The sequence below is a fragment of the Oncorhynchus mykiss genome, chromosome 4 (assembly GCF_057628025.1).
Source record: "Oncorhynchus mykiss isolate SJ-2025 chromosome 4, ASM5762802v1, whole genome shotgun sequence".
In the NCBI taxonomy this organism is placed as follows: Eukaryota; Metazoa; Chordata; class Actinopteri; order Salmoniformes; family Salmonidae; genus Oncorhynchus; species Oncorhynchus mykiss.
In genome coordinates, this window is record NC_143025.1 from 53,881,371 (window position 1) to 54,025,549 (window position 144,179).

Sequence of the window (144,179 nt, forward strand, 5' to 3'; positions counted from 1 at the left end):
CAATTTTTCAGTTTTTGATTTGTTAAAAAAGTTTGAAATATCCAATAAATGTCGTTCCACTTCATGATTGTGTCCCACTTGTTGTTGATTCTTCACAAAAAAATAGTTTTATATCTTTATGTTTGAAGCCTGAAATGTGGCAAAAGGTCGCAAAGTTCAAGGGGGCCGAATACTTTCGCAAGGCACTGTATCTCTACCTGAAAATACATGATCTAAGTGATTGATAGTTGGTATTCAGCAGTCATGAAGCCTAATTTACTGTAATGAACTACTAAAATAGTGATTTTGTTAGACAGCAGCTCTACACTTTATTGACTGACTGATCCAGTCATCCTTCCATCCCTCCTCAGCCTTCCTCTCCCCTGAAGACCCAGTGAGGGTGGAGCTGTCAGAGAACTGTTGAGGAACTGGTTAGGAAGAACACTTCTACAGCCAGAGAGGTGAGAGGTCACACATGGTTTAGATGGTGAATATTTATGTTGCCTTAGTGGTTCATCACAAAAGCAAAAGCTAGTATGTTCCATCTATGTTTATTTACATTAGTGCAAATTGACCACTGATATTGGTGTAATTTCTCATCCGTTTTAGCTGAATGAAAGTTAATTTCCCCTCAGGCACACACATTTGTTCTTTGTTATTATGAAGGTAATTTGTGTCAAAGGTACTTTTCCCCACTCATTCACACCGCTTATGCATATTCAGTGGCCTGACCGTGTCCAGACAATGTCAAAGGCCCATCCTGGTAGATCTGAACCTAATGCAGCTCTGCGTGATCAGATGACAGAAGTCACATTTAGGTGCTAGGTGTAACTGAGGCCAAAGATGCTCCATATCCATTACTTTGAGTGTTTAATATAATATGACTAAATGTGTTTCTTTCTGTGTTACAGGGGCAGTCAAGAAATGGAACGGCAAGGCCACAGAACATAAGCAGAGCTGTGGGAGACTACCTCAAGCCCCTGGTAGAGCCAGGGGTGGTGTTTACCACTCCACCACACCTTCAGCAGGCTGGAAAAGTGGGATTGGTACTGTTTTTCATACTAAGATGGACCAAGATACGTGTTGTTGTTACACATATTTGTTCATTGGTTTGACGTAAGTCTTGATTGGTCGGTCATTGGGTTCATTTGTCTTACAATATGTTCAAATCAAGCTTTATTTATACAGCACATTTCAGATATGGATGCAACACAAAGGCTTCATTGGAAAAAAATATGAAAATAAACAAATATTTAGTACACAAACATAAGATAAAAAAAACAGACTAATGAGCATTGATTAAAATGTAGGCTTCTTTTTTAGGAGGGGCTCTGAATGTTGACGAGTAACAAAAACTGGGACCTAAAAGACACCCACCATGAGACCCACTAAATCTGCCGAAGAAGAGTCAAACAAAAGAAAAACCCACACCAAACTTAAAGACAGGAAGCAAACCAAAAACGTAGCGCAACTAAAGGTGTTGCCGCTCCACATCTATCAAGACAACTAGAGCACCAGGCCAGACACTCTTAAATAGAACTTGGACCAGCTCAGGTGAAACACCTTCCCACTAACAAGATGGACAAGCCAGCAAGGAGTAACACATACTGACTAACGAGGTGACAATCAGTGCGCCCTACGAGCTATAAGCATTAAAAGTCCAACCTCAAAACATAAATGGAAAAACCAAAGCCTGTAACACCTCGCTGACAACAAAAAATATATATATTTAAAAAAAAACATGTAATTCAAAATATTTTTCGACAATGTAATGGTTTGCTTCTAGAACTCTGGTCTCCTTGAAACGAGCCCAAACAAAACTAATCTCCAATACAGAAAAACGTGCAGTCAAAATCAATTGGGATCCATGGTAACGCACTGGCTAAACGCAAAACACAGCAACCAAGTTGTCCTTACCACGGACATGTCTGATATCAAGAGGAAACTCCTGCAATATCCGAAGTAACTTTCCACCTCACTGCGGGGCTTCTCTCTCTTTTAAGGGTTCACTCGGAATTAACCCTGAGATTATAAAAGCAGGGCAACAATGTCAATATAATTATACCCGAAAATTGTCAGTTGGTTGCATAAATATTTATGATTACTAAATGTTACATGAATTGTAAATATGAAATATCAAAACCAAATGTACACCTCTTTGGCAACAATTCACTTAATGGTGATGCATGGAATCATAAAACAAGACAGTCAGCTACATTTTGGAGTGATGCATTTAAATTTAGGGGTCGCGAAACAAAGGAACACAAGACTTATTTGTCATCACTCATCGATATCATGTTGAAATCAATTGTGCGAGAGGAGGGAGATGTAAAAACTAATAGCTCAAAAACCCCACATAATCTGGGAATAATGTGTACATCACTGGTTAGAGGACAATTTGTAGAAAACAGCTAGCTACATTTTGAAGTGTGCATTTTGATTCCAGTGGGTCACCAACGTGGTAAACAGCTAGTTACATTTTGAAGTGTTGCATTTTGATTCAAGTGGGTCACCAACATGGTAATTGAAACACAGCTCTTTTTGTGTTAGTCACTTTTTGTTAAATCACATAAATAGTACTCATTCAATTCAGACCCTGGATTTTTCCAGAGGCTAATATCCAAATCATGCTGAAATCAATTGAATGGGGTTTAACATTTAGGGTTCTACATTGTGAGATTCCTTAAAATACTCCTACTACAATGTTAAAAACATTCTGCATTGTGACATTATTTAATTGATATCATGAAACAACTCCATGTATTTTCTGATGTTTGATCAGAGATATTTTATCAGAGTATCTCTTGTCACACTGATCACAGTTATAAGATTTCTCTCCTGTGTGTGTTCTCTGGTGTATAGTCAGATCGCTAGACTGAACAAAACTCTTCCCACATTGAATACAACTAAAGGATCTCTCTCCTGTATGTGTTCTCTGGCATATAGTCAGATTGCTAGATGTAGTAAAACTCTTCCCACATTGAATACAGCTATGGGATTTCTCTCCTGTGTGTGTTCTCTGGTGTAGTTTCAAAGACTGTGATGTTGAAAAGCTTTTCCCACAATTTGAGCAGTGGTGAAGCTTCTCTCCTGTGTGTACTTGCTGGTGTGTAGTCAGATGGCTAGATGTATTAAAACTCTTCCCACATTGATTACAGCTATAAGGTTTCTCTCCTGTGTGTGTTCGCTGGTGTATAGTCAGATTGCTAGATGTAATAAAACTCTTCCCACATTGATCACAGCTATAAGATTTCTCTCCTGTGAGTGTCCGCTGGTGTATATTCAGATAGCTAGATGTAATAAAACTCTTACCGCATTGATCACAGCTAAAAGGTTCCTCTCCTGTGTGTGTTCTCTGGTGTACTGTCTGATCGCTAGACTGAACAAAACTCTTCCCACATTGATTACAACTAAATGATCTAGCTCCTGTGTGTGTTCGCTGGTGTATAGTCAGATTGCTAGATGTAATAAAACTCTTACCGCATTGATCACAGCTAAAAGGTTCCTCTCCTGTGTGTGTTCTCTGGTGTACTGTCAGATCGCTAGACTGAACAAAACTCTTCCCACATTGATTACAACTAAATGATCTAGCTCCTGTGTGTGTTCTCTGGTGTATAGTCAGATTGCTAGATGTAGTAAAACTCTTCCCACATTGAATACAGCTATAAGGTTTCTCTCCTGTGTGTAGTTTCCGGTGTGATTTCAGGGAGCCTGACTGAGTAAAACTCTTCCCACATTGATCACAGCTATGAGATTTCTCTCCTGTGTGTGTGTTCTCTGGTGCAGCTTCAAAATCTGTGATGTTGAAAAGCTTTTCCCACAATCTGAAGAGTGGTGAGATTTCTCTCCTGTGTGTACTCGCTGGTGTATTTTAAGGTCTGATGAATATTTGCAACATTTCCCACAGTCAGAGCAGCAGTGAGAGTTCTTTCCTGTGGGTCTCTGCTGGTGTTTCTTGAGGTGTTCTGATCTGGAGAGACTCTTCTCTGCCTCGTCAGCATCATGAGGTTGTTGAGGCTCCCCAGATGATCCACGATAGTCCCGTCTCTCTCCTGAGTGAACAACAAAGTCAGACAGATGGTTAAAGGTCCACAACAGCAGAAATCCATTGTTTATTTGAGGTGAAAGGTGATGCCCAGAGCGTACCCATGAAGTTGTACAACAATTGACGTCTGTTCAATTATTTGACAATTAAGACAGTCAAGTTAGCAACAAGTCATATTTTGTCTTGTTTTCACATTAATAGTAACATCGATGACTGTTCAGTTATAATACATTTGTGAAATCCTAAGCAGTGTGCCAGACAACTATTGGTTTAAAATATGGGCCCCTTTCTGTGTTTGTAAAAATTGTCAGGAGGACAATGCGCAGGCAATTTGGTTGTAGAAACTCCTCCCTGCTAATGTGGAAACCGCTAGTTTTGTACGAAGGTTTTAGTTTTTCCACAATGTGTTCTGAATATTACAACGTTGGATTATAATTGTAAGGCTTGTTTGAATCTCCTGTTTAATATAATGTTTGTGTTATTGCCGCAAATCAACTGCTTTATACTTCAACAAGTAAAATGCTTTTTGGATAGCTTTTCCATTAGCCTGACAATGAGTGTTTGTACACGTTGTGTATGCCAAATTGGCCCATTACTTCACCTAACAACATAGACCTAGGACTATAAATCATGTAATATTTTTGGTGAAACATGGAAACTAAAATGTCTTTGTCATGACATTTCATAACCTGATCACCAGGTAATTTTGTGAATAATCCCACTAGGCTACTCTGTAATGTGTTGTCATTCTAAATGTCCTGAATAAAGGAAATTAGCTCTGTGTGTTGTACAATAGCTTATACATCAAGGAACAGATCTCTACACATTATGAGCTAAGTATCTGTGTCCAAACAAACTAACGAGACCTTACTGGAAATCAAGTAGACAACAAACATTATAAACATCAATTTGTTTAGGGAGGTTGGATCCAATGTGGAGCATGGTATAACTATCTTTAAGACGGAGAGCAAGGCTGACGTTTTACGTATTCCCAACCAATTGTGTTTTTTTGATAGTTTCTTTGCGTTGTTTGGAACTTATTTTTTAAACTTATTTTGTACATAATGTTGTCGCTACCGTCTCTTATGACCGAAGATAACTTCAGGACATTAAAACTGCGATTACTCACCACGGACTGGCAAAATCATTTTTTTCCTTTAATAAGTCCGACGAGCCCGACGTGAACGATATACTGCTTTCCCGGGAACAGGCCCAGATCCCCGTTAATTGTGTGAAGAGAAGGCGGAGAAACAGGGGCCAAAGGGCAGGCTGCGTTCTGAGAATTTGTAGGCGATCGAAAAAAAACCCCACTTCCTTCCATTCTGCTAGCAAACGTGCAATCTTTGGAAAGTAAAATTGATGACCTACGCGGAAGACTAAACTACCAAAGGAACATTCAAAACTGTAATATCTTATGATTCACGGAGTCGTGGCTAAACAACATTATCAACATACAGCTGACTGGTTATTTTTTATTTTTTTATTTCACCTTTATTTAACCAGGTAGGCAAGTTGAGAACAAGTTCTCATTTACAATTGCGACCTGGCCAAGATAAAGCAAAGCAGTTTGACACATACAGCGACACAGAGTTACACATGGAGTAATAATACAGTAGAAACAAGTCTACATACGATGTGAGCAAATGAGGTGAGATAAGGGAGGTAAAGGCAGAAAAAGGCTATGGTGGAAAAGTAAATACAATATAGCAAGTAAAAAACACTGGAATGGTAGATTTGCAGTGGAAGAATGTGCAAGGTAGAAATAAAAATAATGGGGTGCAAAGGAGCAAAATAAATAAAATAAATACAGTAGGGAAAGAGGTAGTTGCTTGGGCTAAATTATAGATGGGCTATGTACAGGTGCAGCAATATGTGAGCTGCTCTGACAGCTGGTGCTTAAAGCTAGTGAGGGAGATAAGTGTTTCCAGTTTCAGAGATTTTTGTAGTTCGTTCCAGTCATTGGCAGCAGAGAACTGGAAGGAGAGGCGGCCAAAGAAAGAATTGGTTTTTGGGGTGACCAGAGAGATATACCTGCTGGAGCGCGTGCTACAGGTGGGTGATGCTATGGTGACCAGCGAGCTGAGATAAGGGGGGACTTTACCTAGCAGGGTCTTGTTGGTGACATGGAGCCAGTGGGTTTGGCGACAAGTATGAAGCGAGGGCCAGCCAACGAGAGCGTACAGGTCGCAATGGTGGGTAGTATATGGGGCTTTGGTGACAAAACGGATGGAACTGTGATAGACTGCATCCAATTTGTTGAGTAGGTATTGGAGGCTATTTTGTAAATGACATCGCCAAAGTTTTATAAGGGTATGAGTGAAGGATGCTTTGTTGCGAAATAGGAAGCCAATTCTAGATTTAACTTTGGATTGGAGATGTTTGATGTGGGTCTGGAAGGAGAGTTTACAGTCTAACCAGACACCTATGTATTTGTAGCTGTCCACGTATTCTAAGTCAGAGCCGTCCAGAGTAGTGATGTTGGACAGGCGGGCAGGTGCAGGCAGCGATCGGTTGAAGAGCATGCATTTAGTTTTACTTGTACTTAAGAGCAATTGGAGGCCACGGAAGGAGAGTTGTATGGCATTGAAGCGTGCCTGGAGGGTTGTTAACACGGTGTCCAAAGAAGGGCCAGAAGTATACAGAATGGTGTGGTCTGCGTAGAGGTGGATCAGAGACTCACCAACAGCAAGAGCGACATCACTGATGTTTACAGAGAAGAGAGTCAGTCCAAGAATTGAACCCTGTGGAACCCCCATAGAGACTGCCAGAGGTCCAGACAACAGACCCTCCAATTTGACACACTGAACTCTATCAGAGAAGGAGTTGGTGAACCAGGCGAGGCAATCATTTGAGAAACCAAGGCTGTCGAGTCTGCCGATGAGGATGTGGTGATTGACAGAGTCGAAAGCGTTGGCCAGATCAATAAATACGGCTGCACAGTAATGTTTCTTATCGATGGCGGTTAAGATATCGTTCAGGACCTTGAGCGTGGCTGAGGTGCACCCATGACCAGCTTTGAAACCAGATTGCATAGCAGAGAGGGTATGGTGATATTCGAAATGGTGGGTAATCTGGTTGTTGACTTGGCTTTCGAAGACCTTAGAAAGGCAGGGTAGGATAGATGTAGCTCTGTAGCAGTTTGGGTCAAGAGTGTCCCCCCCTTTGAAGAGAGGGGATGACCGCAGCTGCTTTCCAATCTTTGGGAATCTCAGACGACACGAAAGAGAGGTTGAACAGGCTAGTAATAGGGGTGGCAACAATTTCAGCAGATAATTTTAGAAAGAAAGGGTCCAGATTGTCTAGCCCGGCTGATTTGTCGGGGTCCAGATTTTTCAGCTCTTTCAGAACATCAGCTGACTGGATTTGGGAGAAGGAGAAATGGGGAAGGCTTGGGCGAGTTGCTGTGGGGGTTGCAGTACTGTTGACCGGGGTAGGGGTAGCCAGGTGGAAAGCATGGCCAGCCATAGAAAAATGCTTATTGAAGTTCTCAATTATATAGTGGATTTATCAGTGGTGACAGTGTTTCCTATCTTCAGTGCAATGGGCAGCTGGGAGGAGGTGTTCTTATTCTCCATGGACTTTACAGTGACCCAGAACTTTTTTGAGTTAGTTTTGAGTAAATTTCTGCTTGAAAAAGCTAGCCTTGGCTTTTCTAACTGCCTGTGTATATTGGTTTCTAGCTTCCCTGAATAGCTGCATATCACGGGGGCTGTTCGATGCTAATGCAGAACGCCATAGGATGTTTTTTTGTTGGTTAAGGGCAGTCAGGTCTGGGGTGAACCAAGGGCTATATCTGTTCCTGGTTCTAAATTTCTTGAATGGGGCATGCTTATTTAAGATGGTTAGGAAGGCATTTAAAAAATAACCAGGCATCCTCTACTGACGGGATGAGATCAATATCCTTCCAGGATACCCCGGCCAGGTCGATTAGAAAGAACTGCTCGCTGAAGTGTTTCAGGGAGCTTTTGACAGTGATGAGTGGAGGTCGATTGACCGCTGACCCATTACGGATGCAGCCAATGAGGCAGTGATCGCTAAGATCTTGGTTGAAGACAAAAGTGTATTTAGAGGGCAAATTGGTTAGGATGATATCTATGAGGGTGCCCGTGTTTACGGCTTTAGGGAGGTACCTGGTAGGTTCATTGATAATTTGTGTGAGATTGAGGGCATCAAGCTTAGATTGTAGGATGGCTGGAGTGTTAAGCATGTTCCAGTTTAGGTCGCCTAGCAGCACAAGCTCTGAAGATAGATGGGGGGCAATCAGTTCACATATGGTGTCCAGAGCACAGCTGGGGGCAGAGGGTGGTCTATAGCAGGCAGCAACGGTGAGAGACTTGTTTTTAGAAAGGTGGATTTTTAAAAGTAGAAGTTCAAATTGTTTGGGTACAGACCTGGATAGTAGGACAGAACTCTGCAGGCTATATTTGCAGTAGATTGCAACACCTCCCCCTTTGGCAGTTCTATCTTGTCTGAAAATGTTGTAGTTAGGGATGAACATTTCAGAATTTTTGGTGGTCTTCCTAAGCCAGGATTCAGACACAGCTATAACATCCGGGTTGGCAGAGTGTGCTAAAGTAGTGAATAAAACAAACTTAGGGAGGAGGCTTCTAATGTTAACATGCATTAAACCAAGGCTACCAGAGGCTCTACAGTGAAATAAGCCAATAAACACTAACCAGAACAGCAATGGACAATGCATATTGACATTAAGGAGAGGCATGCTTAGTCGAGTGATCAAAAGGGTCCAGTGAGTAGTGAGGTTGGTTGCGGTCACGGCGATTCAGACAGCTAGCCGGGTCATCGGTAGCAAGCTAGCACAGGATGGAGGTCTGTTTTTAGCCACCTCGTGCGTTTCCGGCGGTAGGATTAGTGGGGTTCCGTGTGGTAGAGGAGATCAATCCAATTCGCAAAAAAATAGATATAGTTATAGAGGCCCATGAATAATTTTTTGTTTTTATTGTCCGATAGATCTTTTCAGATAGCAACCAATAAGACAGCTAATGATTAGCGGGCCGCAGATGGGCTTTCAGGTAACACCGCGACGGAGGAGCCAGCTGGATAACTCCCTCGGGCAGATAACGTTGGTAGTACAGTTGTGAAGGCCCGGTGGGGCTCCGTGTTAGCAGTAAAACGGGTCCGGATAGGTGATTGTAGCCCAGGAGTGGCTGATGGAACTCTTCAGCTGGCTAGCTCCGGAATAATTGATGTTTGCTCCGGGATCGACGTAAGCCGATAGTCACACAGATAGCATCTAGCTAGCTGCGAGATCCAGGTATAAATGTCCAGAGCTTACGGTTGAAATCCAGGGACATGGAGAGAATAATAGGTCCAGTATGTTCCGGTCCGAGCCGGACGTCTGACTGCTATGCCATCTTGGTGACGAATGTCACGCTGTATATTATACGCTGTACCAGCAGGAGGGAGGGGAGGTGGACTATATATTTTTGTAAATAACAGCTAGTGCACGATATCTAAGGACGTCTCGAGGTATTGCTCGCCTGAGGTAGAGTATCTCATGATAAGCTGTAGACCACACTATCTACCTAGAGAGTTTATTTGTATTTTTCGTAGCTGTTTTACACATACAAAGCTCTCCCCCGCACCCCATTTGGCAAATCGAACCATCCTCCTGATTCCTGCTTACAAGCTCAAATTAAAGCAAGAAGCACCAGTGACTCGATCAATAAGAAAGTGGTCAGATGAAGCAGATGCTAAGCTACAGAACTGTTTTGCTAGCACAGCCTGGAATATGTTCCAGGATTCCTCCGATGGCATTCAGGAGTACACCACAAAGGTCATTAGCTTCATCAATCAGTGCATCGATGACGTTGTCCCCACAGTGACCGTACGTACATACCCCAACCAGAAGCCATGGATTACAGGCTACATCCGCACTGAGCTAAAGGCTAGAGCTGCTGCTTTAAAGGAGCGGGACTCTAACCCGGAAGCTTATAAGAAATCCCGCTATGCCCTCCGACGAACCATCAAACAGGCAAAGTGTCAATAAGATCGAATCGTACTACAAAGGCTCTGACACTCGTCGGATGTGGCAGGGCTTGCAAACCATTACAGACTACAAAGGGAAGCACAGCCGATAGATGTCCAGTGACACAAGCCTAGCAGATGAGCTAAACTACGGCAAATAACACTGACACGTGCATGAGAGCACCAGCTGTTCCGGAAGACTGTGTGATCACGCTCTACGGAGCCGGTGTGAGTAAGACCTTTAAACAGGTCAACATTCACAGGGCCGCAGGGCCAGACGGATTACCAGGATGTTTACTGTGAGCATGTGCTGACCAACCGGCAAGTGTCTTCACTGATATTTTCAACCTCTCCCTGTCCGAGTCTGTAATACCAACATGTTTTAAGCAGACCACCATAGTCCCTGTGCCCAAGAACACTAAGGTAACCTGTCTAAATGACTACCGACTTGTAGCACTCACGTTTGTAGCCATGAAGTGCTTTGAAAGGCTGGTCACGGCTCACATCAACAACATTATCCCAGAAACCCTAGACCCACTTCAATTTGCATACCGCCTTAACAGATCCACAGATGATGCAATCTCTATTGCACTCCACACTGCCCTTTCCCACCTGGACAAAAGGAACACCTATGTCAGAATGCTATTCATTGACTATAAACTAAGGAACCTGGGACTAAACAGGTTGAGCAGGTCAGCACATCACCAACAAACTAACATGGTCTAAGCACACCAAAACAGTTGTGAAAAAGGCACGATAAAACGTATTTCCCCTCAGGAGACTGAAAAGATGTGGCATGGGTCCTCAGATCCTCAAAAGGTTCTACAGCTGCACCATCGATAGCATCACTGCCTTGTATGGCAACTGCTCGGCCTCTGACCGCAAGGCACTACAGAGGGTAGTGCGAATGGCCCAGTACATCACTGGGGCCAAGCTTCCTGCCATCCATGACCTCTATACCAGGCTGTGTCAGAGGAAGGCCCTAAAAATTGTCAAAGACTCCAGCCACCCTAGTCATAGACTGTTCTCCCTGCTACAGCAAGGCAAGCGGCTTCTAAACAGCTTCTTTCCCCAAGCCATAAGACTCCTGAACATCTAATCAAATGGCTACCCAGACTATTTGCACTGCCCCTCCCCACCTTTTTACACCGCTGCTACGCTCTGTTGTTATTATCTATACAGTCACTTTATCTCTACCTATATGTGCATATTACCTCAACTAACTGGTACCCCCACACATTGACTCTGTACAGTTGTTGAGAATGAGTGGACGATGGTGAAGAACAGTGGAGTGAAAATGGTTGGTGATGAACAGCAGTTTATGGTTGAAGTGGGAATCATCAGCAAGGATGTTTTTTGGGTGACCCGTTCGCGGTCTCAAAGATGGTGAAGAATGAATTGGGTAAAGTGGAATCGTTTCGAGTGACCAGGAGCGGTATGATGCTGATTGTGTGTCAATAGTGCAAAAGGGGAAAGCTTTGTGTGGTTTAGGGGTAACATTTCAGGTAGACGCACGTTGATTAAAACAAATGATAGACAGAAGGTTTTACTGTGGTTTGGTGAAGTGGTTCTCCCATCTTATGTAAAACATTGGTAAGTAAGATATACAGAAGCCACTGCAGTGTTACAATTGTAAAAATGTTAGGACATGTGGCAAGTGTTTGTCGAAGGAATAAATGTCAGATGAAGCATGTTGTAATTGTGGGAATCCCATTCCCAAGTTCCCGGAGTGCCCTGTACGGATGAAGGAGGTCACAGTAGCTAGGATCAGGCCCATACAGCAGGTGTCCTATGTGGAGGCAGTGAAAATAGCTGAAGGGGTGAGGAGAGGAGAAGGTAGTGGATGTCCCACAGTCTGCAGTGAAGCCATGCAGGAGAAGGATCCCAACACACTAATAGTGAAGGTGGACTTTGTTGTGTTTATAGCGCAAGTGAGAAATTGTACTAGTCAAACTGTTAATTTTTATTTTTTGTAATTAGTATGATTGTTTTGGGGGTATTTTTTACAACCCCGTACAGTAGGTGTTTTGGTGGTATATTTTACAACCCCGTACAGTAGGTGTTTTGGGGGTACAACCCCGTATAGTAGGTGTTTTGGGGGCAGCAATACACCTGATGAGTGTAGTCTGACAATAAACCTCAGAGAAGAAGACATGGTAGGAACCAAAGTGTTGGTCAGTGTTTCCAGGTGACCCTAATTAGATGTTACTTTACTTCATGTAGCCGGCTAGCTAGCCAACATATGTATGAATATGCTCTCTTATAAGATACCGCTGCACAAACATGCTTATCTAGGCCTACAAAAGCACTGGCACCAGGCAGTATTAGGTAGCTACGTTTGACTCTTAATATATTTAGCAAGCTAGCTAGCGATTAGCGGCTAACATTATTTCAGCAACACATTGCTAAGAAAAGACAAACTTTCGCCTTCAATGTAATGGCATGAAAGTAATTTCCAGAATATTATATCATGACTTATCAACAGCGCTCACAATTTGAACCCCACAGGGAATCTTCACTGGCAGTTAAAGACCCATTTACAATATAACCATTGATTCTTGAAAAGTATAACTTATAAATGCCTCAAATGTTTCAACTGTATTACCCCATCAGAAACCAAAAACATGAGCTCGTATAACGCCACTGTTTGTAAACTAATACTATATGGCTGAGAAGTAGGGTCGATCCAAGCATTCTGACCTCACAACGACAGTAAAGCACCCAAGCTAACTGGCTAACGTTGGATAGCTTGCTAGACACAAATGAGAGAAAACCTTACTCTGACCATTTTGCTTTCCCTAGCAGAGCTGGTCAGGCGGTTTTCATGTTATCCAGAATGTTGGTGACTAACTGTGCTGCTGGCAACAATTTAATTTGACGAATGTAGTACGACATCCGGGAACTTTTGGCATACTAACTACATCATACTATGACCATTAAGCATACTATATACTCAATTCACGTCACAAATAGTACAGTTAGTATGAGTATTCTAACACAGCTCAGGTCTCTGGGCTGCCATTTTGTTTGTTTAAAAACTAAGTTGCCCCTTTAAAAAAGCCACACAACAATCAATCAACCAATATGCAGTACAAACAATAACAAAGCTGTAATTCCACCACTGTTTTGCTAATAAGATGGATGGGGCTGGAGAAATGTATCCATGTCTATGAATGTGAGACTAGTTACAAGGACTGACCATCCATGATACCAACATTATAGTTTTAACCATGTTGAGGCTATACAGTGTTGGTTTACATTGTTTCTAAACATTGGAGTAAAAAAGGTTATTTGGGGTTCTGATGAGGTACAACAGTTGAACTAAGCTCATGAGGCATGTGTTATATTCTTCAAGAATCAATGGCTAGAAATAAATAATAAAACATTTAAATATTGATGTAGCAATTGCATATTTCCCCTTTAACACCACACATCAGTTCAACAACTGCAGAGCTTGTGCTTCTGTATTTAAGACAGTACTTACGAGTGTAAACCAGGGCACGTTCATCGTTAGAACCATTGGATGCCTTAAGATGAGTTTGGGAAACCGGGCCCAGATATCCAGTTTCCTCCTCTTCCTTTTTCGATGTGACAGTAATCTCCCCCTCCTCCTCTTTCACTCCAAAAACTGCAACTTCCTCTTTCTCTGCCTCTTCTTTTACTGTAACATCCTCCTCCTCTTTCACTCTGAACGCCTCTTCCTCTTCTTTTACTGTAACGTCTTTCTCTTCTTCTTTCACTGTAACAGCCTCAGCATCTACTTTTTGTATTGTAACAGCCTCTTCTCCCTCCTCTTTGACGAGAGCTTCATTCTCCGTCCAGCAGACCTCCTCTTCTTTACCAGCTTAGTGAACTCATGGTCGGAGATGTTAGCTAGCTAGGCTAATGCTAATTTAACCAGCCCGCTAACTGACTAAAAACAACAACACTGTAAATAGGATAACTAACTAGACGACAGAAGTTGGTTTAAAACAGTGACTAATATAAACTAAATCATCTAAAGAGGTTTATTGGTTTAGCTATTTTGGATAGCAAGCTACCGAGGTGGCTGACTAACTGTTGCTGCTGTTGAAAGAAGCGTTCCGTCCACTAGATTATACGTCACACCAACAGCATTACCTTAAAGCCACATACTGGAGTGGGTAACGCAGTTGAGTAAAATGTATATTTTATTTTCAGACAACAAGTTAAAGTGTAGGAAGCATGATTGATTTTTTTACTCACCAGTGTAACAATACAGAGTGGTTAAAGACTTAGTAACCTAGTTGTATTCACCATCTGGTTACTTATAAGTATAAACAGTTATGTTTTTGCGTTATTTCATATGTATTAATTTATTTTGGAATATCTTCTAAACTACCCACAATGCACTATTTCTCAACGTCATATGGAGGATCTACTCTGTGCTACCGAGTTTGTATGTTAAGTGTAACGGTGTAATTAAGTTGTTAAATTCCTGCATAAAATGGGTATTATGTCACCTCCTGGTCGAGTAGTGTGTTTACATTGTCTTATACACTCAAATCAAATCAAATGTTATTGGTCACATGCACATGGTTAGCAGATGTTAATGTGAGTGTAGCGAAATGCTTGTGCTTCTAGTTCCGACATTGTAGTAATATCGAACAAGTAATCTAACAATTCCTCAACAACTACCTAATACACACAAATCTAAAGGGGTGAATAAGAATATGTACATATAAATATATGGATGAGCGATGGCAAGGCATAGGCAAGGTGCCGTAGATGGTATATAATACAGTATATACATGTGATATGAGTAATGTAAGATATCTTAACATGATTAAAGTGTCATTGTTTAAAGTGACTAGTGATCCATTTATTAAAGTGGCCAGTGATTTGAGTCTCAATGTAGCCAGCAGCCTCTCTGAGCTAGTGAGATAGATAGAAGCTGTTTTTCAGTCTCTCAGTCCCAGCGTTGAACAGGCAGTGGCTCGGGTGGTTGTCCTTGATGATCTTTTCGGCCTTTCTGTGACATCAGGTGCTGTAGGTGTCTTGGAGGGCAGGCAGTTTGCCCCCGGTGATGCGAGCCTTGCAGTTGAGGGCGGGTCAGTTTCCGTACCAGGCGGTGATACAGCGCGACAGGATGCTCTCGACTGTGCATCTGTAAAAGTTTGTCAGGGTTTTACTTGACAAGACAAATTTCTTCAGCCTCCTGAGGTTGAAGAGGTGCGCTTGCGTCTTTTTCACCACGCTGTCTGTGTGGGTGGACCATTTAAGTTTGTCTGTGATGTGTCCGCCGAGGAATTTAAACGTTCCACCTCAGTGATAAAGGTATTGGTTTCTGGGTAATCCACAGCAGGTTTATGGAGAATTGCTGTGGGTAAATTGAAAAATGAATGGTCCAGGGATAGAAATGTAAAAAGTTGACATTACATCCTAAAATCCACCTTTTACATCATACATTAACAATTTATGTTTTAGTTACTACTGTTGTTGGTTTGGCATCAAATAAGCCTCTCTTTATATGTTATTTGCCAAATCATCGTTTTCCATGTGGGTTTTATGCTAAAGTTACCTCTTTCAAGTTGGTAGCTAACTGGAAAATGCATCTTCTTTAGGAGTGCTATTTTTACCCTGTCGACTGCTGATCATTCATCCACACAGTGTGTCCCGTCAATACAGGTAATTTATGACAAATGTATAAAGTCTATGTTTTATAAACTCATGAACACCAGCCAGTTTATTATCCCGGTTTTGTTAGTTGAGGTGTATTATACTTCTTCGCCACAAGGTTATTTCAGGTTATTTTGATATATTTTAATACTAAAATGGATGATAGTTTATTCTGATGCAGTGAGTATTAGACACATGGAAACAATGTATTCATTTTTATTATAGTAAATTAAAAATTATTAGGAATTGTTAAATCCACTATACGATCACAATGACTTTGATAGACATTTCAATTGTTTTTTTGTTAGTATATTATAGGGCAGATTTATGGAGAATTGTTGTGGGAGTGCTATTTATATCCCGTCACTACTGATCATTCATCCATACTGTGTGTGTCCCATCATTGCAGCTTTGGAAATAAATGAACTATTCATCCGTTGCTCCTTCCTGTGTTGACTCACTGACTTGAGGGACGGGACAAGGAAGGTCACACTAGGTCCATATCTAGCTCAAGTTTGCAAACATCAACCACACCTCATGCTTTTCATGAACTGTGTGGTTGTGTTATCTAGTGGGAACCCGTTAACAGGGTGCCTTCTTGCCGTGGGCTCAAAATGCCAAAGGAAATCAACCCGATTCATTTCGTCAAACAACCACCTGATTGGTTTGGTATTGGGCTTGTTCAACATTGCAGGCGACAGTGCAGGTGACTGCTGACTGACTGATCTACAAATAACCTTGCATCATAAATAACTACTCATTATTATTTATAAAACAGTCAGCCAGTAACGGTTTACCCACAATGCAGCATGGATTTGATGCTCTCGGACACGGTCAGTGGTTTAGTAGATGACATAAAGGCTACGCTGCGCACGCGCTATGGTGTGGGACATCATCTATAAAAATGTGGCTGTTATAAATTCTGTGTTGCTCAAAGCCTTGAGTAATGAACCTATTTTTGACACAACAGGCTGAAAGCGCCAATGCTTCAGGAAGCTTTGTTTCCCCATAACTACTCTTCAGCATGTTCTCTGTGAAGTAGACTACAGAAGTTTTGTAACTTTTTCACCTTGGCTTACTGCTGCTAACTGACATCTGGAATCTATCTATTTTGGGTGTTAGGGATTTTCCCTGCCATCATTCTGTATGTCTCTGCTCTTTTGATCTGCAGTCATGTTTTAGTTGGATTTTGTTAGTTGGGTTCAGACTGGTCTAAGGTACTTCCAGCTCACTGACCATAGCTCATTGGCTAAATCGCTAATGTTAGCTGGCTGGCTAAGATAACTGCATATTGCTAACAATCTTTGATATTTGGTTAGATGGCGTTATGTTTTTCCAAAACTTTGATTTACTTGAATCACTCGAGTCATGAGTGCAAACGATTGGTTTAATTTTAAGTTCTACATTTTAAGTTATTTCTGTTGTGGTTTACATCATAGGGAATAGGCTGGTCCTCCATATTACATCACACCTGACTTTGGCATTATTCTGAATTCTGATTGGTTTAATGTAATAACTCCAACATCCAATGCCAAGAGGGTGCACAGCTGTAATCAAGGCACATGGTGAATACTTTGAAGAATCTCAAATATAACATATGTTTTGATTTGTTTAACACTTTTTTGGTTACTACATGATTCCATGTGTGTTATTTAATAGTTGTGTTGTCTTCACTATTATTCTACAATGTAGACAATAGTTAAAATAAAGAAAAAACATTGAATTTGGAGGTGTGTCCAAACAATTGACCAGTACTGTGTATGCATTGTGGAGGAGAACTGATCCTAGATCTGTACAAAGGCATAACATCTACAGTAGGAACAAATGTGTGTGTTAAAAATGCCCAGCTGGATTGAATTTAGCTATTTAAAATGACATATTTGAATGTCAAATTGTTTGTTCTGTTTGCCAATACAAGACTGGGTCTGTGGAAGCTTGGCCTATTAGTGGTAGATTTGGGGGAGAATTTGACATGTCAGTTGGAATAGTGATAGATTTTTGGAGGGACCCTTTTCTCTACAGCCAATCAGTGAGCAGCTTCCCTTCCCCCACACCTCAGGCAGTTCTGTTACTCACAACACTTCCCCTGCTTCCTCAGCAATGGCCTTGTCATTTTTTACAATGAGGAAATAATGTCATTTTTACTCGTACCTCAGCCAGCATTGTGAATGGTGTCTGATGCAGTGACATACTAGACCATGGCAGTAAATCTAATACTTAGGAGTTTTTAGTCATGCATGAAACGTCTGGGGTGATTCTGTGGTTATAAGTTACTTACCATGGAATACATTTCTGCCCATGCTGGAAGGGTCTGAATCAAACCTAATGTCCACCTGGCACACTGGCAGGGTCTTAATCAAACCCAATGTCCACCTGGCAGGGTCTGAATAAATGTCCACCTGGCACACTGGCAGGGTCTTAATCAAACATAATGTCCACCTGGCACACTGGCAGGGTGTGAATCAAACCCAATGTCCACCTGGCAGGGTCTGAATAAATGTCCACCTGGCACACTGGCAGGGTCTGAATCAAACCCAATGTCCACCTGGTACACTGGCAGGCTCTGAATCAAACCCAATGTCCACTTGGTACACTGGCAGGCTCTGAATCAAACCCAAAATCCACCTGGTACACTGTCAGTGTCTGAATCAAACCCTAGGTCCACCTGGCACACTGACAGGGTCAGAATCAAACCAAATGTTAAGGGGAGGGAAGATTGGTCATTGTTGTTCTACTGCCTGATTGTTATGCAACAAAACTGTTTACAAAAGCTTTGTTAAATCAGCACAACAGTTTTCAGTGGCGCTACCATAATTGCAACAGGGTTTTCTAATGATCAATTAGCCTTTTAAAATGATAAACTTGGATAAGATAACACAATGTGCCATTGGAACACAGGAGTGATGGTTTCTGATAATGGGCCTCTGTATGGCTATGTAGATATTCCATAAAAAAATCAGTCGTTTTCAGCTACAATATTCATTTACACCATTAACAATGTCTACACTGTATTTCTGATCAATTTGATGTTATTTTAATGGACAACATTTTTGATTTTCTTTCAAAAGCAAGGACATTTCCAAGTGACCCCAAACTTTTGAACGGTAGTGTACATCTACATGATGTATTGTTACACCATGTAGGAGCAGTATCAACCTTGTCTGTCCATTATATACATCTACATGATGTATTGTTACACCATGTAGGAGCAGTATAGACCTACAAGTAGCTAGCTACTTATTTAGATTTAGTTTAACTTAATGAAACTGTCTTAAATGTGCTGTAGTAAAACAAAAAATATTTGCACTAATCAATCGACACATTCCTGTCTTTGATGTCTCAATATAATGGTATTCTTTAATTAAATCCCTTTCAAAACATCTTTGTCTGACAATAAAACATGATCCTCAACTGCGTTTCCCACTCCAGTCAGCAGACGGCGATGTGCGTCTTTCAGGCGATGCTGCTAGCGTGACGTATAATCTAGTGGACGGTTCTTCATAAACAGCTCGTCAACCACCTCGGTAGCTGGCTAGCCAACATAGCCGAAAGATTCAAGCTATTTAGACGCTTTCAGTGTATATTAGCTTCTGTGTTTTAGACACGCTTCTGTCTTATTTACTTGTTAACCTATTTAATATTACGTTATTTTTTATTAGTCAGCTATAGTAGCTGGCTGGTTAAGTTAGCACTAGCCTAGTCGCTAATGATAGCTAGCTATCTAGCTAACGTCCCCGAACATGAGCTCCCTAAACTACTCCCCTCCTGTTAAAGAAGAGGAGGTCTGCTGGACGGAGAAAGAAGCTCTGGGGCTGAACATTGTCGTGAAAGAGGAGAAGGAAGAGGAGGATGTCACAGTAAAACAAGAAGTAGAGGGTGAGGCTGTTACCGTGAAAGAAGAAGAGGAAGACTCGTTCAGAGTGAAAGAGGAGGAGGATGTTACAGTAAAAGAAGAGGATGCAGTTTTTGGAGTGAAGAAGGAAGGAGAGATTACTGTCACATTGAAAGATGAAGAGGTGGAAATCAGAGATCTGAGTAACACCAGTAAGTATCGCCTTAAATTCGTTTTTAACTTTGGATATTCGGAGTTGGCTCGTCATTACCTCTTCAACGGAGGGCCCTAGAATTATGACTGTTATGTCTAGAATCAGACTATGTAGAGAGCAAGCTACCCCTTGTTTGACTTAACATATATATTTGAGAAGAGTCTATCTGCTGACCGCAGACTGGGGGGCATGGCTTGTAGTGGTTTTCATGTAGTGATTTTTTACAACACACGTTGCTGCCCAATAGTGCCATGCGAGAGTTGAGTTGGCTAGACCAAAGATTATGGATATACTGACAAGATGTCTCTTCGCCCTAACAAGGGGAGTCGTTGTCCACAAAGCGGCACTGCTGGTTCTCTAGCTCACACCTTTCTTTGGATTGGTGGATACTAATAATTATTGTAATCATTTAAAAAATATATATTCTATGAGAGTTGTTGAAGTCAACCGCCTGTATTCAATGGAGAGAGATGTTAAGCTACTAGCCTCATGTCATGAATATGCATAACCATCTGGAGACAAATCCTATAGTGTTTTATTTGAACACACCATTCTATACAGTCCACCTGATAGAGGTTCATATCTGACAGAGATGAACACACCGTTTTATACAGTCCACCTTCAACTATGACAGACAAAATGAGAAAAATAATTCCAGAAAATCACATTGTAGGATTTTTTATGAATTTATTTGCAAATTATGGTGGAAAATAAGTATTTGGTCAATAACAAAAGTTTATCTCAATACTTTGTTATATACCCTTTGTATAATTTTTTTTTTCTCATTTTGTCTGTCATAGTTGAAGTGTACCTATGATGAAAATTACAGGCCTCATCTTTTTAAGTGGGAGAACTTGCACAATTGGTGGCTGACTAAATACTTTTTTTTGCCCCACTGTAATTACTCCTGTCTATACAGAAATAAATAAAATGCTATATATATACTTTTTGGATGTCTTTAATCCCTTATTTATGTCACTAAAGTCTTTACACATTTTGTTACGTTACAGCCTTATTCTACAATAAATAAAAATCCTCATCAATCAAGCAATGCCCCATAATGAAAAAGTGAAAAAAAGGGTTTTAGAAAAAATGACACATTTATTTAAAGAAAACGTTATTTTTATTCTTATTTATTATTATTATAAGTATTCAGACCATTTACTATGAGACTCGAAATTGAGCTCAGGTGCATGTTTCCATTGATCATCGTTGAGATGTTTCTACAACTTGATTGGAGTCCACCTGTGGTAAATTCAATTTATTGGACATGATTTGGAAAGGCACACACCTGTCTGGCCACCACAGCATTCTGCAGCGATACGCCATCCCATCTGGTTTGCGCTTAGTGGGACTATCATTTGTTTTTCAGCAGGACAATGACCCAACACACCTCCAGGCTGTGTAAGGGCTATTTGACCAAAAAGGATAGTGATGTAGTGTTGCATCAGATGACCTGGCCTCCACAATCACCCGACCTCAACCCAATTGAGATGGTTTGGGATGAATTGGACTGCAGCGTGAAGGAAAAGCAGCCAACGAGTGCTCAGCATATGTGGGAACTCCTTCAACACTTTTGGAAAAGCAGTCCAGTTTAAGCTGGTTAAGAGAATGCCAAGAGTGTGCAAATCTGTCATCAAGGCAAAGGGTGGCTACTTTGAAGAATCTAAAACATATTTTGATTTACCAATTTTTTGGTTACTACATGATTCCATATGTGTATTTCATAGTTTTCATGTCTTCACTATTATTTTACTATGTAGAAAATGGTTAAAAAAAATTAAGACAAACCCTGGAATGAGTAGGTGTGTCCAAACTTTTGACTAGTACTGTATATCTCATTGATGTTTCCTTGCTCAGAACATGAGAACATATGAAAGCTGGTGGTTCCTTTTAACATGAGTCTTCAATATTCCCAGGTAAGAAGTTTTAGGTTGTAGTTATTATAGGACTATTTCCCTCTATACCATTTGTATTTCATTAACCTTTGACTATTGGATGTTCTTAGAGGCACTTTAGTATTGCCAGTGTAACAGTATAGCTTCCGTCTCTCTCCTCGCTCATCCCTGGGCTCGAACCAGCAACACAACGACAACAGCCACCACATCGAAGCAGCGTTACCCATGCAGAGCAAGGGAAACAACCACCCCAAGGCTCAGAGCGAGTGAAGTTTGAAACGCTATTAGCGCGCGCTAACTAGCCAGCCATTTCACTTCGGTCACACCAGCCTCATCTCGGGAGTTGATAGGTTTGAAGTCATAAACAGCGCAATGCTTGATGCACAACGAATAACTGCTGGCAAAACGCACGAAAGTGCTGTTTGAATTAATGCTTACGAGCCTGCTGCTGCCTACCACTGCTCAGTCATACTTAGATACTTGTATGCTCAGTCAGATTATATGCAACGCAGGACACGCTAAATAATATCTAGTAATATCATCAACCATGTGTAGTTAACTAGTGATTATGATTGATTGTTTATTATAAGATACGTTTAATGCTAGCTAGCAACTTACCTTGGCTTACTGCATTTGCGTAACAGACAGTCTCCTTGTGGAGTGCAACGAGAGAGAGGCAGGTCGTTATTGCGTTGGACTAGTTAACTGTAGGGTTGCAAGAGTGGATCCCCCGAGCTGACAAGGTGAAAATCTCTTTCTGCCCCATCATTGAAAATAAGAATGTGTTCTTAACTGACTTGCCTAGTTAAATAAAGGTGTAAAAAAAAAAAAAAAATCAGCAAATCGGCGCCCAAAAATACCGATTTCCGATTGTTATGAAAACTTGAAATCGGCCCTAATTAATCTGCCATTCCAATTAATCGGTCGACCTCTACCCCCTTCACTGGTAGGCTAGGCCACATTCCAACGACAACGGAATGAGAAATAAAATCCGATTCCAGTTCCACATTATATAAAGGAACTTCCATGCAACCCGTCTCCATGCCTTGTACTAACACAGTTGCTGAAGTGTCAAAGATAAAACACCCTCCAACATGAAGGGCTTCCCCAGTATAGTACTGTAGAAACAGCCTCCAACATGAAGGGCTTCCCCAGTATAGTACTGTTTTTAGAAGGTTATACCAAGGATAATTTGACGTTCTGATTTTGAATTGTAAGACCCCTTCAAGTATCAACAAAAATATAAAAAAGTTAATTTATGTCAAAACATGATTTGGCCATACTGCTGTAACCCATAGTAACACATTGGATAACATTCACAACATGGAACAACAGTAACCATAGTAACATTGTTTCCCCAAAAAATCTAAAGTAAGTTTGTTCGGAAGTGTCAGTCCTTTATGAGATATATAAAAAAAGTCTTCAACCCCTTATTTATGTCACTAAAGTCTTTCCACATTTTGTTACGTTACAGCCTACAATAAATACAAATCCTAATCATTCTACACACAATACCCCATAATGAAAAAGCAAAGATGGGTTTTTAGAAAAAAATTCACATTTATTAAAAAGGAAAAAACAAATGCCTTATTTACCTAAGTATTCAGACCTTTGCTATGAGACTCTAAATTGAGCTCAGGTGCATCTTGTTTCCATTAATCATCCTTGAGATGTTTCTTCAACTTGATTGGAGTCCACCTGTTGTAAATTCAATTGAATGGACATGATTTGGAAAGGCACACACCTGTCTGGCTACCACAGCATTCTGCAACAATATGCCATCCCATCTGCTTTGCGCTTAGTGGGACTATTATGTGTTTTTCTACAGGACAATGACCCAACACTCCTCCAGGCTGTGTAAGGGCTATTTGACCAAAAAGGAGATTGATAGAGTGCTGTGTCAGATGACCTTGCCGCCACAATCACCCGACCTCAACCCAATTGAGATGGTTTGGGATGAATTGGACCGCAGAGTGAAGGAAAAGCAGCCAACGAGTGCTCAACATATGTGGGAACTCCTTTAAGACTGTTGGAAAAGCATTCCATATACACTGTTCAAAAAAATAAAGGGAACACTTAAACAACACAATGTAACTCCAAATCAATCACCCTTCTGTGAAATCAAACTGTCCACTTTGGAAGCGACAATGATTGACAATACATTTCACATGCTGTTGTGCAAATGGAATAGACAACAGGTGGAAATTATTAGCAAGACACCCCCAATAAAGGAGTGGTTCTGCAGGTGGCGACCACAGACCACTTCTCAGTTCCTATGCTTCCTGGCTGGTGTTTTGGTCACTTTTGAATGCTGGCGGTGCTTTCAGTCTAGTGGTAGCATGAGACGTTGTCTACAACCCACACAAGTGGCTGAGGTAGTGCAGCTCATCCAGGATGGCACATCAATGCGAGCTGTGGCAAGAAGGTTTGCTGTGTCTGTCAGCGTAGTATCCAGAGCATGGAGGCGCTACCAGGAGACAGGCCAGTACATCAGGAGACGTGGAGGAGGCCGTAGGAGGGCAATAACCCAGCAGGAAGACCGCTACCTCCACCTTTGTGCAAGGAGGAGCAGGAGGAGCACTGCCAGAGCCCTGCAAAATGACCTCCAGCAGGCCACAAATGTGCATGTGTCTTCTCAAACGGTCAGAAACAGACTCCATGAGGGTGGTATGAGGGCCCGACGTCCACAGGTGGGGGTTGTGCTTACAGCCCAACACCGTACAGGACGTTTGGCATTTGCCAGAGAACACCAAGATTGGCAAATTCGCCACTGGCGCCCTGTGCTCTTCACAGATGAAAGCAGGTTCACACTGAGCACATGTGACAGTCTGGAGACGCCGTGGAGAACGTTCTGCTGCCTGCAACATCCTCCAGCATGACCGGTTTGGCAGTGGGTCAGTCATGGTGTGGGGTGGCATTTCTTTGGGGGGCCGCACAGCCCTCCATGTGCTCGCCAGAGGTAGCCTGACTGCCATTAGGTACCGAGATGAGATCCTCAGACCCCTTGTGAGACCATATGCTGGTGCGGTTGGCCCTGGGTTCCTCCTAATGCAAGACAATGCTAAACCTCATGTGGCTGGAGTGTGTCAGCAGTTCCTGCAAGAGGAAGGCATTGATGCTATGGACTGGCCCGCCCGTTCCCCAGACCTGAATCCAATTGGGCACATCTGGGACATCATGTCTCGCTCCATCCACCAACGCCACATTGCACCACAGACTGTCGGATGCTTTAGTCCAGGTCTGGGAGGAGATCCCTCGAGACCATCCACCACCTCATCAGGAGCATGCCCAGGCGTTGTAGGGAGGTCATACAGGCACGTGGAGGCCACACACTATTGAGCCTCATTTTGACTTGTTTTAAGGACATTACATCAAAGTTGGATCAGCCTGTAGTGTGGTTTTCCACTTTAATTTTGAGTGTGACTCCAAATCCAGACCTCCATGGGTTGATAAATTTGATTTCCATTGATCATTTTTGTGTGATTTTGTTGTCAGCACATTCAACTATGTAAAGAAAAAAGTATTTAATAAGAATATTTAATTCATTCAGATCTAGGATGTTATTTTAGTGTTCCCTTTATTTTTTTGAGCAGTGTATTTTGAGTAGTTTACCACTTTTTTGGTTACTACATGATTCCATATGTGTTTTCATATTTTTCACTATTTTCTACAATGTAGAAATAAAAAATAAGAATAACCCTTGAATGAGTAGGTGTGTCCAAACCTTTGTCTGGTACTGTATATCTCATGAATGTTTTTACATTCAGTTAAGAAAACCACTTCTTCCATAGTCAAACAATGTAAGGAAAGCTTCTTTTTTTTTATCAAAAGGGACGCTGTCAAAATGTTTTGAATTCAAATTGATTTACCCAGCCTACAAAGCACTACAGCCACTCTGTGATGACCAGTTCTGCTCTTTTATTGAGGTATCTATTCTAGGTTAAACCTCATAGGAAGACAGCTTTATCATGTGTAGGTTTCATTCAGGTCTCTGTTTAACTAGATACTGTTTGTCTTTGGCAGGAGAGAGACCAGACTCTCACTATGACAGCAGGAAGAGTCCTTCAGAGGAACCAGACCCAGAGACGCCCAAACCAGCGAGACAACACAACTGCTCCCACTGTGAAAAGAGTTTTCGCTGTTTAGGGAACCTAAAACGCCATGAGAGGACACACACAGGAGAAAAGCCATACCACTGCTTACAATGTGAAAAGAGATTTTCCAGATTAGGGGACTTAAAAGCTCATGAGAGGACACACACAGGAGAAAAGCCTTTCCACCCTGGGAACATTGGAAAGAGTTTTATTCAGTTAGGAAGCCTGAAGGAGCATGAGGGGATGCACACAGGAGAAAAGCGTCATCACTGTTCCCAGTGTGGAAAGAGTTTTACTGTGTTAAATAACCTGAAAAGGCATGAGAGAATACACAAAGGAGAAAAGCCATTTCAATGTTCCCATTGTGGAAAGCGTTTTACTCAGAGAGGGCACCTACAAGAGCATGAGAGAATACACACAGGAGAAAAGCCTTACCAATGCTCCCAGTGTAAAAATAGATTTTCACGAGTAGGGGACCTAAAAGCTCATGAAAGTACACACACAGGATTAAAGCCTTACCACTGCTTCTTATGTGAAAAGAGATTTTCCCGATCAGGGGACCTAAAAGCTCACGAGAGGACACACACAGGAGAAAAGCCTTTTCAATGTTCCCAGTGTGGAAAGAGTTTTACCCTGTTAGCTAATCTGAAAAGGCATGAGAGAATACACACAGGAGAAAATCCTTATCACTGTTCCCACTGTGGAATGAGTTTTATTCAGTTAGCGAGCCTGAAGGCACATGAGTGGACACACTCAGAAGAAAAGCCTTTCCAGTGTTCCCAGTGTCGAAAGATTTTTACCCTGTTAGCTAACCTGAAAAGGCATGAGAGAATACACACAGGAGAAAAGCCTTACCACTGCTTCCAATGTGAAAAGAGATTTTCCCGATCAGGGGACCTAAAAGCTCATGAATGGACACACACAGGACAAGAACCGTTCCATTGTTTCCAGTGTAGAAAGCGTTTTACCGTGTTAGCTAACCTGAAAAGGCATGAGAGAATACACACAGGAGAAAAGCCTCATCACTGTTCCCACTGTGGAATGAGATTTATTCAGTCAAGGAGCCTGAAAGAGCATGAGTGGACACACACAGGAGAAAAGCCTTTCCAATGTTCCCAGTGTGGAAAGAGTTTTATCGTGTTAAGTAACTTAAAAAGACATGAGAGAATACACACAGGAGAAAAGCCATTCCAATGTTCACATTGTGGAAACAGTTTTACTCAGAGAGGGCACCTAAAAGAGCATGAGAGAATACACACAGGAGAAAAGCCTTACTGCTGCTCCCAGTGTAAAAATACATTTTCCCGAGTAGGGGACCTAAAAGCTCACGAGAGGACACACACAGGAGAAAAGCCTTTCCAATGTTCCCAGTGTAGAAAGAGTTTTACCGTGTTAGCTACCCTGAAAAGGCATGAGAGAATACACACAGAAGAAAAGCGAGGCGCCGAAGATGTGGATGTTGAATAAGGCAGCCCCCCGCACCTCTCTGATTTAGAGTGGTTGGGTTAAATGCGGAAGACACGTTTCAGTTGAATGCATTCATTTGTACAACTGACTAGGTGTCACCCATTCCCTATTATAGAGCTCTGCTCAGCCTATAAACATGAAAGCAAGGTTATATTTAATGTTCTACATTATTATTATTAGGGGCAGCCGCCAAGTTATGAAAATTATGGTATGTTCTGAAAACTGACTTCAGGTTTTTGAGGAATCTAGCCTCGCAGGAAGACAGTTTTATTTTATGGAGGTTTAATTCCGTTCTCTTTTTAGTATTTAACTAAATACTCTGTCTTTGGTAGGAGAGGGACCAGACTTCTCACTGTTCCCACTGTGGAATGAGTTTTATTCAGTTAGGGAGCCTGAAGGAGCATGAGTGGACACACACAGGAGAAAAGCCTTACCACTGCTCCCAGCGTAAAAACATTTCACGAGTAGGGGACATGTGCGAATACACACAGGAGAAAAGCCTTTCCAATGTTCCCAGTGTGGAAAGAATTTTACCTGGTTAAGGAGCCTGAAGGAGCATAAGAGGGCACACACAATAAAAGTCCAACCACTGCTCTCTCTCTGTGTGGAAGGACATTTTCCCAGTCAGCGATCCTGAAATCACATGAGAAAGGCTGTATTCCTACTTATATTTTTGACTGAGAATTTGTGTTTTTGTTTTGTGCCACATGAAATCATATTGTTTATGATTATACCAGTCTATATAAGGTCCGACAGTTGGCATTGCACGTCAGAGCAAACTCCAAGCCATGAGGTCGAAGAAATAGAGGTCGAAGAAATTGTCCGTAGAGCTCAGAGACAGGATCGTGTCGAGGCACAGATCTGGGGAAGGGTACCAAAAAAGGTCTGCAGCATTGAAGGTGGCCGCCATCTTTCTTAAATGGAAGAAGTTTGGAACCACCAAGACTCTTCCTAGAGCTGGCCGCCCGGCCAAACTGAGCAATCGGGGGAGAAGGACCTTGGTCAGGGAGGTGACCAAGAACCCGATGTTCACTCTGACAGAGTTCCTCTGTGGAGATGGAAGAACCTTCCAGAAGGACAACCATCTCTGCAGCACTCCACCAATCAGGCCTTTATGGTAGAGTGGCCAGACAGAAGCCACTCCTCACTAAAAAGCACATGACAGCCCACTTGGAGTTTGCCAAAGGGCACCTGATGACTCTCAGACCATGAGAAACAAGATTCTCTGGCCTGATGAACTCTTTGGCCTGAATGCCAAGCGTCTCTCCTGACGTAAAGCATGGTGGTGGCATCATCATGCTGTGGGGATGTTTTTCAGCGGCAGGGACTGGGAGACTAGTCAGGATCGAGGGAAAGAAGAACACACACAGAACACACACAGGGGAGCAATCTTTTAGCTGTGATATACGTGGGAAGAGTTTTGGTACATCTGACTATCTGAAGACACACCAGAGAACATACACAGGAGACAAACCTTCTAGCTGAGATAGTCTGATAAAAGATCTCTGAAAATACATACATGAAGGAGTTGTTTCATGGAATCAATGTAATCAATGAAATAATGTCACAATGTAGAATGTTTTTAACATTGTGGTAGAATTATTTGAATTAATTTCACAATGTAGAACCCTAAACGTTTGATTTAACAAAACGTCCCTTTAAAAAGTTGTTACTTTTACCACGTTGGTGACCCACTTGAATCAAATGCAACACTCAAATGTAGCTAGCTGTTTTCTACAAATGTTCCTCTAACTGTTACGGTGCGTGAATGAGGACCCAAAAGCGAATTAACGTAAACAGAGCTTCTTTAATGACGAAACACACGTAGGCTCAGATGGACCGGCAGGTTCCGACAGGACAGGACAAGGTTGCAGCAAACATGACGATAGTCTGGTTCAGGCATGAACAACACAAACAAGAATCCGACAAAGACAGGAGCAGAAACAGAGAGAGATATAGAGGACTAATCAGAGGGAAAAAGGGAACAGGTGGGAAAAGGGGTGACGAGGTAGTTAGGAGGAGACAAGGCACAGCTGGGGGAAAGAGGGGGAGAAAAGGTAACCTAACACGACCAGCAGAGGGAGACAGGGTGAAGAGAAAGGACAGAAACAAGACACAACATGACAGTACATGACACTAACCAGTGATGTACACATTATTCCCAGACTCCATGTGGTTTTTGAGCTGTTTTTGCAACCAGGACTTGCAACCATATCTCCCTCCTCTCGACGATTTATTTCAGCATGATATCGATGAGTGATGACAAATAACTGTTGCATTCCTTTGTTTAGCGACCCCTACATTTAAATGCATCACTCCAAAATGTAGCTGACTGTCTTCTGCAGGTTGTCCTCTAACCAGTGAGGTAAAAGATATCTCCCATTTCCATGTGTTTTTTTTAGTTGTGTTAGTTTCAACAGCACATACAACCTGATTTCCCCCCTAATCGATATCAGTGATTTTTGGTGTTGTGCAGTTTATTGTGCAGTTAATAAGGTGCTTGTTTAAAAAAAATACAAGTAATATGATTATTGTGGCAGATGTTTGTGTAGATAGTACATTTTATTTCAATTAATCACAAACTGTTTCTGCATTTGGACTATTGATTTGGACACGTTTAAACTGTGACATTAATTTCAACGTATTTGAAGCCTATACACATGGACGCAGTATAATAAATTGGTCTATAATCAGCCTGACAAAAGATAGATGTTTTATTATTCCATGCCTCACCATTAAGTGAATTATTGCCAATACATATTAACAAAGGTCTGTACATTTGTTTTTGATATTTCCAATTCATGTAACATTTAGTAATCATAATTATTTATGTAACCAACTGACAATTTTGGGGTACAATTATATTGACATGGTTGCCCTGCTTTTAGAGTATCAGGGTTCATTCTCAGATGTGCCAACCCAAATTTACTAGAGCATGACATTAGGGACTGGGCCCTGATCCAACAACATGCCTATCGAGTGAACCCTGAAAAGAGAGAGAAGCTCCTCTGTGAGGTGGAAAGTTACTACGGATATTGCAGGAGTTGGTCGCTGGTTGTCTTAAGGGTGGGCAGTCAACAAGTTTTGCGTTTAGCCAGTGCTTTGCCATGGATCACAATTTATTGCATGTTTTTCTGTATTGGAGTTGTGTTTGGGCTCGTTTCAAGGGGACAAGAGTTCTAGAACGTAGGGTGTTTTAGGAAGATGAGAGTTCTAGAAGCTAGTGGCGAAAATATAGGATATATTTGTTGTCTTAAGGGGGAAGGTGTTTGGTTTTTCCATTTATGTTTTGAGGTTGGACTTTAGCACGTATAGCTTGTTAGCACGTATAGCTCGTTAGGACGTATAGCTCGTTAGTCAGTATGTGTTACACCTGTGCTGGCTTGTCCATCTCGTTAGTGGGAAGGTGTTTCAGCTGAGCTGGTCCAGGTGCTATTTAAGAGTGTCTGGCCCAGTGCTCCAGTTGTCTTGATAGATGTGGAGAGTCAACACCTTTTAGGTTTGCTTCTTTAAGTTTGGTGTGGGTTTTTCTTTTGTTTGACTCTTCTTCGGCAGATTTAGTGGGTCTCATGGTGGGTGTCTTTTAGGTCCCAGTTATTTTTACCAGTCAACTTTCAGTCGACACCCCCATAGTGTCTTTCAGAACCCCTCCTAAACCCCTACCAGTTTCATTTTGGTTTTTGTCACTGACTCTTTGTTAGTTCCCTTTTCTATTTAAGTGACATTTCTGGTTTTCTTGTTGGTGAATGTAATAACAAACAATGTAGTAAAACAAGCTCATATTTTAGGTTGGATATTGCATCCAATTGTTAATATTTTAATCAATGGCATTTTCCTTAGATTGTTCAGTAGTCTTTCAGTTGTTAATCTTCTGTTTTTTATCCTCTTATATATGTTGGGGTAAATATATATATATATATATATATATATATATATATTTTTTCTTCTTCTGTGAAGCCATTGTTGCATCCATGCCTGAAATGTGCTTTTAAGTTCCATAGTTTCTGTGTTGTGGTATGTGTGTGTTTCAACATGGCTTCCTGAAATTCCCCTCATTGCTAATTGGAGCTGACCCCGCCCCCTCGTCAGGATACAGCTGTATCTCATTATACTCCTTCCAGCTATATAAGCCAGTGTTCTGTTGCTCAGTAGAGAGCTGAAGGTTTGTACTGTGTTAGTTGTTGCTGAGAGAGAGAGCCTCTTTAATGTTCTGAGTTTGTTTTTTTTCTCAGTTTTTGTTGTGAAGTAGTTTGTATTATTCTTTCATTTGTTCCCAGCCTTTTTTGCCATTCCAAATAAAAACCCCACTTGGGTTTTCGATCAGCAGACCAAGCTTACCTCAATTACGAGATGGCTAAAAGTTGCAGACCATGTTTTTCTCCATTAGGAGGACAAAGGTTGTCGACCATTGCTGAATCTTTTTAACCATACCACGTGGTTAAACTCTTAGACTATCGATACCGACAGAATAAGAACAAGTCTTTGATATTGATTACTAGTCTGCAGCTAGGATTTCGGTATCATTGAACGCGAAGAACGACAACCACCGAAACATCCATTCTATAACAAATGAATGTCACTTTGAACTATCCCCTTTAACCACATCCGCGAGAGGGAGAGAGATGGACAATTCTACAAAAGACACAAACTTTTCACCAGCGATCAAGACTACACACTGAGCGTAAATATATATATTGATTGCAATCGTTCCCGAATGAGTGAGCATTCATGTGTAAAGGATTAGCATTTCAATTGTTATAATCATTAACTGTAGTGACTTCTTAAGTCGACCCCCACTTCCCCTTTTGTCTAACAAGCCGCCATGCCGGTTTAGCCACTAGGGCACATTCTTTCATTACATTTGCCTTGTTTGTTTGTGCATTTCTGTGAATTACTTAGTAATAAATAAATGATTTAAGACAATTGATGTATGGATGACTCATAGTGAAGACTGGGTTCGTGCAGATAACCAACAATTTATGACGTTTGGAATGAGACTAACGTGAGGTAAAGTAAATAATTCATTAATTCGAAGACTTTGATCAGAAAATATCTGAAAAGTTATTTTAGGAAATAACTTTGTGATCTGAATATTATATTCCTTGGTGCCCCGACTTCCTAGTTAATTAGTTACGTGATTAATCAGTTGATCGCATAATAACTACAGAGAATCTTTGATAAAAACTATATTTCTTCAGTTAATGATAAAGACACGACACTAGGTAAGACTTGGTCGGATCACCCTGTATTTTGGTTAGTGCTAAGTTGGGTAGGCAGGTAAGGTAGGAGAGGGGGCTTTGATATTTACTTGCTTTGCTTTGATTCCGTCCAGCCCCTTTCCCCAAAAATTACAATGTGAGGGAATAAATTCCCTGTAAACGATACCTTTGTCATCCTTACTCGCACCTACAGTCCCATACCTCTTTCACTCCAAGGGGAAAGTTGTAGCAGGGTGTTGCGTTCCCTCCTAGAGTCGTACATAACATGTGCTATATAAATAAAGCATGATTTGAACATATTGCAAAAGAAATTAACAACCAATCAACAGACTCTTGCTAAACCAATGAACAAATGTGTTGGTATGAAAAACATATATCCCACTATGTCAAAATAGTGCATGCTATGTACCTTTAGTATCACTTTTCAACCAACCCAGTTCATTTGTTGAAAATGAAAAATTTTGAAATCAACCATACATCAAAGGATTCAACTACTGGAAACTGAAACAAACAAATGGATCAACCAGATCAATCCCACTTTTCCAGCCTGCTGAAGGCGTGGTGGAGTGGTAAACACCACCCCCGGCTCGACCAGGGGCTTGAGGTGGTCTCCCACAGCACTGATTATGTCATGTTCTGTGGCCTTGCTGTTCCATTTCTTGACTGCCCCTGCAACACAGAAATAAACACATTTAGTCATATTATATAAAACACTCAACATTATGGATATGGAGCATCCATGGCCTCAGTTACACCTGGCACCTAAATGTGACTTCTGTCATCTGTTCACTCCAAGCTGCATTAGGTTCAGGTCTATCAGGATGGGCCTTTGACATAGTCAGGACACCGAATATGCATCAGCAATGTAAAGAGATGGGGTGAATGAGTGGGGAAAAATACATTTTACACAAATGTTATAGGTCACATACAGGTGTTCAGCAGATGTTATTGCAGGTGTAGCGAAATGCGTGTGTTTCTAGCTCCAACAGTGCAGCAATATCTAACAATTTCACAACAAATACCTAATACACACAAATCTAAGTAAAGGAATAAGAATATATAAATATATGCATAAACAATGTCAGAGCAGCATAGACTGAGACAGTTTACACATATGAGATGTGAAATGATATGTAAACATTATTAAAGGGACATTATTAAAGTGACTAGTGTTCCATTTATTAAATGGCCAATGATTTCAAGTCTATTTGTAGGCTGCAGCCTCTCTGTGCTAGTGATGGCTATTTAACAGTCTGATGGTCTTGAGATAGTTTTTCAGTCTTTCGGTCCCACCTGTACTGACCTCACCTTCTGAATGATAGCGGGTGAAGAGGCAGTGGCTCAGGTAATAACAAAGAATAAATGTGTGTGCCTGAGGTGAAATTAACTTTCATACAGCCAGGAGGGTTGAGAAATTAAATATCAGTGGACAATTCCCTTTTGCTTACATGATGACGTGATGAACCGCTAAGAGGACATAAATATTTACGATCTAAACCATGTGTGACCTCACCTCTGGCTGAAGAAGTGTTCTTCCTAACCAGTCCCTCAACAGCTCTCTGACTGAGCTCCACCCTCACTGGGTCTTCAGAGGAGAGGAAGGCTGAAGAGGGATGGAAGGTTGAATGGATCAGTCAGTCCATAAAGTGTAGAGCTGTTGTCTGACCAAATCACTATTTTAGTAGTTCATTAAAGTAAATTAGGCTTTATGACTGCTGGATACCAACTATCAATCACTTAGGTCATATATTTTCAAGTAGATACATCCTTGGGACGTCCCTAACCCATTAAAGTTGACATTTAAAATGGTTAAGGTAGGGTTTAGGGTAGGGATGTCCCAAGGATCCCAGATAGCATTGACCATTGTGCATTCCTCCGTCTCTTTTACGTAGCAGGTGTAAAAGAAACACAGACAAGACAAGTAGGCGCTCAGGTCATTATGGTCATTGTAGTTTAAAAAATAGCATCTAATCATGTCAATCTGTGTGTGGGGTTGTTTGAGAAGAATGAGATTGTCAGCCCTAACAAACCATTCTAGCAGCTCATCAGGCTCTGAAAAAGTCTTCATTGATGATGCTTTCCTTCTATTCTAGGGCACAGCAGAGGAACTTCATTGATTCCACTCCTTCATCAATACAAGCAGTGAACATCTGAAATTCACCCTCACCTTTGATGCGCATGAAACAAGTTACCTGGACATTTTGATTAAGAGGGAGGGGAGTGGCTTTAGCACAGACCTATACAGGAAGCCGACGGGCAGGAATTCCATTATGTGGAGACAGCTTCCACCCTACACCCCTAGCCTCTCCATCAGCCAATACAGTCATATACACAGAGTGACTATGACGAACAATCTGATTGTCTGGATGAGCGTTTCAGACAGCGGGGTTACCCTGAGGAATGGCTGCATGACGCAAGTGATCATTATAAAAATATGACCCAGGATAACAGCTTGAACCCCCCCTCCCTCCAGACCAACACGTTCAATGCTTCCTTCAGTACTCCCCAAACCTCCCCACCTTCCAGACCAACACGTTCAATGCTTCCTTCAGTACTCCCCAAACCTCCCCACCCTCCAGACCAACACGTTCAATGCTTCCTTCAGTACTCCCCAAACCTCCCCTCCCTCCAGACCAACACGTTTAATGCTTCCTTTAGTACTCCCCAAACCTCCCCACCTTCCAGACCAACACGTTCAATGCTTCCTTCAGTACTCCCCAAACCTCCCCACCCTCCAGACCAACACGTTCAATGCTTCCTTCAGTACTCCCCAAACCTCCCCTCCCTCCAGACCAACATGTTCAATGCTTCCTTCAGTACTCCCCAAACCTCCCTCCCCCCAGACCAATACGTTCAATGCTTCCTTCAGTACTCCCCAAACCTCCCCTCCCTCCAGACCAACATGTTCAATGCTTCCTTCAGTACTCCCCAAACCTCCCCTCCCTCCAGAACAACACGTTCAATGCTTCCTTCAGTGCTCCCCACTTGGTAAACAGTTAGACCACATCATTAAACTTCTTATGGCTGCAGGGGCAGTATTGAGTAGCTTGGATGAAAGGTGCCCATTGTAAACGGCCAGCTCCTCAGTCTCAGTTGCTAATATATGCATATTTTTATTAGTATTGGATAGAAAACACTCTAAAACTGTTTGAATGATGTATGTGAATATAACAGAACTCATATGGCAGGCACAAACCTGAGAAGAAATCCAAACAGGAAGTGGGAAATCTGAGGTTGATCGATTTTCAACCCAGCCCCTATTGAATACACAGTGGGATATGGATCAAGTTGCACTTCCTAGGACTTCCACTAGATGTCAACCGTCTTTAGAAACTTGAATGAGGCTTCAACTGTGATGTGGGGCTGAATGAGAGCTGAATGAGTCAGGTGTCTGGCAGAGAGCCAGGTCCTGGTCATGCGCATTTCACATGGTAGCGACCTGCGTTCCATTGCTTCTCTACAGGCAATGGAATTCTCCGGTTGAAACGTTATTGAAGATTTATGATAAAAACATCCTAAAGATTGATTCTACGACCTGTAATATAACTTTTTTAAGTTTTTGTCCGACGTTATGCTGGACCTGCACGAGCGTTTGGATTTGTGTACCTAACGCCCTAACAAAAGTACCTACTTGGACATAAATAATGGACATTATCAAACAAATCAAACATTTATTGTGGAACTAGGATTCCTGGGAGTGGATTCTGATGAAGATCATCAATGGTAAGGGAATATTTATAATGTTATTTCTGATTTCTGTTGACTCCAACATGGTGGATCATTTTATTTGTTTTCTGAGCGCTGTTCTCAGATTATTGAAAGGTTTGCTTTTTCCGTAAAGTTTTTTTGTAATCTGACACAGCGGTTGCATTAAGGAGAATTACAGTGGGGCAAAAAACGATTTAGTCAGCCACCAATTGTGCAAGTTCTCCCACTTAAAAATATGAGAGAGGCCTGTAATTTTCATCATAGGTACACTTCAACTATGACAGACAAAATTATATTTTTTTTCTCCAGAAAATCACATTGTAGGATTTTTTATGAATTTATTTGCAAATTATGGTGGAAAATAAGTATTTGGTCAATAACAAAAGTTTATCTCAATACTTTGTTATATAACCTTTGTTGGCAATGACAGATGTCAAATGTTTTCTGTAAGTCTTCACAAGGTTTTCACACACTGTTGCTGGTATTTTGGCCCATTTCTCCATGCAGATCTCCTCTAGAGCAGTGATGTTTTGGGGCTGTTGCTGGGGAAAAACGGACTTTGAACTCCCTCCAAAGATTTTCTATGGGGTTGAGATCTGGAGACTGGCTAGGCCACTCCAGGACCTTGAAATGCTTCTTACGAAGCCACTCCTTCGTTGCCCGGGCGGTGTGTTTGGGATCATACTGAAAGACCCAGCCACGTTTCATCTTCAATGCCCTTGCTGATGGAAAGAGGTTTTCACTCAAAATCTCACGATACATGGCCCCATTCATTCTTTCCTTTACACGGATCAGTCATCCTGGTCCCTTTGCAGAAAAACAGCCCCACAGCATGATGTGTCCACCCCCAGGCATTGTTACTTTGGTCCCAGCTCTCTGCAGGTCATTCACTAGGTCCCCCCGTGTGGTTCTGGGATTTTTGCTCACCGTTCTTGTGATCATTTTGACCCCACGGGGTGAGATCTTGCGTGGAGCCCCAGATCGAGGGAGATTATCAGTGGTCTTGTATGTCTTCCATTTCCTAATAATTGCTCCCACAGTTGATTTCTTCAAACCGAGCTGCTTACTTATTGCAGATTCAGTCTTCCCAGCCTGGTGTAGGTCTACAATTTTGTTTCGTGTCTGTTTGAGGTTGTGGACAGGTGTATTTTATACTGATAATAAGTTCAAACAGGTGCCATTAATACAGGTAACGAGTGGAGGACAGAGGAGCCTCTTAAAGAAGAAGTTACATGTCTGTGAGAGCCAGAAATCTTGCTTGTTTGTAGGTGACCAAATACTTATTTTCCACCACAATTTGCAAATAAATTCATAAAAAATCCTACAATGTGATTTTCTGGATTTTTTTTGCAAATTTTGTCTGTCATAGTTGAAGTGTACCTATGATGAAAATTACAGGCCTCTCTCATCTTTCTAAGTGGGATAACTTGCACAATTGGTGGCTGACTAAATACTTTTTTGCCCCACTGTATATCTATATTTCTATGTCTAACAATTGTATTTTCATCTACATTTATAATGACTATTTCTGTAAAATGATGTGTCTCTGCAATATCACCGGATGTTTTTGGAACTAGTGATATATGATATATGCGCCAATGTATACTGAGATGTTTTTATGTGAATATGAACTTTATCAAACAAAACATATATGTATTGTGTAACATTAAGTCCTAAGAGTGTCATCTGATGAAAATCATCAAAGGTTAGTGAATCATTTCATCTCTATTCATGGTTTTTGTGACTCCTCTCTTTGGCTGGAAAAAGGGCTGTGTTTCTCTGTGAGTTGGTGGTGACCTAACATAATCGTTTGTGGTGCTTTCGCTGTAAAGCCTATTTGAAATCGGACACTGTGGTGGGAACAACAAGATTATCTTTAAAACGGTATAAGATACATGTATGTTTGAGGAATTTTAATAATGAGATTACTGTTGTTTTGAATTTGGCGCCCTGCACTTTCACTGGCTGTTGTCATATCGATCCCATTAACAGGATTGCAGCCATAAGAAGTTTTTTAAAACACTGGTACATCTTGATCACTGATCCACAACTGGAGAATACGTTTAAAGAACCCCAGAGGGTAGTCTTCAGACACTCCCCCAACATCAGTCAAATGGTGGTGAGGTCTGATCTTCCACCGGCGCCACGTAGTACCTTCCTAGATAATGTGCCGGACGGTAATTATAGATGTGGCCAATGTACCCAGTGTAACTTTACAAACAAATGTACAGAGTTAAATCATCCTATTACAAGCCAGACCATTAAGATTAAGGGCATCGTTACATGTTCCACAGTAAATGTGATCCACCTGATCAAGTGTATTTGTGGTCTTTGCTGTGTAGGAAAAACAAAACGAGCTCTGTAAACAAGGATAGCAGCACACAGGAGTAATATCAGGACCCTTGACCAGAGAAACAAGGATAGCAGCACACAGGAGTAATATCAGGACCCTTGACCAGAGAAACAAGGATAGCAGATCACAAGAGTAATATCAGGACCCTTGACCAGAGAAACAAGGATAGCAGAACACAGGAGTAATATCAGGACCCTTGACCAGAGAAACAAGGATAGCAGAACACAGGAGTAAGATCAGGACCCTTGACCGGAGAAACAAGGATAGCAGAACACAGGAGTAATATCAGGACCCTTGACCGGAGAAACAAGGATAGCAGATCACAGGAGTAATATCAGGACCCTTGACTGGAGAAACAAGGATATCAGAACACAGGAGTAATATCAGGACCCTTGACCAGAGAAACATTTCATGGAGGCTCGTTACAACATCAGCTCTCTGAGTTACTTTGGTATCGAACATGTTAAATCTCCTAGGAGAGAATAAACTGATAATATATTATTGAGAAGAGAATTAGATTGTGGACCATGTCTCCTAGGGGTCTGAACCAAGAGTTTGATATCAGACCATTTCTAACATGAATATATCACGTTGATGTGTCTTTCCTTGCAGGTTCCCACTTTGTCATTATATACATATACAGTATATTATTGTCTGAACTACTACATGTGGTCATTATATACATATACAGTATATTATTGTCTGAACTACTACATATGGTCATTATATACAGTATATTTTTGTCTGAACTACTACATGTGGTCATTATATACAGTATTGTCTGAATTACTACATGTGGTCATTATATACAGTATATTATTGTCTGAACTACTACATGTGGTCATTATATACATATACAGTATATTATTGTCTGAACTACTACATATGGTCATTATATACAGTATATTATTGTCTGAACTACTACATGTGGTCATTATATACAGTATATTATTGTCTGAACTACTACATGTGGTCATTATATACAGTATATTATTGTCTGAACTACTACATGTGGTCATTATATACAGTATATTATTGTCTGTACTACTACATGTGGTCATTATATACAGTATATTATTGTCTGTACTACTACATGTGGTCATTATATACAGTATATTATTGTCTGTACTACTACATGTGGTCATTATATACAGTGTATTATTGTCTGAACTAGTACATGTGGACATTATATACATACACATGAAGCTTTTGTAAACAGTGTGCGGGCCTTCTTGTTCTTTTACAAAGCTTTTGTAAACTGTGTGGGGCCTTGTTCTTTATCAAAGCTTTTGTAAATAGCGTGTGGGCCTTCTTGTTCTTTATCAAAGCTTTTGTAAACAGTGTGGGGGCCTTCGTGTTATTTAACAAAGCTTTTGTAAACAGTGTGGGGGCCTTCTTGTTCTTTATCAAAGCTTTTGTAAATAGTGTGCGGGCCTTCTTGTTCTTTAACAAAGCTTTTGTAAACAATGTGTGGTCCTTGTTCTTTATCAAAGCTTTTGTAAACAATGTGTGGTCCTTGTTCTTTATCAAAGCTTTTGTAAACAGTGTGTGGGCCTTGTTCTTTATCAAAGCTTTTGTAAACAGCGTGTGGGCCTTCTTGTTCTTTATCAAAGCTTTTGTAAACAGTGTGGGGGCCTTCTTGTTCTTTATCAAAGCTTTTGTAAACAGCGTGGGGACCTTCTTGTTCTTTATCAAAGCTTTTGTAAAAAGTGTGTGGGCCTTCTTGTCCTTTATCAAAGCTTTTGTAAACAGTGTCGGAGCCTTCTTGTTCTTTATCAAAGCTTTTGTAAACAGTGTGTGGGCCTTGCTCTTTATCAAAGCTTTTGTAAACAGTGTGTGGGCCTTCTTGTTCTTTAATCGATTTGATAAAACAATCGTCAACACATTAATGATAAATGTCCAAAGACACTATGTTTACATGGGTATTGGGATCTACCCTCATTGATCTGTCAGTAAGCTATGTTTACATGGGTATCGGGATCTGACCTCATTGATTTGTCAGTAAGCTTAGTTTACATGGGTATTGGGATCTGACCTCATTTATCTGTCAGTAAGCTATGTTTACATGGGTATTGGGATCTGACCTCATTGATCTGTCAGTAAGCTATGTTTACATGGGTATTGGGATCTGACCTCATTGATTTGTCAGTAAGCTTAGTTTACATGGGTATTGGGATCTGACCTCATTTATCTGTCAGTAAGCTATGTTTACATGGGTATTGGGATCTGACCTCAATGATCTGTCAGTAAGCTATGTTTACATGGGTATTGGGATCTGACCTCATTAATCTGTCAGTAAGCTATGTTTACATGGGTATTGGGATCTAACCTCATTGATCTGTCAGTAAGCTATGTCTACATGGGTATGGGATCTACCCTCGTTGATCTGTCAGTAAGCTATGTTTACATGGGTATTGGGATCTGACCTCATTGATCTGTCATTAAGCTATGTTTACATGGGATCTAACCTCATTGATCTGTCAGTAAGCTATGTTTACATGGGTATTGGGATCTAACCTCATTGATCTGTCACTAAGCTATGTCTACATGGGTATTGGGAACTTACCTCATTGATCTGTCAGTAAGCTATATTTACATTGGTATTGGGATCTGACCTCATTGATCTGTCAGTAAGCTATGTCTACAAGCCAAATGTGCTGAGATGGAGCAGCTGAACTCAGCCAACTGTGCTGCGATGGAGCAGCTTAACTCAGCCAATTGTGCTGAGATGGAGCAGCTGAACTCAGCCAACTGTGCTGAGATGGAGCACCTGAACTCAGCCAACTGTGCTGAGATGGAGCAGCTGAACTCAGCCAACTGTGCTGAGATGGAGCAGCTGTGACTCAGCCAACTGTGCTGAGATGGAGCAGCTGAACTCAGCCGTTTTCAAGTTAAATTGTGTTGTGAGGGAGTAATTTCCTTCTTTGATCACTTTGAGGATGTGAGCTAGCCTAGCTTCTTCCTGAGATGTCATGTTGCCATCTTGCGTTTCCAAGGAGGCCATGGTCAGAGGTTCTTTCTTCGTCGTTTCTTGACCTGCTTCTTGGCCTCCCTTGCCTTGTTTTTGTCTCGTAGGCATATCACCACACTTGGCTACAGTGTAGTAATCAGTATGTTGTTTTTGTCTCATAGACATATCCCCACACTTGGCTACAGTGTAGTAATCAGTATGTTGTTTTTGTCACGTAGACATATCCCCTCACTTGGTTACAGTGTAGTAATCAGTATGTTGTTTTTGTCTGGTAGGCATATCACCACACTTGGCTACAGTGTAGTAATCAGTATGTTGTTGTTGTCTCGTAGACATATCCCCACACTTGGTAGTGTACTACAGTGTAGTAATCTGTATGGGTGAAGTTAAAGTTTTAGGATAAGTTTGTTAAAGATTTATCGGGAGCTCTCGGTCACGCTTCTTCCTTCGCTGCATGACAGCCAGAGAGGTGAGAGGTCACATGGTTTAGATGGTAAATATTTGTGTTCCCTTAGCGGTTCATCACGTAAGCAAAAGGGAATATGTTTGATCATCTATGTTTATTTATTTAATATCCACTGATAATGGTGTAATTTCTCACCCCTTTTGACTGTATGAGTTATTTTCCCCTCAGACACACACATTTGATATTATGGTCATTTGTGTCAAATGTACTTTTCCCCACTCATTCACCTGATCTCTTTACATTGCTTATGCATATTTGGAGGCCTGACTGCGTCCAGACTGTCAAAGACCCATCCTGGTAGATCTGAACCTAATATAGCTTGGAATGATCGGATGACAGAAGTCACATTTAGGTGCCAGGTGTAACTGAGGCCATAGATGCTCCATATCCATTACTTTGAGTGTTTTATATAATATAACTAAATGTGTTTCTGGGTTGCAGGGGCAGTCAAAAAAGGACATCAGCAGAGCTGTGGGAGACCACCGCAAGCCCCTGGTAGAGCCAGGGGTGTTTACCACTCCTTCAGCAGGCTTGAAAAGTGGGATTGATACTGTTTTTCATACTAAGAGGGACCAAGAGTCTGTTGATTGGTCAGTCATTGGGTTCATTTGTTTTACAATATGATCAAATCAAGCTTTATTTATACAGCATATTTCAGACATGGATGAAACAATGGTTTCACAGGAAAAATGAAAAAAAATGAAAATAAACAAATATTTAGTACACAAACATGAGGATAAAAAACAATAACTGAAAGACTAATGAGCATTCTAAAGAAATGCCATTGATTAAAATATTAAGAATTGGATGAAATATCCAACCCAAAATATAAGCTTGTTTTACTACATTGTTTGTTGTTACGTTCCCCATCAAGAAAACCAGAAATGTCACTTAAATAGAAGAGGGAATTAACAAAGAGTCACTGACAACAGCCACAACTAAACAGGAGGGGTTTGAGGAGGGGTTCTGAAAGACACTATGGGGGTGTCCACTGAAAGTTGACTAGTAACAACAACTGGGACATAAAAGACACCCACCATGATCGACACTATATCTGCCCAAGAAGAGGCAAACAAAATAAACACCCACACCAAACTTAAAGACAGGAGGGAAAACAAAAAGGTGGAGCAACTAAAGCTGTTGACTCGCAACATCCATCAAGACAACTGGAGCACTGGGCCAGACACTCTTAAATAGAACCTGGACCAGCTCAGGTGAAACACCTTCCCACTAACGAGATGGACAAGCCAGCACAGGTGTAACACATACCTACTAACGAGGTGACACCAATCAGTGTACCGAAGACACATTTCAGTTGAATGCATTCAGTTGTACAACTGACTAGGTTTCCCCCCCCCCCCAAAAAAAATCAGAACTCTAGAACCTAAACAAAACTCATCTCCAATACGGAAAAATGTGCAATCAAAATAAATTGTGATCCATGGTAACGCACTGGCAAACACAAAACACAAATATTTTTGACTGCCCACCCTTGAGACAATCAGCAACCAAGTTGTCCTTACCACGGACATGTCTGATTTCAAGAGGGAAATCCTGCAATATCCTTAGTAACTTTACACCTCACTGCGGAGCTTCTCTCTCTTTTCAGGGTTCACTTGATAGGCAAGTTGTTGGATCAGGGCCCAGTCCATAATGTCATTCTCTAGTACATTTGGGCTGGCACATCTGAGAATAAACCCCAATATTCTAAAAGCAGGGCAACAAAGTCAATATAATTGCAACCAAAAATTGTCAGTTGGTTGCATAAATAATCACAATGACTAAATATTACATGAATTGTAAATATAAAATATCAACACCAAATGTACATCCCTTTTTTATATGTATTGGCAATAATTCACTTACACGTCCTGTTAAAATTAACAGCTCAAAAAACACACGGAATCTGGGAATAATGTGTACATCACTGGTTAGAAGACAATTTGTAGAAAACAGCTAGCTACATATCGATTCAAGTGGGTCACCAACACTGTAAGTGCAACACAACTACTTTTTTGTTAGTCACTTTTTGTTAGACCACATAAATAGTACTCTTTTCAATTCAGAGCCTGGATTTCCCCCTGAGGCTAATATCCTTATGCTGAAATCAATAGAACAGGGGACAAATATTTAGGGTTCTACATTATGACAACATTAAAATACTCCTACTACAACGTTAAAACATTCTAAATAGTGAGATTCTATTTCATTGATATCGTGAAACAACTCCTTCCTGTATGTATTTTCTGATGTTTGATCAGAGATCTTTTACTAGAGTATCTCTTGTCACATTGATCACAGCTATAAGGTTTCTCTCCTGTGTGTGTTCTCTGGTGTATAGTCAGACTGCTAGAAGTAACAAAACTCTTCCCACATTGATCACAGCTATAAGGTTTCTCTCCTGTGTGTGTTCTCTGGTGTGATATCAGGCTGAATGACTGACTAAAAGTCTTCCCACATTGTTTACAGTTATACGGTTTCTCTCCTGTGTGTGTTCTCTGATGTTTAGTCAGACTGCTAGATGTAACATATCTATTCCCACATTGATCACATCGATAAGGTTTCTCTCCTGTGTGTGTTCTCTGGTGTGATTCTAAACATCCTGAAGAAACAAAACTCTTTCCACAGTCAGAGCAGCTAAACAGTTTCTCTCCTGTGTGTGTTCTCTGGTGTTTAGTTAGACTGCTACATGTAAGATATCTCTTCCCACATTGATCACAGCTATAAGGTTTCTCTCCTGTGTGGATTCTCTGATGAATTGTAATGCCTGCTGAGGAGGTGAATCTCTTCCCACAGTCAGAGCAGCAATGAGATTTTTTCCCTGTGGGTCTCTGCTGGTGTTTCTTGAGGAATTCTGATCTGGAGAGACTCTTCTCTGCCTCGTCAGCATCATGATGTTGTTGTTGAGGCTCCCCAGAGGATCCATGATAGCCATGTCTCTCTCCTGTGTGAACAGCAAAGTCAGACAGATGGTTAAAGGCCCACAACAGCAGAAATCCACTCTAAAAAGGTGATGCCAACAGCGTAGCCATGATGTTGTACAACAATTGACTGTAATTGTCTGTAATGAATGTCAAAATTATTTGACAATGGTCTTAAGACAGTCAAGTGAGAAAGTCCTATTTTGTCTTGTTTTCACATCAGTAGAAACATCAATGATTTTAGGCTAGAAGAAAGTTAAAGTCGTCGAAATCCTAAGTACTGTGTCAGACGACTTTTGGTCTCCAATATAGACCCCTGACCGTGTTTGCTAAAACTGCAGCACAACGGCACACAATTTGATTGCATTAACTCCTCCCTGCTAATGAGGAAACCAATAGTTATGGATGTAATATATCTACCTGGAGCAAAAATGGTGAGCAAAGATTTTAGTTTTTCACAAAGTATTCTGAATATTACAGTGCAAGATCAGGAGTGCTACCCAAGGAAACTCGCTTAAGCTCTGTGTCTATTCACTAATTCACCACCATGGGGGAAAACTCAGGGGAGTTCTCATAGGCTGACAGCAAAAATAGCCTCCATTTACAGGTTGCTTATGAGTGCATTTCACATTACTTTTGGATTATAATTGTACGTCTTGTTTGAATGTCCTGTGTGTTATTGTTGCAAATCAACTGCTTTATACTTAAACATTTCAACCAGTACGGAGGGGTTGTACACTAATTGGCCCATAACTTCACCTAACAATAACATAGACCTACTGTAGCACCCATAACTTCACCTAACAATAAAATAGACCTACTTTAGGACCCATAACTTCACCTAATATAAACCTACTGTAGGATCTATAACTTCAGCTAACAACAACACAGACCTACTGTAACAATACATCATGCAGATGTATATAATGAACAGACTAGGTCTATACTGCTCCCTACATGGTGTAACAATACATCACGTAGATGTATATAATGAACAGACTGGGTCTATACTGCTCCTACATGGTGTAACAATACAGTGCATTCGGAAAGTATTCAGACCCCTTCACTTTTTCCACATTTTTGTACATTACCGCCTTATTCTAAAATGGATTTTCAAAAACTCTATCTACAATACCCATAATGACAAACCAAAAAAACATTCTTAGATTTTTTTTGCTAATTTATTAAAATAAACAGAAAAATCATATTTACGTAAGTATTCAGACTCTTTACTACGTACTTTGTTGAAACACCTTTGGCAGAGATTACAGCCTCCAGCCTTCTTGGGTATGACACTACAAGCTTGGCACACCAGTATTTGGGGAGTTTCTCCAATTATTCTCTGCAGATCCTCTCAAGCACTGTTAGGCTGGATGGGGAGCTTTGCTACACAGCTATTTTCAGGTCTCTCCAGAGACGTTTGATCGAGTTCAAGTCCGGGCTCTGGCTGGACCACTCAAGGATATTCAGAGACTTGTCCCGAAGTCACTCCTGAGCTGTCTTGGCTGTGGGCTTTGGGTCATTGTCCTTTTGGTAGGTGAACCTTCGCCCCAGTCTGAGGTCCTGAGCTCTCTGTAGCAGGTTTTCATAAAGTATCTCTCTGCACTCTGTTCATCTTTCCCTCGATCCTGACTAGTCTCACAGTCCCTGCAGCTGAAAAACTTCTCCACAGCATGATGCTGCCGCCACCACCACACTTTACGCCAGGCTAGCCGCTTGGCAGTCAGGGCAGCCGATTGGCAGTCAGGCCAAAAAGTTCAATCTTGGTTTAATCAGACCACAGAATCTTGTTTCTCATGGTCTGAGAGTCCTTTAGGTGCCTTTTGTCAAACTCCAAGCAGGCTGTCATGTGCCTTTTACTGAGGAGTGGCCTCCGTCTGGCCACTCAACCATAAAGGCCTGATTGGTTGAGTGCTGCATGAGATGATTGTCCTTCTGGAAGGTTCTCCCATCTCCACAGAGAAACTCTGGAACTCTGTCAGTGAACATCGGGTCCTTCTCCCCTTACTGCTCAGTTTGGCCGGGCGGCCAGCTCTAGGAAGAGTCTTGGTGGTTCCAAACTTCTTCCATTTAAGAATGTGCTCTTGGGGACCTTCAATGCTGCAGATATTTTTTGGTACCCTTCCCCTATCTGTGCCTCAACACAATCCTGTCTCGGAGCTCTATGGACAATTTCTTCGACCTCATGTCTTGGAATTTGCTCTGACATGCATTGTCAACTGTGGCACCATATATGGACAGGTATAATCATAAACAATATGTTTTCATGTGGCATAAACAAAACCACAAATTCTCAGTCAAAAATATTAGTCAGAATACAGCCTTTCTATTTTCTCATGTAATTTCAGGTTCTCTGACTGGGAAAATGTCCTTCCACACAGAGAGAGAGCAGTGGTTGGACTTTTATCGTGTGTTTCCTCTTATGCTCCTTCCGGTTCCCTAGCTGAATAGAACTCATTCCACAGTGGGAACAGTGAGAAGTCTGGTCCCTCTCCTACCAAAGACAGAGTATTTAGTTAAATACTAAAAAGAGAACGGAATTAAACCTCCATAAAATAAAACTGTCTTCCTGTGAGGCTAGATTCCTCAAAAACCTGAAGTCAGTTTTCAGAACATACCATAATTTTCACAACTTGGTGGCCGCCCCTAATAATAATAATGTAGAACATTAAATCTAACCTTACTTTCATGTTTATAGGCTGAGCAGAGCTCTATAAAAGGGAACGGGGGATACCTAGTCAGTTGTACAACTGAATGCATTCAACTGAAATGTGTCTTCTGCATTTAACCCAACCACTCTGAATCAGAGAGGTGCGGGGGGCTGCCTTATTCGACATCCACATCTTCAGTGCCCGGATTTTCTTCTGTGTGTATTCTCTCATGCCTTTTCAGGGTAGCTAACACGGTAAAACTCTTTCTACACTGGAAGCAGTGGTAAGGCTCTTCTCCTGTTTGTATTCTCTCATGCCTTTTCAGGTTAGCTAACAGGGTAAAACTCTTTCCACACTGGGAACATTGTAAAGGCTTTTCTCCTGTGTGTCCTCTCATGCAGTTTTAGGTTCCCTAACCAGCGAAAACTCTTTTCACAGTGGGAGCAGTGGTGTTATCTCGCTGGTTTGGGCGTCTCTGGGTCTGGTTCCCCTGAAGGACTCTTCCTGCTGTCATAGTGAGAGTCTGGTCTCTCTCCTGCCAAAGACAAACAGTATCTAGTTAAACAGAGACCTGAATGAAACCTCCACATGATAAAGCTGTCTTCCTATGAGGTTTAACCTAGAATAGATACCTCAATAAAAGAGCAGAACTAGTCATCACAGAGTGGCTGTAGTGCTTTGTAGGCTGGGTAAATCAATTTGAATTCAAAACATTTTGACAGCGTCCCTTTTGATTAAGAAAAAAAGCAAAGTTTTTGTTTTTTAAATAAAAGTGATTTTTTTCTAAAAACTCATTTTCGCTTTTTCATTATGGGGTATTATGTGTAGAATGAGTCTGATTTTTATTTATTGTAGAATAAGGCTGTAACGTAACAAAATGTGGAAAGACTTTAGTGACATAAATAAGGGGTTAAAGACATTTTGTTTTATATATCTCATAAAGGACAGACACTTCCGAACAAACTTCCTTTAGATTTTTGGGGGAAACAATGTTACTATGGTTACTGTTGTGAATGTTATCCAATGTGTTACTATGGTTACTGTTGTTCCATGTTGTGAATGTTATCCAATGTGTTACTATGGGTTACAGCAGTACGGCCAAATCATGTTTTGACATGAATTAACTGTTTAATATTTTTTGTTGATACTTCAAGGGGTCTTACAATTCAAAATCAGAACGCAAAATCATCCTTGGTATAACCTTCTTAAAACAGTCCTACACTGGGGAAGCCCTTCATGTTGGAGGGTGTTTCTACAGTACTACACTGGGGAAGCCCTTCATGTTGGAGGGTGTTTCTACAGTACTACACTGGGGAAGCCCTTCATGTTGGAGGGTGTTTCTAGAGTACTATACTGGGGAAGCCCTTCATGTTGGAGGGTGTTTCTAGAGTACTATACTGGGGAAGCCCTTCATGTTGGAGGGTGTTTCTACAGTACTATACTGGGGAAGCCCTTCATGTTGGAGGGTGTTTTATCTTTTGACACTTCAGCAACTGGTTACAGTGTGTTAGTACAAGGCGGGGAGATGGGTTGCATGGAAGTTCCTTTATATAATGTGGAACTGGAATCTGATCTTATGTCTCATTCCGTTGTCGTTGGAGTGAGTCCTAGCCTACCGATGAAGGGGGTCTCATTCATATTGGGAAATGATTTGGCTGGAGGGAAGGTTGTGCCAAATCCTGTCGTTTGTAAGGAACCCAGAATTGAGGAACCTGATGGGTTATCAGAAAAGTATCCTACAGTGTTCTCAGCATGTGCCATTACACGTGCTCGGTCTAGGAAATTCACCGGGAGCAAGTCTAGTGTTGAGGATGTCAGCGATCCCACCATGGTCGATCTGTCAAACATTTATGGGTGATCCTGATTTCGGTAAACCTCCAGAGTTGACCTCTCCTTTGAAAACCCCAAAGGTGAGAGTTTGTAGAACCTCAATGAAGAGAGGATCCCTATAGTTGACACTTGGATGTCTAGGAAGCAGCTGATTGCTGAACAGAGAAGAGATGTTTCTAGGAAGCAGCTGATTGATGAACAAAGTAAAGATGTTTCACCCTCTCCTCTTTTTGCTGAGATACATCCAGAAGAGGAGTTTAATGAAGTTTCCATTGGTAATTTTGCCAGAAATTATGTTCTAATGAGGAAACGGCGTTCTAACGAGGAAACGGCGGTCTAACGACTAAATGGTGTTCTCGCTCCACTTCTGGACAAGACGATTGGCCCAATTTATCTAAAATTGTTGTTCCAGTTGCGCTTCAGCAAGAGATACTGAGGTTGGTTCACGATGGTAGTATGGCAGGCCATCTTGGGGTCAACAAGAAGGCTGAAACAGGATGTTGTGGCTCACTGTAAATCCTGTGGCGTTTGCCGAACCAAGCCGAACCAGTTGCACCTTTGCAGCCTATTCCTGCTTCTGACAAACCTTTCAGCAGGTTTCTGGTGGACTGTGTTGGTCCTTTGCCTAAAGCCAAGATTGGTAAGTATTTCAGTTAACTAGTGATAGACTATTTATATTTATTTGTAATGGGGAATTGATATAATAAACTCAATCTAAGGGAAATCAATACAAAGCCAGCGGAGGAAATTATGAAGAGAGACTCACCAATATCTTCACCACACAACCCTCCCCTTCTTCTTGACTCAACATTTTAAATTATACTCAAGAGACATTATCTTCACACATATTTGAGCTGCTTTTCACTGACAGCCACAACTCAATAATCAGTGAGGCATATTGCCACACGCATTGCCCAAATAGGCATAAGCCTACAAGCTTGTGATTTGAAACCAAACACAGGCATTTTTTTAAAGAAGCTAATGATCACTGATTCCTCTGTGGCAACATCATGCTTTCTGGTCAATAATTGTATTGATTTCTGTGTAGACAGGAGTAATTTGGGACAATTTATTTACCTGTTGGAACCACCGCTATGCCAATTCTCTCCTGTTCTATTAGACCCACCACTATGTAATTTCTCTCCTGTTCTATTGGACACACCACTATGTCATTTCTCTCCTGTTCTATTGGACACACCACTATGTCATTTCTCTCCTATTCTATTGGACACACCGCTATGTCATTTCTCTCCTGTTCTATTGGACACACCACTATGTCATTTCTCTCCTGTTCTATTGGACACACCACTATGTCATTTTCTCTCCTGTTTTATTGGTTTTCATATCAACTTTATTCAATTGTCCAGAAGCCAAAATTCTTGTTGTTGTAGCTTTAGACTACCCCTCTTTCTAAGTTCCTAAAAGAGATTTTCATCTGTCAGATATGAACCTCTACCAGGTGGACTGTATAGAACGGTGTGTTCATCTCTGTCAGATATGAACCTCTATCAGGTGGACTGTATAGAACGGTGTGTTCTAATAAAACACTGTAGGAGCTAGTAGCTTAGCATCTCTCTCCATTGAATACAGGCGGTTGACTTCAACAACTCTCATAGAATATATATTTTTTAAATGATTACAATAATTATTAGTATCCACCAATCCAAAGAAAGGTGTGAGCTAGAGAACCAGCAGTGCCGCTTTGTGGACAACGACTCCCCTTGTTAGGGCGAAGAGACATCTTGTCAGTATATCCATAATCTTTGGTGTAGACAACTCAACTCTCGCATGGCACTATTGGGCAGCAACGTGTGTAGTAAAAAATCACTACATGAAAACCACTACAAGCCATGCCCCCCAGTCTGCGGTCAGCAGATAACATATATATTTGAGAATAGTCTAAGTCAAACAAAGGGTAGCTTGCTCTCTACATAGTCTGATTCTAGACATAACAGTCATAATTCTAGGGCCCTCCGTTGAAGAGGTATTGACGAGCCAACTCCGAATATCCAAAGTTAAAAACTCATTTAAGGCGATACTTACTGGTGTTACTCAGATCTCTGATTTCCACCTCTTCATCTTTCAATGTGACAGTAATCTCTCCTTCCTTCTTCACTCCAAAAACTGCATCCTCCTCTTCTTTTACTGTGACATCCTCCTCCTCTTTCACTCTGAACGAGTCTTCCTCTTCTTCTTTCACGGTAACAGCCTCACCCTCTACTTCTTGTTTTACTGTGACATCCTCCTCTTCCTTCTCTTCTTTCACGATAATGTTCAGCCCCAGAGCTTCTTTCTCCGTCCAGCAGACCTCATCTTCTTTAACAGGAGGGGAGTAGTTTAGGGAGCTCATGTTCGGGGATGTTAGCTAGCTAGCTATCATGAGCGACTAGGCTAGTGCTAACTTAACCAGCCAGCTACTATAGCTGACTAATAAAAACGTAATATTAAATAGGTTAACAAGTAAATAAGACAGACGCGTGTCTAAAACACAGAAGCTAATATACACCGAAAGCGTCTAAATAGCTTGAATCTTCCGGCTATGTTGGCTAGCAAGCTATCGAGGTGGTTGACTAGCTGAAGAACCGTCCACTAGATTATACGTCACGCTAGCAGCATCGCCTGAAAGACTCATATCGCCGTCTGCTGACTGGAGTGGGAAACGCAGTCAACTGGATCGTATTTTATTTTCAGACAAAGATTATTTTAAATTGATGTAATTAAATAATACTATTATATTTAGACATACAAAATGTGTTGATTGATTAGTGCGAATATTTTTTTTTTACTACAGCACATTTAAGACAGTTTCATTAAGTCATACTAAATCTAAATAAGTAGCTAGCTACTGGTGTAACAATACATCATGTGGAGGTACACTACCGTACAAATGTTTGGGGTGACATAGAAAATCTCCTTGTTTTTGAAAGAAAATCACTTTTATTTGTCCATTAAAATAACATCATATTGATCGGAAATACAGTGTTGGCATTGTTATTGTTGTAAATGACTATTGTAGCTGGAAACGGCAGATCTTTTTCATGGAATATCTACATAGGTGCACAGGGGCCCATTATCAGCAACCATCACTGCTGTGTTCCAATGGCACGTTGTGTTAGCTAATCCAAGTGTATCATTTAAAAGGCTAATTGATCATTAAAAAACTATTTTGCAATTATGTTAGCACAGCTGAAAACTGTAGTGCTGATTGTAACAAAGTTTTTGTTAACAGTGTTTTTGCATAACAATCAGGCAGTAGAACAACAATAATCATCACCCTCTTATCCAATCTTCCCTCCCCTTAACATTGGGTTTGATTCAGACCCTGAGTGTGCCTGGTGGTCATTGGTTTTGATTCAGACCCTGCCAGTGTGCCAAGTGGACATTGGGTTTGATTCAGACCCTGCCAGTGTACCAGGTGGACATTGGGTTTGATTCAGACCCTGCCAGTGTGTCAGGTGGACATTAGGTTTGATTCAGACCCTGCCAGCATGGCCAGAAATGGTCAGTAACTTATAACTACAGAACCACCACAGACCTTTCATGCATGTCTAAAAACACCTAGGTATTAGATTTACTGCCATGGTCTAGTTTGTCATTGCATCAGACACCATTCACAATGCTGGTTGAGGTACGAGTAAAACATGACATATTATTTCCTAACCATTCACAATGCTGGCTGAGGTACGAGTAAAACATGACATATTATTTCCTAACCATTCACAATTCTGGCTGAGGTACGAGTAAAACATGACATATTATTTTCTAACCATTCACAATGCTGGCTGAGGTACGCGTAAAACATGAAATATTATTTCCTAATTGTAAAAAATGGCAAGGCTCTATCTCAGTGGAATTTTCCATTTTTGAGGAAAGCAGGTAGTGTTGTGAGTAACAGAACTGCCTGAGATGTGGGGGAAGGGAAGCAGCTCATTGATTGGCTGTAGTGACAAGGGTCCCTCCAAAAATGTATCACTATTCCAACTGACATGTCAGTGCAGTGATGCAGAGATGCAGTGTCTGCTGCGCCACTCGGGAGCCCCAAAATCATGTTCTAGTGCTGTCCCCAACTAAAATACATATTGGTCAACCAAAAGTAATCTGTTCTTTCTACCAATCGCCCCATGTGTTTTTTAAAATCTTTATGTTCTGAACTTGTCTGATGCTTTTAGCACTCTGTTTGATTAAATAAATAAGACACACAAATGACTAGAGGGAGCCAGTCATCAACATAACCTTTTTGAATTAAAAATATATATTTTACTAGGCAAGTCAGTTAAGAACAAATTCATATTTTCAATGATGGCCTAGGAACAGTGGGTTAACTGCCTTGTTCAGGGGCAGAACAACAGATTTGTACCTTGTCAGCTCAGGGATTTGATCTTGCAACCTTTTGGTTACTAGTCCAACCCTCTAACCACTAGGCCACGCTGCCGCCCCAACCTAACCTGAAGATCCCTTCCCCCTTTTCCATTTGGAGTGCCAATTTATCTGACAATTTCTACCAACCTGCGTGCCAGTTATGATTTTAATATGAACATTTTACTGGAACAGTTTAATTTAATTTATAATAGTATCTCAAAATTATTGTCTGTGATTAATCTACATTCTATCGAAATCAAAATGAAAATTGTACAACTCTAAAAGTAACTTTTATTGCCTTCGCCAATTATGTTAAAAAAAATAGCCTACATAAAGCCAACAAATAAAAACATTGCATTCTGCAGGTAGAGAATATCCTGATAAAAATAAATATTCTATAAATCACATTGGCTGCACATGGCCTGTCTACAACAAACTTGAAACGTATCAACTATCAACTGGGTCCTCTGAAACTTGCAACATTGTATAAAATATTCTAGGCCGTCAGTTTCCCATGCCAGTAAGTTCTGAACAGACACAGCTGTCGGCGATTTGTGCAAAGGATAAGAAGTCATCAGGTATTTTATGACATTTCCACTGGATCAGAGCATTACATTTTTTGCATTAATGCTGAGTGGTTATTGAAAGGGTGAGAGCTGGAAATGTTTTGCGAAAATACTTTGAGGAACTATTTTAATTTGCAATAGATTTTAATAAGACTTTGTTTACTTGTTGTTTGAGGTGAAGAACATTGTATTTGCAAAGCTCCACAACTCATTAGTGGTGGTGCGTTAAGACAAGCAGAAGTACTATCAGACATCCCCAAATTGGCACATTTATAGGCCTACATTTGCGCGCAGGCCAGGTAGACTAGTGTCGTGGTAATTTCCTGTATTACTAAGTGAAAGGAGAGTTTACAAACCACACACAAGTCAGAGTTATACTTTAAACTTCATATTTTAATAATATGAGGAGTGAGCCTCTAGGTCATATACTATGAAAGACAAGTTTCGACATCAGAGGGGACATACACTGGTTCCACACACTGCCATACTCCTCCCCCCAATGGGAAAAGTAGGGAGTGACTGGTGTACAGACATTGTGGAGCCCTTCACATGGTTTAACAGATACCCTCACATATGAAGACAATCCTGACCTCTCCCCTCTCTGGGCCCCCAGTGACTTTTCCCACATAAGCATATTTATGAAAGTAGATAAAACATCTTATTTATCAATGTTACCTAACTAATTCTGATTCTGCTACGACACTAGTCCTACTTTTATATACTTAATTAGGTAGACTCGTCCTACTTCTATATGCGTAATTAGGTGTGCGTCCTTACTCAACATTGACAGGAGTGTTTCAAACAAAAGACAATAAATTGACATCTGACGCATCTTGCGGGGTCAGGTCTGGATGGTCTGCCAGGGGCCGTTTCATTTAGTATCCGTTTGGGTCGGCATGGGGAATGATTGTATTTTCCCATAGTACCGAAGTTGACCCGACTGAAAGGGAGTGTAACTTTATGACTATTGTTGGATTCGGGCAAAACTTTGAACATTGAGATATTAAAGACATGATAGTTAAGACGCAGAGTATATAAAGGAGTGAGATCTGTAGAAAGACAGAGTCGCTGTGGAATGTGCTGGGTGGACGGGAGGAGATCACAGGATTGCTTTAGGGTAAGCGATGGACATATGTGGATTAGGCGAAAGAGGGGTTGAGGTCAGGTAAGATCCTCTGAAGGGAGTAATAAGGGTAAGGTATCCTGTTACCCTCTTCCTGTTGAACCAGAAGATGTATGGATTGGAGAGAAGGAGGAGTGTCCAAAGTGGGGTATATATACTTGTGATGGTGAGAATGTTTTTGTCTGAATTACAGCTGTAATGACCCTTTGGGAATTATTAAACTTGGTTGAGCTTCTCTAGTGTCCGTTAGTTATTTACTCTGAAAAATTTGAACCTAACACTATAATTAGTGTTCCCTGAAGGAGGGAAATGAGGTTCAACACCTGTTTGTCCCCACCCCTTCCTGGGTCGGTGAAGAGCGGCATTAAATTTAAGGAATAAATCCGAGCCTCACACTCATAACCTGTGGAAGGCAGGGCTTCCAGCGAGGCGTGAATTTAATAGTATGTTGTACCTAGTTTCTCTCCTTCAGGGAACAGTAGTTATAGTCATAATGTTACGCTTGTCATATGATGAATTTCAACTTAAATACGGGATCTTGCTATCGGACTGTTTTTTTATATTCTGAAATGCACTCAAACTACGTATCATTTTTTGGCTCCTTATGTTACGCTGGGAAAACAGTTTTCGTGGGCACAGAAATACTAAATAATTTCAGAGTTTGCTAAATCCAATGGTTTTTAACTGAGAGTCATCATGTAATCCAAGATGGCGTAGCAGTAAGACGTGTTTGTTGTTGTAAATGTTATGTTTTTTCGTCTTTTTTTGTATATATTGCAATATATTTAAATCTCTTTTTCCATTTTTAAATTACATATACCTTCCGGCAACCTGCCTCACCCAATGTGATATGGATCTGCTATTTTTTAGACCTTATAGCTAGAACTTCCATCAGAAGCTAGCCATCGGAAGCTAACCAGCTAATTACATACTAGCTATTTCGTCATTGTTAGCCACTGCTAGCGGCCTTTTCCTTTTTAGCTCAGACACCAGCCGCTTTTAGCCTGTATAATACCTGCCAGTCTGCACAGCGAGAGATCAACCCTGAGCATATCGGACTGTTTTTCTCCACTACATCACAGTATTCCTGCCGTAAGCTCTGGACCAATACACCGGATAATCGCAGCTAGCTAGCTGCTACCGGGTGGCCCAGCCTCGAAGCTAGCCTTGAGCCAGGCCCATCTCCCGGCCTGCTCAGTGGACCATATGATCACTAGGCTACACAGCTGATGCCTCCCAGACTCTTCACTAAGACGACTAGAAGCCACTACATCACCAGATTCCTGCCGTAAGTTCTGGACCTTTGCACCGGAGTGGCTATACTGGCTAATGCCCTTGTCCCGAAGCTAGCACTAGCTAGCACTAGTTAGCCTCGAGCCAGGTGCATCTACCGGCAAGCAAACAAAATTACTCCAGCTACAATACCTCTTTTGCCAATTGGCCTTTCTCAACACGGAGCCCCGCCGATCCATCCGACTGGTCTTCCGACGTAATTCCGTCCGATGTGCCCTCATCCGGCTTTTGAAAGACGTCGGTGACGCCCTTGTCTCGAAGCTAGCACCAGTTAGCCTCGAGCCAGGCGCATATCCCTGCTAGCATAGTAACGACTACCTAACGGCTTCCCTGTTTCATATATTCCTGTTCACTGGACCCTATGATCACTTGGCTACATAGCTGATGCCTGCTGGATTGTTCATTAATCACGGGTCTCCATTTTGTTTATTTTGTTTATCTGTCGGCCACAGCCTCGAACTCAGGCCCTGTGTGTAGTTAACTGACCCTCTCTGCCCATTCATCGCCATTTTACCTGTTGTTGTCTTAGCTGATTAACTGTTGTCTTACCCGTTGTTGTCTTATCTAGCTCTCCCAATCAACACCTGTGATTGCTTTATGCCTCGCTTTATGTCTCTCTCTAAAGTCAATATGCCTTGTAAACTGTTGTTTAGGGTAGTTATCATTGTTTTATTTTACTGAGGAGCCCCTAGTCCCACTCAACATGGCTCAGAGAGCTCTTTTGTCCCACCTCCCACACATGCGGTGACCTCACCTAGCATAACTAGTGCCTCCAGAGATGCAACCTCTCTTATCGTCACTCAATGCCTAGGTTTACCTCCACTGCACCCATACCCCTGTCTGTACATTATGCCTTGAATCTATCCTACCACGCCCAGAAATCTGCTCCTTTTATTCTCTGTTCCCAGCGCACTATTCGACCAGTTCTGATAGCCTTTAGCTGTAGCCTCATCCTACTCCTCTGTTCCTCGGGTGATGTAGAGGTTAACCCAGGCCCTGCGTGTCCCCAGGCACTCTCATTTGCTTACTTCTGTCATCGAAAAAGCCTTGGTTTAATGCATGTTAACATCAGAAGCTTCCTCCCTAAGTTTGCTTTACTCACTGATTTAGCACACTCTGACAACCTTAATGTCCTTGCTGTGTCTGAATCCTGGCTTAGGAAGGCAACCAAAAATTCTGAAATTTCCATCCCCAACTACAACAGTTTCCGTCAAGATGGAACTGTCAAAAAGAGAGGAGTTGCAATCTACTGCAGAGATGGCCTGCAGAGTTCTGTCATACTTTCCAGGTCCATGCCCAAACAGTTCGAGCTTCTAATTTTAAAAATGAATCTCTTCAGAAATAAGTCTCTCACTGTTGCTGACCCCTTCAGGTCCCAGCTGTGCCCTGGACACCATATGGACACCATATGTGAATTGAATTGATAGTTCGTTCTATTAGGTGACCTAAACTGGGATATGCTTAACACCCCAGCCGTCCTACAATGCAAGCTAAATGCTCCCAATCTCACACAAATTATCAAGGAACCCACCAGGTCCAACCCTAAATCCGTAAACATGGGCACCCTCATAGATATTATCCTGACCAACTTGCCCTCCAAATACACCTCTGCTGTTTTCAATCAGGGTCTCAGCGATCATTGCCTGCATCCGTTATGGGTCCGAGGTCAAACGATCACCCCTCATCACTGCCCTCGACCAGCACAAAAACATCCTGTGGCGTACTGCACTAGCATCGAATAGTTCCTGCGATATGAAACTTTTCAGAAAAGTCAGGAACCTATACACACAGTCAGTTAGGAAAGAAAAGGCTAGCTTATTCAAACAGAAATTTGCATCCTGTAACTCCAAAAAGTTTAGGGACACTGTAAAGTCCATGGAGAATAAGAACAGCTTGTCCCAGGAAACACTGTCACCACTGATAACTCCACGATAATCGAGAATTTCAACAAGCATTTCTCTATGGCTGGCCATGCTATACTCCTGGCTACCCAAACCCCGGCCAACAGCTCCGCACCCACTGCAGCTACTTGCCCAAGCCTCCTCAGCTTCTCCTTCACCCAAATCCAGATAGCTGATGTTCTGAAAGCGCTGCAAAACCTGGACCCGTACAAATCAGCTGGGCTAGACAATCTGGACCCTCTCTTTCTAAAAATGATCTGCCTCCATTGTGGCAACCCCTATTACTAGTCTGTTCAACCTCTCTCTCGTATCGTCCGAGATTCCTCAACAGGTAATAAGAACAACCGATCAATCAACAACCGATCGCTGTCCGCACCTGCCCGACTAGCATCACTATTCTGGACGGTTCTGACTTAGAATATGTGGGCAACTACTATACCTAGGTGTCTGTTTAGACTGTAAACTCTCCTTCCAGACTAATATTTAGCATCTCCAATCCAAAATTAAATCTAGAACCAGCATCCTATTTCACAACAAAGCCTCCTTCATTCACGCTGCCAACATACTCTCGTAAAACTGACTTTCCTACCGATCCTTGACTTCGGCGATGTCATTTACAAAATAGCCTCCAACACTCTACTCAGCAAATTGGATGCAGTCTATCACACCATCTGTTTTGTCACTAAAGCCCCATATACCACCCACCACTGCGACCTGTATGCTCTAGTCGGCTGACTCTCGCTACATATTTGTCGCCAAACCCATTGGCTCCAGCTCATCTATAAGTCTGCTAGGTAAAGCTCCGCCCTTTACTCAGCTCACTGGTCACCATAACAACACCCACCCATAGCACGAGCTCCAGCAGGTATCACCCCCTAAGCCAACACCCCCTTTGGCCGCCTTTCCTTCCAGTTCTCTGCTGCCAATGACTGGAACGAATCGCTGAAGTTGGAGACTTATATCTCCCTCACTAACTTTAAGCATCAGCTATCTGAGCAGCTTACCGATCGTTGCAGCTGTACACAGCTCATCTATAAATAGCCCATCCAACTGCCTACCTCATCCCCATGTTTTTTACTTTTTTTGCTCTTTTGAACACCAGTATTTCTACTTGCATATCATCATCTGCACATCTATCTCTCCAGTGTTAATTTGCTAAATTGTAATTACTTTGCTACTATGGCCTATTTATTGCCTTACCTCCGTACTCCATTTGCACACACTATATAGATTTTTATATTGTGTTAATGACTGTTTGTTTGTTTATCCCACGTGTAACTGCTTTGCTTTATCTTGGCCAGGTCACAGTTGTAAATGAGAACTTGTTCTCAACTGGCCTACCTGGTTAAATAAGGTTGAAATAAAATTAAAAATAAATAAAAATATTGTAACTTTATTGACAACACCCAAATGGATTCTGTCATTAACGCGGTTCTTCAATAATTACACATCATTCTTAATACTGTAGCTGTTTTGTTAGTCACATGTTCAACTATCATCAGCTGATCCAGGAAATCAGTTTCTGAATGCCAGTCAAATGACAAACATCACGACATGCAACAACAACCAAAGTGCTTCTTCATTCATTACGCTGGTAAAGACAGTTATGCCGTGCTCCACGTTGGATCCAACATCCCTACTTTGGTCATAATGTTTAGAGAACTGTTTCTTGATGGATAGGCTATTGTACAACACACAGAGCTATTTTCCTATATTTGTTGTTAGGTGAAGTTATGGGCCAATTTGGCAAACCGTGTAGAAACCCTCATTGTCAGGCTGATGGAAAAGCTAGCCAAAGAGTATTTTACTGGTTGAAGTGTTTTTTAAGTACAAAGCGGTTGATTTGCGATGATGACACAAACATTATATTAAACAGGACGTTCAAATGAGCCTTACAATTATAATCCAAAGTAGTGTGAAATGTACTCATAAGCAACCTGGAAATAGAGGTTATTCCCCTGAGTTTCCCCCCGTTCACATTCAGAATACATTGTGAAAAACCTAAATCTTTGCTCAACATTTTTGCTCCAGGCAGATACAGTATATTACATCCATAACTATCGGTTTCCTCATTTGCGGGGAGGAGTTTCTACAACCAAATTGCATGTGCATCGCCCTCATGCCTCAATTTTAGCAAACACAGAATTGGGACTATATTGGAGACCAAAAGTCGTCTGGCACACTTCTTAGAGATAACACACACAGGAGAGAAATCATGTAGCTGTGATCCATGTGGAAGAGTTTTTATACATCTAGTTAACTTATTGTACACTAAAGAACACACACAGGAGAGAAAACTTATAGCTGTAATCAATATTTGAAGAGTTTTGTTTCATCTGGCGGCCTGACAGCACACCAGAGAACACACACAGGAGAGAAATCTTATAGCTGTAATCAATGTAGGAAGAGATACTATATCTGATTAAACATCAGAAAATACATGGAGTTGTTTCATGATATCAATGAATTAATGTCACAATGTAGAATATTAACACATTGAGGTAGGAGTATTTTAATAATGTCACAATGTAGAAGCCTAAACATTTGCCCCCTTATTAATTGATTTCAGCAAAATATGGATATTAGCCTCACGGGAAAAATCCAGGCTCTGAATTGAAAGAGTACTATTTATGTGATTTAACAAAAAGTGACTAACAAGAAAATAGTTGTGTTACACTTACCACGTTGGTGACCCACTTGAATCAAAATGCAACACTTCAAAATGTAGCGATCTGTTTTCTACAAATTGTCCTCTAACCAGGGATGTACACATTATTCCCAGATTCCGTGTGGTTTTTGAGCTGTTAGTTTTAACAGGACGTGCAACCTCATCTCCCTCCACTCGCACAAATGTGTTGCTTTCCTTTGTTTAGCGACCCCTTAATTTAAATGCATCACTCCAAAATGTAGCTGACTGTCTTCTGCAGGTTGTCCTCTAAACAGTGAGGTGAAAGATATCTCCCATTTCCGTTTATTTTTTTAGTTGTGTTCGTTTCAACATCACATACAACCTGATTTCCTCCCTAATCGATATCAGTGATTTTTTGCTACTTGTCAAAACAACAGTGTTTCTGGTGCTTGTGCAGTTTATACGGTGCTTGTTTAATAAATACAAGTAATATGATTATTGTGGCAGATGTTTGTGAACATAGCAAATTTTATGTTTAGGTTTTCAATATTTCCCAAACTGTTTCTGCATATTGGTTATTGATTTGGACACGTTAAAACTGTGTTTTTACATTGGGGCTATTCCACCGAGCAAAATGTAATTGAAAAGAAGACTATGCCAACATCCAATATTTGTTCGGTTGTAGTGGAAAATATGTATTTCGGGTAATTTTTTTAATTACTTTAAAACAATGTAATTTCAATGCACTTTCAGTAGCCGAGTGGTTAGAGTGTTGGACTAGTAACCGAAAGGTTCCTGGATCGAGTCCCTGAGCTGACAAGGTAAAAATATGTTCTGCCCCTGAACAGGGCACTTAACCCACTGATTCCAGGCAGTCATTGTCAATAAGAATTTGTTCTTACTAGTTAAATAAAAAGTGATTGAGTAAGCTAGTGAGTTTTCGCACTCTAAAGAAAAATTTGAAAGAAATACGTCTTCTTAATTGTTGACAGCCAGTAGACGCCATGTTTATATTCGTGAAGGTGAAGCATTGTAGTTGTTTATAATGTGAAATGGAAGTTGTTTTCTGTTGGTGGTGAGCAAACTCGTCCATCAAAAATATAGGATATATTTGTTGTCTTAAAGGGGAAGGTTTTACAGGCTTTGGTTTTTCCATTTATGTTTTCAGGTTGGACTTTAGCACGTATAGCTCGTTAGCACGTATAGCTCGTTAGCACGTATAGCTCGTTAGCACGTATAGCTCGTTAGCACGTATAGCTCGTTAGCACGTAGGATGCACTTATTGGTGTCACCTCGTTAGTCAGTATGTGTTACACCTGTGCTGGCTTGTCAATCTCATTAGTGGGAAGGTGTTTCACCTGACCTGGTCCAGGTTCTATTTAAGAGTGTCTGGTCCAGTGCTCCAGTTGTCTTGATAGATGTGGAGAGTCAACACCTTTAGTTGCTCCACCTTTTTGGTTTAAGATGTTTTCATTTCAGGTTGAAGCTTCTTTCTGAAGAGAGCTTTTTTTTTTGAAGAAAAATGAATATAAACAAGCAAACCTGGTCGGTTCCGGGGATTGGTATAGCAAATACCGTAAGATTTTCATGGACTGAAAAGGAGATGGAACCTTGGGGCAGGGAAACTTTTGGAAGGACCATATTGATGGGATGCCTCAGGATAGAGGTGAAGGAAGTACTCTGCCTTCAAGGCAACCCAAATGAAAAGGGTTTTGATGTGACGTTTCACAAGCAAGAGAAACATGATGATGTATTGAAGATGGCAAAGGAAGCGGAAAGAAAAGGACCCCTGTGCCATTATGCGGTGATCAGCCTGGCAAAGAACAACTTCAGGGTGGTCACCGTAAACATGTACAATCCGCACGTGAAGGATGAAGAAGTGAGGGCCTTTCTGGGGAGATACATGCGAGGTACCTCAGGGACTCCCTGGGTTTCTGGAACGGGAGGAGAGGGTTCAGGGAGTCCGCCGGAGGATGGAGGTAGCCATCCACACTCTTCGGGATGTTCTCCCTGGGGGCTGACAGGGGAACACTCTACTATGCACGTCAGCCCCCGTTCTGCAGGCGTTGTATGGCCTACGGCCATATCCTGGCCTCGTGCAGTGCCAAGAAATGTCGTTTTTGTGGGTCGGAAGAGCACGAGGCCAAGGAGTGTGACGAGCCCAAGGCTTGCCACGGGTGTGGCTCAAGAGCACACCTGTGGCGTGATTGCCCGGCTCGTCACAGGTCATACGCGTCTGCAGCTGGGGGGGGGGGGGGGGGCGGGGGATGGGTGGAGGAAAGAAAGGACGCGTGTGGATTGCATGGATGGCACAGGGGAAAAGACGGCGCAGGAAGAAGATGGGAAGAAGGATGAGGTGGGAAGAAAGAGGCGAGGAGAAGAAAAGAATGGAACAGAAGGAGAGAAGAAAAAGGGGACGGAAGAAGGTGGAGGAGCTGAGAAGAGGGAGAAGGGGACAGTGGTACGAGAAGGAGTGGAAGAGGGAAGGGGGACAGTGACGGAGAAGGAGGGAGGAGTGGATGTGGGAGGGGAGGGGGTGGGAGGGGGGAGATGGGGGTTTGGAAGGAGTGGGGGGACAGCCTGCCAGGCTTCCTCGAGGTCGAAATGAGGGATTTGGTGGAGGGGTTAGCGGGGATGGGACGTTGTGTCTCCCCGCTACCTCCTTCACCAAAGAAGAAAGGGATAAAGAGGGGGAGCTTGGCAGGAAGTGAGAGGGAGGGGGGTGTGGAGGGGGAGGGGGGGAGGGGAGGGTAATTTGTCCTCCCGGTTTGCCTCAGCCCCTTGCATTTTAGTGGATGACTCCAGTGAGGGGTCGGTGGGTTGTTTGCTAGAGGGATCCCAACTCCTGTTTGGGGAGATGGGGTCCCCTATATGCAGCCCCGAGGCAAACAGGGAGGGGGGGATGGTAGGTGGGGAGGGAGGACCCAACACACTGCCTGGATCATGGGTTGGGATGGAGGACGGGGGGGCGTCAGGAGAGGAGAGGACGTCCCCGCCGGTGGAGATGGACCAGGGGAGCATCGGGTGAGTCTCCTGGTTTTTCTTTGGGTTTTGGGGTTTTTATCTGTTGTAAATAATTAAATGAATAGTTTCTTTTTTTAGTCTAAATGTTAGGGGGTTAAGGGATAATGTTAAAAGGAGGGCGGTTTTTTGTTATTTAGAGGGTGTGGGGTTTGATTTCTGTTTTTTACAGGAGGCTCACCTGAGGGATGGTGGGGATGTGTGTAGATTTAAGAGGGAGTGGGATAAGGGGGAATCTTTTTGGGGCATAGGAGGGGTGCACTCAACAGGAGTAGGGATTTTGTGTGGGCATAGAGAGGTTAAAATAGAGAACACTTTTGTAATAATGCAGGGTAGAGTTTTGGGGATAGATGTTAAGTTTAGAGAAGCTAGATATAGGTTAATTGGGGTGTATGGGCCACAGGTGGCGGCAGACAGGAGGGAGATGGTGGACTGTCTGGCGCCCCTGTGTGTTACAAACAGGCACTTGGTGATAGGAGGAGACTTTAATATAGATTTAGGGGTAGGCGGTGATAGCAGTGCAGGTGCCATCTCTGGGCTAATGGCTTGCCATGGTCTGGTTGATGGTGGCCTGCACACTACTCCGGCAATGGTCGGTCCTACATGGCGCAACTCCAGGGGGGTTGCGTGGAGGCTCGACTACATTTTTGTATCCAGGTCTTTGGGTCAGTTGTCTGGGCGGCTGTTGCCTGTTTTCTTCACGGATCACGACGGGGTGTTCCTGCAGGTGGGGTCGCCAGTCTGCCTCTTCGGTAGGGGGTACTGGAAGTTAGATCGGGATATACTGGAGGAGCAGGCTTTCGTTGACGCATTTTTTTGTTTCTTTCGGAGGCTTGACGGCCTCCGGTCCATGTGCGAGGGGGTGTTAGAGTGGTGGGATTTAGTCAAGGGGAGGATAAGGGCTTTTATAATAGGATATCGTAGAAGGAAAAAAAGGGAGGAAAGGAGGGAGGTGGATCGTATCCAAAGGTTAATAGAACTCGAGTACGATGCAGGCAACCTCGGCGGGTCGATTGACTGGGAGAGATTCGCAGCCCTAAACGCGCAGCTCAGGGAGCTGCAGGAGCAGAAGGCTCGAGCTTTCCTGGAACGTGCGCATAGTGGCTTTCTAGAACATAATGAGACTTGTTCCGCTATGTTCTTTAAGTCGGTTAGGGCCAGACAGAGTAGGAAGGTAATGAAGGGAGTTAGGGAAGAAAATGGTAGTATAGTAAGCAAACCAGAGGAAATGGTCAGGGTGACAACTGATCATTTCCAAGGTTTATTTAAGGAAAGGGAAATAGATGTAGAGCAGGGAAATGTGTTTTTAGAACACTTGTCCCGGTGGTTGCCAGAGGACATTAGAGACGTGATGGAGGCCCAGATCTCACTAGAAGAGGTTGAGAGCGCTCTTAGGAGGATGGGAAAAGGGAAGGTGCCTGGGATGGATGGGCTGCCGGCTGAGTTTTACCTCAAGTTTTGGGGTATACTTGGACCAGTGGTTCTCGAAGTCTTGAAGGCCATCCTTGAGACGGGGGTCCCGGGGGGATCAATGGCTGTTGGTGTGCTGTCACTTCTTTATAAGAAGGTGGAAGCAACTGACCTTGGCAACTGGCGGCCATTGACCATGCTGTGCGTAGATTACAAGATTCTTGCAAAGGTTTTAGCAGACCGGTTGCGCACAGCCCTTCCCTACGTCGTCCACGAGGATCAGACGTGCGGGGTAGAGGGCCGCTCTATAAGATGGAACCTACAGTTGATCAGGGATTCCATTGCTTGGGTTGAAGATAGAGGGCTGCCTTTAATGGTAGCAGCGCTAGATCAGGCGAAAGCTTTTGATCGCGTGAATAGATCTTTTCTATTCAGGGTGTTAGGTAGATTAGGATTTGGGGAGAAGTTTGGATCCGTACTTTATATGTCGGAGCGGGGTGTCGAGTTAGTGTAAATAGTCACTTAGGTGACGTTTTTGACCTCTCGTCTGGGGTCAGGCAGGGATGCCCACTCTCGGCTCTCCTCTTCGTTCTGTACATGGAGCCTCTGGGGGCTGCCATTAGGGCAGACACAGGGGTGGAAGGCTTGTTGATCCCTGGAAGCGGTGGGCTGCGTGTTAAGATGACGCAGTACGCCGACGACACTTCCTTGCTGTTGTGCAAGGACTCGTGCCTGACAAGGTCCCTTGCCATCTTTGGGGATTTCACCCGAGCGTCGGGAGCAGTTCTGAACCATGCAAAGTCTTCCGTCAAGTTTTTCGGAAGATGGCGCGGTAGAACGGATGTGCCTGGAGGGTTATCTCTCTGTGAAGGGGCCCTGAGGATTCTCGGGGTTCATTTTGAGACCTCCGGCTCAGCGACGCTAAACTGGAACATGCGTATCGCAGTGGTACAGAGGAAGCTAGCAATGTGGAAGGCTAGGTATTTGTCTTTTATGGGCAAAGTCCTGGTCCTAAAGGTGGATGTGTTGCCGTCTCTTTTGTATGTGGCATACATCTATCCATTGCCGGCTTGTCTGAGGAGGCCTCTAGTGAGGCTTGTGTTTCAGTTTATGTGGAGTGGCAGGTGCGAGTGGGTCGCCAGGGCACGCATGATCTGTCCCATCGGGGAGGGAGGTAGGGGGGTACCACATTTCCCCCTCAAGCTGGACGCCATTTTTGTTTCTTTCTTGTTGACGGAGCTTGCTCGTCCGGTTATACACCCGTCCGGTTACCTCCTGCGGGTGTTCTTCTCGTATAAGGCGAGAAGCGTAATGGTGTGGTCTAACGCGGGTCCTCGGGCGGAACAGCTGCCTTGGCATTTTGGCCATGCGGCCAAGTGCACCCCAAGGTTGAAGTTGCCCGAGTAGGTTTAGACCACAGGCACCTGTACGAGGAGGTCAGGCAGGCAGGGAGTCCTGCGCCTGTAGCGGGCATCTCGTCAGTGGTCTGGGAGGGAGTGCAGGCGCGGGGCCTGGACAATAGGTTCAAGGACCTGAATTGGTTGGGCCTCCATAAGTGCTTGCCGGTACGTGCCATCTTGTACCGGTATAGTTTGGTGCAATCCCCCACCTGTCCAAGATCCTCTTGTGGCAGGGAGGAGACTTTGCGCCATGCCTTTTGGGACTGTGCCTTTGCCGGACTAGTCTGGGCTAGGGCACGGGTAATGCTAGGTGTGGTTAGGAGTGATTTTGTTTTGACATGGGCTAGGCTAGAGAGAGGCGTAGGGAGGGCAAAGGGAACGGATAGGGACAGGTTTCTGCTGTGGCTTCTCATGAGTCTCTTTAAAAAGGGACTGTGGGAAGCCAGGCAGAATTTAGTCAAGACAGGGAGAGATTGGGGGGTGGAAGGGATAGTGAGAAGGGTGGAAGGTGATTTGAGGGGGAAGATGAAGAGGGAGGAGAGGAAGTGGGGGAAGCATGCGGCACGGGAGAGGTGGAAAGGGGGTTTAGGGCTGGGAGTGTTAGAGTGAGTTTGGTAAGGGGATAGATTAGGGAAGGGGAGATAGGGAAAGGGTTAGGTATTGGTTAGGTATGACGGGGAGGGACGATGCTCCCCTGAGGTTTGTTTTTGTTTGATGTTTTTGTAAATACAATTAATTAAGAATGAATGAGAATTATGATTTTGTAATAGTATGAATGGTATTGATTGTAATACATTATTTTAACCACCTTTCTGGTTTACTTCCTGTCTTTAAGTTTGGTGTGGGTTTTTCTTTTGTTTTCCTCTTCTTGGGCAGATTTAGTGGGTCTCATGGTGGGTGTCCTTTAGGTCCCAGTTGTTGTTACTAGTTAATTTTCAGTGGACACCCTCATAGTGTCTTTCAGAACCCCTCCTAAAAAACAAGCTTATTATTTTGGGTTGGATTTTACATCCGATTAATATTTTAATCAATGGAATTTCCTTAGGGTGCTCATTAGTCTTTCAGTTGTTAGTCTTCTGTTTGTTGTGTACTAAATATTTGTTTATTACATTGTTTTTTATTTGTTGTTTTTTCTGTGAAGCCATTGTTTTAAATCCATGTCTGAAATGTGCTGAATAAATAAAGCTTGATTTTATTTCACCTTCATTTAACCAGGTAGGCCAGTTGACAACAAGTTCTAATTTACACCTGCGACCTGGCCAAGATAAAGCAAAGCAGTGCGACAAAAACAACAAAGAGTTACACATGGGATAAAGAAAAGTACAGACAATAACACAACAGAAAAACCTATATACAGTGTGTACAAATGGAGTAAGGTGTCACGGCTGATTTCCTCCTCTTCGTCTGAACTAGATTCTCATATCTGTCCAGAGCTGCTAGAGTCTCCCGCCTGTCCAGAGCTGCTAGTCTCCAGCCTGTCCAGAGCTGCTATAGTCTCCCGCCTGTCCAGAGCTGCTAGAGTCAGAGCCACCAGTCTGCAAGGAGCCGCCAGCGCCGCCAGTCAGACAGGATCCGCCAGAGCCGCCAGTCAGCCAGGATCCGCTAGCCAGCCAGGATCCGGCAGATCCGCCAGGATCCGCCAGAGTCGTCAGTCAGCCAGGATCTTCCAGAGCCGCCAGTCAGCCAGGATCTGCCAGAGCCGCCAGTCAACCAGGATCTGCCAGAGCCGCCAGTCAGCCAGGATCTTCCAGAGTCGTCAGCCAGGCCGGAGCTGCCCTTCAGTCCGGAGCTGCCCTTCAGTCCTGAGCTACCTCTCAGTCCTGAGCTGCCCCTCAGTCCTGAGCTGCCCCTCAGTCCTGAGCTGCCCCTCAGTCCGGAGCTGCCCCTCAGTCCGGAGCTGCCCCTCAGTCCGGAGTTGCCCCTCAGTCGGGAGCTGCCCCTCAGTCGGGAGCTGCCCTTCAGTTCCGAGCTGCCCCTCAGTTCGGAGTTGCCCCTGAGTCCCGAGCTGCCCCTCAGTCCAGTGGGGCCATTTAGTAGGGTAGCCAAGCCTAGGTTGACGGCGAGGGTCGCCGTTCCTACTAAGAGACTAAAGGGGACAAAGACTATGGTGTGGTTGGTCCACGTCCTGCGCCAAAGCCTCCACCATGGACAGACATCCACCAGACCCTCCCCTATAGGTTTAGGTGTGCGGCCGGGAGTCCACACCTTTGGGGGGGGGGGGGGGGGGAGACGAAGAGGAGGAAATCAGCCGTGACAGTGTGAAAAGAGTTTCACCGGGTTAACTAACCTGAAAAAGCATGAGAGGATACACACAGGAGATAAGCCTTTCCAATGTTCCCAGTGTGAAAAGACTTACCATTTCAGTTAACCTGAAAAAACGTGAGAGAATACACACTGGAGAAAATCGCTGTTCCCACTGTGGAATGAGTTTTATTCAGTTATGGGATCTACAAGCTCATGAGAGGATACACACAGGAGAAAAGCCTTTCCAATGCTTCCAGTGTTGATTTTCCTTTACCTGGTTAAGGAGCCTGAAGGTGCATAAGAAGACACACACCGAAAAAGTCCTACCACTGCTCTCTCTCTGTATGGAAGGACATTTTCCGTCAGAACTTGAAACCACATGAGAGAATAGAAAGGCTGTATTCTGACTTATATTTTTGACTGAGAATTTGTGTTTTTGTTTCGTGCCACATGAAATCATATTGTTTATGATTATACCTGTCTATAAAGGTCCCACAGTTGACAATGCACGTCAGAGCAAACGCCAAGGAATGAGGTCGAATAAATTGTCCATAGATTTATGAGATAGGATTGTGTCGAAGCACAGATCGGGGAATGGTACCAAAAAATGTCTGTAGCATTGAAGGTCCCCAAGAACACAGTGGTCACCATCATTCTTTAATGGAAGAAGTTTGGAACCACCAAGACTCTTCCCAGAGCTGGCCACCCGGCCAAACTGAGCAATCGGCGGAGAAGGGCATTGGTCAGGGAGGTAACCAAAAACCCAATGGTCACTCTGACAGAGCTCTAGAGTTCCTCTGTGATGGGAGAACCTTCCAGGACAACACTCTCTGCAGCACTCCACCAATCAGGGCTTTATGGTAGAGTGGCCAGACGGAAGCCACTCCTAGGTGAAAAGCACATGACAGCCTGCTTGGAGTTTGCCAAAAGGCACCTAAAGGACTCTGACCATGAAAAACAAGTTTCCCTGGTCTGATGAATCCAAGATTGAACTCTGGCCTGAATGCCAAGCGTCACATCTGGCGTAAACCTGGCACAGCATCAGGCTGTGGGGATGATTTTCAGCGGCAGGGACTGGGATACTAGTCAGGGTCGAGGCAAAGATGAACAAGCTCTGGCTTGGCCACTCAAGGCCATTCAGAGAGATCCTTGACATTCAGAGAGATCCTTGATGAAAACCTGCTCCAGAGCGGTCAGGACCTCAGACTGGGGCAAAAGCTCACCTTCCAACAGGACAACGACCCTAAGCACACAGCCAAGACAACGCAGGAGTTGCTACGGGACAAGTCTTTGAATGTCCTTGAGTGGCCAAGCCAGAGCCTGGACTTGAACCTGATCGAAGAACTGAAAATAAATGTGCAGCGACGCTCCCCATCCAACCTGACAAATATTGAACAATGGGAGAAACTCCCCAAATACAGCTGTGCCAAGCTTGTAGGGTCATACTCCAGAAGATTCGAGGATGTAATCGCTGCCAAAGGTGTTTCAACAAAGTACGTAGTAAATGGTCTGAATACTTATGTAGATTTTTTAGCTTATTTGAATAAATTAGCAAAAAAATCTAAAAATGTGTTTTTGGTTTGCCATTATGTGGTATTGTGTATAGATTGAGTATTTAATTATTTTAATTTTTTAGAATAAGGCTGTAACGTAACAAAATGTGGGAGAAGTGAAGGGGTTTGAATACTTTCCGAATGCACTGTGTTGTTACATCATGTAGGAGCAGTATAGACCCAGTCTGTTCATTATTTAGATCTACATGATGTATTGTTACACCAAAATAAAGGGAAATTATATTATTTTATACTAATACAATTGCTCAGAGAAAGATATATAGCTTAACATGTAATTCTCAAAAGCTAGGGGTCTGGATTATTGCCACCCATGTTTTCAAATAACAATTTCTTTGTTTATGTTGATGTGTCTTGCTGGAAGATTTTTTATTTTTTATTTCATACAGTAATTTTAGCTAACCTTTATCAAGGGTATCAATAACTAGGTGCTTATTTTGATATCTTGTTATTTGACTGAATCAGAAATACAGATGTGGAGTAGAGGTTAAGTTTGTTTTAAATTATCATAAAAAATCTGAACTAATCAAACAACACTTGTTGCTCTTTGTACGTGTTGATATAATATTCATATTTAATTGAGAGAAAATAACGTTTCCCGAAACTGCTTTATAATATTATAATTCAATGAAGAAGAAAGAAAGTTTTCCCTCCTCAACTGCGTTAACTCCCTCCAGGCAGTGTCTTTCAGGCGATGTTTGTAGTGTGACGTATTATTTAGTGGACGGAACGCTTCTTCAACAACTGCAGCCACCTTGGTAGCTCGCTAGCCAACAAATTCGGAACATTCGAGTTCTTTAGACAATTTCGTGGTTTATTTGCCACTATGATTTAAACATACTTATGTGGAAACAACTAGCTACCCCATTTAATTTAATATTTACGTTGTAAGTAGCTAGCTGGCTGGTTAAATTAGCACTAGTCTAGTTGCTAATGCTAACTAGCTAACATCCCCGACCATGAGCTTACTAAGCTACTCTCCTCCTGCTAAAGAAGACGAGGCCTGCTGGACAGAGAAAGAAACTCTCGTGGAAGAGGAGGATGTTACAAAACAAAAACAAGTAGAGGATGAGACTGTGAAAGAAGAAGAAGAAGAGAAAGATGTTTCAGTGAAAGAAGAGGAAGATGCGTTCAGAGTGAAAGAGGAGGAAGAGGATGTTACAGTAAAAGAAGAGGCGGCCGAGAAAGAGGAGGATGCAGTTTATGGAGTGAAAGAGGAGGATGGGGAGATGACCTTCACATCCATAAAGGAGGAGGAGGAAACTGGATATCTGGGCCCGGTTTCCCAAAGGCATCTTAAGGCCAGTGGTTCTAACGATGAATTTAACCATAAAATGGTTTTTGGAAACCGGGGCCTGGTTAATACTAGTAAGTACAGTCTTAAATACAGAGGCACAAACTCTGCAGTTGTTGAACTGATGTGTGGTGTTAAAGCGGAAATCTGCAATTGTTACATCCATATTTGGACTTTTAAATGATTTATTTCTAGCCATTGATTCTTGAAGAATATAACACATGCCTCATGAGCTTAGTTCACCTGTTGTACCCCATCAGAACCCCAAATAAGCTTTTTTTTTACTCCAATGTTTAGAAACAATGTAAATCAACACTGTATAGCCTCAACATGGTCAAATCTATAATATTGATATCATGGATAGTCAGTCCTTGCATCCATAGGTCTGTCTATGAATTTGAGAGTAGTTACATTTCTCCAACCCCATCATCTTTTTACCAAAACAGTGGTGGAATGACAGCTTTGTTATGTTTCAACTGCAGATAGATTTTTGTGGCTTTTTTAAGGGGACAACTTAAGGTTTAAACAGCAACAAAATGGCTCCCAATAGACTTTATTTAACTAGGCAAGTCAGTTAAGAACAAATTCTTATTTTCAATGACAGTGGGTTAAATGCCTGTTCAGGGGCAGAATGACAGATTTGTACCTTGTCAGCTCGGGGGTAACCTTCCGGTTACTAGTCCAACGCTCTAACCACTAGGCTACCCTGCCGCCCCGAGAAGTGTAGCTATTGTAGCAACCATAACCCAAAACCTAGCGACCTCATCAAGAAGTTCAGACATCTTGGCGTAACAGTTATAAGGTGTTGGCTTGACAGTCACTGGACCCAGGTTTGAGTTCAGCTCAGGGCTACCCCCTGAATTCACTACACTATGAATACAAGGACTGGCCATCCATAAGGTCAAAATGATAGTTTTGAGCAAGATTTCAAGGCTATACATTTTATTTATTTATTTACAGTTTGGAGGGTTGGGGGTCTGACATCCAGGCTACACATTTTATTTATTTATTTACAGTTTTGAGGGTTGGAGATACAAACTTATGTTTTGGTTTCTGGTCGGGGCACATTTATAGGCCTACATTTGTGCGCAGGACAGGTAGACTAGTCCTACTTCTATATGGGTAATCAGGTGTGCGTCCTTACTCAACATTGACAGGAGTGTTTCAAACAAAAGACAATGAATAAATTGACAAAACTGACGTATCTTGCGGGATCAGGTCTGGGTGGTCTGCCATAGGCCACTTCATTTAGTATCCGTTTGGGTCGGCATGAGGAGTGATTGTATTTCCCAATACAATGTTGTACCGAAGTTGACCGACTGAAAGGGAGCGTGACTTTATGACTATAATTACTGTTCCCTGAAGGAGGGAAAGAGCGGTATTAAATTGAAGGAATAAATCCGAGCCTCACGCTCATCACCTGTGGAAGGCGGGGCTTCCAGCGAGGGGCGTATTTAATAGTAGGTTGCACTTCCTTCAGGGAACAGTAGTTATAGTCATAACGTTACGTTTGTCATATGATTAACTTAAATACTGGATCTTGCTGTCGGACAGTTTTCTTGTATTCAGATCTCTTAAATGCACTCTACCTACGTAACATTTATTGTCTCTTTATGTTACGCTGGGAAAACAGTCTTCATGGGCACAGAAATCCTACATTTCAGAGTTTGCTAAATCCAATGATTCAAACCGAGAGTCACCTTAACTTTATTGACAACACCCACATGGATACCGTCATTAACGTCGTTCTTCAATAATTAGACATTCTTAATACTGTAGCTATTTAGTTGTCACATGTTCAACTATCATCAGCTGATCCAGGAAATCATTTTCTGAATGCCAGTCGCATGACAAACATCACGACATGCAACAACAACCAAAGTTGTTCTTCATTCATTACTCTGGTAAATACAGTTATGCCGTGCTCCACGTTGGTTCCAACATCCCTAACAAATTGATGTTTATAGTTGGTGGGCAGGTTCTAGTTGGTGGGTGGGTTCTACAGTAGGTCTATGTTATTGTTAGGTGAAGTTATGGGTCCAACAGTAGGTCTATGTTGTTAGGTGAAGTTTTGGGTCCTTACAGTAGGTCTATGTTGTTGTTAGGTGAAGTTATGGGTAGGACCCCATGACTTTACCGAACAACATAGACCTACTGTAGGACCCATAACTTCACCTAACAACAGCATAGACCTAGTGTAGGACCCCATAACTTCACCTAACAACATAGACCTACTGTAGAACCCCTAACTTCATCTAACAACAACATAGGTGACGTTATGGGTCCTACATTAGGTCTATGTTATTGTTAGGTGGAGTTATGGGTTCTACATTAGGACTAACAACAACATAGACCTACTGTAAGACCCATAACTTCACCTAGCAATAACATACACCTACTGTAGAACCCATAACTTCACCTAACAATAACATAGACCTAGGTATATGTTGTTAGGTGAAGTTTTGGGTCCTACAGTAGGTCTATGTTGTTGTTAGGTGAAGTTATGGGTAGGACCCCATGACTTCACCTAATAACATAGACCTACTGTAGGAGCCATAACTTCACCTAACAACAACAGACATTACTGTAGGACCCATAACTTCACCTAACAACAACATAGACCTACTGTAGGAGCCATAACTTCACCTAACAACAACAGACATTACTGTAGGACCCATAACTTCACCTAACAACAACATAGACCTACTGTAGGAGCCCATAACTTCACCTAACAACAACGTAGACCTACTGTAGGACCCCATAACTTCACCTAACAACATATACCTAGGTGTTGTTAGGTGAAGTTATGGGTCCTAAAGTAGGTCTATGTTGTTGTTAGTTGAAGCTATTTATTTATTTATTTCACCTTTATTTAACCAGGTAGGCAAGTTGAGAACAAGTTCTCATTTACAATTGCGACCTGGCCAAGATAAAGCAAAGCAGTTCGACACATACAACGACACAGAGTTACACATGGAGTAAAACAAACATACAGTCAATAATACAGTATAAACAAGTCTATATATGAGAAACCAAGGCTGCCGAGTCTGCCGATGAGGATGTGGTGATTGACAGAGTCGAAAGCCTTGGCCAGATCAATGAATATGGCTGCACAGTAATGTTTCTTATCGATGGCGGTTAAGATATCGTTTAGGACCTTGAGCGTGGCTGAGGTGCACCCATGACCAGCTCTGAAACCAGATTGCATAGCAGAGAAGGTATGGTGAGATTCGAAATGGTCGGTAATCTGTTTGTTGACTTGGCTTTCGAAGACCTTAGAAAGGCATGGTAGGATAGATATAGGTCTGTAGCAGTTTGGGTCAAGAGTGTCCTACAGTAGGTTTATGTTGTTAGATGAAGTTGTGGGTTCTACAGTAGGTCTTTGTTATTGTGAGGTGAAGTCATGGGTCCTACAGTAGGTCTATGTTATTGTTATGGGTCCTACAGTAGGTCTATGTTGTTTTTAGCTGAAGTTATGGGTCCTACAGTAGGTCTGTTGTTCTTAGTTGAAGTTTTGAGTCCTACAGTAGGTCTTTGTTATTGTGAGGTGAAGTCATGGGTCCTACAGTAGATCTATGTTGTTGTTAGATGATGTTATGGCTCCTACAGTAGGTCTATGTTATTGTTAGGTGAAGTTATGGGGTCCTACAGTAGGTCTATGTTAGTTGAAGTTATGGGTCCTACAGTAGGTCTGTGTTGTTAGTTGAAGCTATGAGTCCTACAGTCGATCTATGTTGTTGTTAGGTGAAGTTCTGGGTCCTATATTAGCTCTATGTTATGTGAGCGGACCAAGTCATCAAAATCAAGTCACCAAGTCATCAAAATCATCTAAGATCGCATAGCAGTTCAGACGTCTTTTGTCCTCGTCTTGTCGTGTCCTGTATATATATATATTTACAACTTTTTTCACATACATTTTATTTTTATTTTCCATCAACTCATCTTCTAAACACTCTCCTGCAACCAGCCTCACCAATTTATATTTATAAAAAAGTATTATTTACCTCAGATCTGCAATCCTTCAGGAAGCTAGCCAGAAACTCCAGGAGGCTGGCCAGAAACTAGCCAGAAGCTAGCCAGGAGCTAGCCCAGAAGCTAATCAGAAGCTAACCACGGTTTGTGGTCATCGGCTGTCCTTTAGTTCGAAAATCTATCGAAAATCTATCGCCAGTTTTGTACGGCGCAGCGCGGCTCGGAACGGAACATACCGGACCAATTTTTCTCTCCATGTCCCTGGATTTCAACTGCTCTCTGGACATTCATACCCGGATCTCACAGCTAGCTAGCTGCTATCCGTGTGACAGTCGGCTTTCGTCGATTCCGGAGCAAACATCGATTGTTCCGGTGCTAGCCAGCTCCGTCAATCACGCCTGAGTTCCATCATTCACTCCTGGGCTGCAGTCACCTATCCGGACCCGTTTCACTGCCTACGCGGAGCCCCACCGGGCCTTCACAACCGGACTGCCGACGTTATCTACCTGAAGGAGATCCGGCTGGCTCCTCTGTCGCGACGTTACCGGAACGCCCATCTGCGGCCCGCTAACCGTTAGCTGTCTTTCCGGCTGCTATCTGAATAGACAATCGGACAATTTATTTATTTGAATTATTATGTTTTCTTCTCGGGCCTCTATAACTATATCTATTGTTCTTATTTTTGTTGTTGTGTGATTTGGATTAATCCCCTCTACCACACGGAACCCCACTAATCTACTGACCGAACGCAAGAGGTGGCTAACAACAGACTCCATCCTATGCTAGCTTGCTACCGGTTGGCTTGGCTAGCTGTCTAAATCGCCGTGACCCTAAACCAACCTCTCCACTCACTGGACCCTTTTGATCACTCGACTAAGCATGCCTCTCCTTAATGTCAATATGTCTTGTCCATTGCTGTTCTGGTTAGTGTTTATTGGCTTATTTCACTGTAGAGCCTCTAGTCCTGCTCACTATACCTTATCCAACCTATTAGTTCCACCACCCACACATGCAATGACATCTCCTGGTTTCAATGATGTTTCTAGAGACAATATCTCTCTCTTCATCACTCAATACCTAGGTTTACCTCCACTGTATTCACATCCTACCTTACCTTTGTCTGTACATTATACCTTGATTCTATTTTATCGCCCCCAGAAACCTCCTTTTACTCTCTGTTCCAGACGTTCTAGACGACCAATTCTTATTGCTTTTAGTCGCACCCTTATTCTACTCCTCCTATGTTCCTCTGGCGATGTAGAGGTGAATCCAGGCCCTGCAGTGCCTAGCTCCACTCCTATTCCCCAGGCGCTCTCTTTTGACGACTTCTGTAACCGTAATAGCCTTGGTTTCATGCATGTTAACATTAGAAGCCTCCTCCCTAAGTTTGTTCTATTCACTGCTTTAGCACACTCTGCCAACCCGGATGTTCTAGCTGTGTCTGAATCCTGGCTTAGGAAGACCACCAAAAATTCAGACATTTTAATTCCAAACTACAACATTTTCAGACAAGATAGAACTGCCAAAGGGGGCGGTGTTGCAATTTACTGCAAAGATAGCCTGCAGAGTTCTGTCCTACTATCCAGGTCTGTACCCAAACAATTTGAACTTCTACTTTTAAAAATCCACCTTTCTAAAAACAAGTCTCTCACCGTTGCCGCCTGCTATAGACCACCCTCTGCCCCCAGCTGTGCTCTGGACACCATATGTGAACTGATTGCCCCCCATCTATCTTCAGAGCTCGTGCTGCTAGGCGACCTAAACTGGAACATGCTTAACACCCCAGCCATCCTACAATCTAAACTTGATGCCCTCAATCTCACACAAATTATCAATGAACCTACCAGGTACCTCCCCAAAGCCTTAAACACGGGCACCCTCATAGATATCATCCTAACCAACTTCCCCTCTAAATACACCTCTGCTGTCTTCAACCAAGATCTCAGCGATCACTGCCTCATTGCCTGCATCCGTAATGGGTCAGCGGTTAAACGACCTCCTCTCATCACTGTAAAACGCTCCCTGAAACACTTCAGCGAGCAGGCCTTTCTAATCGACCTGGCCGGGGTATCCTGGAAGGATATTGACCTCATCCCGTCAGTAGAGGATGCCTGGATATTTTTTAAAAATGCCTTCCTAACCATCTTAAATAAACATGCCCCATTCTAGAAATTTAGAACCAGGAACAGATATAGCCCTTGGTTCTCCCCAGACCTGACTGCCCTTAATCAACACAAAAACGTCCTATGGCGTTCTGCATTAGCATCGAACAGCCCCCGTGATATGCAGCTGTTCAGGGAAGCTAGAAACCATTATACACAGGCAGTTAGAAAAGCCAAGGCTAGCTTTTTCAAGCAGAAATTTGCTTCTTGCAACACTAACTCAAAAAAGTTCTGGGACACTGTAAAGTCCATGGAGAATAAGAACACCTCCTCCCAGCTGCCCACTGCACTGAAGATAGGAAACACTGTCACCACTGATAAATCCACCATAATTGAAAATTTCAATAAGCATTTTTCTACTGCTGGCCATGCTTTCCACCTGGCTACTCCTACCCCTGTCAACAGCACTGCACCCCCAACAGCAACTCGCCCAAGCCTTCCCCATTTCTCCTTCTCCCAAATCCATTCAGCTGATGTTCTGAAAGAGCTGCAAAATCTGGACCCCTACAAATCAGCCGGGCTAGACAATCTGGACCCTTTCTTTCTAAAATTATCTGCCGAAATTGTTGCCACCCCTATTACTAGCCTGTTCAACCTCTCTTTCGTGTCGTCTGAGATTCCCAAAGATTGGAAAGCAGCTGCGGTCATCCCCCTCTTCAAAGGGGGGGACACTCTTGACCCAAACTGCTACAGACCTATATCTATCCTACCATGCCTTTCTAAGGTCTTCGAAAGCCAAGTCAACAAACAGATTACCGACCATTTTGAATCTCACCATACCTTCTCTGCTATGCAATCTGGTTTCAGAGCTGGTCATGGGTGCACCTCAGCCACGCTCAAGGTCCTAAACGATATCTTAACCGCCATCGATAAGAAACATTACTGTGCAGCCGTATTCATTGATCTGGCCAAGGCTTTCGACTCTGTCAATCACCACATCCTCATCGGCAGACTCAACAGCCTTGGTTTCTCAAATGATTGCCTCGCCTGGTTCACCAACTACTTCTCTGATAGAGTTCAGTGTGTCAAATCTGAGGGTCTGTTGTCCGGACCTCTGGCAGTCTCTATGGGGGTGCCACAGGGTTCAATTCTTGGACCGACTCTCTTCTCTGTATACATCAATGAGGTCGCTCTTGCTGCTGGTGAGTCTCTGATCCACCTCTACGCAGATGACACCATTCTGTATACTTCCGGCCCTTCTTTGGACACTGTGTTAACAACCCTCCAGGCAAGCTTCAATGCCATACAACTCTCCTTCCGTAGCCTCCAACTGCTCTTAAATACAAGTAAAACTAAATGCATGCTCTTCAACCGATCACTACCTGCACCTACCCGCCTGTCCAACATCACTACTCTGGACGGCTCTGACTTAGAATACGTGGACAACTACAAATACTTAGGTGTCTGGTTAGACTGTAAACTCTCCTTCCAGACCCATATCAAACATCTCCAATCCAAAGTTAAATCTAGAATTGGCTTCCTATTTCGCAACAAAGCATCCTTCACTCATGCTGCCAAACATACCCTTGTAAAACTGACCATCCTACCAATCCTCGACTTTGGCGATGTAATTTACAAAATAGCCTCCAATACCCTACTCAACAAACTGGATGCAGTCTATCACAGTGCAATCCGTTTTGTCACCAAAGCCCCATACACTACCCACCATTGCGACCTGTACGCTCTCGTTGGCTGGCCCTCGCTTCATACTCGTCGCCAAACCCACTGGCTCCATGTCATCTACAAGACCCTGCTAGGTAAAGTCCCCCCTTATCTCAGCTCGCTGGTCACCATAGCATCTCCCACCTGTAGCACACGCTCCAGCAGGTATATCTCTCTAGTCACCCCCAAAACCAATTCTTTCTTTGGCCGCCTCTCTTTCCAGTTCTCTGCTGCCAATGACTGGAACGAACTACAAAAATCTCTGAAACTGGAAACACTTATCTCCCTCACTAGCTTTAAGCACCAACTGTCAGAGCAGCTCACAGATTACTGCACCTGTACATAGCCCACATATAATTTAGCCCTATCAACTACCTCTTTCCCAACTGTATTTAATTTATTTATTTATTTTGCTCCTTTGCACCCCATTATTTTTATTTCTACTTTGCACATTCTTCCATTGCAAAACTACCATTCCAGTGTTTTACTTGCTATATTGTATTTACCTTGCCACCAAGGCCTTTTTTTGCCTTTACCTCCCTTCTCACCTCATTTGCTCACATTGTATATAGACTTGTTTATACTTTATTATTGACTGTATGTTTGTTTTACTCCATGTGTAACTCTGTGTTGTTGTATCTGTCGAACTGCTTTGCTTTATCTTGGCCAGGTCGCAATTGTAAATGAGAACTTGTTCTCAACTTGCCTACCTGGTTAAATAAAGGTAAAATAAAAAAAATAAATAAATAAAAAAAGTAATTGGGCATCACTCTAAAGCGGGAAGGTGGAATAAACGAGTCAAGAGTAGGTTTTCTTGAACACAGTTCTCTATTGAGGGCATTTGGTCAACACAAACACTCCAACATAATCAATGGAAATCTTCCAAGGAAAAACATACATCTTCTTCTCCAGATGAAACAGGAACACAATAGGATTATCTTTAAACTACAACAAAAGTCACGGGATTGTCACCGTCTTAGTGGTTCTTCCTGGATAGCTCCTCTGTCTCGGTGGCCATCTTCCAAAGATAGTTTTCCCCTCTTCTCTCTGCTGGTTCCATTCTCTCTCTTATAGGGGAAGGAGAATATGTCATTAGTACCGTCAGCTGTGCTTAATTGCCTCTGGTTACCTTGTCTCCCATGCCTTGTTGGGCTACTATCCGTGAGCCCAGCCTGCCCTCTGGTGGTCCTTCCACAGTTATTGTTAGGTGAAGTTATGGCTCCTACAGTAGATCTATGTTGTTGTCAGGTGACGTTATGGGTCCTACAGTTGTTCTTTGTTGTTGTTAGGTGAAGTTATGGCTCCTACAGAAGGTCTATGTTGTTGTTAGTTAAAGCTATGAGTCCTACAGCAGATCTATGTTATTGTTAGGTGAATTTATGGGTTCTACAGTAGGTCTATGTTATTGTTAGGTAAAGTTATGGGGTCCTACAGTAGGTCTATTTGTTGTTCGGTGAAGTTATGGGTCCTACAGTAGGTCTATGTTGTTGTTAGGTGACGTTATGGGTCCTACAGTAGGTCTATGTTGTTCTTAGTTGAGGTTATGGTCCTTACAGTAGGTCTATGTTATTGTCAGGTAAAGTTATGGGTTCTACAGTAGGTTTTTGTTGTTAGGTGAAGTTGTGGGTCCTACAGTAGGTCTTTGTTATTGTGAGGTGAAGTCATGGGTTATACAGTAGGTCTATGTTGTTGTTAGGTGAAGTTATGGGGTCCTACAGTAGGTCTATGTTAGGTGAAGTTATGGGTCCTACAGTTGTGCTATATTGTTGTTAGGTGAAGTTATGGTTCCTACATTAGGTCTATGTTCTTAGTTGAAATGATGAGTCCTACAGTAGGTATATGTTATTGTTAGGTGAAGTTATGGGTTCTACAGTTGGTCTATGTTATTGTTAGGTGAAGTTATGGGTTCTACAGTAGGTCTATGTTATTGTTAGGTGAAGTTATGGGTCCTACAATAGGTTTATGTTGTTAGGTGAAGTTAGGGGGTCCTACAGTAGGTTTATGTTGTTAGGTGAAGTTAGGGGTCCTACAGTAGGTTTATGTTGTTAGGTGAAGTTGTGGGTCCTACAGTAGGTCTTTGTTAATGTGAGGTGAAGTCATGGGTCCTACAGTAGGTCTATGTTGTTGTTATGTTAAGTTATGGGTCCTACAGTAGGTCTATGTTGTTGTTAAGTTATGGGTCCTACAGTAGGTCTGTTGTTGTTAGTTGAAGTTATGGGTCCTACAGTAGGTCTATGTTAATATTAGGTGAAGTTATGGCTCCTACAGTAGGTCTGTGTTGTTGTTAGATGAAGTTATGGGTCCAATTCGGTTAACACTTAGTAGACAAACACTCATTGTCAGGCTGATGGCAAAGCTAGCCAAATAGCATTTTATGTGTTTTTTTAAGTATTAAAACCTGTCAAGGACTGGGAACCACGTTCCCCTAGCGAAACCCCCCCCCCCCCCCCCCCCCCCCCCGCAACAGCCAGTGAAAGTGCAGGGCACCAAATTCAAAACAACAAAAATCTCATAATTACAATTCCTCAAGCATACTAGTATTTTACACCATTTTAAAGATACAATTCTCATTAATCCAGCCACAGTGTCTGATTTCAAAAAGGATTTACCAGCGAAAGCACCACAAACGATTGTTAGGTCTCCACCAAGCCACTGAAAAACACAGCCATTTTTCCAGCCAAAGAGAGGAATCACAAAAAGCAGAAATAGAGATAAAATGAATCACTAACCTCTGATGATCTTCATCAGATGACACTCATAGGACTTCATGTTACACAATACATGTATGTTTTGTTTAATAAAGTTAATATTTATATAAAAAAATCTGAGTTTACAGTCTGTACAAATGAAGTGGAACGTAGCTACCTTTCACGTGAGCGCGCCAAACCGAGGCTGTGGCACTCTGCCAGACCACTCACTCAAAGAGCCCTTATGAGCCCCTCCTTTACTGTAGAATCCTCAAAACTGTTTCTAAATCCTGTTGATATCTAGTGGAAGCCTTGGGAAGTGAAACATAACTAATATCCCATGGTATCTTCAATAGGGGCTGAGTTGAAAAACTTCAAACCTCAGATTTCCCACTTCCTGGTTGGATTTTTTTCTCAGGTTTTTGCCTGCCATATGAGTTCTGTTATACTCACATACATCATTCAAACAGTTTTAGAAACTTCAGAGAGTTTTCTATCCAAATGTACTAATTATATAGATTATAATTATTATTATTATATAGATTACTACATTATATATAGTACATATGCATATTCTAGCTTTTACGGCTGAGTAGCAGGCAGCTTAATTTGGGCACGTTTTTCATCCAAGCTACCCAATACTGCCCCCTACCCCAGTTGATTTGCAACAATAACATAAACATTATATTCAGCAGGACATTCAAACGAGCCTCACAATTATAATCCAACAGTAATGTGAAATGCACTCATAAGCAACCTGCAAATGAAGGCTATTTTTTGCTGTCAGCCTATGAGAACTCCCCTGAGTTTTCCCCCACAGTGGTGAATTAGTGAATAGGCACAGATCTTAATGTGAATTTCCTTGAGTAGCACTCCTGAGACATTGTGAAAACTAAAATCTTCGCTCACCAATTTTGCTCAATAACAGGGAGGCGTTTCTGCAATCAAATTGTGTGCGTATCGCCCTCGTGCCGCAATTTTAGCAAACAGAAAGTGGCCAATATTGGAGACCAAAAGTCATCTGGCGCACTGCTTAGGATGTCAACAACTTTACTAACTTAATTCTAGTTACCACTAATGTGAAAACAAGACAAAATGATGCTAACTTGACTGTCTTAATTGTCAAATAATTTAACAGACGTCAATTGTTGTACAACTTCATGGGTATACTCTGGGCATCACCTTTTACCTCAAATAAACAGTGGATTTTTTGTTGTTGTGGGCTTCTAACCATCTGTTTGACTTTGTTGTTCACACAGGAGAGAGACTTGATTATCTCGGGTCCTCTGGGGAGTCTCAACAACATCATGAAGCTGACAAGGCAGATCAGAGTCTCTCCAAATCAGAACACCTCAAGAAACACCAACAGAGACCCACCGGGAAGAAATGTCATTGCTGCTCTGACTGTGGGAAGAGATTCAACTCTTCAGGAGACCTTAAAATACATCAAAGAATTCACACTGGAGAGAAATCTTTTGGCTGTGATCAATGTGGGAAGAGATTTACTGATTCAAGCAGCCTGAAATCACACCAGAAAACACACACAGGAGATAAATCCTATAGCTGTTATCAATGTGGGAAAAGTTGTACTACATCTAGCCATCTAATTGTACACCAGAGAACACACACAGGAGAGAAACCTTTTAGCTGTGATCAATGTGGGAAGAAATTTACTGTGTCAAACTCCTTGATGGTGCACCAGAGAATACACACAGGAAAGAAACCTTATAGCTGTAGTCAATGTGGGAAGAGTTTTACTCAACCAGAAAGCCTGATTGTGCACCAGAGAATACACACAGGAGAGAAACCTTATATATGTTATCAATGTGGGAAGAGTTGTACGACATCTAGCCATCTAATTGTACACCAGAGAACACACACAGGAGAGAAACCTTTTAGCTGTCATCAATGTGGGAAGAGTTTTGGTACATCTAGCCATCTAATTGTACACCACCGAACACACACAGGAGAGAAACCTTATAGCTGTGGTCAATGTGGGAAGAGTTTTAGTCAATCTAGTGATCTGACAGTGCACCAGAGAACACACACAGGAGAGAAACCTTACAGCTGTGGTCAATGTGGGAAGAGTTTTGTTCAATCTGGCCATCTGACAGTGCACCAGAGAACACACACAGGAGAGAAACCTTATAGCTGTGGTCAATGTGGGAAGAGTTTTAGTACATCTGGGTATCTGACTATACACCAGAGAACACACACAGGGGGGAAATATTGTAGCTGTCATAAATGTGACAAGAAATTCTCAGATAAAAGACTTCTGATCAAACATCAGAAAATACATACATGAAGCAATTGTTTAATGAAATCAATGAAATATCCCACCTAGCAAAATGCAATTGAAAAGACATTGAAAAGAAGACTATGGCCGAAGTCCAAAATACGTTCGGTTTTAGTTGAAAGTTAAAAATATGTATTTTCTGTTTTTTTTTTTTTTTTGAATGACTTGAAAACGACTTAATTTCAACGTACTTGCAGCCTATACACATGGACGCAGTATGAAAAATTAGTCTGTAATCAATTTTATTAACAATCTGACATCACACCAGTATTTCTTTACAACATTCAAATGCTAATTTGAAGAAGCATGTCTCAAATCACCTCATATTTCAAACATTCAGCCTGACAAAAGATACATATTTTATTATTCCATGCCTCACCATTAAGTGAATTATTGCCAATACATATTAACAAAGGGGTAGTACATTTGGTTTTGATATATTTACATTTCTTGTAGCAGTTAGTAATCATAATTATTTATGCAACCAACTGACTATTTTGGGTACAATTATATTGACATTGTTGCACTGCTTTTAGAATATGAGGGATAATTCTCAGATGTGCCAACCCAAATGTACTAGAGCATGACATTGGGGACTGGGCCCCCGATCCTATAACATGCCTATCGAGTGAACCCTGAAAAGAGAGAGAAGATCCGCAGTGAGGGGTAAAGTTACTACAGATATTAAGGAGCTAGTTCTAGAAGCTAGTGAGTTTTAGGATTCTATAGAAAGAAAAAGGAGAAAATATATTATTTTATTATGTTATTTAGAAGTGTTTTTTCTTGTTTTTAATTGTTGACAGCCAGTAGACACCATGTTTATATTGGTGAAGCATTGTAGTTGATTATAATGTGAAATGGAAGTTGTTTTTTCTGTATGTGGTGAGCAAACTTGTCCAACAAAAATATAGGATTTATTTGTTGTCTTAAGGGGGAAGGTGTTCCAGGTTTTGGTTTTTCCATTTACGTTTTGAGGCACGAATAGCTCGTTAGCACGTGGGACGCACTGATTGGTGTCACCTCTTTCGTCAGTATGTGTTAAACCTGTGCTGGCTTGTCCATCTTGTTAGTGGGCAGGTGTTTCATCTGAGCTGATCCAGGTTCTATTTAAGAGTGTCTGGCACAGTGTTCCAGTTGTTTTGATAGATGTGGAGAGTCAACACCTTTAGTTGCGCCACTTTTTTGGTTTGTTTCCTGTCTTTAAGTTTGGTGTGGGTTTTTCTTTTGTTTTCTTCTTCTTGGGCAGATTTAGTGGGTCTCATGGTGGGTGTCTTTTAGGTCCCAGTTGTTACTGGTCAACTTTCAGGGGACACCCCCATTGTGTCTTTCAGAACCCCTCCTAAAACCCCACCTGTTTAGTTGTGGTTGTTGTCAGTGACTCTTTGTTAGTTCCCTCTTCTGTTTGAGCAACACTTTTTTTATGGGGAACGTAACAAACAATGTAGTAAAACAAATTTATATTTTGGGTTGGCTATTGCATCCAATTGTTAATATTTTAATCAAAGGCATTTCCTTAATGTTCATTAGTCTTTCAGTTATTCTTCTGTTTTTTATCCTCTTATGTTTGTTGTGTACTAAATATTTCTCTTTATTTTCATTGTTTTTTCCTGTGAAGCCATTGTGTTGCATCCATGTCTGAAATGTGCTGTATAAATAAAGCTTGATTTGAACATATTGCAAAACAAATGGACCCAATGACTGACCAATCAACAGACTCTTGGTCCATCTTAGTATGAAATGGTCCTGTATTTGGCTCCATCCATCTTCCCATCAATTTTAACCATCTTCCCTGTCCCTGCTGAAGAAAAGCAGGCCCAAACCATGATGCTGCCACCACCATGTTTGACAGTGGGGATGGTGTGTTCAGCTGTGTTGCTTTTACGCCAAACATAACGTTTTGCATTGTTGCCAAAAAGTTCAATTTTGGTTTCATCTGACCAGAGCACCTTCTTCCACATGTTTGGTGTGTCTCCCAGGTGGCTTGTGGCAAACTTTAAACAACACTTTTTATGGATATCTTTAAGAAATGGCTTTCTTCTTGCCACTCTTCCATAAAGGCCAGATTTGTGTAATATACGACTGATTGTTGTCCTATGGACAGAGTCTCCCACCTCAGCTGTAGATCTCTGCACATCCAGAGTGATCATGGGCCTCTTGGCTGCATCTCTGATCAGTCTTCTCCTTGTATGAGCTGAAAGTTTAGAGGGACGGCCAGGTCTTGGTAGATTTGCAGTGGTCTGATACTCCTTCCATTTCAATATTATCGCTTGCACAGTACTCCTTGGGATGTTTAAAGCTTGGGAAATCTTTTTGTATCCAAATCCGGCTTTAAACTTCTTCACAACAGTATCTCGGACCTGCCTGGTGTGTTCCTTGTTCTTCATGATGCTCTCTGCGCTTTTAACGGACCTCTGAGACTATCACAGTGCAGGTGCATTTATACGGAGACTTGATTACACACAGGTGGATTGTATTTATCATCATTAGTCATTTAGGTCAACATTGGATCATTCAGAGATCCTCACTGAACTTCTGGAGAGAGTTTGCTGCACTGAAAGTAAAGGGGCTGAATCATTTTGCACGCCCAATTTTTCAGTTTTTGATTTGTTAAAAAAGTTCGAAATATCCAATAAATGTCGTTCCACTTCATGATTGTGTCCCACTTGTTGTTGATTCTTCACAAAAAAATACAGTTTTATATCTTTATGTTTGAAGCCTGAAATGTGGCAAAAGGTCGCAAAGTGCAAGGGGGCCGAATACTTTCGCAAGGCACTGTATATGAGTTTAGTACTCCAAGCTGCAGTAGGTCTGGATGCACAAAAGTCACAATGTACTGCATTAGGTTTAGATCTGCCAGGAAAGGCATTGTGTTCGGAATTTGAGTCTAGCCACCGGACAATACATAAACAATTTAAAGAGAGAGGGTGAATGAATGGGGAAAAGTACATTTGACACAAATGACCTTCATAATAACAAAGAACAAATGTGTGTGTCTGAGGGGAAATTAACTTTCATACAGCCAAAAGGGGTGAGAAACTACACCAATATCAGTTGACAATTTGCACTAATGTAAATAAACATAGATGATGGAACATATTCCTGTTTGCTTACGTGATGAACCACTAAGGGGACATAAATATTTACCATCTAAACCATGTGTGACCTCTCACCTCTCTGGCTGTAGAAGTGTTCTTCCTAACCAGTCCCTCAACAGCTCTCTGACTGAGCTCCACCATCACTGGGTCTTCAGAGGAGAGGAAGGCTGAGGAGGGATGGAAATATGAATGGATAAGTCAGTCAAAGTGTAGAGCTGCTGTCTGACAAAATCACTATTTTAGTAGTTCATTAAAGTAAATAAGGCTTTATGACTGCTGAATACCAACTATCAATCCCTTAGATCATGTATTTCCAGGTAGAGATACATCCTTGGGACGTCCCTAGCCCATTGAAGTTGACATTTTAAATGGTTAAAGTGGGTGTTAGGGTAGGGATGTCCCAAGAATCCCAGATAGCATTGACCATTGTGCATTTTTAACCGATCTGAAATGGCTAGCTAGTTAGCGGGGTGCGCGCTAATAGCTATGGTAACAATGTTTCGTGGGAGGCCGTTGTTGATGTGTGCAGAGGGTCCCTGGTTCGAGCTCGGGTAGAGGTGAGGAGAGGGACGGAAGCTATACTGTTACACATTCTTCGGTCTCTTTTACGTAGCAGGTGTAAAACAAACACAGACAAGACAAGTAGGCGCTCAGGTTATTATGGTCATTGTAGTTTAAAAAAATTGCATCTAATTATGCCAATCTGTATGTGAGGATGTTTGAGAAGAACCCTGGCTAACAAGTTGAATCAGCAATGCAAAATTGGGTTTAATTATTTATTTACTAAATACCTAACTAATTACACAGAATTACATATACACAGAATGAATCATACCCTGATTACAAATTACGTCATAAAGGAAAACATCCCTAGTGGACGGAACAGATATGACAGCTGGTTACACAAAGAAAAGGGGGGGTTGGGTTTGAGTGAAAGAGCGGGAAGACTGAAGAACAAAGGAAGAAGCGATGTCTCTGTCGTAAATAAAGTATCTTATGCATTCTAAATTACCGCCCATTTGGAAAAGGAAAATGCAATAAATATTTACTCTGAGCTGCGCTTCGGTAGTTTGGTGATAGATGGAAGGCCGTGTTGCCCAACAGAGTCGTTTGAAGAATGTCTCTGGTGGTAAATTGAATACATTGTAGTAACGTCGTTGTGTGGTAGACGGCATACTCTGTTCTTTCCTAGCCCACGTTTGCACATGCTGTTGCTAACTCAACGACTAGGAGGTATCACTTCTGTAGTGAATAAGAGTTCAAAGTTCATACCATTCGCAACCAAAGCTCACGCAGAGGTTATCTTCGTTCTGTAGTTATTATCTGAACCATTCTGACATCGGACCTACGTCCTCACATCCTCGGAACAGGAGGTTACATTTTCGTCAAGGCTTTTTATCGTGGAGGGAGAAGGGTGTGTTTGAAAAGTTTTATAACCCATGTCTCTTCACAGGGGCGGGCCACTGATTGAGCAGAGCCCTAACCTTATGAAAACCCAAATCTCTCATTTGGAAGCTAAAATTACATTTAATCTTTTCACCAATAATTTTATATTCAAACATTTAAATTGAACAACAATTCCACGTGAATCCGATAACTACAATGTGCAGACTTTCCACTGTAGATTTTATGTCATCCTATCATTGATGAGAATGTCTCAGATGACAACCGAACTGACATCATATTCATTAAGTACCACCTCATATGTTCAATTGGTCGGATTACCAGAATATAGTTAATTTCCCCCCACCTTCTGATGTTCCCAGAATCTCTATGTTAACCAAAGGATTTTCAAATGTCACATCAGTAGGGTAGAGAGAGGAAAAAGGCCAACGTTATGACACCTCATTAATCTGTCAGTAAGCTATGTTTACATGGGTATTGGGATTTAACCTCATTGATCTGTCAGTAAACTGTGTTTACATGAGTATTGGGATCTGACCTCATTGATCTGTCAGTAAGCTAAGGTTACATGGGATCTAAACCTCATTGATCTGTCAGCAAGCTATGTCTACATGGGTATTGGGATCTGACCTCATTGATCTGTCAGTAAGCTATGTTTACATGGGTATTGGAATCTAACCTCATTGATCTGTCAGTAAACTGTGTTTACATGGGCATTGAGATCTCAGCTGTAGTATAATCCAGCGAAGCAGTCCTACTAGTTTTGAAAGTAATAAGGCAGGCTAGTGGGACACAGCCCAGCTAGCAGTAATAAGGCAGGGTAGTGGGACACAGCCCAGTTAGCAGTGAAATTAACCTCTTGCCAATCAACCGTGTCCCGAGCCTGTCGCCTGCAGTCTGCAGAGAAAAGTTGTGAGTTCTTTGGGCGTTTTGAAGAATATTCTCTGTCCTTCATGGATGATTCTCATCGTCAGAGGTTGAAGCAGCTCAAAGGGCAAGTACTTTGAAGTAATTTTTTCACCTGGTCAAAATCCTTCCTACATTTGACAATCCCAGGATTCATGCCTGGAAAAAATGTATTTGCCTCCCCATTGTGTCGGATCACTCCTTTCTCCTTGAAATGTTTGGCCGCGGTTCTAAGAACTTTCTCTCTGTCCTGGTACCTCAGGAACCGAATGAGGAAGGGATGTGTGTTCTGATCAGGGGATGGGCGAGGGCCAAGTGACCTGTGTGCCCGTTCGATAACCAGAGGTTCAGCTAAATTTTCTTTGCCAAGTAGGGAGGGGATAATGGCAGCAGATAAATCAATGGGGTGCATCCCCTCGCAGCCCTCGCGGAGGACGATCATTCTAATGTTGCTTCGCCTACTGTAGTTTTCCAAATGGTCGACCTTATTCATTAGGTATTCGCTGTTTTTGCACAGTTTCTTTAGTTCTGTCCCCATTCAGCAGTGCTGATGTGCTCTTCAGCTTCTTTCATTCGTGATCCTAGCATGTTGATAGTCGTTGTAAACCTGAGATGGAGTTTTTGATTTCAGCCAACTGTGCTGAGATGGAGCAGCTGAACTCAGCCGTTTTCAAGTTAAATTGCGTTGTGAGGGAGTCATTTCCTTCTTTGATCACTTTGAGGATGTGAGCTATCCTAGCTTCTTCCTGAGATGTCATGGTGCGGTCTTGTGTTTCCAAGGAGGCCATGGTCAGAGGTTCATTCTTTGTCGTTTCTGGGTCTGTTTCGGTGCCTCCCTTGCCTTGTTTTTGTCTCGTAGGCATATCACCAAACTTGACTACAGTGTAATAATCAGTATGTTGTTTTTGTCTTGTAGACATATCAATACACTTGGCTACAGTGTAGTAATCAGTATGTTGTTTTTGTCTCCTAGGCATATCCCCACACTTGGCTACAGTGTAGTAATCAGTATGGGGGAAGTTATCAAGTTTTAGGATAAGTTTGTTAACTTCTTATGGCTGCAGGGGCAGTATTGAGTAGCTTGGATGAAAGGTGCCCATATCAAATGACCTGCTCCTCAGTGATAGTTGCTGATATTTGCATATTATTATTAGTATTGGATAGAAAACACTCTGAAGTTTCTAAAACTGTTTGAATGATGTCTGTGAGTATAACAGAACTCATATTGGCAGGCAAAATCATGAGTTGAAATCTAAACAGGAGGTCAGAAATCTGAGCTTGTATGTATTCACCAGAGTCCCCAATGAAATCCCCTTGAGATATGAATGATGTTGCACTGCCTAGGGGTTCCACTAGATGTCAACCATCAATAGAAATTATAATGAGGCTTCTATGTTTTTGTGGGAGTGAATGAGAGCAGAATATTTCAGATGTCCATCAAGCAGCCATTTTGTGATCCCACTTTTTCCTCATGGTATTCACTTGCGTTCCATTGCTCACGAAGACAAGAAAGAATACTCCGGTTGGAACTTTATTGAAGCTTTATGTTAAAAACATCCTAATGATTGATTCTGTACGTAGTTTGAAATGTTTCTTCGACCGGTAATATCACTTTTTGTCCGATATAACGCTGACCAGAATTAGCGTTTGGATATGTATACCAAATGCTCTAACAAAAGAAGGTATTTGGACATAACGGACATTTTCGAACATAACAAACATTTATTGTGGACCTGGGATTCCTGGAGTGCTTTCTGATGTAGATCATCAAAGGTTAAGGGAATATTTATCATGTAATTTATTGTTTATGTTGACGCCATCTTTGCAGCTGTGGTGTTTTTAAATTGAGCTCCGTCTCAGATTATTGCATGCATTTCTTTTTCCGTAAAGTTTTTTTAAATGTTTTATCTGACACAGCGGTTGCATTAAAGGAGAGGTATATCTATAATTCCATGTGTGTATTATCATCTACATTTATGATGAGTATTTCTGCTGAATGATGTGGCTATGCAAAATCACTTGATGTTTTTGGAACTAGTGAATCTAACGCGCCAATGTAAACTCAGATTTAAAAAAAATATAAATATGAACTTTATCAAACAAAACATGCATGTATTGTGTAACTCCTATGAGTGTCATCTGATGAAGATAATTCAAGGATAATGATTAATTTTATCTTTATTTCAGCTTTTTGTGAATGCTATATTTTGCTGGAAAATGGCTGTGCTTATTGTGGTTTGGTGGAGACCTAACATAATCGTTTGTAGTGCTTTCGCTGAAAAGCCTATTTGAAAACGGACACTTTGGTGGGATTAACAACGAGAAAAGCTTTAAAATTATATAAAACATGTATGTTTTAGGAATTGTAATTATGAGATTTCTGTGCTTTGAATTTGGCGCCCTCTATTTTCACTGGTAGTTGTCATATCGATCCCGGTATCAGGATTGCAGCCATAACAGGTTAAAGATTTATCGGGAGCTCTCGGTCACAGCCATAACAGGCTAGCTTCGCTGCATCACGTAACCCCCCCCCTGTAGGTCTGTGCTATAAAGCCACCCCCCTCCCTCTTAATCAAAAAGTCCTGATAACTTATTTCATGCACATGAAAGGTGAGGGTGAATTTCAGATGTTCACTGCTTATATTGAAGGAGTGGAATCGATTAAATTCCTCTGCTGTCCCCTGGAATAGATGGAACACGTCATCAATGAAGACTTTTTCAGAGCCTGATGAGCTGCTAGAATGTATTGTTAGGGCTGACAATCATGCTATTTTTTTAACTACAATGACCATAATGACCTGAGCGCCTACTTGTCTTGTCTATGTTTCTTTTACACCTGCTACGTAAAAGAGACCGAAGAATGTGTAACAGTATAGCTTCCGTCCCTCTCCTCGCCCATGGCCCGAACCAGGGACTCTGCACACATCAACTGCCTCCCATGAAAAATCGTTACCATCGCTATTAGCGCGCACCCCGCTAACTAGCTAGCCATTTCACATTGGTTACAAATCCACAATGGTCAATGCTATCTGGGATTCTTGGCACATCCTTAACCCCTACCTTAACCATTTTAAATGTCAACTTCAATGGGCTAGGGAAGTCCCAAGGATGTATCTCTACCTGAAAATACACAATCTAAGTGATTGATAGTTGGTACTCAGCAGTCATAAAGCCTTATTTACTTTAATGAACTACTAAAATAGTGATTTGGTCAGACAGCAGCTCTACACTTCATTGACTGACTGATCCATTCATCCTTCCATCCCTCCTCAGCCTTCCTCTCCTCTGAAGACCCAGTGAGGGTGGAGCTCAGTCAGAGAGCTGTTGAGGGACTGGTTAGGAAGAACACGTCTACAGCCAGAGAGGTGAGAGGTCACAGATGGTAAATATTTATGTCCCCTTGGTGGTTCATCACGTCAACAAAAGGGAATATGTTCCATCATCTATGTTTATTTACATTAGTGCAAATTGTCCACTGATATTGGTGTAATTTCTCACCCGTTTTGGCTGTATGAAAGTTAATTTCCCCTCAGGCACACACATTTGTTCTTTGATATTATGAAGGTCATTTGTGTATAATGTACTTTTTCCCCACATCTTTACATTGCTTATGCATATTTGGAGGCCTGACTGCGTCCAAACTATGTCAAAGGCCCATCCTGGTAGATCTGAACCTCATACAGCTTGGAGTGATCAGATGACAGAATTCACATTTAGGTGCCAGGTGTAACTGAGGCCGTAGATACTCCATATCCATTACTTTGAGTGTTTTATATAATATGACTAAATGTGTTTATTTCTGTGTTGCAGGGGCAGTCAAGAAATGGAACAGCAAGGCCACAGAACATGACATAAGCAGAGCTGTGGGAGACCACCTCAAGCCCCTGGTATAGCCGGGGGTGGTGTTCACCACTCCAGCAGGCTGGAAAATTGAGATTGATACTTTTTGGACCAAGAGTCTGTCGATTGGCCGGTCATTGGGTTCATTTGACTTACAATATGTTCAAATCAAGGTTTATTAATACAGCACATTTCAGACATGGATGCAACCCAATGGAAACAGGAAAAGCAAAAGAAAAACCCACACCAAACTTTAAGACAGGAAGCAAACCAAAATGGTGGTTAAAATAATTTATTACAATCAATACCATTCATACTATTACAAAATCATAATTCTCATTCATTCTTAATTAATTCTATTTACAAAAACATCAAACAAAAACAAACCTCAGGGGAGCATCGTCCCTCCCCGTCATACCTAACCAATACCTAACCCTTTCCCTATCTCCCCTTCCCTAATCTATCCCCTTACCAAACTCACTAACACTCCCAGCCCTAAACCCCCTTTCCACCTCTCCCGTGCCGCATGCTTCCCCCACTTCCTCTCCTCCCTCTTCATCTTCCCCCTCAAATCACCTTCCACCCTTCTCACTATCCCTTCCACCCCCCAATCTCTCCCTGTCTTGACTAAATTCTGCCTGGCTTCCCACAGTCCCTTTTTAAAGAGACTCATGAGAAGCCACAGCAGAAACCTGTCCCTACCCGTTCCCTTTGCTCTCCCTACGAGCCTATTGTCCAGGCCCCGCGCCTGCACTCCCTCCCAGACCACTGACGAGATGCCCGCTACAGGCGCAAGACTCCCTGCCTGCCTGACCTCCTCGTACAGGTGCCTGTGGTCTAAACCTACTCGGGCAACTTCAACCTCGGGGTGCGCACGCAGCCACTTGGCCGCATGGCCAAAATGCCACGGCAGCTGTTCCGCCCGAGGACCCGCGTTAGACCACACCATTACGCTTCTCGCCTTATACGAGAAGAACACGCGCAGGAGGTAACCGGACGGGTGTATAACCGGACGAGCAAGCTCCGTCAACAAGAAAGAAACAAAAATGGCGTCCAGCTTGAGGGGGAAATGTGGTACCCCCCTACCTCCCTCCCCAATGGGACAGATCATGCGTGCCCTGGCGACCCACTCGCACCTGCCACTCCACATAAACTGAAACACAAGCCTCACTAGAGGCCTCCTCAGACAAGCCGGCAATGGATAGATGTATGCCACATACAAAAGAGACGGCAACACATCCACCTTTAGGACCAGGACTTTGCCCATAAAAGACAAATACCTAGCCTTCCACATTGCTAGCTTCCTCTATACCACTGCGATACGCATGTTCCAGTTTAGCGTCGCTGAGCCGGAGGTCTCAAAATGAACCCCGAGAATCCTCAGGGCCCCTTCACAGAGAGATAACCCCCAAGGCACATCCGTTCTACCGCGCCATCTTCCGAAAAACTTGACGGAAGACTTTGCATGGTTCAGAACCGCTCCCGACGCTCGGGTGAAATCCCCAAAGATGGCAAGGGACCTTGTCAGGCACGAGTCCTTGCACAACAGCAAGGAAGTGTCGTCGGCGTACTGCGTCATCTTAACACGCAGCCCACCGCTTCCAGGGATCAACAAGCCTTCCACCCCTGTGTCTGCCCTAATGGCAGCCCCCAGAGGCTCCATGTACAGAACGAAGAGGAGAGCCGAGAGTGGGCATCCCTGCCTGACCCCAGACGAGAGGGGCTGTGGCTTCTCATGAGTCTCTTTAAAAAGGGACTGTGGGAAGCCAGGCAGAATTTAGTGATGGCACCTGCACTGCTATCACCGCCTACCCCTAAATCTATATTAAAGTCTCCTCCTATCACCAAGTGCCTGTTTGTAACACACAGGGGCGCCAGACAGTCCACCATCTCCCTCCTGTCTGCCGCCACCTGTGGCCCATACACCCCAATTAACCTATATCTAGCTTCTCTAAACTTAACATCTATCCCCAAAACTCTACCCTGCATTATTACAAAAGTGTTCTCTATTTTAACCTCTCTATGCCCACACAAAATCCCTACTCCTGTTGAGTGCACCCCTCCTATGCCCCAAAAAGATTCCCCCTTATCCCACTCCCTCTTAAATCTACACACATCCCCACCATCCCTCAGGTGAACCTCCTGTAAAAAACAGAAATCAAACCCCACACCCTCTAAATAACAAAAAACCACCCTCCTTTTAAAATTATCCCTTAACCCCCTAACATTTAGACTAAAAAAAGAAACAGAACTATTCATTTAATTATTTACAACAAATAAAATAAAAAATAAACAAAGAAAAACCAGGAGACTCACCCGATGCTCCCCTGGTCCATCTCCCCCGCCGGGGACGTCCTCTCCTCTCCTGACGCCCCCCCGTCCTCCATCCCAACCCATGATCCAGGCAGTGTGTTGGGTCCTCCCTCCCCACCCACCATCCCCCCCTCCCTGTTTGCCTCGGGGCTGCATATAGGGGACCCCATCTCCCCAAACAGGAGTTGGGATCCCTCTAGCAAACAACCCACCGACCCCTCACTGGAGTCATCCACTAAAATGCAAGGGGCTGAGGCAAACCGGGAGGACAAATTACCCCCCCCCCCCCCGCCATTCTCTTAACTCCCCCCTCCCCCTCCACACCCCCCTCCCTCTCACTTCCTGCCAAGCTCCCCCTCTTTATCCCTTTCTTCTTTGGTGAAGGAGGTAGCGGGGAGACACAACGTCCCATCCCCGCTAACTCCTCCACCAAATCCCTCATTTCGACCTCGAGGAAGCCTGGCAGGCTGTCCCCCCACTCCTTCCCCCCATCTCCCCCCCTCCCACCTCCACTCCCTCCTTCTCCGTCACTGTCCCCCTTCCCTCTGTCCCCCTTCCCTCTTCCACTCCTTCTCGTACCACTGTCCCCTTCTCCCTCTTCTCTGCTCCTCCACGTTCTTCCACCTTTTTAATCTCTCCTTTTTCCTTCTTTCCATCTTCTCTCCTCTTTCTTTTCGCCTCTTCCTTCTTCCCTTCTTCATCCTTCTCCGTCCTTTCCACTGTGCCATCCGTACAATCCGCATGCGTCCTCTCTTTCCTCCCCCCATCCCCCGCTCCCCCCCCAGCTGCAGACGCGTATGACCTGTGACGAGCCGGGCAATCACGCCACAGGTGTGCTCTTGAGCCACACCCGTAGCAAGCCTTGGGCTCGTCACATTCCTTGGCCTCGTGCTCTTCCGACCCACAAAATCGACACCTCTTGGCACTGCACGAGGCCAGGATATGGCCGTAGGCCATACAACGCCTGCAGAACGGGGGCTGACGTGCATAGTAGAGTGTTCCCCTGTCAGCCCCCAGGGAGAACATCGCCGGAGGATGGAGGTAGCCATCCACACTCTTCGGGGACTCCCTGAGTAACGCCTGGAACCCTCTCCTCCCATTCCAGAAACCCAGGGAGTCCCTGAGGAGACATTGTCCATGTACCTCCCCAGAAAGGCCCTCACCTCTTCATCTTTCACATGCGGATTGTACATGGTTACGGTGACCACCCTGAAGTTGTTCTTCGCCAGGCTGGTCACCGCATAATGGCACAGGGGTCCCGTTTTTTCCGCTTCCTTTGCCATCTTCATTACTTCGTCATGTTTTTCTTCTTTGTGAAACGTCACATCGAAAGCCTTCTCATTCGGGTTCCCTTGAAGGCAGAGCACTTCCTTCACCTCTATCCTGAGGCATCCCATCAAAATGGTCCTTCCAAATGTCTCTCTACTCCACGGCTCCATCTCCTTTTCAGTCCAGGCAAATCGTAAGGTATTTGCCATACCAATCCCCGGAACCGATCTTGTTTGCTTGTATTGATTCATTTCAAAAAATAAGCTCTCTTCAGAAAGAAGCTTCAACCTGAAATGAAAACATCTTTAACCAAAAAGGTGGAGCAACTAAAGGTGTTGACTCTCCACATCTATCAAGACAACTGGAGCACTGGGCCAGACACTCTTAAATAGAACCTGGACCAGCTCAGGTGAAACACCTTCCCACTAACAAGATGGACAAGCCAGCACAGGTGTAACACATACTGACTAACGGTGACACCAATCAGTGCGGCCTAAGTGCTAACGAGCTAAAGTCCAACCTCAAAACATAAATGGAAAAACCAAAACCTGTAACACCTTCCCCCTTAAGACAACAAATATATCCTATATTTTTGTTGGACATGTTTGCTCACCACCAACAGAAAACAACTTCCATTTCACATTATAATCAACTACAATGCTTCACCTTCACCAATATAAACATGGTGTCTACTGGCTGTCAACGAGAAAAAATACGTATTTCTAAATAATAATATACAATCGTATCTTTTCTCCTTTTTCTTTCTATAGAATCCTAAAACTCACAAGCTTCTAGAACTCTCATCCCCTTGGAACAAGCACAAAACATCTCCAATACGGGAAATCAAAACTCAAATCAAATTGTATTAGTCACATGCGCCGAATACATGTGTAGACCTTACAGTGAAATGCTTACTTACGAGCCCCTAACCAACAATGCAGTTTCAATACGGAAAAGAATAAGAGATCAAACTCATCTCCAACACGGAAAAACGTGTCAAAATAAATTGTGATCCATGGTAACACACTGATTAAATGCAAAACAAACATATTTTTGACTGCCAACCCTTGAGACAATCAGAAACCAAGTTGTCCTTACCACAGACATGTCTGATTTCAAGAGGAAACTCCTGCGATATCCGTAGTAACTTTCCACCTCACCGCAGAGCTTCTCTCTCTTTTCAGGGTTCACTAGATAGGCATGTTGTTGGATCGAGACCCCAGTCCCCAATGTTATGCTCTAGTACATTTGGGTTGGCACATCTATGAATGATCCCTGATATTCTAAAAGCAGGGCAACAACGTCAATATAAGTGTACCCCAAAATTGTCAGTTGGTTACATAAAAAATTATGATATCAAAACCAAATGTACACCCCTTTGTTAATATGTATTGGCAATAATTCACTTAATGGTGAGGCGTGGAATTATAAAACATGTATCTTTGAAATATGAGGTGATTTGAGACATGCTTCTTCAGTAGTGGAATAAAGACAATTAGCACTTGAATGTTGTAAAGACATACTGGAGTGAAGTAGGATTGTTAATAAAAATGATTACACATTTATTATACTGCGTCCGTGTGTATAGGCTGCAAGTAAGTTGAAATTAAGTTGTTTTCAAGTCATTGAAAAAACGACCCGAAAATACATGTTTTCAACTTTCAACCGAACATATATTGGATGTCGGGCATAGTCTTATTTTCAATGTCTTTTCAATTACATTTTGCTAAATGGGAAAAGCGCAATGTAAAAACACAGTTTTATCATGTCCAAATCAACCAATATGCAGAAACCGTTTGGGAAATATTGAAAACCTAAATATTTTATAGTGTTGCATTTTGATTCAAGTGGGTCACCAACGTGGTAAGTGTAGTAACACAACTATTTTTTTGTTAGTCACTTTCTGTTAAATCTCAGAAGTACTCTTTCAATTCAGAGCCTGGATTTTTCCCCTGAGGCTAATATCAATTGAACAGGGGGCAAACGTTTAGGGTTCTACATTCTAACATTCATTCAAATACTGGACCTACAATGTTAAAACATTCAATATTGTGACATTATTTCATTATCATGAAACAACTCCTTCATGTATTTTCTGATGTTTAATCAGAGATCTTTTATCATAGTATCTCTTCCCACATTGATCACAGCCAAAAGGTTTTTCTCCAGTGTGTATTCTCTGGTGTGATTTCAGGGATTGTAGCCGAATAAAACTCTTCCCACAGTGATCACAGCCAAAAGGTTTCTCTCCTGTGTGTGTTCTCTGGTGTATAGTTAGATAGTTAGATGTAGTAAAACTCTTCCCACATTGATCACAGGTAAAAGGTTTCTCTCCTGTGTGTCCCCGCTGGTGTACTATCATGCTGTTTAGATGAGTAAAACTCTTCCCACATTGATCACAGCCATAAGGTTTCTCTCCAGTGTGTGTTCTCTGGTGTGTAGTTCGAGAGCTAGATGTAGTAAAACTCTTCCCACATTGATCACAGGTAAAAGGTTTCTCTCCTGTGTGTCCCCGCTGGTGTACTATCAGGCTGCCTAGCTGAGTAAAACTATTCCCACATTGATCACAGCTGTAAGGTTTCTCGCCAGTGTGAATTCTTTGATGTATTTTAAGGTCTGATGAACTGTTGAATCTTTTCCCACAGTCAGAGCAGCAGTGAGATTTCTTCCCTGTGGGTCTCTGCTGGTGTTTCTTGAGGTGTTCTGATCTGGAGAGACTCTTCTCTCCCTCTTGAGCATCATGATGTTGAGGCTCCCCAGAGGATCCACAGTAGTCCCGTCTCTCTCCTGTGTGTACGACAAAGTCAGACAGACGGTTAAAGGCCCACAACAGCAGAAATCCACTGTTTATTTGAGGTAAAAGGTGATGCCCAGAACATACCCGTGAAGTTGCACAACAATTGTCGTCTTAAATTGTACAATTAAGACAGTCAAGCTTGCAACAATAGTCATATTTTGTCTTGTTCTCACATTAGTAGTAACATCGATGATTGTAGATTAGAAATAAGTTGTTGAGATAACCTTTGGTCTCCAATATAGGCTACTTTCTGTGTTTGCTAAAATTGCGGGACGAGGGCGATGCACACGCAATCTGGTTGTAGAAACTCCTCCCTGCTAACGAGGAAACCACTAGTTATGGATGTAGTATATCTGCCTGGAGCAAAAATGGTGAGCTTAGATTTTAGTTTTTCACAATGTATTCTGAATATTACAGTGCAATATCAGGAGTGCTACCCAAGGAAACTCGCTTAAGCTCTGTGTCTATTCACTAATTCACCACCATGGGGGAAAACTCATGGGAGTTCTCATAGGCTGACAGCAAAAATAGCCTCCATTTACAGGTTGCTTATGAGTGCATTTCACATTACTTTTGGATTATAATTGCAAGGCTCGTTTAAATGTCATGCTTAATATAATGTTTGTGTTACTGTTGCAAATCAACTGCTTTATACTTAAAAAAAAAAAACACTTAAAATGCAATTTGGCTATCTTTGCCCAGTAAGTGTTTGCCAAATTGGACCACAACTTCCCCTAACAACAGACTATATATCAATTTATATTTCAGGTGAAACATGAAACATGTCATGACATTTCATAACCTGATCACCAGATAATTTTGTGAATAATCCCACTAGGCTACTCTGTAATGTGTTGTCATTCTAAATGTCCTGAATAAAGGAAAATAGCTCTGTGTGTTGTACAATAGCCTATCCATCAAGGAACAGTTCTCTACACTCTATGAGCTAAGTATCTCTGTGTGCAAATAGACTAACGAAACCCTACAGTAAATCAAGCAGATAATAACACATTATAAACATCAATTTGTTTGAGATATTGGATCCAACGTGGAGCACGGCATAACTTGCTTTACTATGTAATGAATGAAGAAGCACTTTGGTTGTTGTTGCATGTCGTGATGTTTGTCATTTGACTGGCACGCAGAAAATGATTACAGATCAGCTGATGATAGCTGAACATGTAACAAACTAAACAGCTACAGTATTATGTGTAATTATTGAAGAACCGCATTAATGACCGTATCCTTTTGGGTGTTGTGAATCAACTTTAAGTGACTCTCGGTTAGAACCACTGGATTTAGCAAACTCTGAAATGTTATGACTACAACTAATGTTCCCTGAAGGAGGGAAACCAGGTACAACATACTAATAAATCCACACTTTATGACTACAACTACTGTTCCCTGAAGGAGGGAAACGAGGCACAACATACTATTAAATCCACACACGTTATGACTACAACTACTGTTCCCTGAAGCAGGGAAATGAGGTACAACATACTATTAAATCCACGCCTCTCTGGAAGCCCCACCTTTCACAGGTGGATGAGCGTGAGCCTCGGATTTATTCCTTAAATTTAATACCTCAATTCACCGACCCAGGAAGTGGCGGGGCCAAACAGGTGTTGTAACTCTTTCATAACTGGCACGAAGATCGGTAGAAATTGTAAGATAAATGGAAAAGTTTGCCAATTTTATCGGAAACTTCAGCAGCAGAACGTCAGAATTTAGGAAGGCCAGCAGCAGGTCGGGAATTTGTTATTTTCTTCTGGTTTTTTGATCTCTGGCTTCCTCAAGTCATTTGTGTTATTTATTTAATCAAACGCTTGAAGCATCAGTTCAGTTCAAGTTCCGCACATACAGTTGATTTGATTAAACACATACAGTTGATTTGATTAAACACATGGAGTGTGTCTATATGGAAAAATACACGTCATAACATTTAAACCAATCAATTGGTAGAAATAAAACACTTAAAAAAAAAAAAATATCTGGGACATACAACATGCATGCATTCAGACCCCTTCCCTTTTTCTACATTTTGTTACGTTAGAGCCTTATTACAAAATTGATATTTTAAAAAAAAATGTCATCCATCTTCAGACAATACCTCGTAATGACATCACAATACCCCATAAAAGTGATTTTTGTTTTGTTGAATACCAGTGGTTGTAACACTGTAGGTCATGCCAGTAGGCAGTAGGCTGTAACTCTCTAGGTAATGCCAGTAGGTTACAGTAGGTTGTATCTCTCTAGGGCATGCCAGTAGGCTATTGTAGGTTGTAACTCTCTTGGTCATGCCAGTAGGCTGTAACTCTCTAGTTCATGCCAGTAGGTTGTAACTATCTAGGTCAGGCCAGTAGGCTACAGTAGGCTGTAACTCTCTAGGTCATGCCAGTAGGCTGTAACTCTCTAGGTCATGCCAGTAGGCTGTAACTATCCAGGACATGCCAGTAGGCTACAGTAGGCTACAGTGTCATCCATCTTCAGACAATACCTCGTAATGACATCACAATACCCCATAAAAGTGATTTTTTTTTTTTAGAATACCAGTGGTTGTAACACTGTAGGTCATGCCAGTAGGCAACAGTAGGTTGTATCTCTCTAGGGCATGCCAGTAGCCTATAGTAGGTTGTATCTCTCTAGGGCATGCCAGTAGGCTATTGTAGGTTGTAACTCTCTTGGTCATGCCAGTAGGATGTAACTTTCTAGTTCATGCCAGTAGGTTGTAACTATCTAGGTCAGACCAGTAGGCTACAGTAGGCTGTAACTCCCTAGGTCATGCCAGTAGGCTGTAACTATCCAGGTCATGCCAGTAGGCTACAGTAGGTTGTAACTCTCTAGGTCATGCCAGTAGTCTACAGTAGGTTTTATCTCTCTAGGTCATGCCAGTAGGTTAGAGTAGGTTGTATCTCTCTCGGTCATGCCAGTAGGCTACAGTAGGTTGTAACTCTAGGTCATGCCAGTAGTCTACAGTAGGTTGTAACTCTCTAGGTCATGCCAGTAGGTTACAGTAGATTGTATCTCTCTAGATCATGCCAGTAGGCTACAGTAGGTTTTATCTCTCTAGATCATGCCAGTAGGTTACAGTAGGTTGTATCTCTCTAGGTCATGCCAGTAGGTTACAGTAGGATGTATCTCTCTAGGTCATGCCAGTAGGTTACAGTAGGTTGTAACTCTCTAGGTCATGCCAGTAGGTTACAGTAGGTTGTATCTCTCTAGGTCATGCCAGTAGGTTACAGTAGGTTGTATCCAAGTGGAAACAATGATCAACCTAATGTAATAAGTGTCGAATTTGGTAAACAACCAAATTAATGGCTTATTTGTTACGTGAGATTTACTTGATCCAACAGAAGTTTGGTAATGCTTAAGTTATGTGGACACGAGACATACAGACAACTTTGATAACACTATAGGAGTTGTCTCCAGATCCCTATGCATATTCATGCTAGTAGCATAGCATCTCTCTCCATTGAATACAGTCGGTTGACGTCAACAACCCTCATAGAATATAAAATACAGATTACAATAATAAGACCTATCCACCAATCCGGCACTGCGGGAGCTAGACAACCCGCAGTGCCGCTTTGTGGACAACGACTCCCCTTGTCAGGGTAGCCTAGTGGTTAGAGCGTTGGACTAGTAACCGGAAGGTAACCGGAAGGTTGCGAGCTGACAAGGTACGAATATGTCGTTCTGCCCCTGAACAGGCAGTTACCAACTGTTCCTAGGCCGTCATTGAATATAAGAATTTGTTCTTAACTGACTTGCCTAGTTAAATAAAGGTAAAATAAATGTAAAAAATATCCATAATCTTCGGTGTAGCCAACCCAACTCTCGCATGGCACTATTGGGGGGCACGGTGTGTAGTAAATCATCACTACATGAAAATCACTATAGGCCGTGCCCCACAGTCTGCAGTAAGGAGATAGACCCTTCTCAAATAAGGGTCTAGTCACGTTTTGGAAACGGAACGGAGAAAACAAAAAACAAAACAAAAACGTCTGATTCTAGACATATCAGTCATCATCCTAGGGCCCTCCGTTGAGGTATTGACGAGCGAACTCCGAATATCCAAAGTTAAAAACCAATTGAAGGCGGTACTTACTGGTGTTTATCAGATCTATCTCCACCTCTTCATCTTTCAATGTGACAGTAATCTCCCCTTCCTTCTTTACTTCAAAAACTTCATCCTCCTTTTTCTCTTCTTTCACAGTTACATCCATCTCCTCTTTCACTCTGAATGCGTATTTCTCTTCTTTCACAGTAACATCGTCATCCTCTTCTTTCACTCTGAACGTGTCTTCCTCATCTTTCACTGTGACAGCCTCACCCTCTACTTCTTGTTTTACTGTGACATCTTCCTCTTCCTTCTCCTCTTTCACGACAATGTTCAGCCCCAGAGCTTCTTTCTCCGTCCAGCAGACCTCTTCTTTAACAGGAGGGGAGAAGTTTAGTGAGCTCATGGTCGGGGATATTAGCTAGCTAGCTAGCTATCATTAGCGACTAGGCTTGTGCTAACTTAACCAGCCAGCTACTCTAGCTGACTTAGAAAAAATAACGTAAGGTTAACAAGTAGATACGACAGAGGTGTCTAAAACACAGTAGCTAATATATACCGAAAGCATAAAATAGTTTGAATCTTTCCGCTATGTTGGCTAGCAAGGTACCGAGGTTGACTAGCTGTTTATGAAGAACCGTCCACTAGATAATACGTCACGCTAGCAGCATCGCCTGAAAGACGCACATCGCCGTCTGCTGACTGGAGTGAGAAACGCAGTTGAGGATCATATTTTATTTTCAGACAGAGATTCTTTAAAATGGATTTAATTAAATAATACTATTATATTGAGACATACAAAGACAGTAATGTGTTGATTGATTAGTGCAAACAAAAATGGTTTACTACAGCACATTTAAGGCAGTTTCATTCAGTCAAAGTACATTTAAATAAGTAGCCAGCTACTGTCGGTTTATACTGCTCCTACATGGTGTAACAATACATCATATTCATCGTATTACATGATGACTAGGTCTATACTGCTCCTGCATGGTGTAACAATACATCATGTAGATGTATATAATGAACAGACTAGGTCCATATTGGTCCTACATGGTGTAACAATACATCACGTATATAATGAACAGACTAGGTCTATACTGCTCCTACATGGTGTAACAATACATCATGTAGATGTATATAATGAATAGACTAGGTCTATACTGATCCTACATGGTGTAACAATACATAATGTAGATGTATATAATGAATAGACTAGGTCTATACTGATCCTACATTTCTTTTAATTATTTTATATTTTTTATATTTTTTTATTTAACCAGGTAGGCCAGTTGAGAACAAGTTCTCATTTACAACTGCCACCTGGCCAAGATAAAGCAAAGCAGTGCGACAAAAACAACAACACAGAGTTACACATAAACAAGCAACACAGAGCTACACATCAACAAATGTTCAGTCAATAACACAATAGAAGATTGAGATTTTTTTTTTGTTTAGGAATATTGTGAAACACTCATTCAAGAAAAAACGGGGGCAATAAACAGCAGGCAAAGTGACAGTGTCAGGACAAAATTAACTCAAACGTTTTACCATTGGAACACTTGATGTAATTAAATCAAACAATTTACCATTGGAACACTTGATGTAATTAAATCAAACGTTTTACCATTGTCGTAGCTGAATCAGAATTAGTTGGGTAACATTGATAAATAAGATGTTTTATCCACTTTCATAATATGCTTATGTGGGAAAATGCACTCTCCCCAGAGAGGGGAGAGGTCAGGATTGTCTTCATATGTGAGGGTATCTGTTAAACCATGTGAAGGGCTCCACAATGTCTGTACACCAGTCACTCCCTACTTTTCCCATTGGGGGGAGGAGTATGGCAGTGTCTGGAACCATTGTATGTCCCCTCTGATGTTGCCCTTATCTTGATCTTGTATATATATCCTAGAGGCTCACTACTCTCCGGGAGTTTGTCCAGGAGGGGGTGTATTTGAGATGGGAGTCTCTAGAATTGACAATTTATATATGCCATTGGATGAGGTAATGTTTTGGTACTATGTGGTGCCAAGAACGAGATTTGAACCTCGTTTAGGAGACCAAACTGAACGATAATTTATAGCTAATGCTGTCTGGCTATGGGATACTCCTCTCTCAAGTAAAAGTCTTTCTTTGTGAAGTTACTATTATCTGTGGTTTGTCATGTCAACTAGGGGGTGGATCTTTGCTATAAAAAATCTCAGTTGCCATTATGTTGACACTCTCAAAGAAGTAATTTATAGACACTGAATTGATCTGAGAGTCACAGGGCTATGGTGAAGCTGATATTATTAAAATATGAAGTTTAAGTATAACTCTGACTGGTGTGTGGTTTGTAACTCTCCTTATTTAGTAATATAGGAAATTACCACGACACCATTGGAACACTTGATGTACCCTGCATTCACATTTACCATGGTTGTCTCCAGCATGCTAAAGCGTTCACAGCTGGCAATCCCTCATCGTGATTGGTTATTCCCCACCATTTGCAACAACGTCACTGAGCACCTTCACTATCTTTCCTTCATCTTTCCTTCATTCCTGCATGTTTACATATCTGGCATTACTCATCTCATATGTCTATACTGTATTCTATCCTATTCTACTGTATCTTAGTCTATCCCGCTCTGACATCATTCGTCCAACTATTTATATATTCTTAATTCCCTTCCTTTAGATTGTGTGTATTGTTAGATATTACTTGTTAGATATTACTGGACTGTTGGAGCTAAAAACACAAACATTTCGCTACACCCGCAATAACATCTGCTAAACAAGTGTATGTGACAAATAAAATGTGATTTGATGTATAGCATTCTGGTGTTGGAGATGATTCCACATTCTGTGTTTTACTACCCAGGTCTGGTGTGGGAGGTCATTCTACACTCCGTGGATCTCCTGCATGTATTTTCAGACCACTTGTATGAGAGTATCTCTTGTCACATTGATCACAGTTATAAGATTTCTCTCCTGTGTGTGTTCTCTGGTGTTGTGTCAGGTTTCTTAGGGAAGCAAAGCTCTTCCCAGTTAGAGCAGTGGTAAGGTTTGTCTCCTGTGTGTGCTCTCTGGTGATACCAGGCTGTTTGACTGAGTAAAACTCTTCCAACACTGATTACAGCTATAAGATTTCTATTGTGTGTGTTCTCTGGTGTCTATTCAGGCTGTTTGACTGAGTAAAACTCTTCTCACACTGATTACTGCTATACGATTTCTCTCCTGTGTGTGTTCTCTGGTGTCCTTTAAAGGATATAGGGGGCGCTCTTTTAATTTTTGGATAAAAAAACGTTCCCGTTTTAAACAAGATATTTTGTCACGAAAAGATGCTTGACTATGCATATCATTGACAGCTTTGGAAAGAAAACACTCTGACGTTTCCAAAACTGCAAAGATATTGTCTGTGAGTGCCCCAGAACTGATGCTACAGGCGAAACCAAGATGACATTTCAAACAGGAAGTGCCCCAGATTTTGAAGGCGCTGTGTTCCAATGAGTCCTTCTATGACTGTGTATGGGTCACGAATGAGCTTAGACTTTCTGTCGTTTCCCCATAGTGTCGACAGCATTGTGACGTATTTGTAGGCATATCATTGGAAGATTGACCATTTTACACTACATGGTCGCTTGGTGTCCTCCGTCGCAATTATTGCGTAATCTCCAGCTGCGTGTATTTTTCCATTTGCTTCCGAGGAGAAACACAACTGCCACTAATGATTTATCATCGAATAGATATGTGAAAAACACCTTGAGGGTTGATTCTAAACAACGTTTGCCATGTTTGGGGCGGCAGGGTAGCCTAGTGGTTAGAGCGTTGGACTAGTAACCGGAAGGTTGTGAGTTCAAACCCCCGAGCTGACAAGGTACAAATCTGTCGTTCTGCCCCTGAACAGGCAGTTAACCCACTGTTCCCAGGCCGTCATTGAAAATAAGAATTTGTTCTTAACTGACTTGCCTGGTTAAATAAAGGTAAAATAAAAATAAAAAATGTTTCTGTCGATAATATGGAAAAAAGTTCGGAGTTGTAGAGACTGCATTTTCAGATTTTTTTTTTCAGATTTTTTTCTTGTGATGAACAAAACGGAGCGATTTCTCCTACACAAATAATCTTTTTGGAAAAAATGAACATTTGCTATCTAACTGAGAGTCTCCTCATTGAAAACATCCGAAGTTCTCCAAAGGTAAATTATTTTGTTTGAATGCTTTTCTTGTTTTTGTGAAAATGTTGCCTGCTGAATGCTAGGCTTAATGCTATGCTAGGCTATCAATACTTACACAAATGCTTGTATAGCTATGGTTGAAAAGCATATTTTGAAAATCTGAGATGACAGTATTGTTAACAAAAGGCTAAGCTTGTGAGTGAATATATTTCTTTCATTTCATTTGCAATTTTCATGAATAGTTAACGTTGCGTTATGGTAATAAGCTTGAGGCTATGATTACGCTCCCGGATACGGGTTTGCTCGACGCAACAAGTTATTAAGGTGTTCTATCCGAGAAAAGCTTTTCCTACATTGCTCACAGCTATATGGCTGCTCCCCTGTGTGTGTTCTCTGGTGTGATGCCAGGTTGCTTGACTGAGTAAAACTCTTGCCACACTGATCACAGCTATATGGCTGCTCTCCTGTGTGTGGTCTCTGGTGTGGTACCAGGTTGCTTGACTGAGTAAAACTCTTGCCACACTGATCACAGTTGTAAGGCTTTTCTCTCTTGTGTGTGTTCTCTGGTGTGTTTTCAGATTACTTACGAATGAGTAAAACTCTTCCCACATTAATTACAGCTATAAGGCTTCACTCATGTGTGTACTCGCTGGTGTTTTTTAAGTTCTGATGAAGATTTGAAACGTTTCCCACAGTCAGAGCAGCAGTGAGGTTTCTTTCCTGTGGGTCTCTGATGGTGTTTCTTGAGGTGTCCTGATGTGGAAAGACTCTTCTCTGCCTCGTCAGCTCATAATTATGTTGAGGCTCCCCAGAGGATCCATGATAGTCCCGTCTCTCTCCTGTGTGAACGTCAAAGTCATACAGTCAATGAAGTGAATGTTTAAATGTTTTTACAAACTTTGACAAATGTCTTCTAAGTCTTGGGTGGGTGGGCCTATGGCAGCCACCTGCCCAGTCGTGAAATCCATAGATTAGGGCCTCATTTATTTATTTCAATTGACTTCTATGAACTGTAACTCAGTAAAATCTTTTAAATTGTTGCATGTTGCGTTTATATTTTTGTTCAGTATAGTTAGGACCTGGGCAATTTCCCAGTAACGGATTTACACCAGTTCTAAGCTAATTTAGCAAACCAAGCTAGCCGACAATCAACGTAAATATATAATTGAATGGGCCAACAAGTACATACGACAGAAGTGTGTTTAATACACATCGACTAATATACGCCATAACAGTTTAAAGAACGTGAATGTTGTAGCTATGTTTGCTAGAAAGCTACCGAGGTGTCTGACTGTTGTTGTTGTTGTTGAAGGAGCATCCCGTCCACTAGATTATACGTCACACTGGCAGCATCGCCTGAACCTAAAAGATGCACATCGCCATCTGCTGACTGGAGTGGGCAACGCAGTGGAGGAACCAAAATTATATTTTGAATATATTTCATAAAAGTTGATTATTATATTACGTCGTTCAAAGAGAAGCATGTGTTGATTGATTCGTGTTTAATGAGTGAGATTTTTTTTTGCAAATGTATTTACTTAGCCATTCAGACCCTTTGCTATGAGATTCGAAATTGAGCTCAGATGCATCCTGATTCCATTGATCATCTATTGAGATGTTTCTACAACTTGATTGGAGTCCCCTTGTGGTAAATTCAATTGATGGGACATGATTTGGAAAGGCACACATCTGTCTATATAAGGTCCCACAGTTCACAGTGCATGTCAGAGCAAAACCAAGCCATGTGGTCTAATTAATTTTCCGTAGAGCTCTGAGACAGGATTGTGTCAAGGCACAGATCTGGAGAAAGGTACCAAAAAAATGTCTGCAGCATTGAAGGTCCCCAAGAACACAGTGGCCTCCATCATTCCTCAATGGAAGAAGTTTGGAACCACCAAGACTCTTCCTAGAGCTGGCCGCCCAGCCGAACAAAAATCAGGGGAGAAGGGCCATGGTCAGGGAGGTGACCAAGAACCCAATGTTCACTCTGACAGAGCCTCAGATTTCCTCTGTGGAGATGGGAGAACCTTCCAGAAGGACAACCATCTCTGCAGCACTCCACCAATCAGGCCTTTTTGTAGCAATGATTCAATTGGAAAAATGTATTTCAATGGACAATTACAGTGCCTTGCGAAAGTATTCGGCCCCCTTGAACCTTGCGACCTTTTGCCACATTTCAGGCTTCAAACATAAAGATATAAAACTGTATTTTTTTGTGAAGAATCAACAACAAGTGGGACACAATCATGAAGTGGAACGACATTTATTGGATATTTAAAACTTTTTTAACAAATCAAAAACTGAAAAATTGGGCGTGCAAAATTATTCAGCCCCCTTAAGTTAATACTTTGTAGCGCCACCTTTTGCTGCGATTACAGCTGTAAGTCGCTTGGAGTATGTCTCTATGAGTTTTGCACATCGAGAGACTGAAATTTTTTCCCATTCCTCCTTGCAAAACAGCTCGAGCTCAGTGAGGTTGGATGGAGAGCATTTGTGAACAAACAATTTTCAGTTCTTTCCACAGATTCTCGATTGGATTCAGGCCATTCTAACACCTGGATGTGTTTATTTTTGAACCATTCCATTGTAGGTTTTGCTTTATGTTTTGGATCATTGTCTTGTTGGAAGACAAATCTCCGTCCCAGTCTCAGGTATTTTGCAGAATCCATCAGGTTTTCTTCCAGAATGGTCCTGTATTTGGTTCCATCCATCTTCCCATCAATTTTAACCATCTTCCCTGTCCCTGCTGAAGAAAAGCAGGCCCAAACTATGATGCTGCCACCACCATGTTTGACAGTGGGGATGGTGTGGTCAGGGTGATGAGCTGTGTTGCTTTTACGCCAAACATAACGTTTTCCATTGTTGCCAAAAAGTTCCATTTTGGTTTCATCTGACCAGAGCACCTTCTTCCACATGTTTGGTGTGTCTCCCAGGTGGCTTGTGGCAAACTTTAAACGACACTTTTTATGGATATCTTTAAGAAATGGCTTTCTTCTTGCCACTCTTCCATAAAGGCCAGATTTGTGCAATATACGAATGATTGTTGTCCTATGGACAGAGTCTCCCACCTCAGCTGTAGATCTCTGCAGTTCATCCAGAGTGATCATGGGCCTCTTGGCTGCATCTCTGATCAGTCTTCTCCTTGTATGAGCTGAAAGTTTAGAGGGACGGCCAGGTCTTGGTAGATTTGCAGTGGTCTGATACTCCTTCCATTTCAATATTATCGCTTGCACAGTGCTCCTTGGGATGTTTAAAGCTTGGGAAATATTTTTGTATCCAAATCCGGCTTTAAACTTCTTCACAACAGTATCTCGGACCTGCCTGGTGTGTTCCTTGTTCTTCATGATGCTCTCTGCGCTTTTAACGGACCTCTGAGACTATCACAGTGCAGGTGCATTTATACGGAGACTTGATTACACACAGGTGGATTGTATTTATCATCATTAGTCATTTAGGTCAACATTGGATCATTCAGAGATCCTCACTGAACTTCTGGAGAGAGTTTGCTGCACTGAAAGTAAAGGGGCTGAATAATTTTGCACGCCCAATTTTTCAGTTTTTGATTTGTTAAAAAAGTTCGAAATATCCAATAAATGTCGTTCCACTTCATGATTGTGTCCCACTTGTTGTTGATTCTTCACAAAAAAAATACAGTTTTATATCTTTATATTTGAAGCCTGAAATGTGGCAAAAGGTCGCAAAGTTCAAGGGGGCCGAATACTTTCGCAAGGCACTGTATGTGAACTGTTCCGTGAAAGGTGTCGGCTATAGATGACATGCAGGAGCTTGCAGAGTAAAGAGACAACTATGTTGATACACTTATTTATATTAATTATGGATCCCCATTAGTTCCTGCCAAGGCAACAGCTACTCTTCCTGGGGTTTATTATGGATCCCCATTAGTTCCTGCCAAGTAAGGTCAGAGAGCGTGCCAGCCTGCATGAACCACCCCTTTCAAGCAAAAGGTATAAATGATGGGTTATGAGCTGACAGGTATAAATGATGGGTTATGAACTGACAGGTATAAATGATGGGTTATGAACTGACAGGTATAAATGATGGGTTATGAACTAACAGGTATAAATGATGGGTTATGATCTGACAGGTATAAATGATGGGTTATGAACTAACAGGTATAAATGATGGGTTATGAACTAACAGGTATAAATGATGGATTATGAACTAATAGGTATAAATGATGGGTTATGAACTCACAGGTATAAATGATGGGTTATGAACTAACAGGTATAAATGATGGATTATGAACTAATAGGTATAAATGATGGGTTATGAACTCACAGGTATAAATGATGGGTTATGAACTAATAGGTATAAATGATGGGTTATGAACTCACAGGTATACATGATGGGTTATGAACTGACAGGTATAAATGATGGGTTATGAACTGACAGGTATAAATGATGGGTTATGAACTAACAGGTATACATGATGGGTTATGAACTGACAGGTATAAATTATGGGTTATGAACTAACAGGTATTGTAACGACGTTCGTCTGTAGGAGGAGAAGCGGACCAAAAAGCAGCGTGGTGGTTATTCATGTTCTTTAATGGAAAACTGAACGATACATGAAATAACTCAAATCTACAAAACAACAAACGGAACGTGAAAACCTATACAGCCTATCCTGTGACAACAAACACAGTGACAGGAACAATCACCCACAAACACAGTGAAACCCAGGCTACCTAAGTATGATTCTCAATCAGAGACAACTAATGACACCTGCCTCTGATTGAGAACCATACTAGGCCGAAAACATAGAAATGCCCCAAACATAGAAAAACAAACATAGACTGCCCACCCAACTCACGCCCTGACCATACTAAATAAATACAAAACAACGGAAATAGAGGTCAGAACGTGACAGTACCCCCCCCCCAAAGGTGCGGACTCCGGCCGCAAAACCTTGACCTATAGGGGAGGGTCTGGGTGGGCGTCTGTCCACGGTGGCGGCTCTGGCGCGGGACGCGGACCCCACTTCACCATTGTCTTAGTCCGCCTTATTGTCCGCCTCCGTGGCTTTCTCACCATGACCACCCCTCTCAATGACCCCACTGGACCGAGGGGCTGCTTGGGACAGAGGGGCAGCTCGAGACAGAGGTGAAGCAGCAGCTCGGGACAGAGGGACAACTGCTCGGGACAGAGGGACGATAGCAGCTCGGGGCAGAGGGGCGGCTGCTCGGGACAGAGGGGCGGCTGCTCGGGACAGAGGGGCGGCTGCTCGGGACAGAGGGGCAGCTGCTCGGGAGGCCCCTGGCTGACTGGCGGCCCCTGGCTTACTGGCGGCCCCTGGCTTACTGGCGGCCCCTGGCTGACTGGCGGCACTGGCGGTCCCTGGCTGACTGGCGGCACTGGCGGCCCCTGGCTGACTGGCGGCACCTGGCTGACTGGTGGCACTGGCGGCCCCTGGCTGACTGGCGGCACTGGCGGCCCCTGGCAGACGGGCGGCACTGGCGGCCCCTGGCAGACGGGCGGCACTGGCGGCTCCTGGCAGACGGGCGGCACTGGCGGCGCTGGGCAGACGGGCGGCACTGGGCAGACGGGCGGCGCTGGGCAGACGGGCGGCGCTGGCGGCGCTGGGCAGACGGGCGGCGCTGGCGGCGCTGGGCAGACGGGCGGCGCTGGCGGCGCTGGGCAGACGGGCGGCACTGGCGGCGCTGGGCAGACGGGCGGCGCTGGCGGCGCTGGGCAGACGGGAGGCTCAGCTGGCGCTGGGCAGACGGGAAGCTCAGCTGGCGCTGGGCAGACGGGAAGCTCCGGCAGCGCTGGACTGAGTAGCTCTCGTAGCTCCGAACAGGCGGGAGACTCCGGCAGCGCCGGAGAAGAGGAAGGCCCTGGTAGCGCCGGAGAGGCCGGAGACTCCGACAGCGCTGGAGAGGAGGAAGGCTCCGGCAGCGCCGAAGAGGCGGGAGACTCCGACAGCGCTGGAGAGGAGGGAGCCCCTGTAAGGATGGGCCGGAGAGACAGCCTGGTACGGGGGGCTGCCACCAGAGGGCTGGTGCGTGGAGGTGGTGACGGATAGACCGGGCCGTGAAGGCGTACTGGAGATCTTGAGAGCAGGGCTGGCACCAACCGCCCTGGCTGGATCTTCACCCTAGCCCGGCAGATGTGGGGAGCTGGGATGTAGCGCACTGGGCTAAGCACGCGTACTGGGGACACCGTGCGAACAACTGCATAACACGGTGCCTGACCAGCACCACGCCCGCCACAGTTAGCACTGCTAGGAGCACTGTAGTGCTGAGATGGCACAGGACGTGCAAGGCTAGGGAGATGCACAGGAGGCCTGGTGCGTGAGGCTGGCACAGTCTTCACCAGACCCCTCGCACGCACCTCAGGATGAGTATGGAGAGCTGACCCCGGTGCCATTAAATCCCTGACACGCTCCGTCGGGCGAATGTCGTGCCTCATGCACCAAACCAGCAAGTCCCTCATATCACTCTCCTCCAATTTCCCCATTAACTCCTACAGTCTCTGCTTCGCTCACCTCCAACACCAGCTCTGGTTCTGAGCTCCTCCTTGGCTCCTCACGATAAACGGGGGGAGTTGGCTCAGGTCTGACTCCTGACTCTGCCACACTCCCCCTGTGCCCCCCCCCCCAAGAAATTTTTGGGGCTGACTCTCGGGCCTCCATCCGCTCTGCCGTGCTAGTTCCTCATAATGCCGCCTCTCTGCTTTTGCTGCCTCCAGCTCGGCCTTGGGGCGGCAATATTCTCCTGGCTCTGCCCAGGGTCCTTTCCCGTCTAGAATCTCCTCCCAAGTCCATCTCTCCAAGTAGTGCAGCCTCTCCCACTGCTGATTTTGCTGCTGCTGCTGTTGCTCCTCCTGCTGCTGCTTTTGCTGCTGCTGCTGTTGCTCCTGCTGCACCAGTCGCTTCTCCTGCTGCTGCTGTTGCTGCTGCCTCTGTTTACCACGCCGCTTGGTCATTGGTGGGTGGGTGATTCTGTAGCGACGTTCGTCTGTAGGAGGAGAAGCGGACCAAAAAGCAGCGTGGTGGTTATTCATGTTCTTTAATGGAAAACTGAATGATACATGAAATAACTCAAATCTACAAAACAACAAATGGACCGTGAAAACCTATACAGCCTATCCTGTGACAACAAACACAGTGACAGGAACAATCACCCACAAACACACAGTGAAACCCAGGCTACCTAAGTATGATTCTCAATCAAAGACAACTAATGACACCTGCCTCTGATTGAGAACCATACTAGGCCGAAAACATAGAAATGCCCCAAACATAGAAAAACAAACATAGACTGCCCACCCAACTCACGCCCTGACCATACTAAATAAATACAAAACAACGGAAATAGAGGTCAGAACGTGACAGGTATAAATGATGGGTTATGAACTAACAGGTATAAATGATGGGTTATGAACTAACAGGTATACATGATGGGTTATGAACTAACAGGTATAAATTATGGATTATGAACTAATAGGTATAAATGATGGGTTATGAACTAACAGGTATACATGATGAGCTTGCAGGGATTTGAAGTCTTCCATGTCATCTACTTTGATGCTAATTAGCATTTTCGAATCCGAGAGTAAAGAGAGACAAATATAGGCAACAGCTACTCTACCTGGGGTTTATTATGGATCCCCATTAGTTCCTGCCAAGAGAGCAGCTACTCTTCCTGGGGTCCAGCAAAATAAAGGCAGTTATACAATATTAAAAATGTTACAATACATTCACAACACACTGTGTGCCCTCAGCCACCTTGTCCTGGTTATCAAAACGTGGGTGAGCCTAAACAAAACACAGCCCTATGGGAAAAATGAATGGTGGAAAAACGATTGGAACCATTTACCTGTTTGAACTCTAGTCGGACAGCCCAAACAAAAACACATTCTCAGTCAAAAACACAAGTCAGAACACAGCCTCTCAGTTCTCTCATGTGTTTTCAGGTACTCTGACTGGGAAAATGTCTTTCCAGAATGAGAGCAGTGGTATGTCTTCTCCTCCTGTGTATTTGTAAATATTCTTTCATGCTCTTTCAGGAACCTTAACCGGGTAAATCTCTTTCCACAGTGGAAGCAGTGGTGCGTTTTTTTTCCTGTGTGTATCCTCTCATGCTGGTTCAGGTTTCTTAACTGGGCGAAATGCTTTCCACAATGGGAACATTGGAAAGGCTTTTCTCCTGTGTGTGTCCTCTCATGCCTTTCCACGCTCCCTAACCACCTAAAACTCTTTCCACATAGGGAACAGTGGTAAGGCTTCTCTTCTGTGTGTATTCTTTATGTGTTTTCAGGCTCCCTAACTGAGTAAAACACTTTCCACACTGGGAGCAGTGATGTCGTCCTGCTGGTTTGGACGTCTCAGCGTCTGGTTCCCCTGAAGGACTCTTCCTGCTGTCAACAGGAGAGTCTGGTCTCTCTCCTGTCAAAGACAAACAGATTATTTCATTAAACAGAGACCTGAATGAAACCTCCACATGATAAAACTTCCTATGACGTTTAATCTAGTCTAGATCCCTCAATCACCCGAAGTCAGTTTTCACAAGTATTATTAAACCGACTACAAAATGCAGGTCTCTGTGTGGTTCATAGTCAGAGAGGCCTTCAGTCAGTATGGTCAGGAGGAGTTGAGGAGTCTAGTTGCCTTTTACAAGGAGCTCTTGACTAAGGCATGATTATACCAGAGAATGTCATGTCAGAGTACTTCCAGTACAAGAGATTAGCCCAGTGCCCATCAGCTGGCCCAATGAGACATTTTCCTCAATGTCCTGCTGTCAGGTGTGTACTAGGATAATGTTCAATGCCCGTCGCCCTCACAGATCATGCTATAGTAGAGTTCCATGTTGAAATAAAGTCTGAAAGTGTGAGGAAGGGTAGATTTAGACTCAACACCATGCTATTACAAGATGTGATATTTAGCCAGTCACTAGCAGATGGGCTCAACTGAAGGGATTTCCACAGTGTGGGAACCTCTAAAGCATGTATTATGGTGGACTCTGGTGTATTAGATGGGAAATAACACAGTGTGGGAACCTCTATAACATGTGTTATGGTAGGCTCTGGTGTATTAGAGGGGAAATAACACAGCGTGGTAACCTCTATAACATGTATTATGGTAGGCTCTGGTGTATTAGAGGGGAAATTACACAGCGTGGGAACCTCTATAACATGTATTATGGTAGGCTCTGGTGTATTAGAGGGGAAATAACACAGCGTGGGAACCTCTATAACATGTATTACGGCTCTGGTGTATCAGAGGGGAAATAACACAGCGTGGGAACCTCTATAACATGTATTACGGCTCTGGTGTATCAGAGGGGAAATAACATGCGTCCAGAAAGAAGAGAGAAGGTCTGAAGCAGTGAAAAGATTAGAAACAGAGATGTGGCCTGGAAAGGGATTTCACAGATCACACATTTCAAAACTGCCTGCAAATTCAAATTTCAGATACACAAAATGTATAACAAAAAGGCTAAATATTATCTGTTTAGACCTAAAACCAGTTTAATGAGGGAGGTGAGAAGACAGGCAGGCTACTGGCAAGACAACAAAAAATGCAGAACACTTGGAAAGTAATTCCATCCATTAAAAAGGACACTAAAATGGTGACCTCATCCAAAGAGATTAACAGTGTGTTTTAATGTTATTATGAAATGTATATATATGAAATGTATATACATTACTCCTGTTCAGCCCCATAGATATGGATACTTCTGTGTCTGGTATAGAATTACCTAGATTATCACATAGCCAGGTAGAGGACCTGGACTGGACTATAACAGAAGAGGATGTTAGAGACGCCATTTTATCTATGAAAGCAGGGAAATCACCCGGTCTGGACGGCCTTCCTGTAGAATATTATAAAAGTATATTGTCATTCTTGTACCTGTGTTATGACAGTTCAAAGATGGAATTCTGGTTTGCCCAGCAGAGATGGCCCCTGTCCCTTGTAGAATCTGTCTGGTCATAGTGTCATATAACGGATACGTTGTACCCTGTCGTTCTCAGGAGATTGTCTGTCATTTCCCAGGCCACGTAAGTTTACAGCTGCAACTGATAACTCGACGTCTACAATGCATTACTTCTTCTTTAGTGAATAAGAGTTCAAAGTTCATACCAAGTTGCCATACTCAGCTCGTACTGTATTCTGGCTGGTCTAGTCGAAATTCATCCTTCCAGCGTGGTGATCGTCACCTCTACGTTGAAATTAGCCCTTTTAAACGTATGGACACCTCATCTGGAACATGAGGTTGACTTCCATCAACAGGCTTTTGTAGTGGGGGAGAGAAGGGTGTGTTTCATAGTTCTCAACCAATGTCTGTTCACTTGGGAGTGGCCCAGTTTACTTATTGAAAACAATTCTCTCATTTAGAAGCTAAAATTACATTTCATATTTAAACATTTAAATTGCACAACTAAGCGATAACTAGAATGTGAAGACCTTCCAAGACGCACATCGCCATCTGTTGACTGGAGTGGGTAACGCAGATAAATGTTATTTTATTTCCAGACAAAAAGTGCATTTGTTTAATTAATTAAATAATAATATAATAGTCTGACAACTGCAGATTTGTAATAAGCATAAATTTAAAACCTACTTCTACATTCTACCAACCCAACAGATGCTTCCACTACAGGGAATATTAACCAATGAGGTGGGTCTTTCCACATTCTACCAACCCAACAGATGTTTCTACTACAGGGAATATTAACCAATGAGGTGGGTCTTTCCACATTCTACCAACCCAGCAGATGTTTCTACTACTGAAGCAATGCTTTCAGGTTAATTAAAGTTTAATTCCCAAATAGCCTATACAGGTTTGGTCATTATCAGGTATTGGAGCATTGATAGATGATGCACAACAGCAGTTTTTTCCAGGAAACCACGACTCCAATAATCATAAATAACTGTAAAGTACAACACCATTGAAATGACTACATCTACAATCGACCTGTTCGCAATAATATTGTATTAATAATAGTATTGGGACCATAGAATTTTTTGTTTTTTCATGAAATTACACTGGGTTCATGGGCCATATAAATAATTACCGTCCAGCACATTGTCTAGGAAGGTACTGTTCCTAGGTCGTCATTGTAAATAAGAATTTGTTCCTAACTGACTTGTCAATTTAAACAAAGGAAGAAAAAAAAGGGAATATGTTCCATCATCCACTGCGTGCCTACTGGTCTTGTCTGTTTACTTTACACCTTCTATGTAAAAGAGGCAGAAGAATGCACAATGGTCAATGATATCTGGGATCCTTGGGACATCCCTACCCTAAACCCTAACCTTAACCCCAACCTTAACCCTTTTAAATGTCAACTTCAATGGGTTAGGGACGTATCTCTACTTGAAAAAACATTATCTAAGTGATTGATAGTTGGTATTCAGCAGTCATGAAGCCTTATTTACTTACTTACTTAATGAAAAACTAAAGTAGTGATTTTGTCAGACGACATAGACAGCAGCTCTACACTTTATTGACTGACTGATCCATTCATCCTTCCATCCCTCCTCAGCCTTCCTCTCCCCTGAAGACCCAGTGAGGGTGGAGCTCAGTCAGAGAACAGTTGATGGACTGGTTAGGAAGAACTCTTCTACAGCCAGAGAGGTGAGAGGTTACACATGGTTTAGGTGGTAAATGTTTATGTCCCCTTAGCGGTTCATCGCATAAGCAAAAGGTAATATGTTCCATCATCTATGTTTATTTACATTAGTGCAAATTGTCCACTAAACCTAATGCAGCACATTGTGACTTTGTGCATTCAGACCTAATGCAGCTTGGAGTGATCAGATGACAGAAGTCACATTTAGGTGCCAGGTGTAACTGAGGCCATAGATTCTTGATATCAATTACTTTTAGTGTTTTATATAACATGACTAAATGCGTTTCTGTGTTACAAGGGCAGTCAAGAAATGGAACATGACGTAAGCAGAGCTGTGGGAGACCACCTCAAGCCCCTGGTAGAGCCGGGGGTGGTGTTTACCACTCCACCACGCCTTCAGCAGGCTTGAAAAATGGGATTGATACTGTTTTTCATACTAAGCTGGACCAAGAGTCTGTTGGTAGGTCATTGAGTTAATTTGTTTTGCAATATGTTCAAATAAAGCTTTATTTATATAGCACATGTCAGACATGGATGCAACACAATGGCTTCACAGGAAAAAACAATGACAATAAAGATAGATGTTTAGTACACAAACATAAGAGGATAAAAACAGAAGAATAACAACTGAAGGACTAATGAGCATTCTAAGGAAATGCCATTGATTAAAATATGAATTAGCTTCTAGAATTCTTGTCTTCCTAAAACTCAGGAGCTTCTAGAACTCTCGTCCCCTTGGAACGAGCCCAAACAAAACTCTTCTCCAATACGGAAAGTCAAAATAAATTGTGATCCATGGCAACGCGCTGGCTAAACGCAAAACACAAATCTTTTTGATTGCCCACCCTTGAGACAATCAGCAACCAAGTTGTCCTTACCACAGACATGTCTGATTTCAAGAGGAAACTCCTGCAATATCCGTAGTAACTTTCCACCTCACTGCAGAGCTTCTCTCTCTTTTCACGGTTCAATCGATAGGCATGTTGTTGGATCTGGGCCCAGTCCCCAATGTCATGCTCTAGTACATTTGGGTTGGTAAATCTGAGAATAAACCCTGATATTCTAAAAGCAGGGCAACAATGCCAATATAATTGTACCCAAAAATTGTCAGTTGGCTGCATAAATCACACAAAAAATCGCAGATACATCCATTAGTGGGGAAATCACGCTGTATGTGCTGTTTAAAATAGCACAACTTAAAAAAACACATGGAAATGGGAAATATATTTTAACTCACTGATTAGAGGACAACCTGCAGAAGACAGTCACCTACATTTTAGAGTGATGCATTTAAATTGATATTCTACATTGTGATATTAATTCATTGATATCATGAAACAACTCCTTCATGTATTTTCTGATGTTTGATCAGAGATCTTTTATCAGAGTATCTCTTCTCACATTGATCACAGCTATAAGGTTTATCTCCTGTGTGTACTCTCTGGTGTATAGTCAGATTGCCAGATGTAATAAAACCCTTCCACACATTGACCACAGCTGTAAGATTTATCTCCTGTGTGTGTTTTCTGGTGCAGCTTCAAAGTCTGATGTTGAAAAGCTTTTTCAATAATTAGAACAGTGGTGAAGCTTCTCTCCTGTGTGTACTCGCTGGTGTGTAGTCAGCTGGCTAGATGTAATAAAACTCTTCCCACATTGAGTACAGCTACAAGGTTTCTCTCCTGTGTGTGTCCGCTGGTGTATAGTCAGATTTCTAGATGTAATGAAAGTCTTCCCACATTGATCACAGCTAAAAGGTTTCTCTCCTGTGTGTGTTCTCTGGTGTACTGTCAGATCACTAGATTGAACAAAACTCTTCCCACATTGATCACAGCTATAAGGTTATTCTCCAGTGTGAATTCTCATGTGTACTTGTAGTGATTTTAATCTTAAGTAACTCTTCCCACATTGATTACAACTAAATGATCTCTCTCCTGTGTGTGTTCTCTGGTGTATAGTCAGATTGCTAGATGTAGTAAAACCCTTCCCACATTGATCACAGCTATGAGATGTCTCTCCTGTGTGTGTTCTCTGGTGCAGCTTCAAAATCTGTGATGTTGAAAAGCTTTTCCACAATCTGAACAGTGGTGAGAATTCTCTCCAGTGTATACTCGCTGTTGTATTTTAAGGTCTGATGAATATTTGCAACGTTTCTCACAGTCAGAGCAGCAGTGAGGTTTCTTTCTTGTGTGTCTCCGCTGGTGTTTCTTGAGGTGTTCTGATGTGGAGAGACTCTTCTCTGCCTTATCAGCATCATGATGTGGTTGAAGCTCCCCAAAGGATCCACGATAGTCACATCTCTCTCCTGTGTGAACAGCAAAGTCAGACAGATGGTTAAAGGCCCACAACAGCAGAAATCCACAGTTTATTTGAGGTAAAAGGTGATTCCCAGAGCAGGGCCATGAAGTTGCACAACAATTGACGTCTGTTAAAATATTTGACAATTATTTGCCGCCGTATTAAAATCAACCCAGAGGACCCCCGGGTGACTATACACAGATCTACCCTCTCGTACCACTGACAGAAGAAAATGGAGATGCTACCACAATTATCCTCAAGGGGACTCCGATGAAGGAGGTGGAAGACACAATAGCAGCAACAAGCGGCATGAGAACAATAGAATTTGATGAAAAAAGGAGGCACAGTTCCTGGAGGGAGTTTCCCTCGTCACTCCAACTCACTCCACAAAAAGGAACAGACTGGAAAATCCTAGACATATGGCCGCCTGTAGAAAACACAAACTGCTATAGAAGCAAAAGAAAAGTGAAATGTGCCCCCATCCATGGGTGACCTATTCAGAGAGCAAGAAAAGGAGGACACGACACTGCACTGAAGAAGGCCCAGGTCGCACAGATGGAGACAGGAAGTGGTGGTTTTACTTACAATATGATGGCTGCTCAAAGTTGTTTCTACAGGCTCACCACAACCACAGCCTGCAGCTCCCACACAGTCACATCAGTCACACCTGTGAACATGGTGCCTGCAGGGTATGTGCTTTTCACCACTCAACCTTATGGTGACCCTTAACCATGGACTGGAAGAGGAGGTGGGCCTGCATGACTGGAACAACACTGAATGCTGGACCTGTGGGCATTTGGGGCATGCGAGTTCACAGTGTGGGGGAAATGAAAGCAGAAGAGGTTACAATAGGGGCTTTGGGTCTGGCAGAGGAAGAGGAAACTCAGCCACAGTACCACTCGCTCGGAGCTGAATATGCTCCCTGGGGCCACTTATGCCCTATGGACAAGGAGGACTTAAGTTAATTTAATGACAGAACAGCCATGGCCAATGGAAAATCAGAACACCAACAGTTGTTATTTCCTCAGAATCAACAATGAAGGAACAATAACAGGGACATCAGGACAGCCCAAGAATGTGTACTGGACAAAGACTTATTTGATGAACCTCTGCTTGAATCTGACATGATGCTGTTCGTTGATGGTTCTGCGTATATAGATCAAAGCACAGGGAATACACATGTAGGATTAGCTGTAGTAGGTGTGGGAGGTGATATTGAGGTTATACGGCCCCTACCAGAACATATCCGCAACAGGCAGATTTATTAGTTCTGAACACAGTTGGTAAATTGGGGGAAGGGAAGGCCTTACTGTCTACTCAGACTCAGCATAGTGGAGTGTAGAGAGCAAAATAGTTTACTAATACCACAGGCACACCTATTAAAAACAGACCTAATGTTGAACAGTTGATTGAAGCTATGTGAAAACCTAACACATTGGCTATTGTTAAGGTTGAGGCAAACACGGGTTGGTGTGATTATATTAGTATTGGTAACAGCATAGCTGATGAGGTGACCAAATTGGCTGCTTCCTGTTGTCACACACATGCATTCTATTTTTAGTCATTTTTGTCCTACTGAAACTACTGATCTTGAGAAACAGCAGCAGGCTGATATTCTCAATCACCAGGTGTGGAGGGAGAGAGGGTGTGCTCTCTGTCCTACTTCTGGCTTATGGCTACATCTTTTGTCTGGCATGTCCTGTTTACCATCAACCAGGATCTCTACTATTTGCCTATTGGCTCATGGATTGAGACATTCAAAGGGGGATTTAGGAGGAGGAGAAGATTTCAGCCCAATGGTTTTGCCAAAATCTGAATCAGCACGTTAAAAAAACCTGTTCATTTACTGTTGCATGACATGTTTGTTATATAATATAGACAATAGAACTCCACTGCAACCAGGGAAGTTCCCCACTCCAAAAGGACCTTTTGTCCACCTTGCTATGGATTTCATAGACATGGTAGAGCAAAAAGAAAGAAAGAGATACTGCCAGGTGATAATTGACAGGTTCACCAGGTGGTTGGAACCATCCCACTACCAACTGCGTTGCGTGTACAGTTGCAAAATTGCTAGTTAGGGAAATTATACTCGGATTTGGAGTAGAGGTCGACCGATTAATCTTAGCGATTTCAAGTTTTCATAACAATCGGTAATCGGCATTTTTGGACACCGATTGTGGCAGATTTTTTAAAAAACTTTTATTTAACTAGGCAAGTCAGTTAAGAACACATTATTATTTTCAATGACGGCCTAGGAATGGTGGGTTAACTGCCTTGTTCAGGGGCAGAACGACAGCTCTAACCACCTGGCTTACATTGCGCTCCACGAGGAGACTGCGTGGCAGGCTGACTACCTGTTATGCGAGTGCAGCAAGAAGCCAAGGTAAGGTCCTAGCTAGCATTAAACTTATCTTATAAAAAACACTCAATCTTAACATAATCACTAGTTAACTAAACATGGTTGATGATATTACTAGTTTATCTAGCGTGTCCTGCGTTGCATATAATCGATGCGGTGCCTGTTAATTTCTCATCGAATCACAGCCTACTTGGCCAAACGGGTGATGATTTAACAAGCGCAATTGAGAAAAAGCACTGTCGTGGAACCAATGTGTACCTAACCATAAACATCAATGCCTTTCTTTAAAATCAATACACAAGTACATATTTTTAAACCTGCATATTTAGTTAATATTGCCTGCTAACATTAATTTCTTTTAACTAGGGAAATTGTGTCACTTCTCTTGCAAGCAGTCAGGGTATATGCAGCAGTTTGGGCGGTTGCGAAATGTGTAAAGACCATTTCTTCCTAACAAAGACCGTAATTAATTTGCCAGAATTGTACATAATTATGACATAACATTGAAGGTTGTACAATGTAACAACAATATTTAGACTTAGGGATGCCACCCGTTAGATAAAATATGGAACGGTTCCGTATTTCACTGAAAGAATAAACGTTTTGTTTTCGAAATGATAGTTTCTGGATTCGACCATGTTAATGACCTATGGCTCGTATTTCTGTGTGTTATTATGTTATAATTAAGTCTATGATTTGATATTTGATAGAGCAGTCTGACTTAGCAGTGGTTGGCAGCAGCAGGCTCGTAAGCATTCATTCAAACAGCACTTTTGTGCGTTTGCCAGGAGCTCTTCGCTGTGCTTCAAGCATTGAGCTGTTTATGACTTCAAACCTATCAACTCCCGAGATTAGGCTGGTGTAACCGATGTGAAATGGCTAGCTAGTTAGTGGGGTGCGCACTAATAGCGTTTAAATTGGTGACGTCACTCAAACTGAGACCTTGCTCAGCAAGGGTAGCAGCTTTTGTGGAGCGATGGGTAATGATCCTTCGAGGGTGGCTGTTGTCGATGTGTTCCTGGTTCGAGCCCAGTTAGGGGCGAGGAGAGGGACGGAAGCTATACTGTTAAACTGGAACTATTAAAGTGCCTATAAGAACATCCAATAGTTAAAGGTATAGGAAATACAAATGGTATAGAGAGAAATAGTTCTACTAACTACAACCTAAAACTTCTTACCTGATAATATTGAAGACTCATGTTAAAAGAAACCACCAGCTTTCATATGTTCTCATGTTCTAAGCAAGGAACTTAAACATTAGCTTTTTCACATGGCACATATTGCACTTTTACTTTCTTCTCCAACACCGTGTCTTTGAATTATTTAAACCAAATTGAACATGTTTCATTATTTATTTGAGGCTAAATTGATTGTATTGATGTATTATATTAGGTTAAAATAAGTGTTCATTCAGTATTGTTGTAATTGTCATTATTACAAATAAATAGGCAGATTAATCGGTATCGGCTTTTGTTGGTCCTCCAATAATCGTATCGGCGTTGAAAAATCATAATCGGTAGACCTCTAGTTCGGAGTGCCTGAGGTTTGTCTGCAGACAATGGGACCCATCTCATAGGAAATATGGTTGCCATGTGGCCAAAATGATGGGTGTTGACCAGAAGTTTGTGTCCATCTATCACCCGTGGAGTAACGGGATTACAGAGAGGGTTAATTAAATTATCAAAGGGGGGCATAAGCCTGCCATTCCACAAAAATGAGCTGGGTGGAATGCTTGCCCCTTGTCCTCATGAAAATGTGCAACAGCCTTAACAAAGGTATTGGGTGTACACCTTATGAGATGTTAACAAGATGACCAATGAACATACCCTCCTGGGGTGTGGCTGTCCTGGGAAAGTGGGTGAATAATTTAACCTATTCTTTACAGGCCCATATGAATTTAACAATCTGAGGATTTAGCCAACTCTCATTAGATGTCCAAAATCTGAAAGCTGTCGTCGGCCACCAAGAGTTGGCTTTAGATTATCTTTTGGCGAAGGAAGGAGGACACTAACGTACTAGGTGTTATTGATCCTGATAATTGTGTTATGCTCCTCCCTGACTTCTCTGAGAATATGACTGCGATAATTGATAAGATTGCTGATCTTAGAAAACTCTCTCTCTCACCCCACCACCATTCCAGGAACCTCAGGAGTTGTTTCTCCCTTTAGCAGGCCATCCCTGGGATCAAATGGATCCTGGGGTTTTGCCAACTCTGTTTGATTTCAGAGGAGAATATAATGATTGAACCTGTGAGACGTATTAGTCTCAGAGGGGGGAATGTAGGGGTGGGTGCCAAAGACCCTCCCCATTATTGATTAAGGGGACTTTAAGATCCATAGGTTTTGATGCAGGCCTTATAATAAGATACTGTTGCTATGTGTCTAAAAACTGCCACTATACGTTGCACAAGCATCTATATTAGTCTTTGTGGTTAAGCCCTGGCTGTTGTGAGAGTGTGCTTGCAGGCTGGGTCTGAGTCAAACTGAAACTAGATGAAGAGAAGTAACCACTGTCTGGTTTTGACATTTTGATATTGTGTGACAGTGGACAATCCTAAGAAATTCAGAGAAGCTACTGTACTAGGTTGTCTTATAAGGTAACCTCAGCTTATTGATACTGTCATGCGTAGGTGTAATAGGTGGCAGGGATGTCAGGCGCAGGAGAGTCAAATGGAGTGAAAAATTTAGTATTTTAATAAAGTCCACGGAGTATGCTCCATAACACTAAATGTACATAAACATACAAACATGGGTACGAGGACCCGACGCGCACCTATACAACAATCACACTACACTGACAATAAAACAATCTCTGACAAAGACATGAGGGGAAACAGAGGGTTAAATACACAACAGGTAATGAATGGGATTGAAAACAGGTGTGTGGGAAGACAAGACAAAACCAATGGAAAATGAAAAAAGGATCAATGATGGCTAGAAGACCGGTGACGTCGAACGCCGAGCACCGCCCGAACAAGGAGAGGCAACGACTTCGGCAGAAGTCGTGACAGATACACACATACATTGAAGTAGGTGATCAGACCACCAGGGAGTGATCACATGTATAAAATCAGCTGTGCCCTTAGGTGGGATGCAGAACTTACTGGGAAACATACGTTATGTTCCTGTTGTCAACTTCTGTCTGCAATTGCATTAAATAAAGGTTTGATTGGTTCATTTTTGGAAGAATAACGTTCCCAAAGTAAATGGGCTATTTTTCAGGAACAGATAATAGAATATGCATATAATTGACAGCGTAGGATAGAAAACACTCTAAAGTTTCCAAAACTGTAAAAATATTGTCTGTGAGTATAACATAACTGATATTGCAGGCGAAAGCCTGAGAAAAATCCAATCAGGAAGTGACTCTTATTTAGAAACATCTGCGTTCCTATGTGTCCCTATTGAGCAGTGAAAGGGATATCAACCAGATTCCTTTTTCTATGGCTTCCCTAATGTGTCTAGTGTCACAAGACATAGTTTCAGGCTTTTATTTTGAGAAATGAGCGTGCGCGACAACATTGCGTCAGGGGTCAGCTGGTGGCTCTCAGTGATATGTGCGTAATAGACAAATGCGGCCATTGTTTCTCTCGCTCCTACTAAGAAGCCAACTGACCCGGTTGATATATTATCGAATAGATATTTGAAAAACACCTTGAGGATTGATTATAAAAAACGTTTGCCATGTTCCTGTCGATATTATGGATCTAATTTGGAATATTTTTCGGCGTTGTCGTGACTGCAATTTCCGGTCGATTTCTCAGCCAAACGTGAATAACAAACGGAGCTATTCCGAAATCTGAGATGACAGGGTGATTAACAAAAGGCGAAGCTGTGTTTTAATATATTTCACGTGTGATTTCATGAATATGAATATTTTCTAGTAATATTTTTTTGTCCGTTGCGTTACGCTAATTAGTGTCAGTTGATGACAATTCTCCCGGATCCGGGAGCGGTAGTTCCAAGAGGTTTTAAAGAAGATATTGTCTGACTGCTGATTTCACCAATAAGCCAAAGAGGGACAAGGAACCTACCTCGACAACACTAATACGGAAACCGCTAGTTTTGGACGAAGGTTTTGGTTTTTCCACAATGTGTTCTGAATATTACAACTTTGGATTATAATTGTAAGGCTCGTTTGAATCTCCTGCTTAATATAATGTTTGTGTTATTGCCACAAATCAACTGCTTTATACTTCAACAAGTAAAATGCTCTTTGGCTAGCTTTTCCATCAGCCTGACAATGAGTGTTTGTACACTTTGTGTAAGCCAAATTGACACATAACTTCACGTAACAACAACATAGACTTACTGTAGGACCCATAACTTCAACTAACTACAGACCTATAGTAGGTACAACAACTTCCCCTAACAATAACATAGACCTACTGTAAGACCCATAACTTTACCTAACAATAACATAGACCTGTCCTGATGACTCCTTGCTGTCCCCAGTCCACCTGGTCGTGCTGCTGCTCCGGTTTCAACTGTTTTACCTGCGGCTATGGAACCCTGACATGTTCACCGGACCTTGTCACGGATCTGCTGTTTTCAACTCTCTCTCTACCGCACCTGCTGTCTCTAACTCTGAATGCTTGGCTATGAAAAGCCAACTGACATTTACTAATGAGGTGCTGACCTGTTGCACCCTCTACAACCACTGTGATATTATTATTATTTGACCCTGCTGGTCATCTATGAACGTTTGAACATCTTGGCCATGTACTGTTATAATCTCAACCTGGCAAAGCAAGAATAGGACTGGCCACCCCTCAAAGCCTGGTTCCTCTCTAGGTTTCTTCCGAGGTTCCTGCCTTTATAGGGAGTTTTTAGGCTGGATTTCTGTATAGCACTTCGTGACATCAGCTGATGTAAAATAAATACATTTGATTGATTACAATGAGCCAATGAGTGTTTGTACACTTTGTCTATGCCAAATTGACCCATAACTTCACCTAGCAATATAGACCTACTGTAGGACCCATAACTTTACCTAACAGCAGGACTATAAATCATTTAATATTTCAGGTGCAACATGGAAACCAAAATGTCTTTGTCATGACATTTCATAACCTGATCACCAGATAATTTTGTGAATAATCCCACTAGGCTACTCTGTAATGTGTTGTCATTCTAAATGTCCTGATTAAGGGAAAATAGCTCTGTGTGTTTTACAATAGCTTATCCATCAAGGAACAGTTCTCTACACTCTATGAGCTAAGTATCTCTGTGTCCAATCAGACTAACGAGACCCTACTGTAAATCAAGCAGACAATAACACATTATAAACATCAATTTGTAAGGGATGTTGGGTCCAACGTGGAGCACGGCATAACTGTCTTTACCAGAGTAATGATTGAAGAAGCACTTTGGTTGTTGTTGCATGTCATGATGGTTGTCATTTGACTGTCACTCAGAAAATTATTTCCTGGATCAGCTGATGATAGTTGAACATGTGACTAACTAAACAGCTAAAGTATCAAGAATAATGTGTAATTATTGAAGGACCGTGTTAATGACAGTATCAATTTGGGTGTTGTCAATAAAGTTAATGTGACTCTCGGTTAGAACTAGGGTTGCAAAGGGTCAGAAACGTCCCGGTAAATTTCCAGAATGTTTTCGGAAATTTTCCATGGGAAATTAAGCCCGGGAATTTTGATTACATTCATTTAAAAAGTTAGCTTAGAACCTTTTTTGTGGGATACACATAAAGCAATTCAAGATTCTGTCTGAAGCCCAGACACGCCGCAGCATGTTGGACCCCAAGTATGCTAGCAAGAGCTATGGTGTCATCACTACCATGGCCACCGTGGCCTGGATGAGGGTAAGGTTCTGGGCAGTCTGGCCAAGTACACTTCCAAGCAAGGGCTTTGGGATGGAGATGCAATATGGCAGTTGTGCCAACATATCTCATCAGCCACCTGGTGGAAGGGACTTTGTGCATCTGAGGCTCTTTCCCCTGTTGCCTCCATCATCCTCCAAATCCCACCAACATCAGCCGCCTCAGAGCACAACTGGTCCTTGTTTGGGAACACACACACCAAAGCACGCAACAGACTGACCAATACAAGGGTTGAAAAATTGGTGGCCATCCAGGCATATTTGAGCCTTTTTGAGCCTGACAATGAGACATCCTCAACAAGGTTGGAAAGTGACAGTGAAGATGAGGCCTCAGAGTCTGATGTTCAAGAGGTGGACATTGAGGAGGTCCAGGGAGAAGACTCGGAAGACAACCAAAGCTTGAGTTTCTAGACCATCATTTTACAGATGTATGTTGAAAACGTTTTTGGGAGATGCGACGGATCATTGGGGTTCATTTAATATTCCCTTTCCTTTGTTGTTCAGTGTAATCATCTCATGTGAAGAGTCAACTAATTTAAAGTTCAATTCGTAACTAAATTGTTTTTTAAAAATGTATATTGGAAGGATTTAATCATTTGCAATTATGTCTGCTTATGATAAGGTAAAATGTTCATGTTTCTGTCTCCGTATGATATGGTATATATATCCAAAGCAAAAAACATCTACATTTAAATGGTATTAATATCCATATATTCCTGTTAATTCCCATATATTCCCGTCAATTACCACGGAAAGTTTTCAGCTCTGAATATTCCCCAAAATGTGCAGCCCTAGTTACATCCATCTGACAAAGTAGAGTGAACAGCAAGAAAGGGCTCATGACTCTGAGTAACTGCTCTCTTCTTGAGTGACAGAGGGCAGGGCTTGGTGTGGTTAGTGACATGCAGGACTAAACTCTAAAAACGGACATTATAAGATTCACATTTAACAAACCAAACATTGAAATACCCGTATAGAAGGTAAAGTAAAAACCCAAACCGGTCCATGCATCAATAAAATACGGTTTACCGCCCATCCCCAAGGCTAGGTTGAGCGTGGGCAGGCACCGTACACACCACACTCAGGCAGACAAGACATTTGATCTGACCAAAGACCCAATCCATCTCCGTGTCCCTCAACAAAGACTTATCCGAGGTACGGCACCCAGGAGAGGAAGTAACTATAGGAAACACTAAGCCTCCTAAATAATGCTACATGATTTTCAAGAGAACCCGAGGGTGGACTAGATTCAAGCGAGGGCAGCCTAATTATGCAGCCTAATTATGCCGAGACGTACTCACATCTGTTGTCTTGTATCTCTTTATTCACTTGGGAATCGTTGCTAACCTGAACCAGGCTTAACCTTCATCGTCTAGGTCACATTTTTAGCCATCTTACTCATTGCTCATTGCTCATTGCATAGTAGCCAGGACATTGTTTGTTATTAGGAAACTATGAGAACCACACAAAGTCCAGGTGTTGATCACGCTCTACCACTAAGGGTCAGTTTAGTTGGTGCAACATAAGACAGTCTCGTGTTTCAATTGTTTGTTTTAGTAGCATGAATTGTTCCTGTTCACACCGAGGTGAAGAGCGGAATAATTGAAGGAATGAATCCGAGCCTAACGCTCATTACCTGTGGAAGGCGGGGCTTCCAGCCAGGAGAGGATTTCATTGGCCTTTTCAGGTGTGATAATAGATCCTTCAACGAAGTCACAACTCCCCATAGTATGTTGTACCAAAGTTGACTGACCCTTAAGGGAACTACACTGCCATAAATACAAGGAAAGTCAAGAAGTGTTTCATGATAAACAATTTTTAACAAATCCATCAAGGCACCAACTTTGAGAAGGGTTTAAAACAAAGGTTTCAAACCAATTCATAAATGTTATTTAATCTTGTTACGGTGAGTGAATGAGGACCCAAAAGCGAATTAACTTAAACAGAGCTTCTTTAATAACCAAACATAGGTAGGCTCAGATAGACCGGCAGATTCCGACAGGACAGGACAAGGTTACAGCAAACATGACGATAGTCTGGTTCAGGCATGAAACACAACAAACAAGAATCCGACAAGGACAGGAACAAAAACAGAGAGAGATATAGGGACCTAATCAGAGGGAAAAAGGGAACAGGTGGGAAACGGGGTGAATGGGTAGTTAGGAGGAGACAAGGCACAGCTGGGGGAAAGAGGGGGAGAAAAGGTAACCTAACAACGACCAGCAGAGGGAGACAGGGTGAAGGGAAAGGACAGAAACACACAACATGACAATACATGACAGTACCCCCCCACTCACCGAGCGCCTCCTGGCGCACTCGAGGAGGAAACCTGGCGGCAACGGAGGAAATCCTCGATCAGCGCACGGTCCAGCACGTCCCGAGAGGGAACCCAACTCCTCTCCTCAGGACCGTACCCCTCCCAATCAACGAGGTACTGGTGACCACGGCCCCGAGGACGCATGTCCAAAATCCTGCGGACCCTGTAGATGGGTGCGCCCTCGACAAGGATGGGGGGGGGGGGGAAGACGAGCGGGGGCGCGAAGAACGGGCTTAATACAGGAGACATGGAAGACCGGGTGGACGCGACGAAGGTATCGCGGAAGAAGAGGTCGAACTGCGACAGGATTAATGACCCGAGAAATACGGAACGGACCAATGAACCGCGGGGTCAACTTGCGAGAAGCCGTCTTAAGGGGAAGGTTCTGAGTGGAGAGCCAAACTCTCTGACCGCGACAATATCTAGGACTCTTAGTTCTACGCTTATTAGCAGCCCTCACAGTCTGCGTCCTATAACGGCAAAGTGCAGACCTGACCCTCTTCCAGGTGCGCTCGCAACGTTGGACAAAAGCCTGAGCGGAGGGGACGCTGGACTCGGCGAACTGAGATGAGAACAGCGGAGGCTGGTACCCGAGGCTACTCTGAAAAGGAGATAGCCCGGTCGCAGACGAAGGAAGCGAGTTGTGGGCGTATTCTGCCCAGGGGAGCTGTTCTGACCAAGACGCAGGGTTGCGAAAAGAAAGACTGCGTAAGATGCGACCAATAGTCTGATTGGCCCGTTCTGCTTGACCGTTAGACTGGGGGTGAAAGCCGGAAGAGAGACTGACGGAAGCCCCAATCAAACGGCAAAACTCCCTCCAAAATTGAGACGTGAATTGTGGACCTCTGTCCGAAACGACGTCTGACGGAAGGCCATGAATTCTGAAAACATTCTCGATGATGATTTGTGCCGTCTCTTTAGCAGAAGGAAGCTTAGCAAGGGGAATGAAATGAGCCGCCTTAGAGAACCTATCGACAACCGTAAGAATAACAGTCTTCCCCGCTGACGAAGGCAGTCCGGTGACAAAATCTAAGGCGATGTGAGACCACGGTCGAGAGGGAATGGGAAGCGGCCTGAGACGGCCGGCAGGAGGGGAGTTACCGGACTTAGTCTGCGCGCAGACCGAACAAGCAGCCACGAAACGACGCGTGTCATGCTCCCGGGTGGGCCACCAAAAACGCTGGCGAATGGAAGCAAGCGTACCCCGAACGCCAGGGTGGCCGGCTAACTTGGCAGAGTGAGCCCACTGAAGAACGGCCAGACGAGTAGGAACGGGAACGAAAAGAAGGTTCCTAGGACAAGCGCGCGGCGACGGAGTGTGAGTGAGCGCTTGCTTTACCTGCCTCTCAATTCCCCAGACAGTCAACCCGACAACACGCCCCTCAGGGAGAATCCCCTCGGGGTCAGTGGAGGCTACTGAAGAACTGAAGAGACGAGATAAAGCATCAGGCTTGGTGTTCTTAGAGCCCGGACGATAAGAAATCACGAACTCGAAACGAGCGAAAAACAGCGCCCAACGCGCCTGACGCGCATTAAGTCGTTTGGCAGAACGGATGTACTCAAGGTTCCTATGGTCAGTCCAAACGACAAAAGGAACGGTCGCCCCCTCCAACCACTGTCGCCATTCGCCTAGGGCTAACCGGATGGCGAGCAGTTCGCGGTTTCCCACATCATAATTACGTTCCGACGGCGACAGGCGATGAGAAAAATACGCGCAAGGGTGGACCTTGTCGTCAGAGAGGGAGCGCTGAGAAAGAATGGCTCCCACGCCCACCTCTGACGCGTCAACCTCGACCACGAACTGTCTAGAGACGTCAGGTGTAACAAGGATAGGAGCGGATGTAAAACGATTCTTGAGGAGATCAAAAGCTCCCTGGGCGGAAACGGACCACTTAAAGCACGTCTTGACAGAAGTAAGGGCTGTGAGAGGAGCTGCCACCTGACCGAAATTACGGATGAAACGACGATAGAAGTTCGCGAAGCCGAGAAAGCGCTGCAGCTCGACGCGTGACTTAGGGACGGGCCAATCAATGACAGCCTGGACCTTAGCGGGATCCATCTTAATGCCTTCAGCGGAAATAACAGAACCGAGAAATGTGACGGAGGAGGCATGAAAAGTGCACTTCTCAGCCTTCACAAAAAGACAATTCTCTAAAAGGCGCTGGAGGACACGTCGAACGTGCTGAACATGAATCTGGAGTGACGGTGAAAAAATCAGGATATCGTCAAGGTAAACGAAAACAAAGATGTTCAGCATGTCTCTCAGGACATCATTGACTAATGCCTGAAAGACAGCTGGAGCGTTAGCGAGGCCGAAAGGAAGAACCCGGTATTCAAAGTGCCCTAACGGAGTGTTAAACGCCGTCTTCCACTCGTCCCCCTCCCTGATGCGCACGAGATGGTAAGCGTTACGAAGGTCCAACTTAGTGAAAAACCTGGCTCCCTGCAGGATCTCGAAGGCTGAGGACATAAGAGGAAGCGGATAACGATTCTTAACTGTTATGTCATTCAGCCCTCGATAATCTATGCAGGGGCGCAGAGACCCGTCCTTCTTCTTGACAAAAAAAACCCCCGCTCCGGCGGGAGAGGAGGAGGGGACTATGGTACCGGCGTCAAGAGCTACAGACAAATAATCCTCGAGAGCCTTACGTTCGGGAGCCGACAGAGAGTATAGTCTACCCCGGGGGGGAGTGGTTCCCGGAAGGAGATCAATACTACAATCATACGACCGGTGTGGAGGAAGAGAGGTGGCCCTGGACCGACTGAACACCGTGCGCAGATCGTGATATTCCTCCGGCACCCCTGTCAAATCACCAGGCTCCTCCTGTGAAGAAGAGACAGAGGAAACAGGAGGGATAGCAGACATTAAACATTTCACATGACAAGAGACGTTCCAGGAGAGGATAGAATTACTAGACCAATTAATGGAAGGATTATGACAAACTAGCCAGGGATGGCCCAAAACAACAGGTGTAAAAGGTGAACGAAAAATCAAAAAAGAAATGGTTTCGCTATGATTACCAGAAACAGTGAGGGTTAAAGGTAGCGTCTCACGCTGAATCCTGGGGAGAGGACTACCATCCAGGGCGAACAAGGCCGTGGACTCCCTTAACTGTCTGAGAGGAATGTCATGTTCCCGAGCCCAGGTCTCGTCCATAAAACAGCCCTCCGCCCCAGAGTCTATTAAGGCACTGCAGGAAGCTGACGAACCGGTCCAGCGTAGATGGACCGACAAGGTAGTGCAGGATCTTGAAGGAGAGACAGGAGTAGTAGCGCTCACCAGTAGCCCTCCGCTTACTGATGAGCTCTGGCTTTTACTGGACATGAAGTGACAAAATGACCAGCAGAACCGCAATAGAGACAGAGGCGGTTGGTGATTCTCCGTTCCCTCTCCTTAGTCGAGATGCGGATACCTCCCAGCTGCATAGGCTCAGCTCCCGAGCCGGCAGAGGAAGATGGTAGTGATGCGGAGAGGGGGGCAACGGAGAACGCGAGCTCCTTTCCACGAGCTCGGTGACGAAGATCAACCCGTCGCTCAATGCGAATAGCGAGTTCAATCAAGGAATCCACGCTGGAAGGAACCTCCCGGGAGAGAATCTCATCCTTTACCTCTGCGCGGAGACCCTCCAGAAGACGAGCGAGCAAAGCCGGCTCGTTCCAGCCACTGGAGGCAGCAAGAGTGCGAAACTCAATAGAGTAGTCTGTTATGGATCGATTGCCTTGACATAGGGAAGACAGGGCCCTGGAAGCCTCCTCCCCAAAAACAGATCGATCAAAAACCCGTATCATCTCCTCCTTAAAGTCCTGATACTGGTTAGTACACTCAGCCCTTGCCTCCCAGATTGCCGTGCCCCACTCACGAGCCCGTCCAATAAGGAGAGATATGACGTAGGCGACACGAGCAGTGCTCCTGGAGTAAGTGTTGGGCTGGAGAGAAAACACAATATCACACTGGGTGAGGAACGAGCGGCATTCAGTGGGCTCCCCAGAGTAACACGGCGGGTTATTGATTCTGGGCTCCGGAGATTCGAAGGCCCTGGAAGTGGCCGGTGGATCGAGGCGGAGATGGTGAACCTGTTCTGTGAGGTTGGAGACTTGGGTGGCCAGGGTCTCAACGGCATGTCGAGCAGCAGACAATTCCTGCTCGTGTCTGCCTAGCATCGCTCCCTGGATCTCGACGGCTGAGTGGAGAGGATCCGAAGTCGCTGGGTCCATTCTTGGTCGGATTGTTCTGTTACGGTGAGTGAATGAGGACCCAAAAGCGAATTAACTTAAACAGAGCTTCTTTAATAACCAAACATAGGTAGGCTCAGATAGACCGGCAGATTCCGACAGGACAGGACAAGGTTACAGCAAACATGACGATAGTCTGGTTCAGGCATGAAACACAACAAACAAGAATCCGACAAGGACAGGAACAAAAACAGAGAGAGATATAGGGACCTAATCAGAGGGAAAAAGGGAACAGGTGGGAAACGGGGTGAATGGGTAGTTAGGAGGAGACAAGGCACAGCTGGGGGAAAGAGGGGGAGAAAAGGTAACCTAACAACGACCAGCAGAGGGAGACAGGGTGAAGGGAAAGGACAGAAACACACAACATGACAATACATGACAAATCTAGGTACGTTTCGCTTTTAATGTAATGGCTGTAATTATCCTCATCTTGTTGGCCTCCAGGACAGCCTAGACCGGAGGTTCGGAGGTGAAAGTAGATCCTCTTTGTCCCTCTCCCTTCTCTTATTATTATCTCTATTATTGCAGGTCAAAACAGACTTGAGGAACAGACTGTAGGGAGAGCATCTAGCCCCCTGCATGCGGCTCTCCATCAACAGCCCCCACATCAAGGAGCTCAAATACAGGAGGGTGTTGGAAATCTTTTTCCCGAAAGCCAAGAAGAATAAAGTGCTCTGACAACGGCTGTAAACTATGTCAGAACTTGGTTTTTGTCAGAATCTGGAAAGAGATTTCCAATGGCCTTTTTTGTGATGAACATGAATTAGTGAGCTCTAATTCATGTTCAGTCAAATGTTAAATTTGTCAAGATAAAGTTTTTATTTCAGAAAGAAGGTCTCTGTTGTGTTTCTTTAGATAACTGCAGCACTCAACCTTAAATTGCATCCTGTATAATAATTTTACCAATTTGTTGTTGAGCTCATTTCTGGGGGTGGAAATTATATTTTAGGTGGTTTATTTGAGTTTTATCCTTTTAAAAAGTCACCAGAACCAAACTTTTCAGTACTTATACATATTTTGTTTTGAGGGGGAGGACCCCGGAACCCCCCCAAAAAATTTGAACATTTCCCCCGACAATTAAACACTGCTGTAAAGCCATTGATTCTTTAAGAATAGAACATATATCAGTCAAATGTTTCAACTGTATTTCCCATCAGAAACTGTGAGGTTTGTGTTATGCACTATAGGCCGTTACCATATCATATGTGATTGAATATTATCTGCTGTTGGCTTGTGTAGGTGTATGTGTTATGCAACATAGCTGACTTGAGACATTGTCAACAGTTTCAGGGCCATGGGCCTTTCTCGTGATTGAAAAATACAGAATAACTTAAAAACAGGAACTGTGCAATGAGTTGCGGGGGACACATACAGAACGTAGTGTAGAGAACAAACAGTCTTTTGTTAGATAACAGGAGCCAGGTATGTGATAAAAGTATCGAGAGTATGAGCGCATAGATATTCTACGCAGATACAACGCCTGACCGCTGAAGCGCGTAGGGGCTGGGACCAGTTCGTGCGCCAACAATCAACGATAGGCTGAGTGAGTTTAAACCATGCCCAGTCTCTACTCTGACAGGCCGGCTCGGAAGCAGGAACTACTTCTGTCAGAGTATATTAAAATAACTTTGTCAGGAACAAGTTAGTTCTCTGTTCTGCCCTGCGTGGTATTACAGCGAACCTGTATATACGAAAATTGCATTTACCATTTATTGCTTAGCTAATAAAAATACATAGTATACAATCGGTGACTCAGTGTCATACTTGTTCTGATAGCAGATTCGAATTAACGCAACCCTTAACATGGTGGCCCCGAAGTGATCTGGTGAAGGACTTCGCTGGACGTTGGTGTGCCAGCCGATTGGCCAGTTCTGTCATCGGACGGTGTGCCTCATGGTCAACTAAAAAAGGTAAGCAGACACCTATTGTAATAACTAAACCTCTGGATGGTACGCCGGACGATGACCGACCTCTGGATGGTACGCCGGACGATGACCGACCTCTGGATGGTACACCGGACGATGACCGACCTCTGGATGGTATGCCGGATGATGACCGACATCTGAATGGTACTCCGGATGATGACCGACCTCTGGATGGTATGCCGGACGATGACCGTTTGGACAGTTCAACTGAGCACAAATGGTACATATACCAAAGAAAATAAATTGGTTCCTTCCTTTGATAAATATATTCCACTGTCTGAGTCAATCTTTATTCTCCTTCATTCTAAGAACCATGAGTTTATTTGTGCTTCTAAATGTTGTTTTTCCAGAGGAAGGGAATGTGAACAGGTTGGAAGAGCCAGTACACAGTGAGGGTGGAATGTGAACAGGTTGGAAGAGCCAGTACACAGTGAGGGTGTAATGTGAACAGGATGGAAGAGCCAGTACACAGTGAGGGTGGAATGTGAACAGGTTGGAAGAGCAAGTACACAGTGAGTGTGTTCCCTCCACATCTGCTATAACATCCCTGAGAGAAGATGCTGCCACCACCTTTCAGCAGAGAACAAGGAAGATGACCATGCATGAAAAGTTAAACAGAGAATTTAATGAGCATAAAATGAAATATCTGAAGGAAGAACATGAGAATTCTACAGGTTGAATTGGATATGAAGTTGGAAGAGAGAGGTATGATCCAACAAAGAGACAGTAATGAGACAATAGTGATTACCAGCCATGGTGAACAATATGATATGTTAAAAAATAAATGTTTTGTCATTTGGATATTCATGAGAGAGAGTATTTTAATCACCACAAATTACATTTTAAACCAGCCTTGGTTTAGTCACTTGTTTAATTTTGCTACACACTATTGGAATTTTGTACCGAACAAACATTATCAAAGCAAAAATAAGCCATCATGAATACATTCCATATTTAAATGCATCTCATCTAGCTGAAGTGCTGCAATGTGAAGCAACTCCATGGGCAAGTCCTCGTTGGTCATTGCCTGCCTCAGTCATGGACACATCTGCCTCAGTCATGAGCACATCTGCCTCAGCCACAGATACATCTGACTCAGTCATGGGTACATCTGCCTCAGCCACAGCCACATCTACCTCAGTCATGGGTACATCTGCCTCAGCCATGGACACATCTGTCTCAGTCATGGGTACATCTGCCCCAGTCATGGACACATCTGCCTCAGTCATGGGTACATCTGCCTCAGTCATGGGCACATCTATTTTTCCATACTCCAAACATACGCTCGACCATCCCTCTCATGTGGATATGAGCTCTGTTGTATCTTTGCTGCTCAGCTGTTGTGGGATTTATGTCTAGAGTGAATAAAAAGTTACTCTGACCAGATTACTATGTAGTAACTATTAGTAGACCATGTTGCTATGTAGTAACTATTAGTAGACCATATTAATATATAGTAACTATTAGTAGACCATGTTACTATGTAGTAACTATTAGTAGACCATGTTACTATGTAGTAACTATTAGTAGACCATGTTACTATGTAGTAACTATTAGTAGACCATGTTACTATATAGTAACTATTAGTAGACCATGTTTCTATGTAGTAACTATTAGTAGACCATATTAATATATAGTAACTATTAGTAGACCATGTTGCTATGTAGTAACTATTAGTAGACCATATTAATATATAGTAACTATTAGTAGACCATGTTGCTATGTAGTAACTATTAGCAGACCATGTTACTATATAGTAACTATTAGTAGACCATGTTACTATGTAGTAACTATTAGTAGACCATGTTTCTCACCCTAATATCCACTGTCACCAAGTAGTAGTCCACTATGTTGTCCTCTCTGAAACTGAGACCAAAGAAGAGTTGAGGGAAATGCTTCCATCCTGAGTTGCACCTTTCCAACGGGCAACAATGTTTGACAACTCTAAATGAGGAGTGCATCCACCCTGAACATTGATGGAAAACCAGTTGTTATGGTTACGGTACTCCTCAGCATCAGGAGTTGATGGAAAACCAGTTATTATGGTTACGGTACTCCTCAGCATCAGGAGTTGATGGAAAACCAGTTGTTATGGTTACGGTACTCATCAGCATCAGCAGTTGATGGAAAACCAGTTGTTATGGTTACGGTACTCCTCAGCATCAGGAGTTGATGGAAAACCAGTTATTATGGTTACGGTACTCCTCAGCATCAGGAGTTGATGGAAAACCTGTTGTTATGGTTACGGTACTCATCAGCATCAGGAGTTGATGGAAAACCAGTTGTTATGGTTACGGTACTCATCAGCATCAGCAGTTAATGGAAAACCAGTTGTTATGGTTACGGTACTCCTCAGCATCAGGAGTTGATGGAAAACCAGTTATTATGGTTACGGTACTCCTCAGCATCAGGAGTTGATGGAAAACCAGTTGTTATGGTTACGGTACTCCTCAGCATCAGGAGTTGATGGAAAACCAGTTGTTATGGTTACGTTACTCGCTAGCGTCAGGAGTTGATGGAAAACCAGTTGTTATGGTTACGGTACTCCTCGGCATCAGGAGTTGATGGTAAACCAGTTGTTATGTTTACGGTACTCCTCAGCATCAGTTGACGGAAAACCAGTTGTTATGGTTGCGGTGTTCCTCAGCATCAGGAGTTGATGGACACTTGATGGGAACATGACATCCATCTAACCAGCCAATCACTCCTGGGAACTGCCCATATTCATAGAATTGCACTTATAGTTGGCTTGGCCAGCAGCATCAGGAAACTTGATGTAAATACTCCTCAGATCACAAATGGCCCTGCAGACTTTGTGAACGATTAAACACACAGTTGCTTCACTGGCACCACACAAATAGCCAGTTTCACGATAAAAGATTCCAGATGCCAAAAACCTCAAAGTGATCAGAACTTTGAGAGAATTGGGTAAAGGCCTTCCTCTTTGAGACAGAGAGGAAAGTCTAGGCTCAAGCAGAGATATCTCCAATGCATTTTCTTTGTACATACGAAAGTGGTCTCAAAGTAATTTAATGGATTACTCCTATCCACAAGTACTGGTCTGGCTGGACTCTGTAGTGCATGTTGGCCTTCATTTAGATATTCCAAATAGTCCTTGCTCCCTCACAAACAGAGCGAAGCAGAAGTTAAACCTGCCTCTTTGAAAGATTAATTTAAACTTCCATTTAGACCTAAAGTAGCTCTAATCTGCCCACTTGCAATCGGCTATGTTTAGTCCAGAACAGGCAACATATACCACTATTTTAAGGTAAGTCTGTGCAAGTTGCTTTGAGTTAAGACAGCTCAAACGAGCATTTTGGCCTGGGATTAAGCTTAAGCCTTGTATGTGAAACCGGCTATAAATGATTTATATAATATGACTAAATGTGTTTCTGTGTTTCAGGGGCAGTCAAGAAATGGAACAGCAAGACCACAGAACATGACATAAGCAGAGCTGTGGGAGACCACCTCAAGCCCCTGGTAGAGCCGGGGGTGGTGTTTACCACTCCACCACGCCTTCAGCAGGCTTGAAAAGTGATCGTTTTTCATATTAAGATGGACCAAGAAATGTGTTGCTTTTACACATATTTGTTCATTGGTCAGTCATTGGGTTCATTTGTTTGTTCAAATCAAGCTTTATTTATACAGCACATTTCAGACATGGATGGAACGCGATGACTTCACAGGAGAAAAACAATGAAAATAAACAATATTTAGTACACATGAGGATAAAAAAACAGAAGACTAACAACTGAAAGACTAATGAACATTCGAAGGAAATGCCATTGATTCAAAAAAACTAAAAAAATGATGCAATATCCAACCCAAAATATAAGCTTGTTTTACTACATTGTTTGTTTTTACATTCCCCATAAAACGTTGCTCAAACAGAAAAGGGAACTAACAAAGAGTCACTAACAACCACAACTAAACAGGTGGGGTTTTTCGAGGGGTTCTGAAAGACACTATGGGGGTGTCCACTGAAAGTTGACTAGTAACAACAACTGGGACCTAAAAGACACCCACCACGACACCAGCTAAATCTGCCCAAGAAGAGGGATACAAAAGAAAAACCCACACCACACTTAAAGACAGGATGCAAACCAAAAAGGTAGCGCAACTAAAGATGTTGCCTCTCCACTTCTATCAAGACAACTGGAGCACTGGGCCAGACACTCTTACATAGAACCTGGACCAGCTCAGGTGAAACACCTTCCCACTAATGAGATGGACAAGCCAGCACAGGTGTAACACATACTGACTAACGAGGTGAAACCAATCAATGCACCGAAGACACATTTCAGTTGAATGCATTCAGTTGTACAACTGACTAGGTATACCCCTTTCCTATGTGCTAAAGTCCAACCTCAAAACATAAATGGAAAAACCAAAACCTGTAACACCTTCCCCCTTAAGACAACAAATATATCCTTTTTTTTGTTGGACAAGTTTGCTCACCACCACCAGAAAACAACTTCCATTTCACATTATAATCAACTACAATGATTCACCAATATAAACATGGTGTCTACTGGAAGGCAACAATTAAAAACAAGCAAAAACACATTTTAAATATATTTTTATTATATTATATTTTTTTCTCCTTTTTCTTTCTAAAACTCACAAGTTTTGAAAAACTCACTAGCTTCTAGAACTCTCGTGTTCCTAAAACTCACTAGCTTCTAGAACTCTCGTCTTCCTAAAACTCACTAGCTTCTAGAACTCTCGTGTTCCTAAAACTCACTAGCTTCTAGAACTCTCATCTTCCTAAAACTCACTAGCTTCTAGAACTCTCATCTTCCTAAAACTCACTAGCTTCTAGAACTCTGTCAAAATAACGTGCAGTCAAAATCAATTGGGATCCATGGCAACGCAATGGCTAAACGCAAAACACAAACCTTTTTGACTGCCC

The 144,179-nt window shown here is 42.6% G+C and overlaps 6 protein-coding genes and 1 long non-coding RNA gene across 9 annotated transcripts in view; 3 read left to right on the forward strand and 4 right to left on the reverse strand.

Annotated features, from left to right (window-relative positions):
* Positions 1-1,138: 1,138 nt before the first annotated feature.
* Positions 1,139-17,130, reverse strand: LOC110521023 (uncharacterized). Its single transcript, XM_021598459.3, is given in 5 exon segments — positions 1,139-3,838; positions 3,841-4,031; positions 9,460-9,481; positions 13,558-13,853; positions 17,118-17,130. Coding segments are annotated over 5 exon segments (1,638 nt in total). The 3' UTR covers positions 1,139-2,722.
* Positions 17,131-19,152: 2,022 nt separating this feature from the next.
* Positions 19,153-32,074, forward strand: LOC110521936 (uncharacterized). Its single transcript, XM_021599911.3, has 2 exons — positions 19,153-19,690; positions 25,614-32,074. Exons 1-2 carry the CDS (start codon positions 19,387-19,389, stop codon positions 27,149-27,151), a joined length of 1,842 nt encoding a protein of 613 aa, XP_021455586.1. The 5' UTR covers positions 19,153-19,386; the 3' UTR covers positions 27,152-32,074.
* Positions 32,075-42,475: 10,401 nt separating this feature from the next.
* Positions 42,476-51,898, reverse strand: LOC110521940 (uncharacterized). 2 transcript variants are annotated; one of them, XM_090232281.1, is made up of 3 exons: positions 51,314-51,881; positions 46,030-47,975; positions 42,476-44,812 (listed from the first exon to the last, which is right to left on the reverse strand). In XM_090232281.1, exons 1-2 carry the CDS (start codon positions 51,618-51,620, stop codon positions 47,893-47,895), a joined length of 390 nt encoding a protein of 129 aa, XP_090088407.1. In that variant the 5' UTR covers positions 51,621-51,881; the 3' UTR covers positions 42,476-44,812; positions 46,030-47,892. The 2 variants fall into 2 exon arrangements, with proteins under 2 accessions (XP_090088407.1, XP_021455589.3); XM_021599914.3 differs by lacking the exon at positions 46,030-47,975 and having other exon boundaries at positions 51,314-51,898.
* A 19,614-nt stretch (positions 51,899-71,512) lies between these two features.
* On the forward strand, positions 71,513-86,546 carry LOC110521977 (uncharacterized). The gene is made up of 2 exons (XM_036975489.2): positions 71,513-72,155; positions 83,824-86,546. Exons 1-2 carry the CDS (start codon positions 71,747-71,749, stop codon positions 84,867-84,869), a joined length of 1,455 nt encoding a protein of 484 aa, XP_036831384.2. The 5' UTR covers positions 71,513-71,746; the 3' UTR covers positions 84,870-86,546.
* On the reverse strand, positions 80,710-105,490 carry LOC110521976 (uncharacterized). Of its 2 annotated transcripts, none has more exons than XM_090232280.1 (2): positions 104,593-105,490; positions 80,710-80,944 (listed from the first exon to the last, which is right to left on the reverse strand). In XM_090232280.1, exons 1-2 carry the CDS (start codon positions 104,948-104,950, stop codon positions 80,835-80,837), a joined length of 468 nt encoding a protein of 155 aa, XP_090088406.1. In that variant the 5' UTR covers positions 104,951-105,490; the 3' UTR covers positions 80,710-80,834. The 2 variants fall into 2 exon arrangements, with proteins under 2 accessions (XP_090088406.1, XP_021455672.1); XM_021599997.3 differs by lacking the exon at positions 80,710-80,944 and adding an exon at positions 99,221-100,474.
* Positions 105,491-142,880: 37,390 nt separating this feature from the next.
* On the forward strand, positions 142,881-144,095 carry LOC149984066 (uncharacterized). The gene is made up of 2 exons (XR_016495336.1): positions 142,881-143,470; positions 143,513-144,095. It is a non-coding gene; the product is annotated as an uncharacterized LOC149984066 (long non-coding RNA).
* LOC110521974 (uncharacterized) overlaps positions 143,830-144,179 on the reverse strand; it is a 7,190-nt gene continuing 6,840 nt past the window's right edge. Inside the window, exon 2 of the mRNA XM_021599996.3 lies at positions 143,830-144,179. This exon is cut by the window's right edge and continues 2,060 nt beyond it. The gene's annotated coding sequence lies outside the window, so the exon portion shown is untranslated.

Coding starts and splice junctions, on each gene's coding strand:
- LOC110521936 (XM_021599911.3), top strand. CDS start 19,387: ATGAGCTCCCTAAACTACTCCCCTCCTGTTAAAGAAGAGGAGGTCTGC. Junction 19,691..25,613: donor CAGAGATCTGAGTAACACCA/GTAAGTATCGCC, acceptor TGTCTTTGGCAG/GAGAGAGACCAGACTCTCAC.
- LOC110521977 (XM_036975489.2), top strand. CDS start 71,747: ATGAGCTTACTAAGCTACTCTCCTCCTGCTAAAGAAGACGAGGCCTGC. Junction 72,156..83,823: donor CCGGGGCCTGGTTAATACTA/GTAAGTACAGTC, acceptor TTGTTCACACAG/GAGAGAGACTTGATTATCTC.
- LOC110521976 (XM_021599997.3), bottom strand. CDS start 104,950: ATGAGCTCACTAAACTTCTCCCCTCCTGTTAAAGAAGAGGTCTGCTGG. Junction 100,475..104,592: donor GATAGATCTGATAAACACCA/GTAAGTACCGCC, acceptor TCGTACACACAG/GAGAGAGACGGGACTACTGT.
- LOC110521940 (XM_021599914.3), bottom strand. CDS start 51,620: ATGAGCTCCCTAAACTACTCCCCTCCTGTTAAAGAAGATGAGGTCTGC. Junction 44,813..51,313: donor CAGAGATCTGAGTAACACCA/GTAAGTATCGCC, acceptor CTGTTCACACAG/GAGAGAGACATGGCTATCAT.